The following is a 121,896-nucleotide window of genomic DNA, read 5'->3' on the forward strand; positions in this document are numbered from 1 at the left end:
CTATTTGACAGGTTTCAGCATGTTAATTATCATAGCACTTTTCCTCTAAAACACCCAATTTTCTCCAGGGCTGATATTAGCTCATGCTGAAGTTGTGTTATATTCCTCTGCCTGTTTCTTTCTTTTCTTCTGGGCTCTCTTCCTCTGTCTAACAATACAAGTCTTTTACCTTTATCTGCTTCCTAAATGCTTCCTTGGGGATTCTGGGGGCAAGCCCTGAACTAATTGAATTCAATTAGCGCTCCCTCCTCAATGACATGCTGTAACTGACTGCCTGGTGGACCTCACTCCTCATGGCTGCCCTTTGTCTCTTCGGCTTAACATGTCTTTTCTTTGCTCCTTTCATTTTGCTTCCAAGCACCTATGTCTGTTAGCATTGGAAAAATGAAACAAAAACAAACATACAGTTTAGCCGTGTTGGCAATGTGGGAAAATAAAATAAAATATAAAATAAAATCCAGCGCCTGATTTCTGCAATAGCATGTAATCCAGCACCATAGTCTGTGAATGTAGTAGGTTCCTTATGTGACTAATTGTTTCAGTAATCTAAATCAATAATCTACATAATTCACTAGGACAGAGTCTATGAATGTGTTCAATTATGTTGTGATACTATCCCTTTGGCAAGGAATTCAGAGTGGGGCACCTTGGTTTCCTCAAGCCACTCAGGCAAAGCTGAGACTCTAAGTGGTGTAAGATAACCTAACAGCTTCAGGTCTGGAGTGCTTGACATCCAACTTGTCTCCCCTACTTATTACTACACCATACGGGCTTTCCAAATTCTTACAAAATCTGGACTGAAGGTCAGAGAGAAAACCTATCTGTTATCCTGCCAAAATAAAATGCCTGTCATTTCTGAGAGGGAGGGTCAATAATTTTGGAGTTTTCTTGTGCGTTCCAGAACTTTCTTCAAAGCTCACCTTCCCCTGCTAGCCCCATAGGAAAGGGTAGTAAATCTATCTGGACAACGTAAAATTGGCTCATGTATTTCTTAATATGTGCCTTGTCTTTTAAATTTCATTTCTATTTGGAGCCTGGTAATTTAAATTTTGACATGGATATTTAATAAAGTATCTACAGTAATGGCACAAGATGGCTAATGATTATCTACTTGAAACAATAAGCATTGTTTCCCTTATATTCCCCCAAGGCAACATTAGGGTAATAAAGGATTTTGTAAAGTGTATTAAATTAACCATTTACACTGCTGGCATGAGACTGCATATTTATTCAGATGTAAGACGTATTTATTCTAGCCTGCTTACCCATGGTTATTGTAACTGTAGTTTACTCAACCCAATTTTTCTTGGTTCACCTAAAACCTCACAGTTTTGCACAATATAGTAGACTAAAATATGGTTGACCAGTTTGGGGTTCAATGTGTCACAAATGCGGCTTCTGAGGAATTTCATTCTAGGCAAGTAAGCCTAGGCTTGCATTAGGACCAGTTTATAAATGAAACAATAGAATCAAGTCAAAGAAGAACATTTTTCTGTGATTGTCAAATTTACTATAGCCATGTTTGTACAACATGTTTAACTAGGTCATTTAAAGAGCTAGTAGGTGCATGCGTACAACATACAATGCTTGGCTTGTGTTATCTTGGTCTAACTTTTTTCAGCTTTGAGTGTTATCCAAACCCAGCTGGTAAGGTTAACTTATGGTTCAATGTACCCAGTGAACCCATAATGGATTAATTCAGCCACTAAATTGTTTGTGTTCAACAGTTAATTTCTCCTTTCATTGCAGTATTAAGATGGCAACATGATAAAATGTTACATTGGTAAAAATATCTACAAAAATAGAGATGTTCTGACAAGTTCTAGATTCTGGGGGAAGTCTACATAACTGAAGCAGAACATCAGGCATTTGGTGGCTGACTCAGCTGAAAGTAATGTTTTCAAGCAACCTTATCATTGACAGGATTTATTGATATGAAATAGATAGGATTACAAGCATTTCAGCAGCTGAATTATTTCTCATTTAGCACCAATTTATCTTGAAATACATTCTGGTGGTGACTGGTTCAGATTCTTTCTAACACATTTGTTGGGAACTGATAAGGAGGTGATTTTTTTTCATAGATAACAGAAAAACCTGCAGATCACTGTTTATAAAGCCATCTCCTGAATCCTTATCAGTCTGTGATACAGCCATTGCACAGAAGTTCTGCTTTAGAAAAAGGTTATTGTATAGTATCATAAAGCAACATAGAAATACTATAAATAATAAAATAAAGTGAAATTAAAATTATAGATTGGAGATTCTGTTTGCTGTTTAATGCTAGTGTCATGCTCCTGTCTTTTATTTCTCTGTACAGCTTATTTAACTTCATACTGAATTTGAAACTTCCATATTTCAGGCAGAGTTCAAAAAATACATTTTCCTCTGTAGAATATTCTTGTAATTGCTAGTATGAATTTAGAATTCTATCTCGTCTCTTTATGGAGCAGACCAATACCATCCTGTTGGTATAGACTTTTAGATTTTTCTGCTACTAGTGCTTTTCCCTTGAACTGAGCTGCTCTCTTATTTATTTCAAACATGGAATATTTCCTTTTTAGCATTAATGTTTTAAAAAGCTTTTGTCTTTTATTCCTCCTTTTCTTTTTTATTTTGTTTATCTCTTGTGACATTGAACTATCACAGGAGGCAGAGAAAAAGGCTAAATCCTCTAGATACTATGCCTTTACACTACAAAGTCACTAGTGAAATTATTTTGATTTTTGTTCTTTGATGTTTTCATTGCCAGAAAGGCAGCATAGTTTATGAAAGTCCCATTTCTCTCCACAGTGTTGTTAAGAGTGTGGATGTCAAACCATCTGCTCCCTGACACTAAGTGATGGCAGCAGAAATTAATAAGCTGCTACCACAAAACAGGAGATGGGGCCAGGATATAAAAAGCCAAAAGGCTTTGTGGAGAAGGGTTGAGGCTTCCACCCTATAGGCTCAGCCATTTAACTATGAGGATCTTAAGCTAGTTTTAGAAGTGGAGCTTCCATGATATTTTAGTCCAAATATGATTCCTTGTGACTAAATGTTATTCTGAATGTTGTTCAACAATGACATGGGACTTCTGAAAGCTTATTTTAAAATGCTGCTGCTGATATCCTTATGCAGATGACATCTAGACTTAATCCACTTTTGAAGTGGTGGATGTTTTAAATTGGTACCTGGATTTAGTAAGAATGTTTAATGTGTGTGTGTGTGGGGGGGGGGGTTGTATGAGAGAGATGTATGCGATGTGAATAAAACTGCATAACCACTATATAGGATCAGATGTTTAGTCTGGGATACTCTCAAATACTACATTACATAGATGAAGATTGGAGCATCTTTTACTACTTAGCTGGTGCACCACAGATAACTTTATGCCATTATTCACCCTGCAGTACTGTTGTCCCTTGGGGGGCTCCTTTTGAAAATGCCCATGCAACATCAGGTAATCAAAAGGACACAAGATGGATACTATTACTTTCCATGTTCTGCTTCTAGATACATAGTGAGATGATGGGATGGAGTATTTTGTTTGGTTAGGCTTTTTTTTAACAACTCTAGGCATTTTAGGCATTTTGATTTGGCCAAGAGGAGTCAGAATAATTGTTAGTCTTATTTTTGTGCTATTTTCTAGATTGTCTATTTAAATATAGTTTGAAAATGTCAAAGCAACAAGAGCGTTCTGGGTAAGTGATTATCACTGTTGATTTTAAGGGAAACTAAGAATAGTAAAACCTGTATTTTGTCTTCAGAAAAGCAGATCTTCAGTAACTGATAAATAGAATTCCATGGGAAGAGAAGCTTGTAAGAAAAGGAGCTTCAGATGGATGGGAAGGAACTGCTTATCCTATTTCCAGATGATACAAAATTGAATTAGATAGCTTACTGTATATACCCAAGAAATAAAAATTTGGTGGGTAGAAAAAATTAAGGACCGATACAATAACTGAACAGGTTTATTGAAGATATCAAAACAAAAAAAGATCCAGGGTCTTCTGTTCTTCACTATTTCCATTAAAGATTTGAATGATGAAGTGAAGGGAATGTTTATGAAATTTGCAAACTATAAAAATGGGGTTGGATATTTATTTATTTATTTATTTATTTATTTATTTATTTATTTATTTATTTATTTATTTTATTGCATTTATATACCGCCCTTTCCCTGAGGACTCAGGGCGGTTTACAGGGAGTTAAAAATCAAGCATACAAAAGTTAAAAACCAATTTAAAAATATTAAATCAACCCTGTACTATTAAAAACCCCAATTAAAATAAATTTCTCCTTAGCCTGGGCCCGAGAGCTCAAAGAGCCAGGTCTTCAGGCCCCGGCGGAATGATCGGAGGTCGGGGGCAGTCCTCAGCTCCACTGGCAGCTGGTTCCAGAGGGCAGGCGCTCCCACTGAGAAGGCCCTATCCCTGGGTGTCACCCGCCGGCAATCTCTCACCGGCGGGACCCTGAGCAGACCCTCCCTGTGGGAGCGCACTGGGCGAAGGGCGTTTGATGCCGGCAGCAGGTGTTCCCTCAAATACCCCGGACCCAGGCCATGTAGGGCTTTATAGGTGATAACCAGCACCCTGAATTTCACCCGGAGGGCAACCGGAAGCCAATGCAGCTCGTGGAGTAGAGGTGTTACATGGGAGTATCGGGAGACCCCCATTACAACTCGCACGGCCGCATTCTGCACCAGTTGAAGCCTCCGAGTGGTCTTCAAGGGCAGCCCCATGTAGAGAGCGTTACAGTAGTCCAAACGGGAGGTCACAAGCGCATGAGTAACTGTGCGTAGGGCGTCTCGGTCCAGATAGGGACACAACTGGCGCACCAGGCGAACCTGTGCAAAAGCCCCCCTGGTCACGGCTCCTATGTGATCTTCAAAATTGAGTCGTGAATCCAGGAGGACGCCCAAGTTGCGAGGCCTATCAACGGGGGGTAACACCTCACCCCCCATCGTTAGAGGTGGAATAACTTGGTTAACCCGAGATGCCGATATGCACAGCCACTCAGTCTTGGCGGGATTGAGACGAAGCCTGTTTCTCCCCATCCAGACCTGAACCGCCTCCAGGCACCGGGACATCACGGAGAGGGCATCACTGGGTTGGTTCGGGGTGGAAAGAAAAAGTTGGGTATCATCAGCGTACTGGTGATACCCCACCCCGAAGCCACGAATGATCTCGCCCAGCGGCTTCATATAGATGTTGAACAGGAGAGGCGAGAGAACCGACCCCTGAGGGACTCCACAAATGAGAGGCCTCGGGGCGGATCTCTGCCCTCCCGTCAACACCAACTGCGAGCGGCCCTGGAGGTAGGAGGAGAACCACCGTAGAACGGTGCCTCCCACTCCCAACCCCCTGAGACGCCGCAGCAGGATACCATGGTCGATGGTATCGAAAGCCGCTGAGAGATCTAATAGGACCAGGACAGAGGAACAACCCCTGTCCCTTGCCCTCCAGAGATCATTCACCAGCGCGACCAATGCCGTCTCCGTGCTGTGTCCGGGCCTGAAACCCGATTGGTACGGGTCCAGATAATCAGTTTCCTCCAGGAACAGAGGGAGCTGATGCGCCACCACACTCTCAACAACCTTCGCCAAAAAGCGAAGGTTGGAGACTGGACGATAGTTGTTTAAAGCAGCCAGGTCCAAAGCAGGCTTCTTGAGAAGGGGTCTCACCACCGCCTCCTTCAAGGCGGCAGGGAAGACACCCTCCTTCAAAGAAGCAGTTATTACTGCATGGAACCAGCCTCGTGTTCCCTCCCGAGCAGCATAAGCTAGCCAGGAGGGGCACGGATCCAACAAACAGGTGGTGGTGCTCAGTCTCCCCATGATCCTGTCCATATCATCAGGGGAAACAGGGTCGAACTCAGTCCAGATAACGTGCTCAAGACCGCCTGATTCCTCCACATCAGACTCTGCCCAGTCAGAGTCCAGGCCGGTCCGGATCCGAGCGATTTTGTCCGCCAGATGATGACTAAACTCCTCGGCTCGTCCCTGCAAGGGATCCTCTCTCACCTCCTGATTAAGGAGGGAGCGAGTCACCCTAAACAGGGCGGCCGGGCAATTATTGCATGCTTTCGAAGTAAAAAAAAAAGACTCAAAATGATCATGTACTCGAGGAATGGACTGAAAAGAAAAGGATGAAGCTTAACAAAGACAAGTGCAAAATTCTTTACTTAGGGGACAAAAATCAGATCTACAAGCATAGGATCAGGGGTCACCTGGCTCAGTAATAATACCTGCAAAAAAAAAAAGATTTTGGCTTAATCCTTGACTAGAAATTGTAAATGAGCCAGTAATATAATGTGGTTTTGTAAATAAATCAAATTAAATGGGTATCCAGTCACAGGAAGTAACCATTCCATTCTGCCAGGGTCAGGTCCCACACACTTTAAGTTCACACTTTAAGTGGAAATCCCACTTTAAAAGGATTTTGAGAAATTGGAACCAGTTCAGAAAATGATAACAAAGACACTTAGAAAACTAGGTACTAATAGCTGCAGAGCAAAATTGGATGGACATGATATGTTAGCCTTGAGAGAAAAGGGCATAGAATAGCACTCTTGAAATACCTGAAAAGATGCCCCATAGGAGAAGGTCAGGACCCGTTCAGAGGGCAGAACAAGGGATAACAGATTTAAGTAACAGGACTGTAGATTATTAAAGGTAAAGGTTCCCCCGCACATGTGTGCTAGTTGTTTCCGACTCTAGGGGCCGGTGCTCATCTCCGTTTCAAAGCCGAAGAGCCAGCGCTTGTGCGAGGACGTCTCCGTGGTCACGTGGCCGGCATGACTAGACGCCAAAGGCACACGGAACGCTGTTACCTTCCCACCGTAGTGGTCCCTATTTTTCGACTTGCATTTTTACGTGCTTTCGAACTGCTAGGTTGGCAGAAGCTGGGACGAGTAACAGGCGCTCACTCTGTTACGCAGCACTCGGGATTCGACCTGCCAAACTGCCGATCTTCTGATCGACAAGTTCAGCGTCCTAACCCACTGAGCCACCACGTCCCTTCTCCAACATTAGGAAGAACCTAATGATAAGGGCAGTTTGACAGGGGAACCAGTCACCCAGGAGAGTGGTGGCCTCCTCTTTGGATGTGCTCAAGAGGAAGCTAGACAGCCCTCTCCCTGGGATGCTTTGATTTGGATTCCTGTACTAAGCAGAATGTGGGGCTCAGAAATCTCAATGGCCCTCCCCAACTCGGTGATTCTATGAATATATCGTAGTGTACAATATCACCACACAGTGTTGGCTTTTGCTTACTTGGAAGTAAAGTATGTTGCCTGGATTAATCCATTGACCTAAGACCTGATTTTCTTAATTGTGGTTTACTGGAAATTCCCCAACTTCCCCAAGCCTGTCAAGCAGGAATAAAAAAAATCTTAACGACTGGTTTAGCACTTGCCACACTGTACAAAGCTATAGGACTATAGCTGTTGGTAGATCTGCTCTTTGGCTGGAATAACCAGGTCCTACCTTTGACTACCTTGATTGGTCTTAACAACGCTTGTCAGCATGTTTCTGCGCACACACACACCGTCCTTTTTTTTTTTTTAAATCATCTTGTGCAGCCCTTGGCACTCATACAGAGGAAGCCAAAGGAGCAGGTAAGGGGCAATCCAAAAAGTCCTTTAGCAGCAAGAAGACTTGGACCTCCCTGGAATCTTCTCTTCTGGCTGGAGTCAATAGCAAAGAGCATTCTTTAGGATAGAAAAACTATAGCAGACATTGATTAATTAATTGATTATATGGCACGCTTAAGAGACCACATAGATTTTATCCAGATTTTATCCCTAACCTGGCCCTTCGCCTCTTCCAAGAGTGCCCCCTTGCCACTGCGTTCATTCACCTGGCTGCTGGTGACCTCACCTCTTTTTCCCTTCCAGCTGAAGACAAAGCAAAAAAACAATCCCGGGAGGCCAAATTTGACTGTCTCCTTTTCTTTCTTTCTTTTTTTTCTTTTCCTTGACCAGCCCTCCCCATTGGCAAGGTTCAAACCCAGACCCCCAAACTGGTAAAACGGATCGGAGGCCGTAAAGGGGGAATTCCTACAGCGGGGAGTACTTGAAATTTGGGGTCCAGCGAGGAGAAAGTGGGCAGAATTCCAGAGGACTGATCTAAGATATAGGAATATAGCCAGCCGTACCAACAGGCTGAAAAATAGCTTTTATCCGTGGGCTGTTAGGCTTTTAAATGGGACATAATCTTATGCAGAATTGACTTGGGAGGCCGGTGTGTGGTGTAGTTGGTTCACATGGTGTGGTGGGATGGAGGGTTTGTGGTCACTGTGTGTTGGGGGGAGAGAGCAGGGGGGGGGAGGCTCAGCTAATCTCAATGTACACATGTTGTACTTTTTTTTTTAATCCCATTTATATCCCGCCCTTCTCCGAAGACTCAGGGCGGCTTACAAGCTTAGCAGTAGCCTTCATTCTATGTATATGCCTGCTTATTAGGGCTTTCACACCCCCCCAAAGCGGCATTATTACAAAGTCAGCTTAATTGCCCCCAACAATCTGGGTCCTCATTTTACCTACCTCGGAAGGATGGAAGGCTGAGTCAACCAAGGTTTATTATTATTATTATTATTATTAAAGACGGCCGCTGCCCGGAGGGTGGTTCTTGTGCTCCGAGCTAGCCTGCCGCGGACAACTCGAAGAGGCGGGCAGCTGCCGGAAACTCCTGGGCTTGGGAGACGGAGCGCGCTTCCCTCCGGCCTTTTCCTTCTCGCCTCTCGGGCTCTGGCAGTCTCGGCGCGAAAAGCTGGGTGGAGCCCTCGCGTGCAGAACTTCGGGGGAAATGCGCGGCGGCGGCGTCCAGCTGAAGAGCAAGGCGCGCTTGAGGGCGGGCAGGCGAGCGGGCGAGCGAGCGAGCCGGCATCGGGAGCCTCCCCTAGGCAGTTGGAGCGCGGCCTCGGAAAGGCTGCGGGGCTCGGGACCAGCCGACGGAGTTTGAAAGAACTTCTGGCGGGGCCGGTTAAGTGCTGCCAGCCCGGCAAGTGAGGGGCTATGCAGCGCGCGGGAACTCTTTTCGCCGGCCTGGGAATGTGGTGGTGGTGGTGGTGGTGGCTCAGCTGGGACCTCGTCGCCGTCTGCCAGGCTGCCAAGGGCCGCGTGCCTCGCCTCCGCCTCTCCTATAAAGGTAATTGCAGGCGGGTTTTGCAGTTCCTTTAAGCCTTTTTCTTTTTTTCCTTCTTGATTTTGCCGTCGGGCTAAGCCTCGGCGATAGGGCGCCGATGATCCCATTTTGCAGATGGGGGAACTGAGGCTGAGCAAGTGAAACTTAAGCGATCGCGCGCTGCAGAGGCCGTCAAAAGGATTTTATTTATTTATTTATTTATTTATTTTAATTCCATTTATATCCCGCCCTTGATCCGCCGCTTGGCTCCCCGGTATTGTCTTCACCTCTTTAAGCCGTGTTTCTGCACGTGTGTTTGTGTGAACCTGTCCTTAGTAAACCTGTCTCTATATAATCTTTTAGGGGTTTTTTTGTAATCTAATGTTGGTTCTTTCACCTTTATTGTACGTTGATTAAATCTGGAGGACAGACAGACAGACGTGTGGGCAGGAGACATTTGAAGGGACTAGCAGGCTACTTCATGCACTTGCTAGGTTTATTACAAGTCCCTAAATCTCAAAGGGAGATCTTTGGACTGAGATCCACATTCTTTAAAGGGGTGGGGATTACTAAAATCCTTTGAACTGCTTTAAATTGTGAGTATTCTTTTCCTGGGCAGGTTTATATCATGGTTAGGGGTAAGTGAAGAAGAATAGATAAGAAAGAAATCTAAGAATGGCAGGCAGGAGGTTTTGGCTTCAGCATTGTGCAAGAGTGTGGAGTATAAGACTGCAAGTTATGAGTTGAAATAGTGTGCATTTAAACTTTTTTTGCATGGGATTGGGGTGAGTGGTGGGTGGGATTGAATTGCATGCAATTCAGAGATAATAGAATTTGCACTGTACATTTCTGCAAGGATATTTTCTAATATATACATACAATATAATTATCCCAGAAAAAAGCGTGTCAAACAAGCATACAAATCAGATAAGGTTGCCGACTGATCAAAAAGCAAAATCAGCCTGCCATACCATGCCTTGATTCCCTCGACAGCAACTTAATATATGAAAATCAACAAGTGTGCTTTATTTTGTCAGCCTGCAGACAAAAAACAACAACAAAGTACTTTACACATTTGGTTTTTGTAAAAGTTGTCAGCCCTGGGGGTAAATACAGATCGATTTCATTTGTCTTTCCTGAAATTTTACCACTAAAGTGTGAGGGGGAAAAAAACCCCTCTATGGGAGGTTTGCTAATTTTCTTTCAGCTCAACTCAAAACACTCATAAAATTTTCTCTGACATGGTCCTATGAACAATGCCTGTATTTATGCAGCCCCACATAAGGACAGTTCATATTTAATAGGGTCTCTGTGCCTGATCTCAGGAACATACTAGTTATTGTAGCTTTGCAGCTGAGTGGCATTTGCCTGGAAAAAGCAGGTTTAAAGGAATAACCAACACAATAAAGTCTTTAGCCCCAGGATTTGCTTTTTGTCACAAATCATTGAGCAACCTTCACCGAAGTTCCCTAGTTTCCAGTTTTACTTTCCTACTTGCTTTTCTATCTTCACACATTATATTCTGCAATGTGTTGTGCTGTGATTTTATTGTTTTTTTCTGATCTGCAGAGGAATTTGTATTACTTTTCAGTTGTTTAAAACAGTGGTTGTCAACCTTTTCTTCACCTTGAACCCCCTTTAAGTACCTTTTGTGGCCACGCACCATGGCCACAGATCTCCAAGACTTAAGATTTCAATCATAACATTTCTTCAAGCTTTCACGGACCCCCTGTGACGACCTCATGCTTCCCCCAGGGGTCCGTGGACCACAGGTTGAGAACCACTGGTTTAAAACATTCCCCCTTATTATTTAAGTAATAATTAAACAAATAATTTTTACTTGTGTACCATCACCAAATTATATGGTGCTCCTGAATGGAAGCTATTGTCTGTCAGCAGTGTGCTGGTGAGAGAATACTGAAGACAACTTGTGAAAAGTTAAACCAATGGCTCTGCTTTCACCAGTAAATATTGTCCATGAGGGGCCTTCCGTGCTCTCTGAGCTTGGATGTTTTCTTGCAGACGTTTGTTAGCATTAATGATGTTACCTAGTTTGGGTAATGAAACGTTTGCAAGAGAACTAGCAAGCTCAGAGGGCACCAAGGACCCCTCATGTCAACCCTGAGCTACAAATATTCTCCTTTATTGGTATCACCTATAGCAAAGAAGGGACGCAGTGGCTCAGTGGGTTAGGACGCTGAGCTTGTCGATCAGAAGGTCGGCAGTTTGGCGGGTCGAATCCCGAGTGCCACGTAACAGAGTGAGTGCCTGTTACTCGTCCCAGCTTCTGCCAACCTAGCAGTTCGAAAGCACGTAAAAATGCAAGTAGAAAAATAGGGACCACTACAGTGGGAAGGTAACAGCGTTCCGTGCGCCTTTGGCATCTAGTCATGCCGGCCACATGACCACGGAGATGTCCCCAGCCAAGCGCTGGCTCTTCGGCTTTGAAATGGAGATGAGCACCGGCCCCTAGAGTTAGAAACGACTAGCATGCATGTGCGGGGGAACCTTTACCTTTATAGCAAACCTACTGGCTTTCTAAGAGCTCAGGCAGTCTTGCATGATGTAGACAACTCCAGGATTGAACTTGGGGCCTTCTATATGTATGACATTGCTGGGCTATCTTCCTCCTAGCCTTGTGTCTAGACCTGGATTCCCTGGAGAGAGTTTTAACAAGGATCATAAGACAGGCGGTCCTTGTTCAAGGCTGCGTTTCTTTGGTCCAGAATGGAAGCAGAATGATGATATCTGGAGAGGCAGTGTGAATGAGAACAAGGGCAAGAATGCTTCAGGCGTCTCTGATGCTTGTAAAGTTGTCTGAACTCTCAGTGATGGATCAGATGGACTGGGTTGCTTGCATTTAACCTTATAAATAATGAGTCTGGGCCTAAATGTCAGAACAGTGGAGAGTAAATCTGAGAGGTTAGGTGGAATTTGCATATTTAGAATGGCTGCTGTGAAAATTTGTGTACTGCTTTTCTGCAAGATAAGGAAACACTATTGGAATGTTGTATATTTAATCATTCACTTGCCAACTCCTGAAATATTGCTTCTTGCCAAATGCCTATTGCCCAATCAGTAGGACAGTGATCAGTTGGCAGAACTCTCTGTCTCTATTGATATGAACAATTTTTTTGCTTCTGGCCCTTGGGGATGCTTTTTGATCTCCTAAATTCATTATTCAAGATGCCATCTCTTAGGCTAACTCTGAGCCCCATAATTCTTGACCTGAGGTTTGGCTTAGTCAAGAGGATAATTAGTGGATTGCTGCTGTTCTCAGTGGCTCTTCTGGAATAGCAAAATATCCTTCTTTTAGGAAGATGTCCTTCAGAGTTGGTGTGTTGTTCAAATATGAATACTAGAAAGAACTGTCAGTGTCGAGTAAAGCCTCAGTTGTAATAGTATAGTAAAATGTCGTTCAAATAATTGGAAACGTAATTATTATGTTAGTCCTTTTTGTCAATCTTGGACTTAAAGGCTGAATAGGGAGCTCTGGTGCTTGGTGACATTACAGAAGATTCCAACAATAAAGAGAAAAACAGGGATTTCAGTGAACTGGAACACATATGACTTGATGTCAGTACTATGTCCAATAAATTTGAACGTTCTTTGGGTGATCCTGGTTTGCTGCAATTCAGGGATGGGGTGCAATGTTCTGAAGGCTGCACAGACTGTTTTGAAGATCTGAGGGCTACAAAGGGAGTGGAGCCACAACTTACAAAAGCATAGTTGTTTCAGCAGAGTTGTTTGGATTTTTCCTTCTTTGTGGTATGTTTAAGTTTAGAATTTACAATATGTTAGTTTTCTTCTGTTTTGCATCACAAAATGGAAATAAACTCTGCATTCCATTTTTAACAGTGATGATCAGATGGCCACAAAAAAGGGCACTTGAGGGCCACGTGAAGGGGATGTGGGGATTTTGTAATCTCTGAAGCTTATCCTTGTTGTGGAATGTGAAAGCTCCGAAGTGAAGGTTGGTGGCAGTAAGAAATCCAAGAAGCCACCCACCAGGGACCACAACTTTGCATTATAGTGAAAAGGAGAAGTTGCTCTTTTGATGGTTTGTTCCCGTAGAAGCCTGTAGTAAATTCACATGTGCTTCTCAAAGGAATAACTATTGGCACTTCTAACCTCATGAGTCATGTTAAGGTTGACGCACACATTGCATGTAGGTATTGTTGGAGTAGCTGCATCTGTATCTATTTAGACAAATAGTTCATTTTTCCAAATGTTCTCCTCTTTGCTCTAAGATGCTGCTCTGTGCAAAAAGAAATATTGTGGCCAGGAAACAAAGATAGTGTAACAACCAAATAGGCTAAAGGAAATAGGGAAAATCTGCTTTTAGGAGCAACTGTGGGAGGGCAGGAAATGTAAAACAGAAAAGTTGGGTTGATGCTGGCTTAGACTGAATAACTATGGAGATCTTTTTCCCAAAGACAGACCTGGTCCTGGCTGATGGGTTGTTGTAGGCTATGATCTGGGACCCTTGAATCTGAAAAGGAGTATATTTACACAAGGGTCTAAGTGGAATTATTCTAGGAGGAACGCTGAGGCTATCCATGTTTCTCATCTGAGAAGGGGGGAAAAATGTCCCAGCTGCCTTAAAGCAATAATGCAACCAGTCAATTGTCACTGTCAATATGTAATATTTTAGTTTTTTAAATGCTTATACTGGGTAGCAAAGAGTTCTGTAATCAGAGAAATATATAAATCCAAACATATGGATTTAGCCAAAAAATTTGACTGAAAAAGGCCCTTTTTTCTGCACTTTTGAAAAATAAAGAACTTTTCTCCCAGTTATTTATAGATTGCATTCCCAAGACATGGTTAAACCAGACCAGTGTTTTATCAGAACTCTTGTTATTTTACTTAGGAAGAAAACTATCTACCCTCTTGCTACTTAAGGTAGCGGTTGGTTTCTGCATATTGCCACTGCAAATGGCTTGCAGACTCCAAGAGAGAGAAATAACCCTGAAAAGCAGAGTAAAATAGGAATAGAAGGTTTTATTTCATCCCACCTCACCCGTGGTGATCTCAACCACACTCAATTCTCTGATTTTTGTTTTTATTTAATCATATAAGATTATGATTAGCTAATGTCTGTGCCTCCTAATTGGTCTTGAAATGGGAAGCAGAGAGGAGGCAGTTGTAGGACACTCACCACTGTTCTGCTTTATGAACATAGCTTAGTGCACCTTTCAAAAAGAAAGATGGTAGCACACATAGGTCCAATTACCATAAGCAAGCACAGTATACATGTGCATGCTTGCAAACATACGCATACACACATACACACACATGTGCACGTACACACACACACACACACACACACAGAGAGACCATTACATTGTAAAGAGGTGTCTTTGGTAAACTGTTCTTTGGGCTGTTGATAATAGTATGTCTGTGTATTTTTAAAAAGTCTCTTGTGTAAGCCATCTTGTATTATACTTCATGCTTTTTCACCACTTGCTGGATGGGCCTCTGATTTCTAGAAATATAACTGTGCCTGTCCCAGAGCTGTACCTCTCATTTGGTGTCATAAGCAGCCAGAAAATCCCAATACTTGCAGTCCATCAAAACTCTGCTTTCAGGAGTAGGGTAGGGTAGGGGAAGGAGGGAAGCAGCTTCCTGAGGCCTTGAGTGCAAGTTGAGCTAAAGTCTGAATCTCTTCTGCACCATGCAATGGATTAGGTAGGCCTAGGTCAACACCAACTCTGAAATAATTATTGGAGAAAGTTGGTGTTTGGAGATAGAACTTTGTTGGCTGCTGTTAATCATACCTGGTGCCCAGAAGACTTCACTCCCATTTTTCTTTTCAAAGAAGCAGGGCCAAACATCCTTTTTCTCCATCCATATGTTGAAATGTCTTACTTACTTCTCACCCTTGCCACTTCCTTTCTTATGTTGTTTGTTTTTAAATAGCTCACCCTTTCATGTGGCAGTTTATTTGTCAAGTAGGGGACTCTGATGGTCTGGCTCCTGTTCCTCTGACCCAATCACACACAGTAGACCGTACGAAAACACATAGGGAAGGCTTGAGCCTGGGAAAAATCTAACAAATGCTGAATTTGCTTGTGTATGTCTTCCTTGCATCTAAGCCTTCTAATAAAAGAGAATATTTGTAGCTCAGGATTGAAATGAGGGGTCCCTGGTGCTCTCTGAACTTGCTTGTTTTCTTGTAGATGTTTCATTACCAAAACTAGGAAACGTCATCAATGCTAGTAAGGAGTGCAGTTTGCTCTCAGCTTATATTCTGGTGCTTTGCCCTGTCAGCATTGGTGGGGGATGGTCTTAGAGATTCTTGGGTTGGGCTTTTTACTGTTGGCCTCTTTGTCAGTTTCTTGATTGGGGTATTGTTTACTTGACTGTTGGTCTGATGTTAATCTTGGAGTCCAAGACCAAGTCCAAAAACACCAGGGGATTTCTAGAAGTCCGGCACTCTGACAAATTAGCCATCAATTGACACATAGACATTAACAACATCTTTAGACTATGCAAAAGAGACAATCTATCAGCAAAAAAGGGAAGCACCTCTCCACCAGCAATCAGCACCCAGCTCAGCATAGATTAACTCCAAGGTTAACATCAGACCAATAATCAAGTAAACAATACCCCAATCAAGAAATTGCCAAAGAAGCCAATAGTAAACAGCCCAACCAAACAATCTCTAAGAGCACCCCCACCAACACTGACAGGCAAGCCACTACAATATAAACTGACCGGAAACAGCACTCCTTACTAGCACTGATGATGTTACCTAGTTTGGGTAATGAAACTTCTGCAAGAAAACAAGCAAGCTCGGAGTGCTAAGCCTCCTAATATATACAGTTGTCTAACTCTGCATAGCTAACTGTCTTCTTTTTCAATTGTGTGGCTTAAAACTTTTTTTTTTTAAAAAGCTACCATTTGAGCTTATTCTGGTGTAGAACAAGAGAATGAATCTGTTGGAAATCTATAGATTAAAAGGTAAAAATAGAAATGTACAGGTGAGGAAGTGACTCATTCTTTTCCAATATTGGATTCTCCATCCTTATCTGAAAACATGATATATTAATACCATCTAAATTTAACGTATAAGCACGCATGTGCGGGGGAACTTTTACCTTTTAAAAAATATAATTGCACAACAACATTGTGGGAGGAGAACCAGGTACCAAAATCCAGGAACATGAGAGCCACACTGTCAAGATAAATAGGGCTATGGCGGTGGGGCTGCAAAAATCTACATGGCAGCAGAAACAGAAATGCTGTTTGCTATCCATTTTTTGCAATGCAAATCTGGTAAGCCAGTTGTGAAACCTGGGCTCTTCCTTTGGGCGCTGAGACTGGATATTGATGGGTTGATGGAATGGATGTGGTTTGTATCCTTAAAATCAGCATAAAATTGAGACCAGAAGTTTTCTTTTACGATAAGGAGTTGGAAAAAAAGATTTGGAGCTTTATTACTGTATATGTTAACTGCAGCAAGAATTGAATATGCACAGAAGTAGAGAGAGACATCAATCCCCACAATAGTAACACTGGATGGAAAAAGTGTCAGAGCTAGCAAAGATGGCAAAATTGATGTTTTAATCAGAGAAAAAAATATATCCAGTTTTGTTTCTACCTGGAAATCACTTCTGGATTTTGTGCTTGAGACAGAAAAAGAATATGAAATTTTGACTTTGGATTTTCTTGATTAAACTAGCTTGTTATGGAAATGGCTAGTGTTTGTTAGAATGATACAGTAAAAAGTTGAGGCTGCAATACTGGTTTGCATTTGCATTTTACTGCACTGAAAAAAGTTGGAACTCAATGCTTTTTTTCTTCTATCTTATTCCTCATTTTTTCTTTCTCTTTCTTTTCCCCCCACTTTCCTATCACTTTTATTTTCATTTGTATTTATATTCTTAATAATAAAAAAGGGAATGGATGTGGTTTGTTTAACGAACTACATTATAATGTGATTTTTTGGAGCCTCAACCCCCTTTCTTTTCAGTAGATCTTTACAGCTGGTTTTTGTTTTTATTTCCATTTGTTGCCAGAGTCCCTTGGGTAGATAGACAGCCATATAATTTTATCAAACAAACAAAGAAACAAACAAACAACCCTAATATCACATTCCCAACTGCATTTGAGGCCTAGCTGGAAGCAGTCTCAGAATAAGAGAAGTGGCAGAAAATAAGAACTTAGCTTTAGGAGTCACTGAATGATTGAGTAGGATTGGATGAGGTAGACTGAGAGGGTAAAATGTTCCATGAGGGACAGCTGAAGATAGACTAAGTTGGACAAAGCTGAGGAGCTTTTATGAGCAGTTTCCAGGAAAGATCAGGTTGGCACAATCCCATCCCCAGTTCTAAAGAATGGTTTGTTTTGTCTTTTACTCTGTTGTCATTTTCTTGCCTTCCTGGTTTAAATTAGTCTGAGGGCCCTGGTGGGCAGAAAAGTAATGTATACATATAAATATTTGTAATGAATAAATAAAGCCTGCACATTGTTTTCCATTGCCTAGGATCAGCTACATTTCCTCTACTCTACGTAGACACATGTAAGAAAGTAAGGTCATGGTCTTTTTTGTTAGAGAGTATTTTTGTCTGCATTTTACTCCCCCTCTAATATTGCAAAGACAATGACATCACGGCTTGGAATGCCTGTGTGCATCCTGTGTGCACAGTTTGTCAGTACACAGCCTGCACCTCCCGGTTGGTGGGATGCAACAATGTGTTGGTCTGCAAGGTCATATCTACATCTAAGATTCTACTGGACCTCAGTTGTACTTGAGGTATACTAATCAAAAGGTGCCAAAATGATAAGGGAATTCCTTATCATTACAAAGGAATTTTGCACATGAAACTATCTTATTAAAAAGTGTTATTGAAAACCTCAATTAATCAAAACTCCAAGGAATGGTGTCAGTCAATCTTTGTGGACCAAGGGTTGATTGCTATGGCATTATTTACAGGATCCAGAATGCTTTGATTCACTTGCCCTGGGTCATCTTGATAAAGCTAGTGGAAAACATCACCTATTGGTTTGGGGGTGAGATACCATACTGATAATATTCAGTCTTTTTATCCTGGAATGAGCCTGAGATGCTGTGGAAGTCTTGAATGGGTGCTTTGGAGGCTGCTGAGATCTGGATGCAACAAAGCAGGTTAAAACTGAACCCAAACAAGCCATTTCTGATGAAGTATCTCCATTGTCACCAACGATAACTTTTTTTATTACATTTACCGTATATACTTGAGTATAAGCCGACTCGAGTATAAGCCGAGACCCCCAATTTTACCCCCAAAAACTGGAAAAAGTTATTGACTCGAGTATAAGCCGAGGCTGGGAAATGCAGCAGCTGGAGGCTGGATCCCCCGAAAGACGTCTCTGCTGAGATGAGAGAACGGGGTGGCAAGCCGCCGAGAGAATGGGGCGGTGGAGTGCTCCGCCGAGAGAATGGGGCGGCTTGCTGTTCTCTCGGTGCAGCACGGCAGAGGCTGGATCTCACGAAAGAAGTCTCCGCTGAGCGAGAGAATGAGGCGTCTCAGCGCCCATTTTCTCGGCGAAGACTTCTTTCAGGGGATGCAGCTTCTGCCGCCCCTTTCTCTCAGCTGCCCAGTGGAACAGCTTGCCACCAGAAATCAAGAGTGCTCCATCACTGGAGGTTTTTAAGAAGAGACTGGACATTCACCTGTCTAAGATGGTATCGGTCAGTGGTGGCGAAACTTTTAGAGACCGAGTGCCCAAACCGCAAGCCAAAACCCACTTGTTTATCACAAAGTGCCAAGGCAGCATCGGCATTCTGGTGCCCTCGGGGGAGGGGACAGGGAGGCGCCTCTGAGTGCCGCCTCTGGCACGAAAAAAAAGGGGGAGCAAAAAATGGGCCACCGTACCGCAAGGCACAAAAACGCCAACCGCCGTGCCGCAGGGTGCAGATACAAGGCACCGCATCACGTGAGAACGGGGCTGGGCTAGTGAGTATCACGCAGGCACTAGCCCCGCCCCCTTTGCAGCATGTGCCTGCTCGTGGCCCCGTGCGCGCATGCACGCATGTAAAATGCTTCCCCCTCCCTTTTCTTCCAGTCCACCAACCAACAAGGACCTGCTGCTGGCAGCGGTGGTGGCGCACGTGCCAACAGAGAGGGCTCTGAGTGCCACCTCTGGCAGGCGTGCCATAGGTTCACCACCACTGGTATAGGTCCTCCTGCTTGAGCAAGGGGCTGGACTAGAAGACCTCCAAGGTCCCTTCCAGCTCTATTCTATTCTATTCTATTCTATTCTATTCTATTCTATTCTATTCTATTCTATTCTATTCTATTCTATTCTATTCCATTCACTTTCTATATTTCTATTCTATTCTATTCTATTCTATTCTATTCCATTCTATTCTATTCACTTTCTATATTTCTATTCTATTCTATTCTATTCTATTCTATTCTATTCTATTCTATTCTATTCTATTCTATTCTATTCTATTCTATTCTATTCTATTCTTATTACCATTCTCTATTCTATTCTATTCTATTCTATTCTATTCTATTCTATTCTATTCTATTCTATTCTATTCTATTCTATTCTATTCTATTCTATTCTATTCTATTCTATTCTATTCACTTTCTATATTTCTATTCTATTCTATTCTATTCTATTCTATTCTATTCTATTCTATTCTATTCACTTTCTATATTTCTATTCTATTCTATTCTATTCACTTTCTATATTTCTATTCTATTCTATTCTATTCTATTCTATTCTATTCTATTCTATTCTATTCTATTCTATTCTATTCTATTCTATTCTATTCTATTCTATTCTTATTACCATTTTCTATTCTATTCTATTCTATTCTGTTCTGTTCTGTTCTGTTCTGTTCTGTTCTGTTCTGTTCTGTTCTACGTTCTGTTCCAATCCATTCCATATTTTCTATTCCATTCTGTTCCACTGTCAGAGCCCATCGGAGGCAACCCAGTCAGCCCAAACAGGAGTTACACTAATGCTACGCACCCTCTCCTCTCAACCTGAACCCCTCCTTACCTTTCCTTTTATCTGCATCCTATTTTTAACTGCCGGCTCTGCCCTGCCCTATTTTGTCCTTGAGCACTCGTGAGCTCATCAAGAACAGAAGGTAACCGTGGGGGGAAAGGCAGGGCAAGATCTGCAAGATCCCCATTTGCATTTGACTTTGCCATCCCATCTGGTTCGAGATAACACACCACACACACACACACAGAGAGAGAGAGAGAGAGAGAGAGAAAGAGAGAGAGAGAGAGAGAGAGAGAGAGAGAGAGAGAGAGAGAGAGAGAGACGCACACCTCAGCAAAAAAGAAAGAAAGAAAAAGAAGTAGTAGAAGAGGCAGAGAGCCCCTGTGGGTAGGAGTGAGGATGGGGAGAAACAGCAAGAAGACCGGGTGGGGTGGGGTGGGTTAATCACTAAACCTTCCAGTGTTTAACCAAAGCAGCTTTTGCATTTGTCAAGCTCTGCTAGCAGGGCACTGGACGGGCGTGGCGGAGCTGCTGAAGGTGAACGGGAGAAGGTGAGTCTTCGCCGAGAAAATCTCAGCGCCCATTTTCTCGGCGAAGACTTCTTTCGGGGGATGCAGCTTCTGCCGCCCCTTTCTCTCAGCTGCCCAGCTGAGAGAAGGGGGTGACAGAGGCTGGATCCTCCGAAACAAGTCTCCGTGAGACGAGAGAACAAGGCGTTGGAGCGCTCCGTGAAGTGTGGGGTGGGGAAGCTTGCCGCCCATTGTCTCAGCGACGAAGACTTCTTTCGGGGGATGCAGCTTCTGCCGCCCCTTTCTCTCAGCTGCCCAGCTAAGAGAAGGGGTGACAGAGGCTGGATCCCCCGAAACAAGTCTCCGTGAGACGAGAGAACAAGGCGTTGGAGCGCTCCGTGAAGTGTGGGGTGGGGAAGCTTGCCGCCCATTGTCTCAGCGACGAAGACTTGTTTCGGGGGAGGCAGCTTCTGCCGCCCCTTTCTCTCAGCTGCCCAGCTAAGAGAAGGGGTGACAGAGGCTGGATCCTCCGAAACAAGTCTCCGTGAGACGAGAGAACAAGGCGTTGGAGCGCTCCGTGAAGTGTGGGGTGGGGAAGCTTGCCGCCCATTGTCTCAGCGACGAAGACTTCTTTCGGGGGATGCAGCTTCTGCCGCCCCTTTCTCTCAGCTGCCCAGCTAAGAGAAGGGGTGACAGAGGCTGGATCCCCCGAAACAAGTCTCCGTGAGACGAGAGAACAAGGCGTTGGAGCGCTCCGTGAAGTGTGGGGTGGGGAAGCTTGCCGCCCATTGTCTCAGCGACGAAGACTTCTTTCGGGGGATGCAGCTTCTGCCGCCCCTTTCTCTCAGCTGCCCAGCTAAGAGAAGGGGTGACAGAGGCTGGATCCTCCGAAACAAGTCTCCGTGAGACGAGAGAACAAGGCATTGGAGCGCTCCGTGAAGTGTGGGGTGGGGAAGCTTGCCGCCCATTGTCTCAGCGACGAAGACTTGTTTCGGGGGATGCAGCTTCTGCCGCCCCTTTCTCTCAGCTGCCCAGCTGAGAGAAGGGGGTGACAGAGGCTGGATCCCCCGAAACAAGTCTTCGCCGAGAAAATGGGTGGCAAGCTTCCACCGCCCCATTCTCTTAGCGGAGGCTTGCAGAGGTGGCGGCGGAGCTGCGCGCGCAGCTCTCCAAACCGCCGCAGCCCGTTTGGAGAGCTGCTGCCTTCGTTCATGTTTGATGAAAGCAGCAGCTCTCCAAACGGGGGTAGAAGTTCTTTTTTTTTTTGTTGTTGACTGGAGTATAAGCCAAAGTGGAGTTTTTCAGCCCAAAAAGTGGGCTGAAAAATTCGGCTTATACTCAAGTATATACGGTATATCCCGCCCTTCTCCGAAGACTCAGGGCGGCTTACAAGCTTAGCAGTAGCCTTCATTCTATGTATATGCCTGCTTATTAGGGCTTTCATACACACCCCAAGCGGCATTATTACAAAGTCAGCTTAATTGCCCCCAACAATCTGGGTCCTCATTTTACCTACCTCGGAAGGATGGAAGGCTGAGTCAACCTTGAGCCTGGTGGGATGCGAACCTGCACTAATTGCAGGCAGCTGGTGTTACTTAAGGAGGCATTAGCCCTCTGCTCCACCAAGGCTCTTTTGATCTTTGTATAATATTTGGTGTGAAAGGAAAAGAAGGAAGAGAAAAAAAGAAGGATCCATAGAATTTGCAAAATACTGTCATAACATGGAAATGTTTTCAGAACAATACAAGAGAAGAGTGAGGGGTGACATGATAGCAGTGTTCCAATATCTCAGGGGCTGCCACAAAGAAGAGGGAGTCAAGCTATTCTCCAAAGCACCTGAAGGCAGGACAAGAAGCAACGGATGGAAACTAGTCAAGGAGAGAAGCAACCTAGAACTAAGGAGAAACTTCCTGACAGTTAGAACAATTAACCAGTGGAACAACCTGCCTCCAGAGGTGGTGAATGCTCCAACACTGGAGGTTTTTAAGAAGAGACTGGACAGCCATTTGCCTGAAATGGTATAGGGTTTCCTGCCTGAGCAGGGGGTTGGACTAGATGACCTCCAAGGTCCCTTCCAACTTATTATTATTATTATTATTATTATTATTATTATTATTATTATTACTATTACTATTATTATTATTATTATTATTATTATTATTATTATTATTATTATTATTATTATAAAATTTATTATTATTATTATAAAATTTCCCAATTGGGGAAATTATATGTATCCTTGGCCAGTCAGAAAAAACGAGGTATTGCTGTGTACGACCGCAAAGGATTAGTGACACAACAAGTGTACTCTGATGAAGAGGGAAGAATACTAGCACTGGAAACTAAAATAGGTTTAAAACTGGTATTATTAGTAGTTATATATGCGCCTAATACGGATCAAAAAACTTTTTTTTAAAAGTTATATAAGAAACTAACTGATCTTGATTATGAAAATATATGTATTTTGGGGGACTTTAATACGATTAAAGATGTTAATAAAGACTACGAACCAGGGGCAGGCCCCCCAAGGTACATAAAAAGACAAAGGAAAATTCTGCCCAAAATATGGGATAAGCTAGTAACCCAAATTGGACTTTCAGACGTATGGAGAGATTTACATCCTACTCAAAAACAATTCACCTATTTTTCCCCCAGGCACCATTCATGGTCTCGAATAGATATGTTTTGGTCGACATCTGAGATTAAAGAGACCATTATAGAGGTAGAGATAAACACCAATGTATGGGCAGACCATCACCCCTTAATAGTCAAATGGGCAGGATCCCCCCAAAAAAGGGCGAGGTGGTCTATGAGACCAGATTTAATGAGAGATGAGGAATTTCTCAAAAGTACAAAAAAGGAGTTACGGTAGAATTTTTTTTTATAGAAAACAAAAGAGAGGACACCTCTCTGCAAACTATTTGGGACACAACTAAGGCAGTAGTGAGAGGGCTCGCTATAAAACATTCGGCCTATAGTTGGAAACAAGAAAGATTAAAAAGAGTTGAGCTATTTTCAAAATTATCAAAAATAGAGGAGGCGCTGCAATTAGATCCCCAAAATTCTCAGCATAAAGAAAAAAAAGATTTGATTAAACATGAGATTCTTTTGATAGATCAAAAAGAGCTGGCAGATAAAATTAAGAGGAGCAGGCAGAGGTACTTTGAACATGCTAATAAACCGGGGAAGTGGTTAAGTTACAGATTAAGAAAGGAACAAAGAGCAAAAAGGATAGACTATCTACAAGATCAGGATGGTAACCTGGTGATTAATAAGGAACAAAAACTAAAAATTGCACAAGAATTTTATAGACTACTTTACAGTGAGGAAGAATGTCCACAAAGTAAGTTAGAACAATATTTTCAGAATTATCGCCCCCAACCGATCTTGGATTCTTTTAGACAACTTCTGAATAAGGAAATAACTATGGATGAAGTTGAGGAAGCTATTAAAAAACAAACAGGGGGGAAAACTCCAGGCCCGGATGGCCTGCCTTGTGAACTTTATAAGGAATTCATTGACCTGTTAGGTCCTCAATTAAGGGATATATTTAATAACATTTTAACTGATGCGAAAATGCCCGAATCTTGGAGAGAGGCTCATATCTCCTTAATTCCTAAACCTGATTCGGATTTGACGTTGATCCAAAATTACAGACCAATTTCGTTATTGAATGTAGACTACAAAATTTTTACGACCATATTGGCAGGAAGACTTAAAATATTTCTTTCCCACTTTATTCACCAGGACCAAAATGGTTTCTTACCCTATAGACATCTTAATGATAATGTGCGAATAATTTTAAATGTATTGGAGTACTACCAGAAACTTTCAGATAGGCCCATGGCGATGATATTTGTAGACGCACAAAAAGCTTTTGACAGAGTTAATTGGAAATTTATTATGCATCAATTAAAAGTAATGGAATTTGGCCCTAAATTTATGAATGCAATTCAAACAATATATTCTGAACAGACGGCTAGGCTGCTTTTTAATGGAGCGATGTCTGGAGAATTTGGAATTTTCAAGGGCACCAGACAAGGTTGTCCTCTTTCCCCATTATTGTTTGTTTTGGCTCTGGAACCACTTCTTGATACAGTTAGACAAGATGAGACTATTAGGGCCCTCAAAATTAGAGGAGAAGAATATAAACTTCAGGCTTTCGCCGACGATTTGGTGTTTGTGTTAGAGGACCCCCTAGTCTCTGGGCCAAATTTAGTAAAAAAGATTGAACAATATGGTGAGGTGGCAGGACTGAAAATAAATAGAGAAAAAACCAAAATGTTGTCCAAAAACTTAACTGATGTAAAGAAAAAAGAAATAGAAGGAATTATGGGGTTAAAATTTGCTAAAAAAGTACAGTACTTGGGAATCGAATTAACCAATAAATGTTCCAATATTAAAGAACTTAATTATAATAAATTATTTGCCAATACACTACAAGACCTTGACAGGTGGAAAAATATTCAATTATCTTTTTTGGGCAGAATTGCCGCAATCAAGGCACATATCCTCCCACATTGGATTTTTTTATTTCAAACGGCCCCCGTAAATTTAGATAACAAATTTTTTAGGAAATTGGATCAAGCAATAGGGAAATTTGTTTGGCGGGGTAAAAAACCACAAATAAAGGGAAAAATGCTCCAGGAACACAAAACAAGGGGGGGCTTGGGACTTCCAAACTGGGAGTTATACTATCAAGCCTCTGCACTCCTCTGGATTAAAGATTGGGTATCCCTGTCGAGGAAACGTATATTAACTATTGAAGGCTTTGACCTTAACCAAGGATGGCACTCAACTTTATGGTCATATCAAAAAACTCCATCCAAGTACTTTACTAAACACTACATCAGGAGAATTTTGATCAGAATTTGGCAAAAAGTTAAAAAACGAATGTATACCAAGATTCCCAAATGGGTGGTCCCATTGGAGATAACAACCCAGCCGACTGTTCACAACCTGAAAAGAAACTGGTCCTACAAGATTCTGGTGGATGAAGAAGGGAACCTGAAATCTAGAGAACAATTACAGATACAAGGTATAGATATAGACTGGTGGTCATACATTCAAATCCAAACCAGGTTTTCTAAGGATAAACAGGAATATGGCATCTCCCAAACTAGTCAACCCCTCGATAAAAGTTTGGAAGGCCCCGGACTAAAATTTATTTCTGGAATGTACAATCTCCTCCTAGCTAGGTATATAGCTGATGAGATCGTGAAAGATACAATGATAGCCTGGGGGAGAAATATAGGGAGGTCGATCCAATTAGAGGAATGGCAGACAATATGGGCCAGAACGATGAAAATAACATTATCTTCGGCATTCAAAGAGAACTATTTCAAAATGATTTATAGATGGTATTTGCCGCCAGCTAGAATAGCCAAAATGTTTCCAGACGCCTCTGATAAATGCTGGAAATGTAGACTGGCCAAGGGTACTTTTTTTCACCAGTGGTGGACTTGCCCTCAGAGTAAGAAATATTGGGAGAAGGTCCAAAACTGGTTAAAACAAATAACTGGTGTCATCTTCCCTCTGCTTCCAGACTCTTACCTACTTGGTATAAAGCCAAAACTAATTAATAGACAAGATTGGTATCTCTTTGTACATGTTACAACAGCAGCGAGAATAACCTTCGCTCAACAGTGGAAGGATATAAATATTCCAACGGACCAAATGTTAATTAATAAGATTCTGAATTGTGCTGAAATGGATAAACTAACTTATATGTTAAAACAGAAACAAGAATCTATGTATTACACCAACTGGGAACGATGGTATGATTGGTTAAAAAATAGAACAAACCTAGAATAGTTAATATGACACTTCATAGTAATCTTTATGATAATATTTAATAGTCGAAATAGACAACATTAAATAAGATTTAAGATTTACCGGGATGTAATTATGTATAACTGCACAGGGGATTTTAATCCCCAGTTAGTTTATATGCATGTTTGTTAAATGTTTGTTTGTCCTTTTCCTTTTCTTTCTTAATTTGAAATGTATATACTTAGTGTGTATGTGTCTGTAAATATTTAATAAATTTAATAAAAAAATAAAAAAATAAAAAAATAATAAAATGAGGAAAAAAATACAAACTCTTCCATTGGAAGAAACGTCTCATTTTTATCCTTATGTATTCATTTGGATTAGGATAAAAATAAAACTAATTTTCAGACAGTTTAGCACTTTAGCATTTTATAGTGTTAAACTCTCAGAAACAGTATTTATGCTGTTACATTTAATAATAAATACACTTCTACATTTAATTGCTATTTTAAAAAATTAAAACAAGATTTCAATGTAATAAAAATAAATAATTTTAACTAAAGAGTTTAGAACCTTTATTTCAAGAGAAGCCAAACCTCAGATGTCTCAGCAAGCCTTCTGTCAAACTGTACTCCATAAACAGTTTCCAGCTGTAACTTAACATCAGTCTTCTTTTCAGAATGCCAATATTTTGGGGATTATTGCACACTTGCACAATTTAAGTTGCTATCTCTTTAATGAAGGAATAAGGTGTGATTTCCAATAAAAAGCATAAAGTATTCTGGGGACATATAAAGTCAACTTAGCGTATTTTAAAGATATATAAAGTTTAGTAATACGCAACAGAAAAATATGTGATAGAAAAGGAAATCCAACTCTTAGGGTTTGTTGCATCCTGCAGTAAATCATCTAAAGAATAGCTGAACTATTTATGATATTACCACCAGATACGTATGATAGCACATCCAATTGTTATAGTTCCACCGATTTTTAACAATTATCACTGGGATAATTTATCAGCAGAAGAACATCTTGTTAAAACTATGACTTCTTTGTTATAGTGTATTATTCACAGTGAATCTGATGCTCGTCTTCCATTAATTCTCTCATTGTTGCTTGTCAATTATATCATTTAAGTTCTGTCTGTCCATTTTTGATTGTGTAATCTTTAACTAGCTTGGTCTCTGAATCATATTTCAGTACCAACTTACTTAAAAATCCAGCAAGTGTTCTGCATTTTGTATGGCAAGCATTTCAAATTCAGTCATATCTGAGCACATTGTAACTTGTTTTTGTAATTTCTTCTGGACTAGACTGCTCATTTGAAATAGTTGAAACACTTTTGAGCATTCTAAGGAAAGAATCTTGAGTGATTTTATTTTTGCAGGCTGTCAATATTTTTTGTCCAATAATCTCATACATTTAATACTGCTTTGAACAAAGTTCATACTTATATTCATTCAAAGTTATTTCTACAAATCCTGTTCCTTCTTTAGTCTGAACTGAAGTTTAAATCTGAAGTTTAATTCATGTTTGTTTATTTAACCAGATAAAATTACACATTTTGTCTTTGCCACTCATTCAGCATCTTTTCATCAATGTTTATAGGAATCATTTGGAACAGGAAACTAACTCTTGGAAGAATGTTCATTTTTATTGTTAACATTCTCCCTGGCCAAAATGTGTTTTTTCATCTAAGAATGTCCATTATACTCTTTCAGATTTACAAATTATTTTAGAGTGCATATTATTTTCTAGCTAAGTAAATTCCTAATTATTTCATTGATTTAATAGTAATATTAAATTTTGATGTTTATCTTAGGAATTGTTGTTCCTCTTTGGAGAATTTCCATGCAGTCATCTGTGTCTCGTTGTTGACCCAAGATCCTATACTGTATTGTATATATTCCATTATTAATTCTAGACAACCCCTTGGATGAGTAACTATAACTACAACTTTATCAGTGTATATTTTGAATTTATATGCTTGTCTTGCCATTTTAATTCTAAAAAAAATTACTATCCTGTTGAATCTTCCTTGCTAATGGTTCTAATACCAATAAAATCAGAAAGGGAGAACTGGGCAATCTTGTCTTGTCCTTTATGTGATGTAGCATGCTTTAGATGTATTTTCTCTTACCATTATCTTTGCGGCTTGCTCATGATAAAACTTTGAATCCCTGGAAAAACGTCTAAGCAAGAGTTCATTTTCTTCACCACTGGAAATTTAAAAGACCATTCTAAATTATCAAAACTTCTCATCCTGAACTCACAGCTTTTGCTTGAGAGATAGATGGAGGCTATAGTCAGGTGAGCCTTCATCCATCTGTGGCTCTGCAGCTGTGACATCCCGACCTGGAGGAGAGAGCTCTTGTCCCTGTAACCTATAGTGATGTTCTGTCATCACCCTCTCTTTGTTTTCTGCAATGTCTTTGAGAACCGTTCAGAAACTACAATTATTACAAGATGTGGTTGCCCAGATATTAGCAAATTAGAGCCACTTTAGTCATGTAGCAACTCTTTTGCATTTGCTGCATTAGTTACCAATAAGTCTTCAGGTGCAGTTCAAGCTGCTGGTTTTGACCTTTAAAGCCATCTATGGCTTGGCACTCAGGGACTTCCAGGATCACCTTCTCCATTCAGGAAATGATCCACCCAACTCATCCAATACTGATTTGCTATCATTATCTTCTAAAGTTCCACAAGTGAGAGGGATGAGGTGAAGAGATGGGGTTCATAGCATTTTTCAATTACAGCCCCCATATTACAGAACAACTTCCCCATTGATATTAGGATGGCACCCTCATTGTTGGTCTTCCAGAAGCTATTAAATAAGAAGTTGCTCCAGAATGAATGAATAGTCATCATTGTGCCTGTTGCAATATGGGAGCATTCTGTTTTTTATGGTTTGTATTATGTTTTTGTGATTTTCATTTGTCATGTGCCTTGAGTTGTTTTCTGAGTCCAGTGATGCATCAACACAATAAATAAATAAATGTCAAAGACTGCATCTTGGACTGTATACTATGAGTACTATAAATGGCAATGGGAATGAATTAACCAATGCAGTGAGAGAAAGAAAAAAAACAGGTATGTGTGTGTGAAAGAGAAACAGAGAAAAAGGAAGGAAGCAAAACTAAATCTGAATAGAGTATTGTGATTCAGGGTCAGCCTGTGGGTTCGGCAGTTGGGTCGGATGACTCAGAGGAGGAGGAGGGGGGTGTTGAAGACCTTGCTGAGGGGGTTGAAGATCTTGCTGATGAGAGTCCTCAGCCAGGCCCCTCCCACTTGGTCACCACGGAGACCCAGCTGTGTGAGCCTGACAGCGTGGATGAAGACCCACAGCTGGCCCTGTTCAAGGACGCCCGACGCAGGAGGCAGTCAATTAGGAGCAAACAGAGGAAGGCAATGGGGCTTCTCGGAAGGAGGCAGAGAGAAGCCACGCCCTGAACTCTATATAAGGGGAATGTGTGGGGAGGGCTGGTTTGCTGAAGGCAACCGCTTGGATTGTTCCTGTTTCTTTAAGCTCCTGTTTCTTGGTTTGTCTTGTTCCGTTTGTTTTTGTAGTAATAAATTTGGCAGGCGTAATTCCAGCCTCTTGCCTTATTGTAAAAGGGGTTGTCCCTGCCTTTTCTGCAGGGCCGGTTGCAGGCTGGTACAGAACTTAGAGTTGGTCTGACCTATAGACTAGAGTTACACTCAAGGAAGTAAAAGTGCAGATACTGTATAGTTATAAAAGAAAGAGCTAACATGTATATCAGCAAGTATACACTATATTGGTGATATCTAGGTTTTGGGGAGTGCCTATGCAAGTAGGAATGAATACAATAGATTAGTGATAATTCATGTTATACTCCAGTAAACAGTGATAAGCAGAAGTAGAAGTTTGCTTTGAAAAACTTGTGCAAAATGTTCTATTTCACACACCAACTTGATTTGCAAATAGTTTACTACTAGGTACCAAACCATTACGGACAAGCAGAAGCCAGCATCTCTCCTCCAGAACTGTATATAGGAAAGCAAGGTTTTGCTTGAGAGTTGGGTGGTTAGAGAATTCAGTGTAGAGTCAATACAGAGGGAGGGAGGGAGGGAGGGAGGGAGGGAAGATGTACTCTGGAACAGTTCAAAAGTGTAGTCACCAAGAAGCATAGTTAGCTAGTTTAGAATGCAAAACAGGAATGATGGGTCCCAGGTTGACATGTTTGTTCTCAAGAAGAGGCTAACAACTGGCAACTGCTATAATACAGCCAAGCTGCAGGTGTAACTCAGTTATAGATATTCTTATCTTTGCTTCTTGAGGAGCTGAGCTTAATACCATGTGATTCGCTTAGCAACCATAGTAAAAATGGTCAAAAAAATTGGATGGGGTTATGTGATGATTTACTTTACAATCACACTGACTTATGATGGAAATTGTGATCTCAATTGGGGTTGTAAGTCTAGAATGACCTGTACTATTTACTTAAGAAAGTTAGGATTTTATAGTGACTTTATAGTGTTTGGATTTCCAAGCACCGAGAAACATACCTGTAAGCAGCTGCCTGTAGCACTTCACAGCAGCTGTACCTGTTCCTGCAGTTGTGGACTGCAGCTGCCTTGTGATCCTGGGAAAGCAGATGGTATTGGAAATTGGTGCTGTTTGTAGTTGCACGCCTTCTGAAACACAATCAGAATAGCTGCACAGCTCTAGTTTTTTATCATTTCATCTGGGCAATAAGTTTTCTAAGGTAGGTTAGGTTGAAAAGCAGCCGATCATTGAAAAGGTCCAGTTCCAACCGTTTCATAATACTCAGATAGGCATGAATACTGAGGAGAAATGGTTATGTAGCTAGGCTGGATACTGTCTACCACATATTGCCCACATTTTCAAGGAGAAATTGCCTGGTGTATAATGAGATCTAAGAGAAATGAATGGTGGAAAAGAGACTGATTTTAAAAGACGTAGGAAAAAGAGAGTTGTTTGAGACAGGGTCTGCCTGGCTTTTCTAATATAAAGGTGGTAGATACACTAGTCTTTGCCAGTCAAGGAATTTTTAAAACATAAGGTGTTAAAAATGGCAATTAATGTTTAAATGCCATGCTTGATATTTATTGATGTTTACATGTTTGATTGAAAGGCAAAAACAAAACAAGAGCAATGATGAAAACCCCACCCAAATACCAAATCTTCTCCAACGTTTTATTTTGAGTCTTCCAAATCTAAGAGTGCTGTTCGACAATATCACAGTGCTTTGTGGGGACCTGGCTTTATCAGTAGTGGCACATGATTAAAGTTAGCTGCTGAAGGAGCAAAAGAGGTGCAGCACTTCCAGGAAACTTATTTTCAATAAAATATTTAGCTGTTGTGGGCAAGTGTTGCTGCTAAACACATGGATGTGATTTGTCCCACAGAAGACCAAGAGCATCTTGGGTATAAACTGCTGCTGTGTTCTCAGCATGAACCTAATGGATGAAAACATCCATGTAAGACATTTACACAATGCGTAGGTCTTTTTGGTGGTAGTAGCGGAGAATTCAAACTTTTAACAACGTTAAAAATGGATGTGTTGAGGAGAACAGTGACCTTCCAGAAAACAAGTTTGCAGGATGTCAAGTTAACCCAGAAAACTGGTTCTTCCTGGTATACTATGCCCAATAAAACCACAGATTGGCAAAAAATTTATTCTACGCAGAAGAAAGGACACAGGATCACTCCCACTGGTCTGTTAAAGGCTATTGCTTCAACAGTTTTCATAGGTACTTCTCCATAAGCCCTCCTTAAGCCAACCCCTTTTAGGTCATCCTATGACCTTATCAATGTTTATTAATATTGCTTAGCTTGCATCCTCAGTGTCTAGCAGCAATCAGCACATTTGCCCCTAGTTTCCAGTAATAATTAGCACATTATGCCATGATTAATACATTCTCAGTCTCTCCTCCCAATTCCTCTTTTCCCAAGCTGTTGCCTTTGATATATTAGCAAATCTTATATTGTATATACAGCATTTCAGCATAATCATCTATTCCTTGCACTTGTGACCCTCAGGTGCCCTGTTCATGCAGTTGCCTTGTTCCATAACTACATTTGGGATTTCATCAGAGCAAGCATTTTCTGAGGATTACACTAACTAAGCTGTTTCCATTACTTATGCACTAGCAATGATTAAAAATGTCTGCAAATAATAATTTCCTATAGAGACTAGGTTTTTAAGGGAGGGGGTCTTTTGACCTTTCCTTCAAAGTTAGAGGAATAGCCATGCATAGGACTCAGGAGGTCTTAGATTTAGCTCCAGGCAACTTTGAAAAAAAAGCTTTTGTGTAAAGTCATGGAAAGCAGTTAATCAATGGTATTGATCAAAATCAGTGGATGTCGAGCTGCACCTAATCCACTTTAGCCTTTACAAGAAGAAAAATAGCTGCAAAATGCATTTTTATGCATTTTGGAAAATGGAAAAGAAAAAAGAAAAATGATCTCCAAGGGAGGGAATGCATTGATTTCAGAGAAGAGGTTGGTTTACCAATCCCATGAATTTCCATTCTCAGACTATATGGGGCCCTTGTTTGGCAATCTCCCATATGTCTTGCCAGCAACAGATATATCAGTTTATAGCTTTGGTTTTAAATGAAAAGGAACTGTTGAAGCAAAGCCAGATTATCATCTTTTCCCAAAGTACCATGGGGACTCAATAATATCGTGGGGAGGTCTTGTCAAAAGCCACATTGAGATTTTACAGAAGGCATTCATCATAATCATCACAAGCTCAGAGGAAGTAGGGTTTTTTGCTTAATGGCTGAATCTTGGTGAATAGATGTGTGTTTGGAGGGGTCTGTTTGTGTATCCGCTTGTCTTTGTGAGAAGAAGCTGTCAGCACAGATTCCCAGGTCTCCTTGCTTGCTGGTAAATTGGGTGACAAAAAAGGAGGCCACTATTTTGACAATAGTAAATCTGAGGGAAAAATAATTGAAATTCTAGACTTTAGGTGCAAAGGAAAACTTGGTCTTTTCTGAAAAAAAGAAACTTGCTCCTAGGATGCTTTTGGAAATGTAGAAAACTGCCAAGAACCTACTATCACACGTGGTGGGAGTGCCCAAAAGCTCAAGAATTTTGTCATCAGATAAAAAATTGGCTGGAAGAGATATCACAAAAATTGAATTAAAACCAGAAACTTTTTTATTAGGGATTACTAAGGATAAATTCAGTAAAGGATCTTTATATTTAGTACTGCATATTCTAACTGCAGCAAGACCAGCCTGTGCTCAGAAATGGAAGGGAAAAGAAACCCCCACCGAAGAAGTAGTAAATAAATATCCTATCCTGCACCGAAATGGATAGGTTAACATTAGAGCTTAAGAACAAAACTGAAAGAGACTATTATGAAATTTGGAATGAAGTGTATAAATGGCCAGAGTTAAGGAGGAAGGCTGGGACAAATGTTGATTGATAAGTCGACAGCTTAGAAATCTTTACACCAGTATTCTCTATAAGATAGAATTGAAAGTTATTTAACTATAATGTACATGATCGAAAGAATATTTACTAGAGAGTTTACAGATTATATGTATATTTTGTCATATTGTAAAGAGACCTTTTTCTTTTTCTTTTCACAAGGTAATACTAATAGTATTGTTTAAGCCAGGGAAGTTGTATCATGTCCACTGTGTTTTCTGTGTTTTAACTGTATATTCAATAAAATTTATTTTTTTTTAAAAAAAAATTTGAATGAAACTTGTGGGCATATTTGACGATACTTTCATGTCCACAAGCTGTTTAGGTAGAGAACTGATGAGACATGTGTAAATGACAACTGCTCTTTTACCTTTTTCAAATAAATAAATAAATAAATAAATAAGCAAGCTATTGTCAGCAACAATAGTTGAATGTGTCCTGCAAGAGCAGATAACAGCATCGGTTACAATACTGCCTGCCTCTGTCTGTCTGTCTGTCTGTCTGTCTGTCTGTCTATCTATCTATCACGCAATATATCCATTTCTCATTGGTTCAGTGCTCACTTCTGCCTTATATGGTTAAACTTTACATCATTTGCATATACAAAGCACTTCGTTGCCTACATGATTTTTAAAAATGCTGATTGGTCACTACTTCATCCTAGAACAGCTTGATATGTGACTAATTTATTATCTTGGTTTCTTTGTACTGTATATAACTTAGCCTTTAACAGATAATAAAGGAAGACCTTTATTTTCCATACAGAGCTTGGTATCCCAAAAGCAGGCAGAGCTGAATTGGAGCAAGGCAACTCCTGACACAGCCACAAAAAGTCTCTGCAGCCTTTGCAGGAGATCCTATTGTTAATTTGGATTATGGGGGGATGTGCAAGGATGTTTTCTTGATAGAGAATATTGACATGCTGTTCAAAACTTGCATTTTTATGTTGGCTACAAATGCTGGTAACCACTTTGGAATTTATAACAATGAAGTAATAATAATATCAATTAGTAGTAAGATGATTTTTCAGTCTTCTAAAATGCTGGGCATTAATATTTTTAAAGGAATAAAATAGAACAAGATCATTAAATTGAATGAGACGTTTAGGCAAATGCTGAGATTTTGCAGTCCTGAGAGATTGTTTTAAAAATAATTGTTAATTTTGAGTTCTGCAGACATTTCTCAGGGTGCTTTGCTGCTGGACACATCACTAAATGATGTCTCCTGAGATCTTACAAGAAGGAACTGTCTTGTCTAGAATTCACATATGAGTATAACATGAAGGAATACAGGAATGTTAATGAAGAACGGTAAAAATTAAAGGTGCTATGAAAAATAAAAGCCTAAAAATAGGTTTTTTTATAGAGAAAAGCTCCTGCTGGAGAAGTGAAAGGAATTTGCAGTAATTTGATACAGAAGAAAATTTATGACATAAGTAATTTTTCAAGAAGCACCCAAAGACCAAAGCTCTGGTGCATGGTTGAACTGAAATTTCGATTATAAATTACTCCTTTCAGTAAAGCTGAAGGATTCACTAAAGATAGCATAGTATTGTTTGTAATACACCATAATGTTGCAAAATGCTTCATTCTTTTGCCTCAGGAGAATGAATTTTGGTGAAGTCTGAAGGGGGCTGGGCATAAGCAGTCAAAGCCAGAGTTGACCCACAGCCATTCTTCTCTTGCTTGTGCCATTAATCTCTTTTGATATGGCCATAATGCTTTAGCAGGGGAAATTCCTGTTGGATTAATACAAATATAAAAGCTCTCTTTTCTATGGTGGAAGTTTTCTGAAACAAAAAAAAGGCTGAGAGCTTAAGCCCAATGCTGTTTTGAGGCGGGAAAATATTACTTTTGTTTAATTACAGCAGAAAAGATAGCTCCTTTTGAAGTGGCTATTTGTTGCACTTCTATTGCTGAGAAGCTTTCCACAGGAATAGGTAAGAGGGCCATTGTATGTTCAGGAAGAAGAGAAATACCTTATTAGATACCCATCATAGATAGTGATGGTCTTCCTGGAGGATGAAAACACGAGGCATGTAACAAATGTCCATTTGATGGAAGACCAGCTGGGCAGTTTTCTGACTAATTGGAGTTGCTCTGATAGGTTTGGATGTCTAAGCAAGCAAACCCAGTTTCCATGTTGCTGGACTAATGCCAGTTCCCCACAGCCCCCTTTCCTGCTTTCTTGTGTTGTCCTTGCCAGTACTGTTTCATATGAAAGATGGTGCAGTCTATGAATAAGCCTCTCAGGTAATTTTCTGTTACATGGTTAATATACAATACCATTCTTTTCTTCTATTCCCATTATAGTCTTGTGGGAATTAGGGAGGGGGGCTTTGAAATTTATTTTTTAAATGAAGTTCCATTCCCACTTAGTCCACAGTCTGAAATTATATTCCCCTTCCCCTTCAGCTGTGTTATTTCCTCTTTTCTCTCTTCTGGAAAGTGCTGGAAGAATTCTTTTTTTGAAACAAAGGTAATAAATGCCAGCAAGATGGGTCACTTTCCAAACCAAGCCTTTGCTTGTGGATTTCATGATGAACTGTGAAGGAATTCTGGGAAGGCAGCACTAGTAGTTAAAGATGGTTGGAAATTATGATAAATAGCATTATAAGGTGCCTTAGGAAAAAAACAGTACAGGTGCTTCCAAAATAGGGTTTTAGTACAGCATTGCAGTATTTCCTTCATTTACATGTAAAGGGACATACGGTACATAGGCTTTCATTGTCTAACTGCTGTCTTCTTAATTTTCATTCGCTTCTTTCTCATTATATAGAAAACAGTGTCTCTCAATCTCAGCAGCTTCAAGATGTGTGGACTTCGACTCCCAGAATTTCCCAGCCAGTATATTGGATAGGGAATTCTGGGAGTCGCAGTCCACACATTTTGAAGCTGCTGAGATTGAGAGACACTGCTAAAGAAAAAAAGATGGTTTTTTAAAAAATAATTGAACAATAGCACAAATTCCATACATATGGATGCTATTTTTCAATCTTGGTGTGTTATTATGAAGCAAAAAGAATTTCATTTCAGCCGAATTGAAAGTTCCACTGGGGATTTCTTTGGTACTTTTGTGAGAAGTAGGACAGGGACAAATTCAAAATCCCATAAACTTTGTTTGTTTGTTTGTTTAGTTATTTATGTCCTTTTATTATTTTTAACTCAAGGTGCCAAACATATCCAGGCATCTTGGATAAAAACCTTGCGCATAACGGAAACTAAGCATAACAGGATTTTGTTCAGAACCAGCGACTGCTATCAGCAATTGCTATGGCACAGAATCTAATCACTTTTCCAGAAACTTTGAAATAGTGACCTTTAGCTGGAAATGCAGAGTTGGTCGTTGGGGGGCAACTGGAGTGGTGCAATATTTAATGAAAATTAGCTGCAATTGCCAATTTTCAACTGGGACAGTTGAAAATTCATGTACAAGTGCTTCAGTCTCAGAATAAATGCTCTCAGGGGGAAAATATTGAAATTATTGAATTACTGAATCACTCCATAACATCATTAAGGGCAAGGTATCATTTAGGCAAACCGGTATGCACATTCCACAATTTGGAGTAGAAGCCGGTGATGTAATGGTGGGTTGCTTTCAGTTTCACTTTTGTATTGGGTTGCTTTATTATCGCTATGAGCCACCTTGAAAATATTTTCCCTTAAATGAGAATGAGTATATTATAGAGCTTTAATTTATTTATTAGTTTATAATATGTAATACAAAAATATGAAAGAAAATAGTAGAAAAATAGGGCAGGAAAAAGGGAAGGGAAAAGTGTGGAGCAAGGGGGGGGGGGAAAGAAAGAAAAGGCATTGACTTCCGAATCCCCTTTGGTGAAAAAGAATAAGATAGTATTATCAAACCTCAACTTTTTACTTTTACATAATAATATAAACTAGCCATTACTATAGCAACAAACCTATTAATCGGTAAAACCCCAAATCAAAGTTTCATATTTTTTCCATCTCAAGCACAAGTCCAGAAACGGTTTCCAAGTAGAAAGAAAAGCATTTGTATTTTTTTCTTTGATCAAAGCAGTCAATTCGGCCATCTCTGCCAACTCCATCAACTTTTGCAACCATTCATCCATTGTAGGAATCAAAATGACCTTCCATTTTTGTGCATAAAGTAATCTTGCTGCCGTCATATATAACATCAAAGTTCCGAATGTTTTCCCAAGACTTTTTCCATTAAACCCAGAAGAAAAGTCTCTGGTTTAATTCACTTTGAGAATCTTCTGTATTAACATGTGAATCCTACTCCAATATTTCTTTGCCTTATCACATGTCCCCAGAAATGATAAAAGGTCTCTTTTTTACATTTGCATTCCAACATTTATTTAGAATAGAATAGAATAGAATGGAATGGAATGGAATGGAATGGAATGGAATGGAATAGAATGGAATAGAATGGAATAGAATAGAATAGAATAGAATAGAATAGAATAGAATAGAATAGAATAGAATAGAATAGAATAGAATAGAATAGAATAGAATAGAATAGAATAGAAAGGGACCTGGGAGGACTTCTAGTCCAGCCCCCTGCTCAAGCAGGAGAAACTATACCATTTCAGATAAGTGACTGTCTAGTCTTTTCTTAAAAACCTCCAATGATGGAGCACCCACAATTTCTGAAGGCAAGCTATTCCACTGGTTAATTGTCTTCACTGTTAGGAAGTTTTTCCTTCATTTCAGGTTGCTTCTCTTTTTGATCAGTTTCCAACCATTGTTTCTGCCCTCTGGTGTCTTGGAGAATAATTTGACCCCCTCTTCTTTGTGGCAGCCCTTCAAATACTGGAATACTGCTGTCATGTCACCCCTGTTTCTTCTTTTCTTTAGTCTAGCCAAACCCAAATCCTGCAATTCTTCATATGTTTTAGTCTCCAGGTCTTTGATCGTCTTAGTTGCTCTTCTCTGAATTTTTTTCCAACATCTTAACATCTTTTTTGTAGTATGGTAACCAAAACTGTTTGCATTATTCCAGGTGTGATCTTATTAGGATTTTATAAAGTGGTACTAATACTTCGCATGATGTTTATGTTTGTTTATGTTTATTGGACTTATATACCGCCCTTCTCCTGTAGGACTCAGGGTGGTTCACAAGGAATTTAAAATAACAATACACATTACAAAAGTTAAGAACAATTAAAATAATTAAATTTGGTCCTTGAATAAAATAAAACCCCTGATCTTGATTCTATGCCTCTGTTTATACAACGCAGGATTGTATTAGCTTTTTTGGCTGCTGCTGCACACTGCTGGCTCATGATTAAGTGATCGTCCACTAGGACTCCAAGGTCCCTCTCACAGTTTTTTTTTTAATCCCATTTATATCCTGTCCTTCTCCAAAGACTTAGGGCGGCTTACAATCTAAGAAGCACAAATCAATGTGCTTAGCAATAGCCTTCATTCTATGTATATGCCTGCTTATTAGGGCTTTCGCCCCCCCTCCCCAAGCGGCATTTTACAAAGTCAGCTTATTGCCCCCAACAATCTGGGTCCTCATTTTACCTACCTCGGAAGGATGGAAGGCTGAGTCAACCTTGAGCCTGGTGGGACTCGAACCTGCACTAATTGCAGGCAGCTGGTGTTACTTAAGGAGGCATTAGCCCACTGCTCCACCAAGGCTCTTCTAAAGTTACTGTTTTTGACCCAGGTCTCACCTAATATGTACTTATACCTTTGATTTTTCCTGCCTAAATGTAAAACTTTGCTCTTCTCCGCATTAAATTTCATTTTGTTGGATAGGGCCCATTGTTCAAGTTTGTCAAGATCTTTTTGGATTCTGAGATATTGGCTATTCCTGCCAGTTTAGTGTCATCTGCAAATTTGGTGAGTTCTCCTATTCCCCCATCTAAGTTATTTATGAAGATATTGAAGAGTACTGGGCCTAAGACGGAGCCTTGTGGTACCCCCACTGCTTACTTCTCTCCATGTGGATGTAGTACTATTGAGGACTACTCATTGAGTGCGGTTTGTCAGCCAGCTACAAATCCATCTAGTGACGATGTTGTCTATTCCACATTTTTCTAGCTTACCAAGAAGTAGACTGTGGTCTACTTTGTCAAAGGCCTTACTGAAATCTAAGTATTCTTCACCCACAGTATTTCTCTGGCCTATTAATTTAGTCACTTTATTAAAGAATGAAATGAGATTTGTTTGGCATGATCTCTTTTTAACAAGCCTGTGCTGGCTACTAGTTATAACTTTGTTTGCTTCTAGTTGTTCACAAATCTGTTTTTTGATTATACATTCTTGACAACTTATATGATGTTAAATACAAACGATACATCATCTTATAAAAGTTTTCTTTTAAATTATAATTTAGTGTAAATATTAGACCTTTTGTCCACATATTCTCTCATTGTTCAAGCATTACATTATATCCAAAGTTTTTTGCTCACCAAATCATATAATGCTTTACATAATCATTCTTCAAATTCAAATTCAATAACAATTCTAAACTTTAGCAATAATATGTTCATCACTACCATGCAGTAGGATTTCCGATTCATTTTTCCCCAAAGTCAAACCCATGACTCTTTTTATCTAATTTAAATCTTTCTTTCAATTATAAATATGTAAACCAATGGCAGACACATTTTTCTGATTCTAACCGAATATATAGAGACTATTTTTAAAAATTTACAAACTGTCTTTCAAAAAAAAATGATTTGGTGCAGTTACATTCAAACCAGATACTGATCTATTGGAACCTTTCTTTTGAAGCTTCATCCACATCCAGCTCTATTTTGTAATAGTTCTGGATGGTTATGTTCAGGAAGTTGGTTGAAAATGGAATAAAAAAGTTTAAGGAATGGAAAACCGTTTCTCATGTTATATCCTTCATGTGTGTTTGTGGGTGTTCTGTGGGAATCCATGGGAACACAGGGGAAGGGCAAAGGTCTATGAAACAGCTGCAAGACCCTTATGCTGGGCCACTGCTCTTTAATAACAATGTTTGGTTCGCTGGGATGCCTAAGGAGGGACACTAGGTGCCATCTGCCCAGGAGGGGAAATGAGGCTTGGCCAGGCGGGCGGCAGTACTGTTGTAGTTTCCCTGGGAATGCCTGGAACCAGCTCAGAGAGAAAGTTTCTGAATTTCTATTCTTGGCAGTGGGAACTATAATTTTCACAGTGGGAAATACTGTATGTTGCTGACTGGGTGAATTTGGAGTTAATTCCATATTAGAGGACGTGCCTAAGGGTACATGGCTTGCACTCTTGGTGCAGAGGAAATCATGATAATTTCCCTAATGTCCCTGCTTAATTGCCTGCCAATTGTTGGAGAGCAGTTTTTCTTTCTTTCTTTCTTTCTTTCTTTCTTTCTTTCTTTCTTTCTTTCTTTCTTTCTTTCTTTCTTTCTTTCTTTCTTTCTTTCTTTCTTTCTTTCTCTATCTCTTTCTCTCTTTCTTTCTTTCCTTCCTTCCTTCCTTCCCTCCCTCCCTCCCTCCCTCCCTCTTCCTCTCCCTGTCTCCCTCTCTCTCTCACACACAAGGATAACGTGCAGATTTGGGGTTCTGTGTGATAATGTGCATGTATACTGTTTATTCAAAGGTAACCCTGAGTTGATTTGCAGGAGAGCAGCTGTGCAAATTCTGTAAGTAAATAAATAAAAGTATTTGCTTTTTTCAAATCTTAATATCCTTTAATAAAATTCTTATTCTTGCTTGTAAGGTTGACCAGTAGCAATTTTAACTCACCTGCTCATCCTTATCCTATAAAATTCAAGAGGGCACCAGGTTTCTCTACTTTTTATCTAACAGATATGTTTTGTGGCACCTTTATTCAATTAGAAAAAAGCTTGCCTCTCCAAATATCAATACATATAATCTGAAATAATATATACAAATGAAATATATGATTTATAAATTTTATAAGAGAAAATTGATTGATTGATGAGTGCTATGACCTTCAGGCAAAAATGATTCTGGGTGGCTACAAAATTTAAAAACCATACAACCCTTCATGGATTACTGCCTTGTCGTGGCGAAGGGGCTTGCGTAATTCAATGAAGCTATGAGCTATGCCGTGCAGGGCCACCCAAGACGGACAGGTCATAGCTGAGAGTTCTGACAAAATGTGATCCACTGGAGAAGGAAATGGCAACCCACTCCAGTATCTTTGCCATGAAAACCCTATGGACAGTACCAAAAGGCAAAACGATATGACGCTGGAAGATGAGCCCCTCAGGTCGGAAGGCGTCCAATATGCTACTGGGGAAGAGCAGAGGGCTAGTACTAGTAGCGCCAGAAAGAATGAAGCGACTGGGCCAAAGCCGAAAGGACGCTCAGCTGTGGATGTGTCTGGTGGTGAAAGGAAAGTCCGATGCTGTAAAGATTTTTTCTCCATAGGAACCTGGAATGTAAGATCCATGAATCAAGGAAAGCTGGACGTGGTCAAACAAGAGATGACAAGACTGAACATTGACATCTTAGGTATCAGCGAACTAAAATGGACAGGAATGGGTGAATTTAATTCAGATGACCATCAGGTATACTACTGCGGGCAAGAATCCCTCAGAAGAAATGGAGTAGCCTTCATAGTCAATTAAATAGTAGGAAAATCAATACTGGGATACAATCCTCAAAATGACAGAATGATCTCAGTTCGAATCCAAGGGAAACCATTCAATATCACAGTAGTCCAAGTCTATGCCCCAACCACCAGTGCTGAAGAGGATGAAATTGACCGGTTCTATGAAGCCCTACAGCACCTTATAGAAGTAACACCAAAAAATGATGTCCTTATCATCATGGGGGATTGGAATGCTAAAGTAGGAAGCCAAAAGATAACTGGAATAACAGGCAAGTTTGGCCTTGGAGTACAAAATGAAGCAGGGCACAGGCTGATAGAATTTTGTCAAGAGAATACGATGGTCATAGCAAACACTCTTTTCCAACAACCCAAGAGACGGCTCTACACATGGGCATCACCAGATGGTCAACACAGAAATCAGATTGACTATATGCTCTGCAGCCAAAGATGGAGAAGCTCTATACAGTCGGTAAAAACAAGACCAGGAGCTGACTGTGGCTCAGACCATGAGCTTCTCCTTGCAAAGTTTAGGCTTAAACTGAAGAAAGTAGGGAAAAGCACTAGACCACTCAGGTATGAATTAAATCATATCCCTGTTGAATATACAGTAGAGGTGACAAATAGATTTAAGGAATTAGATCTGATAGACAGAGTGCCTGAAGAACTATGGACAGAGGTTCGCGACATTGTACAACAGGTAGCAACCAAAACCATCCCAAAGAAAAAGAAATGCAAGAAAGCAAAATGGCTGTCTGAGGAAGCTTTGCAAATAGCTGAGGAAAGGAGGAAAGCGAAAGGCAAGGGAGAAAAACATAGATATGCCCAATTGAATGCAGAATTCCAGAGAATAGCTAGAAGAGATAAGAATGCCTTCTTAAATGAACAGTGCAAAGAAATAGAAGAAAACAATAGAATAGGGAGGACCAGAGATCTTTTCAAGAAAATTGGAGAGATGAAGGGAACATTCCATGCAAAAATGGGCATGATAAATGGCAGGGACCTAACAGAGGCAGAAGAGATTAAGAAGAGGTGGCAAAATTACACAGAAGAACTATACAAGAATGAGCTTAACGTCCCAGATAATCACAATGAGATGGTCACTGACCTCGAGCCAGACATCCTAGAATGTGAAGTGAAGTGGGCCTTAGAAAAGCTGAGCAACAACAAAGCTAGTGGAGGTGACAGTATTCCAGCTGAGCTATTCAAAATCTTAAAAGACAGTGCAGTAAAAGTGCTACACTCAATTTGCCAGCAAATTTGGAAAACTCAACAGTGGCCACAGGATTGGAAAAGATAGGTTTACATTCCAATTCCAAAGAAAGGCAGTGCCAAAGAATGTTCAAACTATCGCACCATTGAACTCATTTCTCATGCTAGTAAAGTCATGCTTAAAATCCTACAAGCTAGACTTCAGCAGTATGTGGATCGAGAACTACCAGAAGTACAGGCAGGATTTTGAAGAGGCAGAGGAACTAGAGATCAAATTGCCAACATACGCTGGATCATGGAGAAAGCTAGGGAATTCCAGAAAAACATCTACTTCCGCTTCATTGACTATGCTAAAGCCTTTGATTGTGTGGATCATAACAAACTGTGGCAAGTTCTTAAAGAGATGGGAATACCAGACCATCTTATTTGTCTCTTGAGAAACCTATATGCGGGTCAAGAAGCAACAGTGAGAACTGGACACGGAACCACTGATTGGTTCAAAATTGGGAAAGGAGTCCGGCAAGGCTGTATACTGTCGCCCTGCTTATTTAACTTATATGCAGAGCACATCATGAGAAAGGCAGGGCTAGATGAATCAAAAGTTGGAATTAAGATTGCTGGAAGAAATATCAACAACCTAAGATACGCAGATGATACCACTCTAATGGCAGAAAGTGAAGAAGAAATAAAGAGCCTCTTGTTGCGGGTGAAGAAGGAGAGTGCAAAACTTGGGTTGAAACTTAACATTAAGAAAACCAAGATCATGGCATCTGGCCCTCTCAATTCCTGGCAAATAGATGGGGAAGAAATGGAGGTAGTGACAGATTTTGTTTTCCTGGGCTCCAAGATCACTGCAGATGGGGACTGTAGCCAAGAAATTAAAAGACGCTTGCTCCTGGGAAGGAAAGCCATGGCAAATCTAGACAGCACACTAAAAAGCAGAGACATCACCCTGTCAACAAAAGTGCGTATAGTCAAGGCTATGGTCTTCCCAGTTGCAATGTATGGCAGTGAAAGTTGGACCATAAGAAAGGCTGAGCGCCAAAGAATTGAGGCCTTTGAACTATGGTGCTGGAGAAGACTCCTGCGAGTCCCTTGGACTGCAAGGCGATCAAACCGGTCAGTCCTAGAGGAGATCAATCCTGACTGCTCTTTAGAAGGCCAGATCCTGAAGCTGAAACTCAAATACTTTGGCCACCTAATGAGAAGGAAGGACTCACTGGAGAAGAGCCTAATGCTGGGAAAGATCGAGGGCAATAGAAGAAGGGGACGACAGAGAATGAGGTGGCTGGATGGAGTCACTGAAGCAGTAGGCGTGAGCTTAAATGGACTCCAGAAGATGGTAGAAGACAGGAAGGCCTGGAGGAACGTTGTCCATAGGGTCGCAATGAGTCGGACACGACTTCGCAGCTAACAACAACACAACCAGTGAACTGAAAACAATAACTAAAGATGAGAAAAATGTACTATGGCAACCAAGGACACCAATTCACCCAGGTTCAACTAACCTCCTGACCCCCCATCCCTGAGAAAATAGCCTGGTCTTCATGGCTTTCCAAAAGGCCAGAAAAGTTGGAGATAAGCTACCTGTCAACGCTGCTAACATCGGATGTTCTTGCTTTGACAACAGATGGAAATGTAGCCATTTTTTCTCTGTCGCTGATGTTCGTTGATGCTGGGAGGGGGAATGTGGATGAGAGTGCAGCTAGTCATAACAATAATAATTCAGCTGTGGGACCTCAAGGTTATTAGGTCCAGAGTTGATAGAAATTTGGCGGGCTGGAGAGCTGGGGAGAAAGCCCACACTTCAAGTTAATTGGGGAATGTGATTTATGACTGTTAATTGGAGGAGGGAATTGTGCTTTGCTACTTTGTGCCAGGGGAGGGGAACTCAGTTTTTTGCTTCAACTATGTAGCGCCAATACTTTGTTTCTCGAATAAAAGATTAAAGAATTAAAGAATTAAAGAAAACAATGCCTCCAAGTTGTTTTGAAGAGATTCATCTCTTGGAACCATGACACTACTGTTGGGTATGATAGACTCCCAGAGCCCATTAGATTAGGGCCCCAGTGGGGATGTTCCATGCTGGAGATGGTTAGTGCACTAAGAAAGAAGACCCCATCTCCATTCCACTCATGTATTCGTTCCTAGTTTAATCCAATTTTTGTTAATTTTAATGTTTTTATATTCTGGCTTTCATTGTGTTGTAAGCCATACAGAGTCACTTAAATAGTGAGATGGGCAGCATATACATTTAATAAATAATAATTCCCAAGAGGGAGGGTGTGCCTTCCAGAGAACAAGAGACAATGCAGTTTAGATAGTTTGTGTGGGAGAAAGAGAGTGAAGATAGCTTCTCCCTCATAGTTTCTAGAGTATGTATATGATTGTGGTACAGGTAGTCTGCTTTAGTTTAGCAAGATTTCTGCCTGTGGGTGAGGAACAATAAAGGACACTGCTTAGAATTTCAATGTGTCTTTCTTGGTTTCTGGAGCCTGACAGGCCATCATTGTCAGGCATCAGATGGTGGTTGATGCTTCAATGATGTATTTTTTCCATAGAAAAAACATTGGCAAAGGACCCAGCTGAGTTTCTAACTGAGATGAGCCTGGAGGAGGGATTTTGTTTTGGAAGGAAGATGGCACAAGTTATAACCATTTGTCTGTGGAACTGTCTTCCTAGAGAGCTATCTTGTCTTGCCTTGCCTTGCCTTGCCTTGCCTTGCCTTGCCTTGCCTTGCCTTGCCTTGCCTTGCCTTGCCTTGCCTTGCCTTGCCTTGCCTTGCCTTGCCTTGCCTTGCCTTGCCTTGCCTTGCCTTGCCTTGCCTTGCCTTGCCTCGTCTCGTCTCATCTCATCTTACCTTATCCTATCCTATCCTATCCTATCCTATCCTATCCTATCCTATCCTATCCTATCCTATCCTATCCTGTCCTGTCCTGTCCTGTCCTACCTTACCTTACCTTACCTCCTCAAAATTTGCATAAGCATTTTAGTTATTTTTTCTTGCCTTAAAAAAAACCTATTCCTGTTGGATTTGTATTGGATTCCTTTGTCCAATAAAATAGTTTATTTGTGGCCTACTCTTGGAATCTGTGACAGGAAAGCAGCTATAAGTGTCTTCAGTGAATTGCTTCTGGAAACTCTACTGCCAATATCCTTCTGCTCTCTCTCTCTCTCTCTCTCTCTCTCTCTCTCTCTCTCTCTCTCTCTCTCTCTCTCTCTCTCTCTGTATGTATGTATGTATGTATGTATTCAGATGTTTTTGGGGTTTGCTATTGCATAGGGTAGCAGAAGCCAAGGTAGAATAATTTTCCATTCAGGTATTGGTAGGAATCCTGAATATTTTCTTGTTTTCTTGCGCTCACTACAATCCTGCATCTTAATAAAATATTAGTAGATAAGTGTAGCTCTGGTCACTACAATCCTACAGTCCTGCATAGCAATAAATTAATAAAGTTTATATTGGATCAACTTCTCAGGTGGTAGTGCAGAAATCTTGGTATATAATTAAAAAAATAACCACCCCATGATTTCAATTTTGGTACATTTTAAAACAAGGAAGAGGGCAGCTGTGTCTTTCAAAGAGGTTGTTCCTATATACTGGTTTTCTTCTTATAGGTCAATACAGGCTTCAAATTAGTTATAGCTGGGGATTGTTTTAGCTTTTTCTTGTCATTTGCAAATCTGTTGTTTACACCCTCTTTCTCATCCCTTCAAGCTCTTCCTTGTGTTGATAGGATGCATTTTGTGATCCCAGCGGGGTTAGTAATTATTTTCCGTCTCTGCTCTCTCATAGGTTCAAGTGATTTTGGCCCTGTCTGAGCCCAACCAATTTCTCTAGAGAAATAATTACCCAGCCCAACGCAAATAAGCAAAGCCTCAACTAGAAATAAATGACACAGCTAAAGAAAACAACCCTGGGATGTGGGCTGGGGAGGACATTGGGTTTTTAAAATAAACTCCTTTGAAAGCAGAGAGAAGAAACTGAAGGGGAGGATTTGCAAAGAGATTAAGAAAGCTGCATGAGAGAAGCTGATGACAGAAGAATTGAAGAGTGCATTCAGCATGTTGCACACAACCTGCTAGTCTTCGGTTCAAACATCTGATAATTTATTTACCCACACTAAACTCAGAACTGGGCTGCTTTTATATCTCTGAGGTGCAGGCCATTCTCATTTAGATTTACTATCTCATGCACAACGTTTTTTACCTAATCTAGCCTGATGGCACTTGAAGATGGAATTTGATGGGATGTACAGGTAGTCCTCAACTTATGACCACAATTGAGCCCTCCATTTTTTGTTGCTAAGTGCCCCATTTTATGACCTTTCTTGCCACAGTTGTTAAATGAATCTGGCTTCCCCATTGACAACTGATAACCGGATCCTAATTATTGTCTTAGTTAAATGATTGGTTGATTATATTTCATCAAGATGATTATGATCTTTGTAAGTATAGCTACGTTGTGACATTTGAACAATTGCTGTATCAAAAGCTAGATTGCGGTTAATTTCTTTACTGTTTGTTCCTTTATGGCTGATTTTGATATCTTTATTGCCAATTCCAAAGCTTGTTGTTGTATCTATTCTCATGATTTTCGTTTTTTTATTTAATTTTAGTTCTATTTTTTTCTGAGCTCCTTGGCTTTTATTACTAGAGTTTGCAGATCTTTTCCATTTTTTTGGTCAGAAGTATCATCACCATAGTGCAGATTATTAATTTTCTTCCTCCAACGTAAAACCATACTCTTCCAATCCAGTTTTCCTAGAGCCAGTCTGTTTCATCATGTTTTGTCCATACTGTGGCTTCCTGATCCGTATATAAGTTTTTCACGAGGAGAACAAGATGTTCTTGGATTCCCAGTTTCTAAGCACATTCCAGAGCTTGATGTGATTGACACAATCAAAGGTCTTTCTATAATCAATCAAGTACGTAGTGATTTCTGTTTGGCTATTCTTTGGCTTTCCCAGTGATCAATGTGCACCAGCAATAATGTCTTTTGTTCCTTGGTGTTTTCTTGAACATCTGGCATCTCTTTTTCCACATAAAATTCGAATCTGCATTGCATGATTCTAAGCATTATTTCGCCAGCGTGGGAATTAAGGGTATTGTATGATAGTCTGCGCACTCTGTTAGGTCTCTTTTTTTTGGTATGGGAATATCTTACAATCTGTTGGCCCCTATGTCATTCTCCAGGTTTACTGGCTTAGCTTGGTTTAAATCTTGACTGATTCTTTTTCTGTTACTTGCTATATTTCAGTGGATATTCCATCAGTTCCTATAGCTGTCCAATGTGGTAATGACTGGACTGCTGATCTAAATTAATCTTATAGTATTATCTCAGTTAAGTAGGGAGTATTTAAATTGGCATTGAAGACCACAGGTGGTTGAAAAACAAATCAGTCGAACTATCTTAATCTCTGAAGTATAAAACAGATGCTGCACTATCCTGTTCCATTTATAAAAGCTTTCCGGCCAAATAATTTCATCTTTCTTTGATAGTCTTGATGGTACAGAGAGCAGACAAGTGTAACAGCTATTGGAATGAATATGTGGCACATGCTTTCCTCTTTCAAATTTTGTTATACTGCCCCCAGAAGTGATTGATTCCTTTTGCCTAATAGGAGGACTGACCCTAGTGCTTAATATAGGTTTGGGGTGAAGGATTTGGCTGCTTTGCCATGTGACATACGTACCTTTATTTTACCTGATTTTTGCTCTAGTGAATAATGAGGATATCCCAGCTTGAAGAGAGGCTTCCTCAAACTAACCTGCCTTTTTTTTGTTCTAATAATTTACTGCCCCCTTAATATCCTAATTCTGATTTGACATCTGTGGAGAGGAGGGGGAAGTGTGTGGTCTTAGGGGACTTGGCAGTGAAGCATGACGTATCATTCCTTTTATTGGAAGACTGTCAGAACCGTTCCAGATGTGTGGTGAAAAAGGACTGTTTTCTACCAAGAGGCACATAATTGGGGAATTAATGGAGAGGGCTCCACATAAAGGCTTGTTAGTGGGAAAAATTACAGTGTTTTTGAGGGATGGGAAGAGGCAGCATGACGTATTGTTGCCTTCTACCCTAGTCTCAATAATTATGTCCAGCCAAATGGAAGAGCCACAGTAGGACAGTTGCTGCAGTGCTGGGCTCTGGCATGCAGTCCACAAAGATCAGAACAGGAGGCTTCTGTCCCTGCCTGGCCTTTAATGGATGATATCTTCCATTACATTTGAGCTCATTTGGAAGTGTCGATTGATATGAGAAAGCAGGCTGTGCAATAGTGGCAAACATCTGTAGCTCGGGTGTAGGATGAAGGTGAAGGTTTGTTCTCTGAGCTTGTAGATTGGTTTCCAAATATTTCGTTACCAGGCTAGGTAACATCTTCAGCAGAGTTTAGGGGATGTCAGTATCAGTGTTCTGTTTTTCTCTTTATAAATGAACCTTCACCCTCAGAGTAGGATGTCCACATATGGTGTTTCAGGCCCACAATATAATAATAATAATAATAATAATAATAATAATAATAATAATAATAATAATAATAATAATAATAATAATAATAACAACAACAACAACAACAACAACAACAACAATAATAATAACAACAACAACAATAATAATAATAACAACAATAAATAACAATAACAACAACAACAATAATAATAACAATAATAATAACAACAACAATAATAACAATAAATAACAATAACAACAACAACAATAATAATAACAATAATAATAATAACAACAATAATAACAATAAATAACAACAACAACAACAACAACAACAATAACAATAATAATAATAATAATAATAATAATAATAATAATAATAATAATAATAATAATAATAATAATAATATAAAAATAAAAACAACTTCCAGTGAGGAACTATCTTGACGTGGTTGTGGAGCTTGTGTACTCTGAGGAAGATGAGAGCTATGCCAGAGGTTCAACCATACTGGACAGGTCTCATCAGAGGAGTCAGATAAAGAGTGTCTCTTCCATAAAAAATATGGTGAGACGTAAATTTCAGAATGCCATACCGGCTTGGATGTCGCCCAGGTTAACAAGGTCTGCGCTAGATGTTGGAGTTCCTGGATAGTTGGTGAAAAATGGGTTATAAGACTCAGGACTGTTGGTTGAGCAGCTGCAAACTACTGGAAAAAGTGTTTACCTGTTGCAAATACACAGTGATTGAAAATTGCTAACTGCTGTGGTAGGTGATGCAGTACAACAGCATCTAGTTGAAAACAATCTCTTTCCACCTGAGCAGAAGGAAACCACCCCAATAGCAGAGGAACAAAAGATGAACTCCTAATAGACAGAATGATCTTGGAAAACTGCAACAAAAGGAAGACCAACCTGAATGTGGCATGAATTGACTACAAAATGGCATTTGACTCTGCCACATGACTGGATAATCAAGTGCCTAGAAACAACAGGAGTCAGTAGAAACATCAGAAAATTTGTGCAAAGATCGATGGCACAATGGAAGACACAGTTGCAGGTCAATGGTGAGAGACTGGGAGAGGTTAATATCAAGAGAGGAATATTTCAAGGAGATTCATTATCACCACTACTATATGTTATTGCACTGTTTCCTCTGTCAACAATACTGAATAACTCAGGACATGGCTATCAAACATCAAAAACATCTGCCAGATTATCCCACCTCCTTTACAGAGATGATCTGAAGCTGTATGAAAAAACATCATCTGAAATAGAATCGCTGCTGAACACTGTCCGTACATATAGCCAAGATATTGCAATGGAGTTTGGCTTGGACAAATGTGCCACACTTACTCTCAAACAAGGAAAAATAGTGAAAACTGAAGGAATCAAGATGCCCCACAAAAATAACATTAAGAATCTGGATGAGGAAGATTACTATAAATACCTGGGTATCCTTCAAGCTGACAACATCAAGCACACTGAAGTGAAGAAAAAGATTAGAGGTGAATACATCAAAAGAGTGAAGAAGATCTTAAAGTCCAAACTCAATGGAGGAAATACCATGAAGGCAATCAACACCTGGGCAATTCCAGTCATTAGATACACAGCTGGAATAGAGTGGACTGGACTCAAGCAGAACTAAAAGCAATGGATAGGAAGACTAGAAAAATAATGACAATGAATCATGCCCTTCATCCACACAGTGACATTGACAGACTCTATCTACCAAGGCAAATAGGTGGACTTGGAATGCTGCAAGTACATCAGATGGTTGAAGAAGAAAAAATGGCTTTGGAAGAATATCTGAAGGACAATGATGAAGAGGCACTGAAATTAATATATCAGGAAGGCTTACTGACTACTGGAGAGACCAAACTGGCCTACAAGAAAGACCAATGAAGAACAGAATAGAGGCATGGGAAGACAAAGCACTACATGGCCATTACATTAAAAAAAATAGCTGGGAAAGCAGATAATAACAAGACCTGGCAATGGCTAAGAGCAGGAAAGTTGAAGAAAGAGACCGAGGGACTAATTCTGGCTGCACAAGACCAGGCCTTAAGGATAGATGCATACAAAGTAAAAATTGAGAACATAGCAACAGACAGTAAGTGCCGCCTGTGCAAAGAAGCTGAAGAAACAGTGGACCACCTGGTAAGCTGCTGCAAGAAGATTGCACAGACAGACTACAAGCAGCGGCATGACAAAGTAGCAACAATGGTGCATTGGAAGATCTTCAAGAAATATCATTTGCCTGTAAGCAAGAACTGGTGGGATCATAAAATAGAGAATGTCATAGAAAATGATAAAGTTAAACTGTTCTTGGACTTCAGAATTTAAACAGACAAGCACCTGCAACATAACACCCTGGACTTAACAATTGTCTATAAGAAAGACAAAAAAGTCTGGATAGTGGACGTGGCAGTGCCTGGAGACAGCAGAATAGACGAGAAAGAACTAGAGAAGATAACAAAATACAAAGACCTACAAATAGAAATAGAAAGACTGTGGCAAAGGCAAGCAAGGGTAGTACCAATAGTAATAGGTGCCTTGGGTGCAATCCCAAAACAACTTGAGCACGACTTGAATACCATTGGCATTGACAAATTCGCCATTAGTCAATTGCAAAAGGCGGCCTTACTAGGAACTGCTTCCATCCTGTGACGATATCTGTAATACTATCAAACATCCACATCTGCCTATCCCAGGTCCTTGGTAAGGACTCGATAGGTAGACAAAAATGCCAAATCCAGTCTGAACATCTGGCTGACTGTGCGATGAATAACAACAACAACAACAACAACAACAATAATACAGTTGGAAGGTACCTTGGACGTCATCTAATCCAACCGCCTGCTGAGGCAGGAAACCCCATACCATTTCAGATAAATGGCTGTCCAATCTCTTCTTAAAGACTTCCAGTGTTGGAGCATTCACAGCTTTTGAAGGCAGGTTGTTCTATTGATTAATTGTTCTAACTATCAGGAAATTTCTCCTTAGTTCTAGGTTGCTTCTCTCTTTGGTTAGTTTCCATCCATTGCTTCTTGTCCTGCCTTCAGGTGCTTTGGAGAATAGCTTGACTCCCTCTTCTTTGTGGCAACCCCTGAGATATTGGAATACTGCTGTCATGTCAACCCTCATCCTTTTCTTCATTAAACTAGACATATCCAATTCCAGCAACCGTTCCTTGTATGTTTTAGCCTCTAGTCCCCTAATCATCTTTGTTGCTCTTCTCTGTACTCTTTCTAGAGCCTCAACATCTTTTTATACTGTGGTGACCAAAACTGGATGCAGTATTCCAAGTGTGGCCTTACCAAGGCATTGTAAAGTGGTATTAACACTTCACATGATCTTGATTCTATCCCTCTATTAATGCAGCCTAGCACTGTGTTGGCTTTTTAGGCAGCTGCAGCACACTTTTGGCTCATATTTAAGTGATTGTCCACTAGGACTCCAAGATCCGTCTCACAGTTGCTACTATTGAGCAAGGTACCACCTATACTATACCTGTGCATTTGGTTTTTCTTGGCTAAGTGTAAAACCTTACTTTTTTACCATTGAATTTCATTGGTGATCCTTGCCACCGAGACCCAAGGATATGTATGACACCCGGTGCAAAATACCCAGTAGAATTTCTTGTGGACATGAAAAAGAGTCAGTGTTCCTGTTTGCCTCCTTTTAGGAATGAATTTTAAAGTTCCTTGAGCATTGTGTGACTTGATTTCATCAAGAGCAATGCAGTTTTCTGAAAGAAGTATTGAGTCTCAAGTCGGGATCTGCATTCTGCAAGGCTTAGGATTTTACTTTAAGAGAACAAAACATACAAAACTCTAACAAGGTGATGTCATGGTGAAGAAGGCAAGTCAGAAATGTTCAGCTCCCAATAAGCAACTGTCTTAACTTAAAAATTGAGTCATTAAATCCATTTATATTTCCCTTAATTTTCCCATTTCTTTTCCATGCGTTCCCAAATTGTGGTAATGGAGTGGTTTTTTTTGTTTTATTTATTGTGTTTATCGGCCACTCATCTTTCTACAGGATAACTTGGAGGCAATCTTGAAGGACTTTGGGACTGTCCACCCCAAGGAAAAATCCGGATTCTTCTGGAATAAGCTTTGAGCCAGCAATTGTTGAGTCGTTTTTTTTTCAGGGTAGCAAGAAGGTGCACCAAATGATTAAATGCTGAGCCAAGATGATGAGGGTGAAATGAAGTCAGCCAGAGCTGAATCTGGTATGTGAGGAACATGCTGAGGTCAGGATTGGTTGTTTTTCTCCCTCCAACTTATAATTGCTCAGCAACATCTCCCACATGTCATCCTATTTGCCTCCCTCCCTCCCTCTACTGCTGTGATTTATGGAGAAAACTTGTAGGAAACAGGAAGATGTTGCTGGGAATTCTTAGATTTTAGAGGGACAAAAGTGAGGTGGGGAAAGAAAGCTACTGAATCAAAGGTGTTGCATATTCAAGGAAGGCACAATTTAGCAAGAACAGATTAATGAAATAAAAATGTGTCTGAGAATTTGGCTGGAAGCGCAGAGCCTGGCAATGAATTTCAATAATTCCTGAGTCAGACCTGAGCAATCCTGTTAGGTATTGCAAAATATTCTGTAGTCAGATTCTTACAGCCAGTGCTGATTTAAAAGGTCAGAGATATATGGTCTGGTTTATCCTCCTGTGGAGTAAGGGTTATAAATACACAATTATATTTCATATAATAGTTCCAACCTTGCCAGAGAAACAGAGAAGCAGCTGATGAATGCCTAGGAAGCCAACTGGAATGCTGGTCTCCAAGGATGCTTTCTATATTGGCATGCCTGTTAACAGCTGGGAACTATTCAGCATGACTAGCACCTGACTCCAAGCTCACCATCTTCAGGGGCAAAAAAAAAAGGATAGATTCCTACATGTGTGAAACAATTCCCTGGGGGATTTCTCCTCCTTGCATTTTCTCATCACTATACAACAGAACAGTTATGTTGTGCAATTGACACTAACCATCTGACTTGACAGAGGCCTCTTCTCACTAAGACTGTTTCCATCTTAAAACTTCATCATAACAGTATTTCAGCATTACAACAGGAGGAAATGTTAATGCAGTGAATTCCATAGTGATGATAGTAACATTCAGGAATATATGTGATGTTTATATATTCTAATATCACATCCTCCTGACCTTGGTCAGTCATATTTAACAAGAGAAAGCTCAAATAAATTTCAGTCTGCAAATATTTTTCTTTTAATGAGTAGACAACCGAGAAGAAAAATTACAGATGGTATTTTTTTTGCAGATATTGTATCTCCTCCTACATTAAAGAACAACAGGCAACAGGCTTCATTAACCTGTTGGTTTCTGTGTGGGCTACATCTCATGATGAGCGTTTCGACCTTTGTTTATTGCCATGTCAGGTGCTTTGACCATTAGGTACATTGAGACTTCTCATTACCCCAAAACATAATGACCCAGTGGAAGGAGGGTGAGGAACACACATGAAGAGCATCTACTGGGCTTCAGCTTTTTATAAAGGTTTTTGAGGGGTCCTTGGTGCTCTCTGAGCTTGGTTGTTTGCTTGCAGACATTTCATTACCCAAACTAGGTAACTTCATCAGTGCTAGAGAACTAGCATTAATGATTTTACCTAGTTTGGGTAATGAAAATCTGCAAGCAAACAACCAAACTCAGAGAGTACCATGGACCCCTCATTTCCACCCTGAACTACAAATATTCTCCTTTATTGATAAAAAGGGTTCTCTCCTCTCTTTTTCCCCACATTTCTTTTCCTGACTTTTCCCCATAGTGTTCCAAGACCTCAAATCCACTCCAGCTTTCAGCAGCCACAGTTAAGACTCATTCTGCAACTGTTGGGGAGTTATCCTTGTCACACGATTGACTGCTTTATAGAGCATTTATCCTTTAGCCTTTTTATCAGCCTTAAAGAATCCTTCTGTCTTCACTCCCAGATAATGGCCACTCCTTCCAGCCTTTCCGCAGGAGTACATAGCTTTCCTAGCTAGAAAAATCTCTTGGGAAGTTGTCAGAATAAAAAGATGGCCCTCCTAGCATAGGTGTTATTTCACCAGGTTTAAACCCCATCTTTTCTACTAGCAATATTGCTGCTGAGACATGGCGGATGGAACAAATACTACCTTTCTAGCAATCTCCTTCTTCCTAACCCAAGTAGAAATCTGAACCAGGGTTCAAAATTGTTTATACTGCATCCAATTTCCCTGACACGAAGCCATTTGATTCTTGACAAATTCAGTATATATCATCAAGAGCAGAAACTTTTGTAGTAATTGATTTAGAGAAATCCTCCTTTATAACTCCTCTCCCCTGCTTCTGTCCCTGAAATGTGTGAAGTTTGTGGAATTGAAAAAGATTAATTTTGGCATTTGTCATCTTGCAGTACTTTCTTAGGGCTTACACAGATGATGTTAAAATACCGTTTCCAGGCCCTACACCCTCCCTGAAACTAGACTATGTGTTTTTCAGTAAACCAAGAAGAGTTCTTGGAGTTCTCTTACAACCAAGCTCAGAGAGCACCAAGAACTCCACAGTTCTTGGATTTTATGCCAAGTAAGAACATTCTCAGATTTTGTGGTTCTCAGTTTTAGAAGTGTGTGCTTTTTTAAACTAAGAAAGATGTTTAATGAGTAAGAATAACACACTGAAAGATTAAATAGCTTTTTAAAAAGTATTTTTTTTAAAAAAAGGGATTTATCAGATTTTCTGAGATACTACTTGAATCTGTCACTGTCGTCTGGCATGCACTGATTTATATGAGAAATGTATTTGTCATTTGACTTGCACTAGAAAATTAACCATATGATCTCTCTTCATTTTATAGCACAAAAAAGAGTGGGAAATTGTATGCATGTGTGTATATCTTTCTATGCAAAACAAGACCACAAGAAAAGGTTATAATTTGGATTCTTTCTATTTAGCATTCCAGTCTCCAGCCCTGCTCTTCTCTATTCCAGTTCTTTTCCCACCAACTTTTTGTTCTTTCCAACCCAAAAGAATTTTGGAAAAATGATGTAAAGAGGCTCAGGACTGCTGTCTGTGGGTCAACATGGTAATGTTAAAAAAACAACCAACCCTGAACAGAATAGGATTAAATTTGATGTGGCTGGAGAAGCCAGCAAAAGATAGACTAAGTTTGAAAATCAGCCATATCTGGCAACATAGCTATGGAGAAAAAAAAACCCAGAAAGAAAATTCCCTAATGCATCCTTATGCAGAACCAACTGCAAAGCAGATTGATTGATTAAATATGTGCCATAAAATCATTTTCAACTTCTAGCAGCTACACAGATTTTTCCCCATGATGATCTATCCTTAATCTGTTTGTGTCCCAGCGATGCACTCATTGCCATAGCTGAGTCCATCCACCTTGCCCTTATTCTCTGCAAGAGGAATAAGGGGACCAAAAGAGTGGGCAGAACTGCAGATTGAAGCCCCATCCCTTGCTACATATGTATGACTGCTGTACACGCACTGGGTGGGGCTTTGATGGCTGCCATTTTGGTCCCCTTGGATCCTTTTTTGCAGAGGGTTCTGTGAAGGAGAGCAAAGAGGGCAAAAGTTGTTGAATGTGGCTGATTGCTCCATTCTAAGACCCCTCCCTCCCCTTTCCTGGCCTTGTGATCCAGAGGAAATTTCCCCTTTAGTGGTCCCCCACCCCCTTAATTATGTAATTCTACAACCTTTGAGTTTTGGGACTTTGAGATTCCTACTCACCTGAACTAGAGAAAAATAGAAGGAACGCTATAAGTTTGCAGTTTAATAAAGTTCTAAAGATTCTCATCCTGAGAAAATCACAATCTCAATTTAAAGCAGATAAAAAGAAAAGAAGAGAGATCCAGGAATAACCTGAATATGTTTTTAAAAATATACATTCTTAGGTTTAGTAACATTTTGGAGTACAACTAAGCATTTCTGCCAAAATCTTCATGGAAAAGATGAGTTTTGTAGAGGAATTTAGGGAAAATAAGGCACTGATATGCCACAAGGAAGAGGGGGGCAATTCTCCAAAGCATCTGAAGGCAGGACAAAAAGCAACGGATGGAAACTAATCAAGGTGAGAACGAACCTAGAACCAAGGAGAAATTTTCTGACAGAACAATTAATAAGTGCAATGACTTTCCTCCAGAAATTGTGGAGGCTCCAACACTGGAGATTTTTAAAAACAGACTGGATTTGTCTGAAATGGTATAAGGCAGACATGTCAAACACAAGGCCCGGGGGCCGGATCCGGCCCGCGAAGTGGTTTCATGTGGCCCGCGAAGCCATCCTGGAAGCAGTGAGGGAACGGCCCCCACTGCCTTGGCCCTGGCCCAGAGACCCTCCTTCTGCCAGAGACCCTCAGATCTGTCCCACTCCTGCCCAGGCCCCCATAGGCACCCTTGATGCGAACGATGTAGAGCTGGCCACGCCCACCCTGTAGGCCATACGCACTCTAGCCACGCCCACCCAGTAGGCCACACCCACCCTGGCCATACCCACCCAGCCCCTTGAGGGCAACCGCAATGCTGATGTGGCCCTCAATGAAATTGAGTTTGACACCCCTGGTATAAGGTTTTCTGCTTGAGCAGAAGGTTGGACTTCCAAAGTCCCTTCCAACTCTGTTATTCTGTTATGTCTTCCTATCACCTTTTGCGTTCAGTATGAATTCAGTAAACTAGTTCTTATGATTTGATTATGAGCCTATTATTAAACTGCAATTGGCTACAGTCATGTAGCACACCAAGCTATAACTATGGTTTACAAGCCACAGTAGATGGGCTTACAAAACACATTACCCAAAATCAAGCAAAACACATTATGTCTTTGTCTGCTCTGCAGAGCTGCTAATTAGTCAGTACATTGCTTACCATGTTGTGCAAACTCTCTCTGTGGTTAATATATAAATCAGTGAGCTATGTAAAGAAAGAAAATTGGGTGAATTATACTACAATTCAATTGACCATGATAAGTGGTAGAGAAATAGACATTGGTTTAAATATTGCCTCAAAAGATCCTATAGCAATTGACCCAAAGCACTATACTTGCAAAAATGGAAAATGTAATGGGCAAGACACATTGGAAAGAATGAGACTTTAATCCCAGCAAATCCTCAGCCACTTGCTGTTACTTGTTGCTACCCTCTTTTGTTGAATTGTGCCTTATGCCCAAACAAAGCAATGACTTACCCAAGCTATGTGATACAGAGAACATCTTCTGTTTCAACTTATTTTTCCTAACTTTTTTGTTTTGTCATTTGATTCTTGTCTCTTAGATCTCCTGGCCACTAACCGCTCAGTCCTGTTTCTTGGTCACCGGGGAACTTTAGACTTTCGCTCCCTGTACCTAGATGAATACCGTGACCGCCTATTCATTGGAGGAAAGGATACTCTTTACTCGCTTCGGCTAGACCAAACCAATATGGATGTTAAGGAGGTAATGCTCTTAAGATGGATTGTTTGCAGTCAGGTTTTGTAATAGTACTGATTATTTACATAAGAATAATTAAAATTTGCTCCACATGGTCCCTCTTTATGGTGGCTTCTAAAAGGAGACTATTCTACTGATTCTCATAGAACACAGAATGAAAGAAGCCAGAGACTATGGCTTATTTATGGCCATCAAATGTTTTCTGTACTCAGCTGAGACTGGAACCATAAGTTCTCAGTTCATTCTATATTGGGAATGTATTTATTATATGGTTTTATTAGTGATTAGCATCTAGCCGATCTTGTCTGGACCCCAAGCTAAGCAGGCTTAAGCCTGGGTAGTACCTGGTGAATGGAGTGCTAGGACTGCAATCTAGACTGGGAAGGCTCCTCACCTCCCACCCCAAAAGATGACAATGACAAGTTATTTCCCTATTGTTGCCAAGAAAACTAGATGAAGGTGTCTGTGAGATCATTAGGGGTCAAGCTCAGAAAAGTGAAAGGAGACTTCAGTTTGAATTGTTTTCTAAGAATCTGACTAGTTGGAGACCTCCTTTGGAGGAAAAAGTGACCTGCTTGCAGTGGGGATAAATAGGACCAAGGTAGCAGAGAAGAAGACTATAAAACCTAGGTTTTGGACAGCAGGACTGGTTGCCCATTTCAATGGAAGAGTGGCAGTCTAGAGTTTGCAGATTATCAGTTCATCCCACCGTGGATGCTCTGGCTGCTTCTCCATGACCATAGCAGCAAATGGGGAGAGAAATTATTGGATTTCCTGCTCTGTAAAAAATTGGAAATCAATTTGGAAGTAGCCATCTGTGCCATTTATGGGAACTTTTTGCAAATTGTTGAGATACTAAGAGTTTGCCTCTATACTTGTGTTTATTAAGCTTAGTTATATATTTCCTCTTGCTGGCCAGTTTAAATATTATTGGGAAAGCTTGCCATAAAATGTATACTTAACATTAATTATCTACATGATAATAGTCAAGTGCCTCTACAAGCACACTGAGTTGTGTTTGTTTTTATTAAACAAATGTTTAACAAGATAAAACAATATAAATTTTAGAAAAGAAGTAAAATAGAGGAGAAATAGTGAATAGATAAGAAAGGAAATAGGAAAAAGAATACAGAAAAAAATGATACAGAAAAGATTATAAAAAGTGGCTCCCAGTTTTCTTAGCAACTATTATCAATGCTTTTATATTTTGTCCTCTCTCTCTTAAGTTTACATCATAATTTCCCGCTTTCCAAAGTCTACCCTTTCTAATCAAAAGCTCGTTTTCCCCTTCTTTTGTAAAAAGTCCATAAGGGGTTTCCAATCACTAAATGTGATTATTGTCTTTCCCTAATCAAACAGGTCAATTTTGCCTTCCATTTTAATTCTGTTATTTTCAGCAGTCATTCCTCCTTTTTGGATAGTTCAGAGGGTTGCATACTGGTTTTTATTTGTCTCTGTGTGTGGTTTTAAATGTGCTCATTGAATGTTGCTCTAGCATGACCAAGCACTTTTCAGTAGTTTTAGATGAGGATATTAAATCATCCCTAGAGGAGATTTTCTTCCATAGAAGTTGAAACTTGAGATGGACAGAAGGAGCTCTGCAAAGTCAGGTCTAAGTTCTGCTAGAGTCAAGAGCAGAGCAAACTTTCTTCAATAGAAGCCAGAAATGTGACACCAGATTGGATAGATGGATGAGGGTTTTGCAAAACATACAGCCCAAAAGAGATTATATTGCAATTAAAATAATTGAAAGCATGGGAAGCTGAGACACAATCAAGTTTTGAGTATTTTATAGAAGTTTACAGAAGGATTTCTGCCATACATGTAAAATGAGTAAATCAACTGCTAGGTCAACCTTAGAATAAATTGAGATAGGAAATGAGATCTGACAGGTTAGGAGTTTTTAGTACAAGTACTGTGCAAACTTCTTAATGATAATTGTTTTGTTTCTTTGTTCATTAATTCTGTGAGATAGGCCATTTACACTTTCATAAGCCTATAAAGAAAAAATCAAGAGTATCTAGAGGGAATCTGGCCAATGAGAAATTAAATCCAGAATTTTTTCCTCTTTTGGTCCGGCCAACATTATATTCTCTAAATCATGCATGTGGAAGAGAATTGCTTGATCCCTTTGTGCAAGGATGTATATTCAGTGAAAGCTATTTGCAAATGCATAAGCTGCAAGTTAAAGGTAAATTATGGGTTGTGTCCCATTTGTTCTTTGTGGGGTCACTGCAAATGCACAGATCTAATATGACTTGGAACATATGCTTAAGTATGTTCTATAACTAATGTGATGGGATTTGTTGAGTGATTTGAAGAGAGACAATCTAATTGGTTTAGTCAAGATAGGGTTTCCATCGAAGACTGTCTTCTTTGTGTTATTGGCTTCTGCCTGGCCCACATGAGTCATAACAAACTTTTCCTCCAATCCATGTAAAGATGTAATATAAAGTCACTGTCTAAATCTGGTCTTACTGAATCAGTCAATAAAAGAAAAGTCATTTCATTAATCTGAAGAATATAATAGATGCAGTGACAACAGAAGAAAACTAGTTATATCTGTGTGCACTGTACCTAGACTGAAGAGATTTATGTGTATGGATGTTTGAGAGAAGAGGGAATGCAATAGATATCCTCTGAGTGTGCAGCTATATAGGTCTTGGCATTAGTTCTGCCTTCTTTAATCTGGTTCCCTCTAGACGTTTTTGGTTTTAATTCTCATAATCACTAGCCAGTATCATCATTAGCTAGATGGAAGGTTGATAGAGGAAGTCTCCATTAACAGTTTTGAAAAAGTAGGAATCCAGCACCTAGGGAATAAAGACTCATAACCTATAGTTTCATATGATCAGATACTGTTTTGACTTTCAACTAAATGGTCCTCAGCCAGGGATGTGTTTGTCTTCTCTTCAGTTTTATATGTAAAGAAAGGACATCTAAAACAACTTAGGTTTTGAAGCAGGAAGGATCAACAGTAAGATCAGGGGTGCTTCTGAACAGACTATATAGAGTTCTCTGTTGAAAGATTTTCATTTTTCCCTTTAGATCAATTCCATCATGATCTTATGATGTATCTGAGTATATTCTGCTCAAATGTTGTATTAGTTATGGCTACTTGATATTCATGCACTATTATTCATTAATGTTGGTCACTTCATTTTTTGGTACTTCGGTTTTTAAAATACAGCAGCTGAAAGCCAAAATTATGGCTTTCATTTTAGTTAGTCTTCAGGCTTTTGTATTGCTTACCTGACTGCCCTGCAGGAGTCCATCCCTGTTGTTATTTTATTAATAGGAGACATTGAGACAAGCCTGTATGATATATTCTATGGGACAAGAGCAAATTTATTCTCCTTAATTATATAGCTTGGCTTCTCATGGCCATTTTGAAAGGAAGATTTTGAGCACTACTGCCGTTGGATGAAATCTTAGCCAGTTGTAAAATGTAAGGTTTTTAGAAATAGCAATTTGTCATTTATGCATAGCTAAGTTCCTGAGGGTGTGAGACCACACAAAAGAGTCAACATTTACTCCTCTATACTTCTTTTTAAAACTGAATGTTTCTCTACAATTCTCTGCCAGCTCATCCGCCAGTAAAACAAACTTTATAAATCAGGTCTTGGGCTTGCATAAACAAGTAGGGATAAAAGTGCCAAGTTGTGGGGTCAGGTTAGGGTTAATCAGAAGTTCCTTATTTAAGATTTTATCTTAATTCTCTCTTGTGTCATGAAACTACAGCTCAATAACATAAAACAATCCCAGAGACTCCTTTATATTTGAAATACTGAGATAGCCTCTTAAATTCATTTTCTCAGAGTAGATAGATTAATAGATTAATTTCAAGTAACATAATAAAATTTAATTCGGTTTTCAGCATTGAACTGTGCTGTCCCACCCCCACCCACATCCACGCACCACGGATGTTGGGAGTCTTTATTAAGGCTTCCAAGTCCAAATGAGTATTCCCCAGTAATTCACTTCACCAACACCAGCACACCCCCAATGAGTTCAACAGGCTACTCAAGAGAAGCCAGCGCCAGTCCACAGTGCAAAGGCAAGGCAAATCCACTAGACAAAGGCAAGTCCAGAGTTCAAGAAGCGTGATCCAAAGTTCAAGACACAGAATCCAGTCTGAGTCAAGTCAAGAATCACAAAGGCTAAGAACACACAACAAGGAAATGGACATGTTGTTACACTCCACTTGCTGAACTAAATAACTGCTTCCTGCTTCATCAACAGGACAAGGCTGCCGCCTCACAAGTAACCTGGCTGACCTTCGTTATGCCTACCTCCTCTCAGCCCTACATGCTGTGAAGGAGGAGACAGTTTGTCCTGATTGCCACTGACCAGCTGTAGCTGCACGCCTTCTCTTTCTGAAGCCTCTGGGCTTCCCAGCTGCAACAGTGCCTCTCCTGTCCAGCTGCTCCTCTGGTTGCTCCACTGTGCTCGGCCCCTCCGCTCCTGGCTCATGCCCTCTGGCAACCTCCAGATGTTTCTCCACATCTCCCACCAGCATCCCTGGGTCAGGCTCTTCCTCACCTGAACTATCGCCTGGGGAAGCATCTGAGGAAGTCATCACACCAACTTTCTCTTTTTTTCATGCCTTCTGGTTTCATCCTCTAGTTTTCATTTTTGATGGTTCTAACATTTCTTAAAAGGTAAAGGTTCCCCTGCACATGCTTGCTAGTCATTTCTGACTCTAGGGGCCGGTGCTCATCTCCGTTTCAAAGCCGAAGAGCCAGCGCTTGTCCGAGGACGTCTCTTATGATGATCTAATTAGTGGTCCATTTTCTTAGCCTTCTATTTCTTCCATTGCCTTGCTTCCCTTTCATCATCCTCGAGAAACTCTTAAATGTTGCTTCTGAGCCTTGCCATGCGTGATGACCCCCTCGACTTGCCAGCCATACCCAATGCGTGTAAAGCCAACATGCTTTCCTTTGTTTTGTCTACACCAATTGCAGATCACAACCACTTTCAGGAGTGTTACTGAGTCAGTGTGAAATGTGAACCAGGAGTCAGGATGCATGATAGATGATGGGCAGTCAATCTGCCAATTAAAAAAAAAACTGCAGGAGAAACACACTTGATTGAATATTCCACCCACAGTAGAAATACTGCTAAGCTTGTAAGCCGCCCTGAGTCTTCGGAGAAGGGCGGGATATAAATGGAATTAAAATAAAAAATAAAATAAATAAATAAATAAAATAAATGAGAGAGTTTTAAAAGCTGGTTTTCTGTTTTTGGAAAAATCTAGATTTTTTTTTAGCTGCTTGTAACTTACCTGTGTGGTTTTGCAGCTGGTGGCATGAGATAGATGGGGCCATGTCCAGTAGAAAATTAAGGTGTGAAATCTTGGTATGGTAGCACTTTCTGGTGGTTACACGTAATTGTCTTTTCCTTTTACTGATTATTTTCTTCTTTATTTCTCTTTTTGTTTAGTGCTTGTTTTGCTAAGATTTTTTTTGACAGTTACTACATATGATTTATAACGCTTAACTGTATTCTGAGTTATTCTTTTTTTCCCTTGTGGTTTTTTTTAAATTCTGTCATCACTTCAACGTTGTACCTCATGAGTTCCGTTCTTATTTCTACTTGGTTCAACCATTTATCAATTGTCCACTTGTCTTTATGAATTTATTTGAACTACTCATTTTAATGACTGAGGTGGTTTTTCCCTTGTCTGGTCTCTTTATTTGCTTGTCTTGTGGTTTTCGACTATGTTTGGCATTTATTACATAACATAAATAAATGGTTTATGCTCATTTTAGAGTTATGGTTATTGCTTAATTTGCTCCTTCTTCTGCAGAGAGAAACTATTTTCCTATATTACTTCAGAGTGGAGAGTGCTTTGTTGAGTCCAAGAGCTGCTTCATCTTGCTTGCTTGGCTACTTGTAGTCACTTGGCTTAAGACTGACAAAGATCTGTGGGGTTTCGGGGAGATAAGTAAATTCGATAATATTATCTCTGGGAGAGTTTTATTCATGGTAACTGGAGCCAGCCTTACAAAGACTTTTTGATGTTTCCAAAATATCGCCTACAGAGCAGATCCTGAAACTTGGGATTTACTGAACTGAAACTACTCTTCTGATTCAGAAGATCCCCAGTCCCTCAGGCACGTTCTTCAATTGATTTGAATTCAAGTTTGTCTTCTTTTACAGATTTACTGGCCACCCCTTCCTGGGCAGAAAGAAGAATGCTTCCGGAAAGGAAAGGACATAGCGGTAGGTCATCCCATGGCTTGTAAAATGCTTATGCTAAATTTCATCGCCGCTCTGTGACATATTTGAAATGAATTTGCAGCTTCTGAAAATGTCTGCGGTCCCCTTGGGATTTTCTTTTTCAAAAATTTTATTCTACACAAAGGATCCATCCGTCGTTGAACATCACTCCCTACCCTAACTTAAGCAAATTGCATTCTGTGAGGATGGAGATGAGGGATCTACGGTATTTCCTCACTTGTACCTACGTACCCACAGCACAAAAACGACTTGGTATCTGTTGTGCCCCATGGCATTCTTGATTTCATCCCCAGCTGCATGAGGCTTAAGTCATCCTGATCTATACTATTAATGCATTATTTCCCCTTTATTCTGACATCATCAAAGAGCAAACTCAAGGAGTCTAAAAGTTTTGTTACTCATAGGCGTGATGGGAAGGAAAGGGAACAGATGTAGTCAGGGTATATGGGTTGTTAGTGGGACAGTAAATTTCACACTAGCATAGTTTTCCGTCTACTCAAGGATAGGTGGATACCAGTTTAATAAAGGAGGTGGGGAAAATGCCAGTGATGACTTTGCACCATGCTTTATTTTAGCGCATGCATTTTCCAACATAGGCTGTTGCCCTGGCTCTCATAGCCATGTAAACAAATCTTCCAAGGTCTTGCATTTGTTGGGAATCATGTACTGTCTTAGCAAGCTTACTTATTTTGTAAGTTCAGGCTATTCTGAATTGGTGGCGTATTGTCCAAAGTCCCTTAGGTTTTTTTCTTCCTAATAATTACATAGGAGAGGAACTTTCCTAAATCAGGTCAGATATTTATCTGGTCTTAAATCCCACTTCAGACACCAGCCAGATTCCTAGGAAAATCCACAAATTGGGCTTGAAGTCAGCAGCTTCTCCTGTTGTAATCGCCAATCCGTCGGTATTCAGTTCCATGCAGTCAGTTAATCCAAGAAAAGCAGGGATGAGAAAATCTGCCAGTATCAGTTTTGCTCAGTTTTTCATGTTTTCCAATGCTAAATTTGTTCCATGCTACTTTTGGCATCTCTTCTGAATTGAGTTTTTTTTCTCATAGTGCTCACCAAAAATAAATGCTTCTTATTTATGTACACGTTTTTGTAAAAGTTTTTCCTAAAGTATTTATTTTATAGGCTTTTTTTCCTAGAATGACATAGTTTTGATTGTTGTTTCCTCTACTGTAAACATTTTTGAGAACGTATTCCAATTATAAAATATCTGCATATTGCTTTATGCTGTTTGTTCATAAAACTGCATCCCAAAATCCAGTAGCATCCACATATTAATAGACAATAAATTTTCTATTAATCTATAGATTTGGAAAGTAAGCCTAAGGTAAGTTTGCATTAAAATAAAAACAAAACTTTTTTTTTCATCCAATCACATATGATTTCCATAGTTCCTTCTACAGCAGCATTACCCACCTTGATACATTGCAGCTGCATTGAACTGCAGTTCCTCATATTCCCAGTGAATTTATCTCATGCTAGTTTTATTTTTGTGGAGTGTAGATGTCATATCTGATCATGGATTTGCCCGGTCTGTCCAGAATTTCAGTTAACATCTATATTAAACCTATTGCAGTATTCTTCTTAGGCTGATGATGTATGTTCTCGTCTACCATATGGTTTTGAGAAACTGTACAAGGGTAAATGCAGGCTAACAAAGCTTGATTCAAAGGGGTACGAGAGCTCACATTAGGAGGAATAGCTGATATGCAGATAGTTTGGGAGTGCTCCTAGTGGGTTATGCTCAAGACTTCTTTTCCTCCATTTTAATAGTGGTCTAATTATATCCTTTCCTAGTAAAGGCAGATCTTTCTGGAAATGCAATACTGTAATGACTTTCAGATTGGAGTAATTTGCTAAATATGGGCCTGCTCATAAGAAGTGTCAGTCTGCTGTAGTGGTTGAGGGGCTGGTCTGGAAATCAGTAGAATGTCTATTCCATTTCCGATTTAGGCATGAGTGAATTTGGGCCAGTGTCTTTCAGTCCAATCCATTTCACTGTAAGAGATTAGCAGCCTGACCCAGAGGGCAGGGTCAAACATGTTATCAGTTTGGAGTCACTGTGCTTCCACAAGAGACTTAAGTCCAGCCCCCTGTGAATTCTATTGACTTTTATCTAGCACCAATTTGACTTGACCATTAGTAGATCAGATTTTTGTGTATAGGTAAGGTAATAAGTGATGTTCCGTAATAATTTGGCCAGCATGGCTATATACTGAGACACATGGAATGCTGTTCTTACCCTCCCACCTATTTATCTGCTTGCATTTGCATGATTTCAAACTGCTAGGTTGGCAGGAGCTGGGTTAAGAATGGGAGCTCACCCGGTACTTGTATCCCAAACTGCCTACCTTCTGATCGACAAGCCCAGCATTTGAATTGCTAGGCCACCACACCCCTTGTGGTTAAATAATATGTAATAAACTTTTAGTGTTTTTAGCTCAAATCCTGTTCCTGGTCACTTGTGCCTGACACTCACAGGCTTTTTACTGGATATTTATGACTTGGTGGCCATTATTTTTTTAAGATTATCTGATGTTAACTGCTCTTTTGGGTTTTTGTGATCTTATGCTTGTGTCGTCAGAGATCGTATCTAATGCTCTTATCTTTTCTTAGCTTTCCTGTGGATTGCTTCAGTTTTCCAAAACATTAGCATCTTCTCCGGTAACCTTTGTATTATATGCTCAAAATAGCATTGCTCCATTATTAGTGTTTCTAGGCGGTTGTCTAATCTTACTTAATCTAATATTGAATGATCTGTTCTTTTTGTGGGCTAGGGTATTCTCAGCTTTTTCTCCAGCATCACAGTTTAAAGGCATTAGTACAATATCATCAGTTTGAGCTTGATTCTTGATTCTGATCTTATTCCTTGGGGTACTGTACTCTCTACCGTTGAAGTTTGGGATTCTTATTGCTGAAATTCCATCTTCTTTATACAGATTGGGGAGGCAAGAACTCATTAGGTATTGATTGCAGAACACATTCTCAGGAGACATCAAGCTGTCTACTGGATTGCATTTTGGTGTTAGATTCACTATAGATCTTATTACTAGTATGTAGTGCCTATTCTTTGCTTCTACATCTTGCAAGCAATAATCTGAGATGGGGAGGGGGGTAAATGTGGGGCCTATGAGAACCCTGGGATCTTTTGTTGACAGTCTATCTCACTGTGATGGTTCCCAAGAGTGAGTATCACTCCCTTCAGCCTTATGGTATTTATTTTGCAGTCTGAAAAAAAGCTGCAGGCTTTGAGGGGAGTCTTAAAATGCTCATTCTTTGCTGCTAGAAACACAAAATAAAGAAATCTGTTCTTGTAGCTGCAGAAAAAAAGTGTTCTTTTCCCAGCATTTCTGCTCTTAATAGGATACATGAGAACTTGACCAATGTTATCCAGAAGGAATGGATCAATAGAAGCAATGATTACATTTATAGAATACACCAGCTATTAAAGATCCACTAATGTAATGGAGTTAAAATGCCATGTCTTCACTATCCTCCTTGTTAGTTAAAAGCATTGTTAGAATAATAAAAGTGGAAAATATGTCCAGTTCTCCAGTACATTTTTTGACTGTGGCTTAGAGGTCCGATAACTCTTTCCATGAGCTTGCTGCCAGACACATTCTAGGTTTAGCTTATAATCTTTCCACTTATATAAAATGAAGCCTTACGTAATACACCAAGAGCCATTAAAGAATATTGGATTTTTAGTTCATCAAGGAACTCTTATTCTTCTTACTTATCTGTATTTATGTTCAGTGCTATTCAGTGGATGGAGCTGAAGAACTGGGTGTTGGTACAGGGTATGAAAAGAGTGAAAAAAGAACTTTGCTTCTTGCATCTCTTGGGGGATCTTGCTTTGACGCACCCCCTGTAGTAGGTGAGACACAGCTTATTTGAGGAGAGGCATTTTGATGCCAGATGTTGTGCATTTGTAATTCCAAGGTATTCTGCATTTTGTTTTATTGGAGTTTAATACTATCTGATTTTATATTTCAATTGCCTTTTAAAAGTTGTATAGATTACCCATCATAATTTGGATATGTGACCACAGACAAATATTATATAAATAACTTCATAGGAAATTGCATTTTTTTCTAAAGAATTATTGAAAGTCGTTACTTTAAATTTCTCCTTTTTTACTTAGGCACTTGCTCGGCTATTTGGACTTTCAGTTCATCAGTAGGTGAATATGTTTGTACATCTTCTCTGTTTTATACCGTTTCTGACAGGTGACTGTCTAGTCCAGGGCTTTTCACCCTTTTCACCCATTGTACCACTTAGGATATGGCAACATCCGAGTACCACCAGTCGCCTAGCAAGGTGTCAAAAACTTGATGACCAAAAAAAGGAAAAAAGTGATGAAGTACAGGTAGTCCTCGACTTACAACAGTTCGCTTAGTGATTATTCAAAGTTACAATGGCACTGAAAAAAGTGCCCCCCAAGCCACAGCCGAGCAAGACACATGCCTGCCCGCCCGGCAGCGCTCTTCCTCCTGTCCGAGGTTTTTATCGTTGTGAGCATTTCTGTTGAGGGTTGGCAGCAGGGGTGGGGGGGGGTGTTTGGTTTTTATTCCCCCCGTCTGCTGGGTGGTTGAAGCAGGTTTTGGTCACTTCACATGATCCTTGGACACTGTGACTATCATAAATATGAATCAGTTGCCAAGTATCTGAATGTAAATCACAAGAGCCTGGAGATGCTACAACATTCCAGTTGATTGGCACTTCTGGGCTCAGAAGCACCAGGATCAGCACCGAGCTCCATCTGGAGCCTGGTGCTGATCCTGGGACTTCTGCTGAGCCCTGACAGCCCCAAAGAAGCGCCAATCAGCTGGAAAGCAGTGCTGATCCTGGCGCTTCTGCTGAGCCCTGACAGCCCTGCAGTTTCAGCCATCTCTCGCTCAGGCTTGTACGGTGCTGCCACCAGTTCAGCTCATTCCCCTCCCCTTCTACCACTTTTCTAGGATGGTCGTGTACCACCTGCCAGGTGCCAATGTACCACAGGTGGTACCCGTACCACTGGTTGAAAAGCCCTGGTCTAATCTCTTCTTAAAAATCTCCAGTGATGGAGCACCCACGATTTTGAAGGCAAACTGTTCCACTGGTTGCTTCTCTCTGTGGTCAGTTTCTAACCATTGTTTCTTGTCTTGCCCTCTGGTGCTTTGGAGAATAGTTTGATGCTCTCTTCTTTGTGGCAGTGCCTCAAATACTGGAATACTGCTATCATGTCTCCCTATTTCTTCTTTTCTTTAGGTTAGCCAAACCCAAGTCCTGCATCCATTCTTCATGTGTTTTAGTCTCCAAGCCTTTGATCATTTTAGTTGCTCTTCTCTGAACTTTTTCCAAGATCTTGACATCTTTTTTGTAGCATGGTGACCAAATTTGGTTGCAGTATTCGAAGTGTCATCTTACTAGGGTTTTATAAAGCGGTACTAATACTTCGCATGATCTTGATTCTCTGCCTCTGTTTATACAACACAGGATTGTATTAGCTTTTTTGCTATTGCTGCGCACTGCTGGCTCATGGTCAAGTAATCGTCCATAAGATGGATAAGGAAAATAAATCTAATTCTTATTTTAAGGTGCTGCTGTTTTCCCCACTGAATTCTAGTGCCCTCTTGTCTGAAGGAAAGAAATTTCTCCTGAAGTATATTTAAAAGGCTAAGAGCTAAAAGGATTGTCTAAGCACCACAAATCAGCAAAATGGAAACAGGTTAATCATGGTTGACAGATTCATTAGAACTCCCCATGTCATATTAAAATAGCAGCAGTAGTAGAAGGAATGGGGAGAAGAAAGGAGGAGGAAGAAAGGAAGAAGGAAGCTAACTCATGAGGAGAGAGTTGGATGCAGAAAAATAATTAGCTTAGGCCAGTCAACTTGGTGCCTTCCAGATGTTTTGAATTACAACTCACATAATCCCTTGCTGTTAGATATAGTGGTTATATGAAATGATGTCTTTGTTTTAGCTTTATAGTATCTATAACTGTAATCTCTTTTGTAGCCTAATCTGAGAAATAGGGAACTCTTTGAACCTGGGATATGACTTTCAATCTCTGGATTCCTAAATCATAATGAGACCTGAAAAAGACAACCAGTGTGTTTAATAGTTGGGACCAGCACCAAGGAGATCCAAGTTATGTTCACCCTTAGTCATGAAAACCTATTAGTTTGGGTTGTGGCAGTCATTCTTTGTCCTTGGAGTCCTTGATGCTATGTGGGTTTAGCTGTTTTCTTGCAGAGACTTCATTCCAAACTAGGTAACATTATTAATGCTAGTAAGACTATAACCAAGCTTAGAGACCAAGGACTCCATAGTTCAATACTGAACTACAGATATTCTCTTCTATTGATACCATTCTCTGTCAACCCAACAATTCTCAGAGGTTGGCTACTATTAGGATAAATTGAAAGGCCATCACAGTGTAAACAGCCTTGAGCTCTTGGAAAAAGATGGGATATAAATGCACCGAATAATTGCACTGATTTTTTTAATTAAGCTTTTCTATTCCTAGGATACTGGGATACAATCCCCAAAGTGACAGAATGATCTCAGTGCGAATCCAAGACAAACCATTCAATATCACAGTAGTTTATGCCCCAAACACTGGTGCCGAAGAGGATGAAATTGACCGGTTCTATAAAGCCCTATAGCACCTTATAGAATTAACACCAAAAAATGATGTCCTTATCATCATGGGGGATTGGAATGCTAAAGTAGGAAGCCAAAAGATAACTGGAATAACAGGCAAGTTTGGCCTTGGAGTACAAAATGAAGCAGGGCACAGGCTGATAGAATTTTGCCAAGAGAATACAATGGTCATAGCAACAACCAACAACCCAACAGACGGATCTACATATGGACATCGCCAAACGGCCAACACAGAAATCAGATTTACTATGTGCTCTGCACCCAGTAAAAGCAAGACCAGGAGCTGACTGTGATTCAGATCATGAGCTTCTTGTTGCAAAATTTAGCCTTAAATTGAAGAAAGTAGGGAAAAGCACTAGACCACTCAGATATGAGCTAAATCAAATCCCTGATGAATACACAGTAGAGGTGACAAATAGATTTAAGGAATTAGATCTGATAGAGTGCCTGAAGAATTATGGACGGTGGTTCGCAACATTGTACAAGAGGTAGCAACTAAAACCATCCCAAAGAAAAAGAAATGCAAGAAAGCAAAATGGCTGTCTGAGGAAGCTCTGCAAATAGCTGAGGAAAGGAGGGAAGCGAAAGGCAAGGGAGAAAAAGAAAGATACGCCCAATTGAATGCAGAATTCCAGAGAATAGCTAGAAGAGGTAAGAATGCCTTCTTAAATGAACAGTGCAAAGAAATAGAAGAAAACAACAGAATAGGGAGAACTAGAGATCTCTTCAAGAAAATTGGAGATATGAAGGGAACGTTTCATGCAAAAATGGGCATGATAAATGACCAAAATGGCAGGGACCTAACAGAGGCAGAAGAGATTAAGAAGAGGTAGCAAAACTACACAGAAGAACTATACAAGAACGAACTTAACATCCCAGATAACCACAATTGGGTGGTCACTGACCCCGAGCCAGACATCCTAGAATGTGAAGTGAAATGGGCCTTAGGAAATCTGAGCAACAACAAAGCTAGTGGAGGTGACAGTATTCCAGCTGAGCTTTTCAAAATCTTAAAAGACGATGCAGTAAAAGTACTACACTCAATTTGCCAGCAAATTTGGAAAACTCAACAGTGGCCACAGGATTGGAAAAGGTCAGTTTACATTCCAATTCCAAAGAAAGGCAATGCCAAAGAATGTTCAAACTATTGCACCATTGCACTCATTTCACATGCTTAAAATCCTACAAGCTAGACTCCAGCAGTATATGGATCGATAAATACTAGAAGTACAGGCAGGATTTCGAAGAGGCAGAGGAACTAGAGATTAACTTGCCAACATATGCTGAATCATGGAGAAAGCTAGGGAGTTCCAGAAGAACATCTACTTCTGCTTCATTGACTATGCTAAAGCCTTTGATTGTGTTGATCACAACAAATTGTGGCAAGTTCTTAAAGAGATGGGAATACCAGACCAACTTATTTATCTCTTGAGAAACCTATATGTGGGCCAAGAAGCAACAGTGAGAACTGGACACGGAACCACTGATTGGTTCAAAATTGGGAAAGGAGTCCGGCAAGGCTGTATATTGTCGCCCTGCCTAATTAACTTATATGAAGAGCACATCATGAGAAAGGCATGGCTAGATGAATAAAAAGTTGGAATTAAGATTGCTGGGAGAAATATGAACAACCTAAGATATGCAGATGATACCACTCTAATGGCAGAAAGTGAAGAGGAACTAAAGAGCCTCTTGTTGCAGGTGAAGAAGGAGAATGCAAACGTTGGCTTGAAACTTAACATTAAGAAAACCAAGATCATGGCATCCGGCCCTCTCAATTCCTGGCAAATATTTGTGAAAGAAATGGAGGTAGTGACAGATTTTATTTTCCTGGGCTCCAAGTTCACTGCAGATGGGGACTGCAGCCAAGAAATTAAAAGACGCTGGCTTCTGGGGAGGAAAGCCATGGCAAATCTAGACAGCATACTAAAAAGCAGAGACATCATCCTGCCAACAAAAGTGCGTATAGTCAAGGCCATGGTTTTCCCAGTTGCAATGTATGGCTGTGAAAGTTGGACCATAAGAAAGGCTGAGCACCAAAGAATTGAGGCCTTTAAACTATGGTGCTGGAGAAGACTCCTGGAAGTCCCTTGGACTGCAAGGCATTCAAACCGGTCAGTCCTAGACGAGATCAACCCTGACTGCTCTTTAGAAGGCCAGATCCTGAAGTTGAAACTCAAATACTTTGGCCACCTATTGAGAAGGAAGGACTCACTGGAGAAGAGCCTAATGCTGGGAAAGACTGAGAGCAAGAGAAGAAGGGGACGACAGAGAATGAAGTGGAGTCACTGAAGCAGTAAGGGTGAGCTTAAACGGACTCCAGAAGACGGTAGAGGACAGGAAGGCCTGGAGGAACGTTGTCCATGGGTTCGCGATGGGTCGGACCCGACTTCGCAACTAACAACAACGACATTTCTAGGATTTTCAAGTGTTACAAATTTAAAAATATAGCAAAATAATCTAACAAAAACATCATTTTGTAAGAAATTAATTTCAGATTCCAGTGCATGCATAAATACTAAATCTAGCATATTAAATCTGCAAATGTGTACTAAATCGTGGTCCCTAAAGTATGAAAAAAATAAAATAAAAACCTTATATGACAAAATTTAAAATGTTTAAAATATGCATTTTCCACACTTCTGCCATCTAGACCAGGATAATGTAATACAAAATATTTTAAAATGTGACTTATTTTTCTGCTATTACATATATGATAAAAAATGTTATGCCTGTTTATTGTTCCTTGAAAGAATAACATTTTCGGATTAAAAGGCATTAACCTGATATGAAACACAAATCTCTGGTTGAGATCTATCCGCTGTTTGTTCTGGTAAGGTTCTCAAAGGGAAAACTTGAAAGCTGAAAATATGGAATTGATTATCAAGCTTTGAAAGAATTCAAATAAATGACTCTTCTCTGGAAACTGAAGAAGAGTAACAAGGCACAAAATAATCACTTGAAGGGCAGGCTGACTTTTTGATTATATATTTGAAATGAGATAATTTTCCTTTTGAATAGGCATTTTCTTATGAGAAATATGGAAATTACTGTAGCTCCACCTTCTCCAACCTCATGCCCTCCAGATGTTTTTAGGAATACAATTCCCAGAATTCCGATTCAGCAGGGCCAGGAATTGTGCCATTTGGGAATTATGGGAGTTGCTTATGTGCCCGGAACACACTGATCTGTGGAACGCTGCCTGTTTCAAAGTGTCGATGCTACTTTTCCTCAATTTTCCTCAATCTCTTGAGGAGGGAAAATACATAAAGGCATTAGCAGCACTAGCAATGTCATTATTGGCTGAAAGACTAATAAAGGAATAATTGATGATATTATAATATGAATTACAACATGGGTGTCCAGATTTTTGGCTTGTCCAGGCTGCATTAAGTGAAGAGGAATTGTCTTGGGCCACATATAAAGTATATAATATAAGTAATGTATATAAATATTGCTAAAAATCACATAATAATGTTAAAAGTTTACAATCTTCTGGGACCGCATTACTAGCTGTCCAGGGCTCCATGCAGGCCGCATGTTGGACATGCCTAAATTACAGGAAGAATCTCTGTCCAAATAAATACATTAGAGATGAATTTGATCCTATTCAAATGGATATATAAAATTCTTCCCCAACTAGAGGCACCACATACTGTTTGAAAGGCACGGTGGTAGGAGGGCATATTCCAAAAGTAATGATTATGACCTGAACAAAATCTCAGTAAGATTTCATTCTTTTACATTTATATTTGATTAAAATTAAGTACAGCTAGTCGACTCACAACCATTCATTTAGCGACCATTTAAAATTACAATAGTGACTTACAATCAGTCCTCCAACTTATAACCATCACAGCATATGTCTGCTTTAATGAAGAGAAGAATGGGGGGTGACATGGTGGCAGTGTTCCAATATTTCAGGGGTTGCCACAAAGAAGAGGGAGTCAAGCTATTCTCCAAAGCACCTGAAAGCAGGACAAGAAGCAACGGATGGAAACTAACCAAAGAGAGAAGCAACCTAGAACTAAGGAGAAATTTCCTGACAGTTAAAACAATTAAACAACCTGCCTCCAGAAGCGGTGAATGCTCCAACACTGGAAGTCTTTAAGAAGAGATTGGACAGCCATTTGTCTGAAATGGTATCACGTGTCCTGCCTGAGCAGGGGATTGGACTAGATAACCTCCAAAATTCCTTCCAGACCTGTCATTCTGTTATAGCTTCTACAGAGTCATGTGATTAAAATCTGGGTGCTTGGCAGCTGGCATGTATTTACAACACTTGCACTGTCCCGGAGTTTTGCCATTTGAGACCTTACCATCAGACTTCTGACAAGGAAACTCAGTGGGGGAAGCTGGGTTTGCTTAACCCGCCTGATCTACTTAACAAGTACAGTGATTCATTTAACAACCATGGCAAAATAAGTTGTAAAATCAGGAATGACTCATTTAATAATCATCTTGCTTAACAATGGAAACTGGTCCAGATTATGGTCGTTAAGTCAAAGACTACCTACAGTATATAGTGAATATATAAGGTATGGTTGCTGGAATTGGGTATATCTAGTCTAATGAAGAGAAGGACGAGGGTTGACATGATAGCAGTGTTCCAATATCTCAGGGGTCAAAGAAGAGGGAGTCAAGCTATTGTCCAAAGCACCTGACGGCAGACAAGAAGCAACAGATGGAAACTAACCAAGGAGAGAAGCAACCTAGAACTAAGGAGAAATTTCCTGACAGTTAGAACAATTGATCTGTGGAACAACTTGCCTCCAGAAGTTGTGAATGCTCCAACACTGGAAGTTTTTAAGAAGAGACTGAACAGCCATTTGTCTGTAATGGTATAAGGTTTCCTGCCTGAGCAAGGGGTTGAACTAGATGACCTCCAAGGTCTCTTCCAACTTTATTATTATTATTACTATGTTTGCTTTCTTCTGAGATATTTTATCATTTTTTCCCCCCACTACCTTGTTAAAATTACAGTTTGGTGGCAACCTTTGCAGGTTTCTAGGCTCTGCGTTTGGCTTTTGGAGTTAAAGGCAATTCTTGGTTAAATAGTTCTGGTTTGGAAGTTGAACTGATGCATTATGAGCACCTTTAACTTAGTCTTTGAACTCATCATAAAGTTATCATGAAAACATGTGATACCTCCTTAGTATCAGTCAGATTTCCCATTTTAATATAACCCGTGGGTAGTCTTACGTAAGTGGGTACCAACTGTTGCCTGGTTTTGAGACTGAGTGTTAAAAGAGCAGCCTACTACTTAGTTTACTTGAAATACCCAGGGACTTTTTTTTTTTAAGTGGTGTGTTCAAAATAGAAATGAGAGCTGGGATACAACATGTTCTGTTTGATGATATGATGCAGAGGGAAAGACGAGTGTAAGAAAGGGAGGGTAAGACCTTGGGTTTCTACAGCAATACATAATATAGTTTGTTATGTGTGATGGCCATTGGAATCTATCTGGTGGTGCCTCCAATAGACTCCATGGCTTCTCTCTGCTTATCTGCCAATGACTTCTGCTCCGGAAAAGTCAACAATTAATCCAGGTCAGACTTCTGAGTAATCGTTTGTTATTTTGCCATGTAACTAAACTTCCGTTTTAAATAACTGGTTTGGCTAGATGAAGGTTGTTTGTCTCCTTCATTTCCTGTAATTGTGTCCCTACCAGCAACACTTGCCCCCCCCCCCAACATCTTAACTGGAATTTGCAGGCAACTGAATCTAAGGCCCTTGCTCTGATTCTGATGTGTTCTTTTTTACTAATAATTTTTCCTGGGGTGGGGGAAGCAAAATGGATTAAGAAGTCCTGAGGAGGTCTTGCTCTGAGAGAGAGGGATTATGTATTTTACTGTTCTATGCAGTCTTTATCAGCTAGTACTGTCTGCATACATTGGGTTACAACTCTCATATTCTCCATGCAGCACAGCTACCAGCCCTCTGGCTTGAAGCATTATAGTTTAATGCTTAATACTATGGTATTATAGGACCATGTTGAGGAAGCCTGATCTAGTTTGAAGCATTAGAGAGTGGCTGCTTATAAGTCAGTCATTTTCTTATTTAGGGTATGAGCCAATTCATTTGAAGTTTCCCTAAATTTTCATAAGACTCTTAGAGCAGAGAAAAGTCCAAGATGGCCTTTGGGATTGCTGGACCCTAGAAATGAATGTTTTATGTCAAATCCCATTCTATTCATGGGTCCTGAATTGTTATATATTGCCTTATGCCCATAGAACCAAGTTGCCTAGTCAGTATCAACTCTCCAGGCTTCATTGGTATTCTGTTCTGAGGGAGGAATCTCTAATCTCCCATAATCTTGATGCCTGGAATCCAGCATGTAGAGATGGCTGTCACAGAATCCAGACACTCTCCATTTCTGAAACAGAAGGAATATTTTTCAATAACTTGTAGCTCTGAAAGTATATTTTTGAACTTGTGTACTACGGCTGTTAAATTATGAGCATGGAGTACAGAAACCCAGATTCAGATTCCCATTTTTCTATGAAACTTGCTGGACAAATTTATTTCGATAGCATAGCCTGCTTTACATGTAGGAAACAAAGCAAACAATTAAATCATATGTATTCTTTTTTCCCCTTTAATCACCTGGCCTCTTAACTTTATTGTCTTTGGAAACAGCTCTTCCAAAATCAAGTCCTCTTTGTTTGGAAGATAGCTACCTTTTGAGAATGTCTGCCAACAATTTTATTATAACTGTTGGAGTTTAAAGTAGCATTTGATTATTGTAAGTCAACTTCTGAGCAATTAAAATCAGGAATAGACAATAGTTTTAAATTGGGGGTACATTTGAGATTTTGAGAATAGACCAAGTACCTTCACAAAATGGCTCCCTTGGCAAGTTTGTAGGAAGCACCCAAAAATGAATGAGATAATCTGTTTCAAGAAATGCTGGATTCAGACATAAGGCAAACAAGCTACAACTTAGGACCCCACCACATGTTTGATATTTGTTTTCTCTTTGCTTTTAGAAATTACATTTAAGTATGTTGTTGTACTGTATTATAATTTATGAGAGATATTAAGCCAGCCAAATGATAGATATGTTAGCAGTAAATACATTCATTTGAAAATAAATTGTATTTTTCACTTTAAATGCCTTGTTATTAAATAATTAAAAGGTGTGTGTGTGTGTGTGTGTGTGTGTGTGTGTGTGTGTGTGTATTCAGTGTTTTTTGTGGTCACCCAAAGTTCTGTTTCAATATGTTCCTTTCTGAAGCCTTCTGGTTTAAATTTATATAGCTTAATGCCTCACCAGGTCTAAACCTGGCACTGATTTCAAGGGATACAGATGCTGAAACCTGAAAGCAAAACTAGGTCTATCAATCCAGGAATATGGACATAAATGTCCAAAATCTGCAAGAATCAAACAGATTCTCCTTTTAGGTAGGCTTTAAAAAGAGGAAGGGGCAACTCCATTCTGTCTTTGCCATTTTTCCTTTTTCCCTTCTGGGGTCAAATCCGGGGAGGCAGAACTTTAATCCAGGAATTGCTTGAAGATGTGGGGAAAATAGCCATCTAGGGAACAGTCAAATTAAATGTGGGATTAATATTTCTGGAATTTTGCTGATAGAGAAGTAGCTGAGATAATCCCATTAGAAACCCTTTATGTTGTCCTTCATCTTTTCTTGGGGAAATGTAGCAGTATTTACCCAATAGACCTCCTGCTGCAAGGTATGGGAGGGATTGTAAGGTGGAGTTGGGCATCCCCAATACATTTCCCTATCCAAACGAACCTACCGTGTGTCAGCCACGTGCAGGATTATGTGTGTCCCATTACATCCCATTTGTCAAAAAAAGAACTAATCCTTCAAAATATTGTCATCACAATGGGATCTTTGAGTACCGCATATCCTTCCTACAAAGGAATCTGATGTTAGAGACTGGCACTGTGCTTTGCCTTATGCTGGCTTCCTATTTAGTTTTACTTTAAATTTTAAAAAGTCTTTAACATAGACATATAGAGGAGGCTACGTGGTGGGCACCAAGTGATGGAGACTGTGTGTCCATATAAACATTTCTGAGAAAAAGAAATCTATCCTGAAAAATAAAGACTGGAAAGCAGAAATCTCTGTCTGTCTGTCTGTCCGTCCGTCCGTCCTCCCTTCCTGCATGGGACATGGTTATCAACTATGGCAGGATAAACCTTATTTTCTGCATAAATTTCTTTCAAGATGCCCATTTGAATTTCTAAATGAAAATGTTATTTTAAGACCCATTGTGATACTTCCTGTTTTCTGCTGATTTAACAGCAGTGTTACATTATATATACTTAGACTAATACAGGATATCACTGCACAAGGCAATATGACAACCTCACTTCCTGACCTATGAATGATAATACAATGGTTCCAGTCACATCAGTCATCCACGCAGTCAGAGGTGAGGAAAGATCACCATTGGTTCAGCTGAAGTGACAGGAACATGGGAGGAGGTTGTAATGTGGAGATAAACAGGAATTTGCTATCCGCTTTGGAAAACACGAGAAAAGTTTGCTGCCTGATCAAAAGCTGTACTATGATCGGTGGTGATATTGTCTCAACGAGAAGAAAGATTTTTATAACCCTGGGAAATGGCGTGTGAGTACTTGAAATATGAGAAGGGATTTGTTTTCTATACTTCAGTATAGATATTGGATCTAAAATAACATTAGTTTGGCAAATGGAAAATGCTGTTTGGTTCATTATGCTCAATGTATCACTTTACTGTTTTTGATTATTTATTCTTTATTAAGCTGCCCATTCCCAAAGGCTCTACATTGCTAACAGTCAAAATCACCATAAAACAAGAAAACTCCCCTGAAGGTAATAAATTAACTAATGGTTTTACGGTTGTATAAAAGCAGAAGAAAACATACTAAGCCATGTATTGACCAAGTGACCTAACCATCGCAACATGCTTTCCTCCTGGGATAGGTTGAATGATTGGATTGCAGGTGCTTTCCTGGATCTCTGTGGGGTAAGGTGTTCCAAAGCATGGAGAATGGGTGAAAAGGACTGGCCAAAATCAGTGTTCAGAAACCAAAGCTAGAGCTAGTTGAGCTTGGTTCTCAATAACTCTGTATCTCTTCATGATACTTTATCCCTTGAACCAGAAGTCCCGCCTACTTCTAGTGGTGTCATCCTTTGCTCAACACCTTCTTTTACTCATAATACCTAGCTGTGACCATCCAGATGAAGTCATTTCATGGAAACATAGAAAGCATTGCAAATACCAATTGTCATTTCTTTTCCAGACGGAGTGTGCAAACTATATCCGAGTTCTTTATCCTTTAAACCGGACTCATCTCTTAGCTTGCGGGACTGGAGCTTTTCATCCCATCTGTGCTTTCATCTATGTGGGTCACAGAGGAGAGGTAAGGAGACAAGGTGCCTCATAGACCTTATAAGTACTCTAGTGAAGGATTGAGACCCTTTTCTATGAAGAGCAGTTGTGACCAACAACACCTGCCCTGGGGTGGCAGGAGATGACTTTTCTTTGTTTGTAAAATGTTTCTTTGAGTCAGTCAGCCTTTTTTTCAACTGAGGGAGCCAAGATGCTGGACTAGAAACCTTCTACCCACCATGAACTCTAGACCTCCACTATTCACTGAACTTGGCTGGGCGACTTTGAGTAAGTCTCTCTCTCTCAGTCCAACTCATCTCACAGAAAAATTGGAAAAGGAAAAATAGGATGATATATCCTGCCCTGAGTTGCAAAAAATAAAGGTAGGATATAAAGCAAATAAAGGAGATGAAGGAAGACTTGTTGGTGAGGAAAGAGTTCCCAAGCCTTCCCTTTTCTTGTGGAAAATGGTACTCTTATTTTATTCATTATTATATTTATAGCATCTATCCCGATTGCTATAGAAATAAGGGTGGGCTCCTTGGGGAGGGAGCTTCCCTCATTGATCCTTACAAGATTGAGAAGCAGTGACTGCCCCAAGGGTGTACCAGTTGAGTGAGATTTGAACCCATGTCCTTCCAGTCCCATTCCAATGTTTCAACCATTACATCACGTATGGTTTCCCCCTATCAGTTCCCTTGTGCTTGCCTTCCCTTCCCTTCCCATTTCCAAGGCAGCTGCAAAGAAATCAGTAGCTGCCTATCGGTTTCGGACAATGGGGTAGTATTATGGCTGGCCTTAATAATGGTGAAAAGAAATAACTCAACTTCTGGATTGAAATTGAGTTGTAACTACACAAAACTGCAAATGAATGCAACAATATTGGAGAGACAGGAGTGCTGGCATGAGAGGAAGCGAGGATTGTTGTTATAAAATACTAAACTATAATGTGTTATATTCAAAGTAAGTCACCGTATTAAATACAGTAAACTACAGTTTTGCAAATAAAAGAAAAAAAGATGTTTTGAATCAGACAAAGATTTAATCAGACTAGTATCTGGTTTCATAAGCTGACAGATATCTCTTGAAACCATATAGAAGCCTTTGATTGATTTAACAGAGCTTTTCTTGTATGTGTACAAGTTTACTCACTTAACGCAGAAAGATTAAACAGTGATATTTCCATTTCCAAGAAGGAATCAATGCAGACAGCAACTAGGTTTGCAATTCTTTGTGTTAAATGCCTTATATCGTGTTAAATTTGGAAAAGTTGATTTATGTGCTTATGCTTCTCAAATAGGAAAAAAACCCTTGATTTCTCAGTTCAGTGCACTTAGCCTCCTTGTTGTTGCAATTTAACATAACTGCCTTTGTGGAATTTGTTCAGCTTTCTCAGCCTTCTAAGAAATGAATGTAGGATATATGAAGCTGTCAAGCTGATCAGTGTATTGCTCCATTCATATCTAACTCCTACTTATACTGCTTTCTTCCTCTGCCTATTTTCCTGTCTGCTCTCTTTTTAAAAAACAAACCAAACTAAACCCAATTTGCATATTCCATCTGAACATGTTCATTCACTCCTAAGAAAGGTTCCCCCGCACATGCGTGCTAGTCGTTTCCGACTCTAGGGGCCGGTGCTCATCTCCGTTTCAAAGCCAAAGAGCCAGCGCTTGTCCGAGGACGTCTCCGTGGTCATGTGGCCAGCATGACTAGATGCCAAAGTCGCACGGAACGCTGTTACCTTCCCACCGTAGTGGTCCCTATTTTTCTACTTGCATTTTTACGTGCTTTTGAACTGCTAGGTTGGCAGAAGCTGGGACGAGTAACAGGCGCTCACTGTTACGCGGCACTCAGGATTCGACCCGCCAAATTGCCGACCTTCTGATCGACAAGCTCAGCGTCCTAACCTACTGAGCCACCGCATCCCTAGCATTCACTCCTAGGCATACTTAAATGGAGAGTGCAGACATAACATTACATGGGGATAGATGAAAAAAAATGAGGAGTCCTTGGTGCTTTCTGAGCTTGATTGTTTTCCTGCAGTTGTTTCATAACCCAACCTAGGTAACATCATCAGTGCTAGCAACCTATAAAAACCAGTGAAATTGCAACTGTATAATGCTCTACATTAATATTAAGCTATCTGTCTTGCATAAATATTGGGCCTATATAAGATATTTGGGATATGAGCTACAAATACTGTAGCTTCCAAGAATGGATTCCTTTGGAACTGTGAGATCTATTTTGGAAGCTGCTGCTTCCCCCATGGTTTCTAACATTTTTAAAGAAATCTTTTAAATTAGGAAATAACTGCTATGAAATGAAACAACAGTCTCCAGTGTTGTCTTAATTTTAAAAATGTCTTTGGATCCCAAATAGGCACCATAATCTTCTTTTAAAGAGAAAATTGATATTTTGATATTTTGATAGTTTGTAACTGATCATGTTCCCCAAACTAGTCATTTTGTGTTTTGGTGTTGCTGTCTTTAGGGACTTTCGGGGTGTATGTGAATAGATCAAAAAGCTGAGATGGCAAGCAGACTTGACTATCTTGATTTTTTTCACTGCCTTGTGAACCCCCTTGTACCTGTTGTCATTTTGCTTAAGTACCTACAAATGCCCAAATCTGGAAGCATTATTGTAGAAAATAACTAACTGCTCTCTGTAATTTGCACCTATTTGATCACATTGTTCAAAATCCTTGCAACCAGAAGGACCAAGTTAGTCTGTTAGTTTGAGATAGATAGATAGATAGATAGATAGATAGATAGATAGATAGATAGATAGATAGATAGACAGACAGACAGACAGACAGACAGACAGACAGACAGACAGACAGACAGACAGACAGACAGACACAGACAGACAGACAGACAGATCCATTATTAGCTCAATCTCTTAGAAGGCTTTGGGGTCTACTTCCTGAAAATGTATGGTTGTCTTTGTGTGTGTGTGTATGTGTGCACGCACATATATGCAACACCTTTCTATATATACATAAATTACAAAATCTTTGATGTAACAAAGATTATGTAGTAATAAAATTTTGCATTCTATAAAACTCAGTTTAAATGTCTAGTCTAGCTCCATAAAGAACAAATACAAATAAAATCAAAACTAACCAAGAGTTAAAACCAATTAGTAACCATTTGACCCACTGGCCTCTCATGAAAAACACCCTGATCAACAACCAGATATAAAATCTGTGGGTGGCATTTCTTGTCCTTTCCTCATTAATCAAGCTGGCCTAAGCAGGAAGGTCACCCAATTTCACCTCGTAACCCTTCTTGGCTCTGGCAATTTCAGAAGCTTTTATGACCAAGCCTGTGGGAGAATGAGTCCTTTCAGCACAGCTGTTTATCATGAGCCCCTGGGATGATCACTTGGACTTCTCACATCATGCAACCCCCTCCCCAAATGTTCAGACTGACATCACTCTGGTTTGCCATGCAAAGCAGAAACACAATCTGAGCCCTGTGTTGCGCCTGCAAGGGAGTCATACCAAGTGTGGGTGTGCAGAAAGCCTGAATGAAAGTGATTTGAAGAGATTGCTTTGTCCAGCCAAGGCAATGACTCTAGAGAAACAGTAAAAAATTGCAGAAATAATATCAGCATTGCAATTTTCAAAGGAGGCAGTTTCATTAAGCTGAGGGATATTTCTTGAAATTGAACAGGATAGTGAAGACTGCACCAAAAACATTTCACCAAACAGTTAACTGTGGCAAGGACGTTTAATGCAATTTTAGGATGGGTTGTGGCCTTTACCTCCATATAATGTAAGTTTGATCATCATTTATTTTGTCATTGACCAACAACATTGAGAGTCAATACTAAAATCAAATGTCAGTTTTTTTGAAGAGATGAGTCAGCCTTTTTGTGGCTCCATGCTGGTTTATATGAACCTAGAATGAAACTGACACCTTTTTTGGAGGGGGGGGGCAATGCAATTGTTTGCGTTGTTTCTCCCCTCTCTCTGTTTCTGTCTCTGTCTCTGTCTCTGTCTCTCTCTCTCTCTCTCTAAGTTCTTAAACCCAAACTTCTTAACCTCTACTAAGGCTTATACTTAACCGCTACTGCAACCTAACTGTGCTAGGAAAGAAACATAAGCAACCTTCTTAGCAGGCCAATAGTAATCTTTCTAGCTAGTTTGTAGCCAGTTTCACAAACTTTGTTATTGTCATCATGAATATCAGCAAAGAGTTGCTTGGTTTGATTTTCACTATTGTTGGAAGCACTGTACACAAAATGGTTGCTTCCCCATATCGCCTAGAGTAGACTTTGGGCTCAAGAATGCTGCTCTCTCCCACCCACCTCATAGATGCTCTACTGTGCAATTGAGAACCAGGGTGAAGTTATTGCAAAACATTTCTGCTGAAAAAATGTCACTTTGTTATCCTACTGGAATCATAGCGAGCAGAGAATTTTTAATAGAAGTAGAAGTAATGATGTGCAGGAATCATAGATTGATATATTAGTAGAAGGCAAGCAGGAGCTCACTGGACACTTCCTTATATGGAAGAGGCAGAAAATTGAGAGAATTTGGAAGAAGTCAGCAGGGGTTAAGTGACTGTGGTAAAAAGGGGAGGAATGGAGATAGCAGGAAGGGAGGGAGGGAGGAAAGGAGGAAGGAAGGAAGGAAGGAAGGAAGGAAGGAAGGAAGGAAGGAAGGAAGGAAGGAAAGGTAAGGTGGGTCGGAAAATTTTTGGTGATTTTTGTAAATAAGCATTTCAAATAAGTTTTGAAATACCTTTATAGGTTCCACTATAGAGGAACAATGTCTCTACCCTGTTTCATTTCTTCATACAGTGTTACTGTATTGTTAAAAAGGATATGTAACTTCACTACAAGAACTTATTTATTATTTGAGGGGGCAGCAACGTTTTGCTGTAATAGTAATTATTACCAAAATAAATTTAGAAAAAAATCGTCCAACTTTTGATGAAAAGACTCAGTTTCACCATCTTTACATAGTGGTAGGTTGCCTCCCACAACAACTTAGATTTGTTTTTGTTTTTGCAAGTGGCCAGAGAAATGCATAGTACATACTGAAAATATGATGTGGTATCCGTGTGGGTGTCTCTCTCTGTGTGTTCTTTTATACTGTGTAAGGAAAGGGGTTTTTTGTAGCAGTTCAAGGGGCAGGATATTGTTACATCATGGATGCTATGCCAGCAAGCTGCCAGAAATGAAGACAATTGAAGATTTCAAACTGCAAAATATTGGGAATTATAAACACTGAAATTTGTATGGAGTGGAAATATCATAAATAATTTCAAGAGTTTGGCATTAGGCATGCCACCTTGAATTTCTGAATGAAAGTTGAGATATAAATTTAGGAAATAACAGAATAAACCCTTTTCCATTTTTTTTCACTTGTAATTATACCATTACAGTCTAGATTAACTTTCCTTCTCTTCAGTTTCCCAGATGTTTGCAGATTCGGCAGGTTTAATATATTCAAATTCATATTTGTATATTAAGTATATTTATAATTCAACTGGGAAAGGCTAATTTGGTAAAAAGGCTAAGTTTATAAGATCTGTGGGTCATTAGAGATTGATTTAGAGAGGGAGGTAAATTTTTCTAAAATGCTCAACAACACTAAAGCTTAAATTAAAGTTTAATTAACTTTAATTTTTCCCCTTACTGTTCAGCAGACATGTCAAACTCGCGACGTTGCGCGACGTATTGGAGCTTTTTCCCCATTGCCGGCAATGGGGTGGGCACGGTTTCGTTGCGACGCGTCTGGCCCGCGGGCCAGCAGTTTGACATCCCTGCTGTTCAGATCCAAGCCATTAATTTCAAGGCTTTGTCCATTATGATTTTGAAATGTTGACTGAAAAAATTGATAGAAAGACCGTGTGACAGTGTTAATACCTTATTGGCAACTGATTTTGAAATATTTTTTTTTAATTTCAGCAACACATAACCAACTAAAATTATTCATAAATATGTAAATATTCCAAGCTCTATTGGCACTGAGAAAGCCATAGCATTAATAATGGGATGAACATCAGTCTTAGTAACTTGGTTTTTGCTTATATTAAGAATAAAAAGCTGCTGTTACTTCCTCTTGGTGAATCTGTGCTATCACAACAAGGGTTTCCTTACACATCCTACGATCTGAGTGCCTTTTAGAGTTCTCTTCATTTTTATCACATAAGTACTTCCACGTTTCCTTTGACTCTGTTTGCTTGGTGTGGAAACCTAATTTTTTCCCCTCATTTCTCTTTCCAGCACATGTTCAGCTTGGATCCAACCAGTATAGAAAGTGGCCGGGGCAGATGTCCACATGAGCCTAATCGGGCGTTTGCAAGCATATTTTTCAGTAAGTGCCAAAGTAAATTAATCTGAATCTTTTATCCTAATAGCTGTCCATGGATATTTATTATTTTATTATTTTATGCGTATATTTTTTTTCCTGCTACCTTAATCTACAGTTTAAGACATGGTGAAAACAATTGAATAATTGCATTGTTTCAGGTGGACTTTTCAGGAATTTATCTTCTAGGCTTCTTTGCCTGGCCTTTTTCTGTTCTCCAGAGAGAATTCAGTTCTTCAAGCGAACTCAGAAAAGTCTAGAAAGGATCTGTTGGACCATTCTTCCAGTTTGCTGCTGGTCACTCTGCTCAATGATCAATAACTTGGGTTATTTGTCTGTAAGCATGTATTAGAAAGCCTCCTCTCTCACCATTTGTTATGTAGGGTGGCATACAAAATGGAAAAAAAACAAAAACAAAAAACCCAATAATGAACAAAATGCTTCAACAAAACCAAAAAAACATAATACACTACTGAGGGTGTATTTCTCCGAGGCCTTTCTTGAATTCCTATGTAAAATCCGCTGTGCAATTGCTGAATTTATGATTCTGTAATAGATAAGGGTTCCTGTTGTGTTTTCTAAGACTACCATTATAAGCAGTAGCTATAGTATTGAGGGTCAAGGGAGAAAACAGTTGCTATTTTGCTGAAATAAAAGACTGCTACCTCTTCTAGTCTCAATTTCCCGATTTATATTTAAATTATGTTTTAGTGCTCAGTGGAATCTGTGAGAAGAACCAGGATGAGGACAAAGATTGTTTAACCCAGTATTTCTCAACCTTGACAACTTTAAGGCTGGGGAATTCTGGAAATTGTTGCATCTGAAGATTGCTAAAGTTGAGAAACACTGGGCTGATTTTTTAAAGACTTGTGTTGATGAGTTTTCCCTATAGATGTAAGGCCTGCTCCTTCCCAGTATAGTCGCATTCATTTAGAATTTCAGTGTGATTTTGAGTCCACATAATTTAAAAAAAGAAAAGACAGTAGAGAAAGGAAAGGCAGCTACAAAACTCCGTTCATTCTCTCCAGGGACAACTGCTTCCCCCATGCTTCAATTATTTTCTTTCCTCATCGCACACAAAAAATTGTGCTATACATTTCAGTGTTACTTTTGGTAAAGAATTGTTTATGGTAAGAAAAATGATGGGAAAAGTAACAGGAACAGACGGGAGGATTAAAAATGGTAGATGAAATCATCTGGACTTCCCTCCCCATCAGATCCCATGGGCTGTTGCATAAGAAAGGGCTGATCTAGTAAGACCCGGAGAATTGAGAGACCAGACTTGTCAGAATAGCAGCCAAGGAATCTCCCGTTCAGATCTGACCTCTGCCATCAATGCAATTGATGGCTTTAGGCAAGCTATGCTTTCTCACCGTGAACCATCTGTGACTGGTATAAGGCAGGGGTCTGCAACTTTGATAACGTAGACTTGTGGACTTCAGCTCCCAGAAGCTGGCTGAGGAATTCTGGGAGCTGAAGTCCACAAGTCTTAAAGTTGTCAAGGTTGCAGACCCGTGTTATAGGGCAATCAGAATACTCATGAAATCTTTTAAATATAATGGAATGCATCTTTATGTGCTGGTGCCTTTACTATTAAAAGTGTTAATACAAAACACGTATATAAACAACTACTGTTTTTAACTGAACTTATTCTCTAGGTGGAGACTTGTATATGGGGCTAACAGCCGATTTCTTGGGCAGGGACCCTGTGATCTTCCGGACCATGGGACATCGCTCTTCTCTACGCACAGAGATGGACCAGAGGCTACTTAATGGTAGGGAAAAATTAAGTCATCGTCAAAAGGCACATAGTGAACATGTAAATATGCAGGCTTAGAGAAGTTGGGATTGCTTCATTTTAGGCAAAGAATGAAATAGGTGTGTGCTCCATAAATGTTGTGCACTGGGTCATGGCAAGGATATAAAGGGGATTAAACAAAGCTCATGCAAAGCAAAGAGATAGTGAGAAGAAAAGTGACTGACAGAAACCTATACAATGTACACAGCAATCAATGAAAAAGGGAGTGTTGTCCACAGAAATAAGAAGGGGGGGAAAGGTGAAATGGAGGTCATGATCACTGTAAATTTGTACATGGGAAAGAAGGAGGAGATGGGGAAGTGTTTATATAACTAACCCTGTAGAGTTTTAATAAGAGTCCTTATCGGTTATCTCTCTTGGCAATAATCTTCATTAACTGTTCCAAGACAGAATCTGCCAAGATTTTAAACTTTTACGACCAGCACCAAGCTACAAATTGCTTCTGGGGATCTTTTTTCTTAATCTGTCCAATTATTATTATTATTTTTTGTTCAGCTCCCAAATTTGTTGCTGCTTATATGATCCCAGAGAATGATGATCGGGACAATGACAAAGTCTATTTCTTCTTCACGGAGAAGGCAGCAGAGTCAGACAGCAAAGGGCATGCCATCTTCAGCCGTGTGGGCAGAATCTGTGTGGTGAGTTTCTCAGGTCATTTCTGGGCATAATTATGCCCCCTTAGAGACGTGAGCTGGTATTGAACTGAAAAAAAAAACTTGCAGCTCTGGATATCATATTTTTAAATCTCTAGATCCTGGGACAGCTTATCCCCTGTGAAGTGGTTGCTTGCTGCTCTCACGAGCCTTTAGGATTTAATTTAGGAGAAGCAGTTGAATTATTGTATGGTAGTTGAAGATAAAGGCCATATGATGTGTCTTTATTTTATTTTTATTGCTGCTCTGTTGTTTTAGTGGTACATTGTAATGTGTTTTGCGGATGTTGTTGCAAGCTGGCTAGAGATCTAGAAGGAGGCAGTATATAAATTAATGTAATAAATAAATCAGAAATATAGGTTAAACGAGTCAGTTGACATCTTTATGCACAAGTGAAATGGATCATTTGGTCTTTGACTGGTGCCTAATTATATTTCACGGGTGAGTTTAAAGAGATTTATTAATAGATACAAGGCCACTTTATAACTTAGCACAAGGGCATGTCATTTTGTGATTTATGGTATTACTGGTTATTATGAAAATGGTTAAGCAATAATAGGCTTCAGTCTGATTACTTGTTTTCTGTGAGTCAAATGAGAATATGAGAAATGAAGATATCTGAATGTGTATATTCATTATATTGATTTTTTAAAAGATACATTTAAAAATTAATCTTCTCCTGGTATCAGTGGCAGAAATGGTGCTGTACACATTTCATTTGGGGGCTTAAATGGCATTGCATACTTTTATGCAGAAATAGCAGAGGCTAGACCAAAAATGTATAGATGGCCAGCTTTCCACACCAGAAGGGATAAGTGTTTCAGCTTCATTTTTGCTTTGTAAGACCCTATGTGAATTCTTAGCTTCCTTACTAAAAAATACACCCAAGAATTGATAATTTGGATTTACACATAAGAAATAATCAAACAAAATTGTAGTCCAGCCTCTGGAGAGTGGAACAAAAAACTTTCCCAGAAAAGGATTGGCATGTATGATCTGCAGCCAAGGGTCCAAATGAAAAATAAAGTCGTAACCGTTGAAGCCCTAAGCTCTGCTGGTAAGCAAGAATTGCCTCAAGGACTTGGCAGTGCTACAGATGCACTGAACATGGAAACATTTTAAAAGGTTTCCCTCTGATCGTGGAGAACTTGTCTGCTTTCAATTAAACAAAGTTGTCCAGCCCAGCTCCGAAAACCTGGAGAGGCTAAATAAATTTGCTAAAGAATTTGGGGAAGATGCTATCACTAGGTATGGGTTCTGGTGAGTGGTAGAGGTGATCAAGTAAGAATTTATAGATTATTGTAACCTAAGTGTTCAGAGTCGCTCAGCAGTGAGACAGACAGCATAGAAATTTAATAAATAAAAATACATATATGAAAAGTGAAGTAGCCAAAGTTGGATGTGTTGCTAAATCCAAATTAAGTTTAAAGTGCCTACGGGAGCCAATGTGGTTTCACGCTATATTTTCTTTTTCTACTGCTAGGACATCTGCACACCTTGTATAAACTCCCTTTCACTTAAAGTGCCTTACATCCCAAAAGACAAGTTCTCTCACTGTTTTCATGCAAGGAAGTACCAAACAGTCCCTCTCATATGATGAAAAAGAAAGGAAGCTGCAAGAGCAGATACATAGCAGAAAGTCTCCCTGATATCTTTGCCACAGTATGTGTTCTGTACCAGCCTGCCACTGGCCCTGCAGAAAAGGCAGGGACAACCCCTTTTACAAGAAGGCAAGAGGCTGGAATTACGCCTGCCAAATTTATAGCTACAAAAACAAACAAGACACGAACCAAGAAACAGGAGATTTAAGAAACAGGAACTATCCAAGCGGTTGCCTTCAGCAAACCAGCCCTCCCACACATTCCCCTTATATAGAGTTCAGGGTGTGGCTTCTCTCTGCCTCCTTCCAAGGAGCCCCATTGCCTTCCTCTGTTTACTCCTACTTGACTGCCTCCTGTGTCGGGCATCCTTGAACAGGGCCAGCTGTGGGTCATCTTCATCCACGCTGTCAGGCTCACACAGCTGGGTCTCTGTGGTGACCAAGTGGGAGGGGCCTGGCTGAGGGCTCTCATCAGCAAGATCTTCAACCCCCTCAGCAAGGTCTTCAACATCCCCCTCCTCCTCTGAGTCGTCCGACCCAACTGCCGAACCCACAGGCTGACCCTGAATCACAACAGTATGTAGCTTTATGTGGAAGTGTCTTTTCTCCCTCCTTATTCATTACACTTGCTTATTTGTGATCAGTTTCATGATGGGGAATTATAACATTGTTGGGATTCATAACAGGGTTATTTTAACACCCAGAGCTGAAAATGCAACTAGTTAAACCTGGAAAATGCTTTAAAAAGCCATTACCAACAGTGTTCTTCAATCTATGTTCACTGGCTTCCAGTAACAGCCCACCTAAAAATAGAACCGTTGGTAAGATATTTTTTTTAAAGGAACGAATGTTTTGAAACAGGGGAGGAGAAAACGTTGACAAATTATCTGAAACTTAGGTGAGCCGAGTTGATTCTGGTTTATCTTCAACTAAATCCTGATTTATACTGAATTGTTTTATACTGAAGTTAAACTTGCTGTCCCTTTGCCTCGGGTTCCTCAAGAAGAGCAGTGAGTGATGTAATGGAGGTCTGTTTGGAACACATGGCTGGTCTTAAGTTCTCCTATCAAGATCTCCTCTTTGGTAAGGCCAGGCTCTCGCAGGCTGCATAAATCTTGCCTGACACAATTGTTTCTTTTCCAGCCAAGTTAAGAACATGGACCTTTTCTTTCTGGTAATTCTCTTTCTTGTGATTTCCCCCCCCCCCAAAAGTGACAGCGGGGGGGGGGGAGGAGACTGGTGTTGCTGTATGGGAGGAAGGGATAATACTTTAAAGCTTTTGAATTCAGTTGTTCTTCCAAGTGGAAATGCCCTATTTTATTTTATTTTATTTTGTTCAAGCCATTTTCACTTCCTCCCTTCTTTCTGTTTACAGTTCTCCTGTGAGCAGTTCCTTCTAGCCAAAGGTTCCACAAAGCCATTTCAATGCCAGCTTCAGTTCTGCCTCCTCCTGGATTTCTCACCATCACACATGCATGAAGTGTAATGTAATGAAAAACTTGCTCTGCAAGGAAACAGGCTAATTGTAGAAATAGAAAAGGCGGCTGATCGTAGAAGCTCCTCTTCCCTGAACCTCCATAGTATTGTAATTGATTGTGTCATTCGAGTAACGTGAGAGACAGTTTGGTGTAATAGTTAAGGCGTCCAGCTAGAAAGTTGGAATTCTGGTCTTGCCTCAGGTACAGAGGCAACTGACTAATCTTGGGCCAGCCATATTGTCTCAGTCTTGGAAATAGGCCATGGCAAACCATTTCCAAAATCTTGCCTAGAAAAGGGCAGGGACTGGTCTAGGCAGTCAACAGGAGTCCAAACTGATTTGAAGGGACAAAATAAATAAATTGGAGTTATAGGTCATTAGCAAAACTCTTTAAATATTCCCCTTTGTATTTTGTGACATCTGTCTCATGTAGAAAGCCAAAACTGAGAAAAATGTATTGCAAATACATTCCTAGCTCTTTAATTTTCTCTTTCTCACTGACCAAAAACCTTTTCTTGTTCGAGCACCGGCACCGATGTATTTACTTTTTAATAGGGATGTACAGTGCTTCAGATTTGAAGCCAAAATGGTGCTTTGGAGCTCATGTGGCTGCCTATGTAATGCCTGGTGTGGCTCCTTAATCCAAAAATGTTTTTGCTGTGGTTATACTGACTGGCTGTGAAAAGCAAGTGCATGATTCCAGGAAAAAAGCACAGTTGTTTGAAAGAATTGCAGATAAGTGCTATCTGAAGATCTCCCTCCACTATCTGAAGCACCTTTTTATATTTATCTGAAACCTAGCTCAGCTGTATTTTTAATACCATTCATAATGTCATTCCCCACCATTAAAAGCAGAGGGCTAAGCTGATACATCACAAATAAAATCCTGTACCCTTTTTTGAGACTGGAAGGTGCCTCCCCCTGCCCCCAACCAGTGCCCGATTTAAGAGAAAAGTTTCCATAGATTCCTGGAGGGGTAGGGATTGGATCTCTTTCACTAAAAGTGTTTTGAATTATCTTCACTCAGTTCTCTTCACAAGGTTTTCAGGTAGCAGAACGGTTTTTCTTTTAAAAATGAATGTCTAAATGGTTCTTTTCAGCTCCAGCCCCTTGCTAAATCTGTCTTACTTACTTGTTTGGAATCAGCAGAAGATTTTTACATGCCAGTGTTCGTGAAATTTTAATATATATATTAATTTTAAGTATCTTAAGATTTTATGTATATATCTATAAAACACATGGACACATACAACATTAAACTTAAAGTATTTTTATTTGCTCATTTTAAAAAATGCAAAGAGATTTACAATAAGAAATAATTAAAGTAATTTAAGAAATTCAAACATATATTAAATTGCTATAAAATATATGCAGAATAAAAATAATAAGGCAGTAACAAGAAAAAGCAGCCATAAAAGGTTAAAATAACAGCAGAATTATTTTTAAAGAGCCAGGCACAATAAAAATGTTTTGCTTGGCACCAAAATAATAGCAAAGATGGTGTTAGGTGTATTTTACCGGGGAAGTTGGATGCTACAACTGAAGTGATGAGATCATACTTACCTTGCTTTAGCTTAGCCTACTCTGCCCACAGCCTGGAGTTCGATCCTGACAGGCTTGAGGTTGACTCAGTCATTCCATCGTTCTGAGGTTGGTAAAATGAGGACCCAGATTGTTGGGGGAAATATACAAATAATGTTGACATTGTAAACTACCCAGAGAGTACTATAAAGCACTATGGAGCGGTATATCGGTGCTGTTGATAAGTGCTATTGGCAGAGTACCTGGAGCAGATCCTTTGCTTTTGATATGCCACGTGATGGTGATCAAATTATCCATTTAAAATAAATAAACTCTCGGTTTTCCAAGATAAATTTCAGCATCTAACCCAGGGGTGTCAAAGTGCCGGCCCGCGGGCCGGACGTGTCATCCGGAAACCACACCCACCCCATTGCCAGCAATGGCAAAACCATCCTGATACATGATGTCGCGAGTTTGACATATCTGAGAGTCTAACCAATCTGACTGCTTTGAAAAAGCTAAGCAAGGTCAGATCTAGGATTGAGAGATTACCAGGAAAATCTAAACTATAGGGTGGACTAGGAAGTAAAACTATTTCGTTGCTTTGAAATATTTATAAAAATAATAAAGGTGTGATTAAAAAATATCTGAAAAAATAAGCCCAGGGAAATATTCTGTATACTCATGGTAAAACACATAGCCTGAGAAAAGTAGTCATCTGAATCTCAGTCATTAAGAGGAGACTTTAATGCACAGAAACTGACTTTCTAGCCATTTTGGAGGGAGTTAAGTTAGCTTAGATCAGGGGTGTCAAACTCAATTTCATTGAGGGCCGCATCAGCATTGCGGTTGCCCTCAGGGGGCCGGGTGGTTATGGCCTACTGGGTGGGCGTGGCTAGAGTGCGTATGGCCTACTGGGTGGGCATGGCCAGCTCTACATCGTTCGCATCAATGGTGCCTATGGGGGCCTGGGCAGGAGTGGGACAGATCTGAGGGTCTCTGGCAGAAGGAGGGTCTCTGGGCCAGGGCCAAGGCAGTGTTGGCTGTTCCCTCACTGTTTCCAGGATGGCTTCGCGGGCCACATGAAACCACTTTGCGGGCCGGATCCGGCCCCCGGGCCTTGTGTTTGACATGTCTGGCTTAGATGATACAGTGCAGACAGACTGCGAGGAACACAGTTTCCCTTAATAACTCCAATTTTTTGGTAGCTACTGCCCCAAGATACCTCTAATGACAGGGCCCACATTGGATTGCTTTCACAAGAAAGGCAGTACTTTATTGACTTTAAAAGTTTAAGTAGGTGATGCAGTTCAGTGGTGAAATATATGATAAATGTAAAAAGCACATCACAATCCAATTCTGGCATCTCCATTTTTCAGACAGCAGATAGAACGGCTTGCCTGGTAGAGACCTGAGAGAATTATTTGCCCACTTTTATTTCTGTTGCCTTTGAAAGAATCAGGGGTTTGACAAATAGCTTCATCTTTTTCTTATGTAAGCTATGGAACTAGGTCATTTCTGGCGCAACGGAGAACTCCGGGTTGATTTGTTTGATGATCTTGTTTTGTTTTGTTTCTTTAGCTGTCCATGGTATGTTTGGGAATTTTCTTCAACACGGAAACTCAGAAGTGTCATTACGTTTTCTGTCTAGCTTCTTCCTAGTCCAACTTTCACTTTGATAGAGAGCACAGGGAAAACCTCAGCATCTGAATATCTTTTCCAAGCCCTTCATCCAGGGCTACTCTGTGACATATTTCTTGACTGCTAGTTCCTTTACAGTTACGTGCAATCAATTGTTTTCAACTCCTAGTAGCCCCACAGATAGATTTTCTTACTTGTTAAGAGAGGACACCTCTTTGAAATAGGTATCCAGCAAACACCATAGCATCTTTGTATACTTGAAATGTCAGAGAGCATCTCCACCAAGTGGGGAAGTGGAGGGTCTTTCACCCCCGCCTACTATTCCATCCTTGGCTGAAATTGTTCCAGTACTTTTGGTTAAGCACTTCGTAAAATACATTCATCTCTTTAGCTCCCCTCCCCCTTCATTCTTGGGATTCATCAGTTCTTACGCTCAGTGCTAGAGCCATTATCATTTTGATGAATGAGTACTACTGTTCCATCTTACCATACCTCAGAGCTATGGATGCTCCATGGCAACAGTGAAAGCCAAAAATGCTGGATGGAGCTGCCTACGGGTGTGTAAAGAGTCTGCAAACAGTTAAGCTAGTTCAAGTCTAGGGCTGCTTTCTCCTATGCTCCAACTGGCCAGCTCATTTGTGACCTGTTTTTGGTGATTTATTGCCATTGTTTTCACCATACTGGGATATATTAATACATTGCTAGCCTCATCTTTAAGACTCAGATTCCTAGACTCTGCAGAGAGGGTGTGGTACATAAGGCACTTTGGAGTGTGCAGTCTGTCATATTACAGCTTGATAAAGTGTATTTGGATTATTCATAGCATATTTTAGGAGAGCTGATTTTTTTAATGTTTATATTCAACTAAAACAGAGAATAGTCTACTGTCTCTTAAATCAGGGAAAGAGAGGCTATTGCCAGAAGAACCAATATGCTGCACAACAGGCAGCAAAGAATTTTCTCTAATTTATCATTTGATGCTTGGCCTGAACCTGGGTGTGTTCCACACATGTTCCTATTTTGGGAGATGCTTCAGACATATATTCCTGTTCTTTTGTACCAAATGTTTGCCAGTATATTCTTTTTCTCTCTTAATGTTTTCTAGCCAGAAGAATATAGCAAATACAGGTGGTTCTCAACTTATAACGATTCCTTTAGTGACTGCTCAAAGTTACAGTGGCACTGAAAAAAGTGACTTAGGAACATCTTTCACACTTACGACCGTTGCAATATCCCCTGATAACATGAGCAAAATGTGGACACTTGGCAATTGACTCATATTTGTGACAGTTGCAGTGTCTTGCAGCCATGTGATCACCTTTTGCGACCTTCTGACAAGTAAAGTCAGTGGGGAAGTTAGATTCATTTCACAACCATATAGCTAACTTAACAATTTCAGTGATTCATTTAGCAAGTCTGGCAAGAAAGGGGCACAAAAATGGGGCAAAACTCACTTAACAAATGTCTCGCTTAACAACAGAAATTTTGGGGCCAATTGTGGTCGTAAGTTGAGGACAACCTGTACAATAAATAAATAAATAAAATCTGAACAGAGAAGCATACAGTAGATGCTTATTCAGAATCTAGATATATTAGAAAATGACCTCTTGGGAGACACTTTTCCAGAGGATCCTTGTGGATGGACAGCAATTAACATCTTCCACCTCTTAATGGTGTGTATGTGTATCTTTGTATCTCTATGTGCGTGCTTGTGTGTGTGTGTGTGTGTGTGTGTGTATGAGAGAAAGAGAGAGAGAGAGAGAGAGAAAGGGAGAAAAAGAAAACTACTGTACATCAAATAAGTGGAGCGAAGGAGAATATTAAATGGAAGATCATCTAATCCACTGTAAATATTTGCCTTTTGAGGCAGAGTGCCTGCATTCTAAAAACACATCTGGAAGCAGCTATAACTAACAATTCAATGACTTACCATGTTTGTGAAGCAAAAGTCAGAGCTTGGCCTCTACAAAGCTAAGAACCAACCTAATGAACAAGGCAGGATTCAGTCTCTATTCACTGCTGTTGAAAAAATGAAAAACAACAACCACCTTTCACTGCCTAAAGAGCTGCTGAGGAGAAGTATTTGTCAGCTGGAAATTTTCCTGATGGCGCCTGCCTGCAATAATTCAAACTCCCTAGAACAAGTCATAAAGTCATTGTACTACAATGGACTAGAGAAATGGAGATGGCAGATTTCCATGGAAATAGACTAATTCTGCTGGCTGTGAATTCCTTGTTCTCATCCTAATCCTACATCCTAAACAATAAAACATAAAGATGAAGCAATTATTTGCTTTATTAACCAATCTTTCTACGAAGAGGGATTTTGTGTTTAAGAGGCATCCAGGATGGGGATCTAATTTGATTTGCAGGGTTGGCAGGGACACAGATAAATCAAGGACGGGGGTGGGGTGGGGTGGGGAGTACCCTGCTTAGTTAAGACAATCTGTGGCCTTGTCCTTTTGCCTCTTTAGCAGACAAAACACACACACACACACAATGGCCGGGTTAAACTGCTGCAGTCGCTTGAGAGTATTGATCCACAATAAACCCAGAGGGATTTCTGGATCTTGTAGGGCTACTTTTGTGAAGGAAAAAGAACAGTTGTCGACATAGAACAATACCTGAAATGTAGTGATGGTGATTGTGGTAAGATAATGGGAGTTTATTTTGGGTCCTCTATGGCAGAGGAAAACAGACACGTGTTAGTTGTGTGTTATATTGAATATTTGAGAGGGAGAAGGAAAACCAAATTGAGCAGGGCAGTGATGAAAAGTAGGTTAGGGTTATATTACAATGTGTAGAGTGAGCAAGGATCTTCTGTGTTTTTCCTGGGTTTCTGGAGATGTTGGGGTATTTTTCTTTGCATTTTCTAGTTGCAAAGAATAATTTTAGCATGTATACTGTTACTTCTTTATGCTTCCTGTGGTGAAATGGGATTTATTTTAGTCAGAAGTCTAAAGTTTATTTGGGGGAGAAATAAATATAGTTTAAAGTCTTGCCACCAACTTCCCAAAACTATAAAGTTGATTGTTACTTTCAGTCTTATCAGTGTTTTTCTTGGAGTGTAACATTTTAAGTGTGTGTGTGTGAGGGGGAAAAGATTATTCTGTTTCTCAAGGGAGCAGTTAATTATAAACAGAATAATTAATAGTAATATTGTGTGTAGAATTACTACAAGTTACTTCTGTTTAGAGGTGCATTATCAAAACTAGTCTTATGGGCAGAATTACAGTTTACAATGTTAGATGAGCCATCGTCTCCCTTTATACTTTTTAATATTCTATATGATTGTCATTGTTTTTTTTTATTTCCCCTCCCCCTTTCCCCCCCCCCCATCTGGTTTTAAAGTTCGTCTCTCTTCTTCTTACGTCTGTCACTCAAAGTTTTTTCCCCTCCACTTATTACAAAAATTTCTGTGCTGCCCAATTCCTAATCTCCATGAAACTAAAACAAAATATAAAATCTCAAAATCAATAAAATCAAACCACTTCTCCAATGCCCACTCGGACAAAATGGTGAACTTCTGGAGAAAAAAGACTTCACCAAATCTGAGCCACGACACAGGATTGTTTCTGGACTAACACCTCCTGATCTCTTCCAGAACGGTGACAAGAGATGGCCTTAGGCTAAGGCCAAGTAGGTACTAATTTAAAGTGTCAAAGCTTAAGGGACGATGACAGGTCCTCTCTTTCTTAATGAGGAAGGAGGAGATGTGGGAGACCTTGGGAGACAGGGCGAGGGGATGCCGGCTAGGGAAAGGTCAGATACGAGACAGCAGTTCCAAGAAGATTCCACCCCCATTTGCAGTCTGATACAGATGACCCTGAGGGCACAGATAAACCCCCAAGTGGCCTCAGGAGCTCCTTCCAATACCTCCCCCCTCATCCTGTCAGAATGAATCCTTCCTTAATCCCCACCACCCTGCCAGAACCGATGAAGCTTCTTGGACGAGAAGCAAAATGTCTTCTTCTTTCTCAAGGAAAAAACTGTCCAGTCCTTTGAAAAAAACCCAAAACCCCTTTAAAAGTATCCTTGGGCCATTTCTCTCAATGAATAAACAAGTATAATGTTTTTGTTTTTGATTTGTTTGTTCAACTAGGTTCTCAGGATCTTGTTTCAGGACTTATGTAGAGAAAGATCATGTTTTAGGTCATATTTATGCAGAAATAATAAAAATTCAAAAGGTTCAAAAATTGCTATGTGCCACTATATCAGTGGCTTTTACTTCTGAACAATATTTATTTCTCTTCTTTCAGAATGATGCTGGTGGACAACGAGTGCTGGTCAACAAATGGAGCACTTTCAACAAAGCCCGTCTTGTGTGTTCTGTTCCAGGACCAGATGGCATTGACACACACTTTGATGAACTGGGTGTGATTTATATTCCATAATCTCAGTTGGTTGGTTTGTAGAGGATTAGGAATTTATATTTACAATAGGGGAAAAGTGGAACCAAAGGAAAGATCAGGAAAATTTACTGCTATATTAATCCTAAAACTAAGCAAGTGGAGATTTGATCAGAGCTTGATGAAAAATCACTTGGCGTTTAAATGCTTATGTTAGGAACCCATAATCTGAGATCCGTGGCCTTATGCAGCCCCCCAAAAGATTTGTCTGCAATCTCCAAAGGCTTTCAGAAAATTACCAAATTATAATTTTTGATATAGGAGAAAGGGGAAATTATTAAATGCATGGATGAATAGTAGTTCTATCGATGATAATAATAATAGAGTTGGAGGGGACCTTGGAGGTCTTCTAGTCCAGGACTTTTAAACCGGTGGTACATGTACCACTAGTGGTATGTCGGTACATGGCAAGTGGTATGCGTACGACGGGTTGAACAGCACTGTAAAAAAATATGTGTAAAAAAAAGTCTAAAAGTGGATGAGGTGAAGCAGCGGCAGCGCAACACAGGCTTGTGGGAAAGTCAGCTGGAACTGTGCGAGGCATTGCCTGGGTCCTACTAAGAGCCCAGGATCGAAGTGTGCAGCTCCAGCTGATTGGGGGTGGCCTTGGGGGTGGCAGGCAGGCAGCCTCACACAGTCTTCAGGCAGAGATTCAGTTGGAGCTGCACAAGGCATTGCCTGCCTGGGTCTTGCTGAGGGGGAGAGAAGAGAGGATATAAAAGGGGGGGGGAAGAAGAGAGAATATAAAGGGAGGGAGAGAAGAGAGGATATAAAGGGGGGAGAGATGAGAGGATATAAATGGGACAGAAGAGAGGATATAAAAGGGGGAGAGAAGAGTGGATATAAAGGGAGAGGATATAAAGGGGGGGAGAAAAAATTGTTAAATGAGTTTTGCCCCATTTTATGACTTTTCTTGCCACAGTTGTTAAGTGAATCACTGCAGTTGTTAAATTAGTAACATGGTTGTTAAGTGAATCTGGTTTCCCCACTGACTTTGCTTGTCAGAAGGTTACAAAAGGGGATCACATGACCCCGGGACAATGTGACCATCATAAATATGAATCGGTTGCCAAGCATCCAAATGTAAATCACATGACCCTGGGCATGCTGCAATGGTCATAAGTGTGAAAAATGGTGATAAATCACTTTTTCCAGTGCCGTTGTAACTTTGAACAGTCACTAAGCGAACTGTTGTAAATCAAGGACTACCTGTACTTAATCACTTTTTTCCGTTTGTTTTGTTCATCAAGCTTTTGACACCTTGCTAGGGGACTGGTGGTACTCGAATATTGCCAGTCTAAAAGTGGTACAATCGGTGAAAAGGTTGAAAAGCCCTATTTTAGTCCAACACCCTGCTCAGGCAGGAAACACTATACCATTTTGGACAAATGGCTGTCCAGTCTCTTCTTAAAAACTTCCAGTGTTGGAGCATTCACAGCTTCTGGAGGCAGGTTGTTCCACTGATTACTTGTTCTAACTGTCAGAAAATTTCTTCTTAGTTCTAGGTTGCTTCTCTCTTTGGTTAGTTTCCATCCGTTGCTTTTTGTCCTGCCTTCGGGTGCTTTGGAGAATAGCTTGACTCCCTTGCTGTTTACAAATGAAACCAATTGTAGTCTTATTCTGGCTCTGCCCAACTGCCCAGTGTTTGGAATTGGGTCACTTCTCCAGCATAGCACCCACAGACTAGCACAACCCTCACTTCTGAAGAAGTTTATGTTCCTACGCTAGAGTCTGGTGCCATGCAATTTTCTTTTAAATTGGGCAGTGCTAGTGTAACCTAGCAGTTCGAAAGCACATAAAAAATGCAAGTAGAAAAATAGGGACCACTCCGGTGGGAAGGTAACAGTGTTCCGTGCGCCTTTGGCGTCTAGTCATGCCGGCCACATGACCACGGAGACGTCCTCAGACAAGTGCTGGCTCTTCGGCTTTGAAACGGAGATGAGCACCGGCCCCTAGAGTCGGAAATGACTAGCACGCATGTGCGGGGGAACCTTTACCTTTAGCTTTTTAGTGTAAGAGGAGTTAGTAGCAGTGAAACAAAATGGACAGCACAAATATCTTTTAGACCAGAGCTGGAGAACTATGGCCCTTTTATGACTTGCGGACTTCAACTCCCAGAATTCCTGAGTTTGCCAAGGTATTAGAAAAAGCACTTAGAGAAATGTTTGTGTAGAGTGAGTATATTGACAGAACAGTTATAGAACTTATTTGATCCTCCACTTTTCAACAGAGGACGTCTTTCTTCTGAGGGCTAAAGATGGCAAGAATCCTGAAGTCTATGCACTGTTTAGCACCATCAGGTGAGATTTTTCCGTCTGTGGTTTCTAGTTCTTCTATAATTACTTTTAATAGTGAATCTTTTAAAAATGTCCTTAATAATGAATTTATAATTTTTTGTATACTCAGTAGAGTTTGCTGTTTCTCCAATTCTTCTTCAGTCAACTTCAATAGGATTCATACAGTATGAATTAGTTTTTCCAAAAAAAGCTGTAACCTTCTGGGCATTTATTTACCTAAACGCAATGTTTTCATTTTTTTCTGAATTGCAGCCTAGAGACATAAGAAGCAAATCTCAGTTACATTTAAATCTTGTGTTACAAGCAATATTTGGGTATTTTTTTTCTCATTACAGCAATGTCTTCCAAGGCTTCGCCATCTGTGTCTATCGTATGGCAGACATCTGGGAGGTTTTTAATGGGCCATTTGCTCATAAAGATGGTCCTGATCATCAGTGGGCAGCTTATGAGGGCAAGGTGCCTTACCCAAGGCCAGGAGTTGTAAGTATAAGAATGAAGATGATGATTTTCTTGAAAAAACAAGAGTTAGAAAAGAACAGTATATAGGAAACAAAGAAATTTTAAAAAATAAATGCAAAATAACATTTTGTGTGATTATCTAAAGCTGCCAGAACTATTCATGTCAGTGGAAATGACAATAAAACAATTTCCTCAACTTCTGGAATAAATTCTGCTAGCATGGGAAGAATAAAGGAATGTAATGAAATGGGGGGAAGGGTTGGCTTTGATTCCTGATAAATAGCTATTTAGCTATTTGCTAAAAGGTTGCCCTTTCTCCTAGTGCCCCAGCAAAACTACCAACCAGCCAAGTCGTCAATACTCTTCCACCAAAGACTACCCAGATGAGGTACTGCAATTTGCACGTGCTCACCCCCTGATGAGCAGAGCTGTGTATCCACTACAACGGCGGCCTGTGCTGGTGAAAACCAATCTGCAGCATCGCCTGCGGCAGATTGTGGTGGACCGCGTGGAAGCTGAGGACGGGCATTATGATGTCATGTTCATTGGCACAGGTGTGGCCTTAATCGTGCAATGTATTGGGGTTCAGCAGTACCTGAACACCTCTCTTCCAAACTGCATACTGCATGCAGAATATGGAGTTACTTCTCATTATGTTGTAGAAGTTGTGAGTTTAAAGATAATCTCCTGAATTTTCAAATCTTCAGACTATATCCTGACGTTGAAAAGGAGTCTTGGGTAAAATACTGATAAATGAGCAAGTGAAGTGAGCCATTTGGACCAATTTGGCAGGATGTGAAGCAGTTAAATTGTGACCACCACGCGGCTCTGTGAATGATTTGGCATGTTTTGGCACTACAGGGAGTTTGCCCTATACCAGCAAAATAGAATATTTTCAACTTTTACATATTCAGGAGGAGAGAAATGGTGAAGGAGATGGAAGGATTTGAGTGAGTCACAAATGTATCTTTTTCAGGGAAAATACTTTTTCAGGGAATCTCCAGTTACAGTGTTGTGTGGAAGGAATGTTCAAATTTATCTCCCATCAAGGCTCCTTTCTTAGAAATTGTGTCCTTTTACTTGTTGTATTTCAAAATGTAGCCCCCATTCAACGGTGAGAAAAACAATAGCTTGGCCAACTACATAAAATGTTTTCCAAGTCAAGGTCGGGGAATGAGGAAAAAAAATGAACTGGTTAAATTACCACTTAATTTTTTTTAAGGTGGAAAGTTGAGCATTGAAAAATAGTTTCTTTTTAAATTAGCATTTCCCCAATAGCTTTTAAGTTTAAAAGATTCAAGTAGAGAAAGAATAAAAATGATTCAGAGATGCAAAGGAGAGGTCCAAAATCACATACTAGTAGCGTAGTGCATCTCGTAGTGTAAAACTAGGAGTCAGATTCTAGGCTACTTGCTATTCAAGAGTAGCTCTTGAAAAAATTTCTAATTACCTTTGCCAGGATTTTAGGCAACTTCAGGGATGCCCTTGTTTTAGTGCTCTTTCTCTCCTTCCTCCCTTTCAGAGGCTGGCTCCATATTGAAGGTCATAGCCCTACAAAGAGGAAATTTTGCTGCTGTTGAAGAAGTCGTTTTGGAAGAGCTTCAAGTGTTTAAGGTGCAGTAAAAAAACAACACCCAGTATATGTGCGAGCCTCATGTATATACATCAGCAAAGGAGCAATCCTGGCTGGCTAATTTTGACTGTATTGCATATTGCTTGGTATTCACTGTTTTCTTGCACAGTATTTACATGTGTTCCTCTGACAAAGTCTTACAATATTAATGTACACATGTACGGTAATGGACCACTTTTGTGCCTGATTACTTTTTAGCTATATAATTCCAAGTTTACAAAGTGTTTTATGGAGACAGTTATCGTCCTGAATACAAAAGATACCCCATTTCTTTTTTAAAATAATTGGTATTAATTAATTTTTATTATTTTTTATTAATTTCAATCGGAAAGTGAAAAATTGTATTTTATTAATCCAGATAAGTGTGTATGCATACATACAGTATGAAAAGGAGCTATGATAAAAGTAGCATAATGTGAATACTGCAATAATTATTTAAGCCTTCTTTTAGGTTTGGTTCCCATGTGGCTAGCTAATGGGACCTTGCCCAGCTTTTTAGATAGCCCAAGATCCTTGCTTGTTGGATTTTGTGCTGTCACTCCCAAATTTGCCATTCTGTATGATCCAGTTTTTCTCAGGATAAAAGAGAAAAAGACATAGAAAGTGTACTTATTTATACTTATAACTATTGAGTAATCTGGGAAAGAGAATGGTTGTATACTTCCATTAGCCCTAATTTTCAGATTTACTGAAAGTTTAATTTTTGAACAAGTGATTTGTCCAACTGCCCTTATGTGCACACATTTGTTTTTGTGAGAAAATAGCTGGGACCTTCTATGACTAATGGAAATACATAAATGTAGGCTTCCGGTTCTGGACTTTCGATGCTCCCAGACGTGTGAGGGAATCGCTCCTCATGTCGCCTGGATTTCTTCATCGGGGGCCCCTGTAAATGGGTCAAAAGTTGCCCTGGAGGGGCAATGAGCGGGGGAGAGGTCTCTCCACTCGGCGGTAGAAGGGTGGCGGCCCTCCCATCGGCTTGGAGCTACTTTCCGAACTGAAGAAGAAAGGATCGGCCACTCCCATGGCCCATCATTTAGCCATTTCCTGCCAAAGCCAAAAGCACAACAAAGCACATGAAAGCAGTTGAAAACTGGCTGAGAATTGTCTTCTTGTTTTCCTAATTGTCTACTTTCCCTGTCAAAAGCTTCTTGAATTTTCTTCCCCCTGTGAGGAGAGAGGGAAGGGATTTTTTCCCCCCACCCTCCTTAAGAGCGGCCTTTGTCTACATTGGGAGAGAAAAGAAACATCCTTCTACTAAATTATACTGATTTATTGGACTTACTGCCTTTCTACTTTTGGCCCAAAGTTCCTATATTTACAGAAATGGACTATTCTACCTATTAGTCTAAAAAAGGGGACCAAATAAATAAATAAATAAAAAGATACTGTCTGAAAAGGTTGAAGTATCTGGAGACATCTAGTGAATACTATTGGCAAACAAGCTTGCTTACATTTTGGACTGACCTTGGCATTAAGATAAAAACCTGAAAGCTGGAGATGAATTTGGCTTAGACTTGTGGAGGTGGACTCTTACTGATTTTTGTTTGAAACATAGCCTCCACCAAGGACTATTTATAATTATTACAAAATGGAGAAGGATCAGCCACAAACCTTGCTTGATTATAACCTCATACTTGAAACAATCTACAGAGTCACTGAGATGTCTATCTCCAGATTTAATAATTTACATGCCAACCTTAAGTCACAAATTGAAACCCAGACTGCAACTAAAGAATTTATACTTCAGAATATAACAAAATTGGAAGATATTACTATTGAGACAGTGGAATATAAGCAACAACTATCCAAAGAACCAACAACTCTAAAAGTACAAGGAACTATCACTATGGCAAATAACCTTAAGGACCAACAACAAACTATGGGAAAACTTAATACTCAACTGTTGACTCCATCAAAAGAACCTATAACTTTAGAAGTATACTATGTACAAGATAGTGATGCTAACATAGAGTACGTGGAAGATCAACAAAGGCAGTTTTCTGAAAGCCTGGATAGCCAAGCATTAATTACAAAATTGGATAAGACTCTTTACTTAAAGCAGATGAACCCAGACGAAAGAGGAATCCAGACCGAACTGAAAATAAAGTTTTTAGAGCAAATACAGACTAGAACTAACAGGGCAATAATGTAATGATTACAAATGGTTTGGTTTTTGTGGATCATTGATGGCTAGATGGCCTCCTTCGATTCAAATAATATGTATTGGAGATAAGGGAGACCTATCTGGCAATTCAAAGGCCTTGGTTTGGAAACCTGATTGGCAAAAAAAGAAACCCAAAGTTAGATTTAAAAAGTGAGTTCGTAGAGAACCATTAAAGATTATCTTTTTAGTAATCAATTAGAATCAAAAATAGAAAATGTTTATGAGATAGAACTAGAATGTGTTTATGTATCTATTAGGCTTATTTTAGACATTATAATTTGTGCACTGACATAATGGAAATTTGGTTTATAGGTCCCACTTGATGTTAAAAGACATTAGCTAAAATTTAAAACAGAATCTGGTTGTGTATAAATAGTTGTAGATTGATAAACATAGGCTGTGGTCCTGTCAGTAACGTGTGATGTATTAGGATGTGAAACAGACAATGTTTATTAGGTAGAACATAGCTACTCAGCCACTGCGTACATGTTAGATGCTATAGTTTTTGCTGTAATGAAATAAGGGAAATTTGGGTTGTGAATATTATTTGGGATGTTAAAGGCTAAATTTGAATAATATAATTAAAATTAAAATTAGATAAACTTTAATAACAGGACATAGATATATTTCAATGAAATTGAATTGGCAAATTTTTCAACTGACCATGCTATTTCTAGAAATTTACTAGTTTAAACTGGTTGTATGAAATGTTAAGTGAAATTGAGAAGGATGTTTTGATCATGTAACCTGAATTATGTACTGAAAACTCTGTTACTGAATCTCTGATTACCCAGTTGTCATGATGCTTTCTACATATGTAGATTTTAACTGAAAAACCAATAAAACTTGTTTTTTTAAAAAAGAAATACATAAATGTAGAGTCATAGGATAGGGTTGGGAGTCATTTTGGTGACATATTTTAGCTGAGTTTGCCATGTCTTCTTGCCCTCCAGGTACCAGTCCCCATCACTGAGATGGAAATTTCTGTGAAACGGGTAAGTAATGAATGAATTATAAAAATAAATCATCCATCTCTATCCATTTGCATTTTTACTATAAAACTCAAATTAATATTATTTAAGCTAGGCATGGCCATTCACTCTTTCATTTCTTCCAACAAATTGTAGGGTTCCAAAATATTTATCCTTTATTCTATTGGTTTAATTTCCTGTAGCATTACTATAGATGAATTTTAAAAATCTTAAATGTTTATTAAAGGAAATTGGACAAAAAAATAGCAATTAATTTATTAATCTACAAGGTTCCTTCAGAATGTAATACAGTGTTTAAATGGATTTGACATAGAGAACTTGCTGATGAGACAGATGGTAAACACAGACTCAGGCATGGTTTGAACAAAAATTGCTATTCAGAAATCCAACACCCAAAAATCACTGTACAAAAGCTTGTAATAAAATTATGCAGATTCAGAGTTTAGTCTATTCATAGGGAGCAGCAAAATAACATTTATTTCAGATTTTAATAATTTTAAAGAAAATTATATAATTATTCTTATTTGGCAATATACTGATAAGATAGGAGGCTATGGAAGTAGTAATATTAGAACATAAATCAGATAATTATGAATATATAAACCAGATCAGTATAATTGAAAACGAACCTTCACCATCTGCAAATAAATTAGATATAAAAATAGAAAAGAATAAGATACTTTAGAGATTAATAAAATCACCACCCAGCTTTTATATCTAAAACAAAAACAGTAATAAAAATTCAAAATTGCTAGCAAATAGATTAGAAATCAAGATAAAAAAGATTTTGAAAAACTCTAAATGTCAAATTGTTAACACATTAAAATATTAATGATGAATTAATGATTTCTTGACCAATTTATATACTTCAGGCAATTCTGTAGCTGATGAAATTAATGATAATCTAAATTACTGATACTTTAGTGCTGAATGGCAGTCACCAATTCAGACTAAGTAGTGAATTTTAAGAACAATGCAAGGATATTTAAATACAAGAGTTCTTATTATTTTCTTATTATCCAAGAGAAAAATCTTCCTGTATCTTGGTACAATTGCAAAATTATCCTTATTTCCAAACCAGGCAAAAAATGACAAGATGTAAGTTTACACTGACCCATTTTTCTACTCTGCACTGATTATAAAGTACTGTATATTGAATTATTACCAATCCCCTCAATTCAATTATAAATAAAATTATGTATCCAAACTAGTCTGGATTTAGTCACAGAACTATAGCCAGTCCTATTAGAAAATTAGTAAATATTGTACTCTTCTGTAAAATCAATTTGGTATCAATGTGTTAGTCAGATATATTGATTGTGTACCAAAAATATTTCTGAAAAGAAGTTTACAAAAATTTAAATTTGGTAATTTTTTAGACATAATAGATCAAATTCATAAACCCATAAAGACCTGGATAAAAATTAATTATGACTAAGTGGACAATTTAATATTTTGAGGTTTTAATCAAGGATGTCTATTATCTCTTTACTATTTAATCTAAATACTGAAGCTATAGTAGTATTATGCATGAATAATAAATTCACAGTAGTTCTGTGTGTGTATAGAGAGGGAGGGAGAGAATTACTAAATTTTTGCAGGCAATATGATAGATACTCAAACAGAGCACATTTGTTTCATATTAAAAAGGAGCCACAAAAGTTTGCAGAAGTATCAGCTTTAACATTTTTCCACCTTAGATGCAGTTTTACTTGACAAACTACAAAATTCATGTGCTAAAGAAACAGGATGGCAAACCATAATTTTACAGGATCTGGAGGGACTATATTTTATAAACAATACTGTCATCTTCTGTCATCCCAGGGGATATAAGGAAATCATAATATGATCTGTAATGAGACAATGTTGATGCTAAACTAGTTAAAGTGCCAGCGCAAAGGTTTGATTGTTTCAAATAAAAATTTGAAAATAGGAACCAACCCCGCCCACCCAAAAGAATAGGTTCCTTATGGGAATGTGGTGGTGGTGGTCAAAGCAGCTTTCAATCACCACCATGCCTGAAGTCCAACAGAACACTTACTGGATTTTAGATTATGGGAGACTGTGGTGATTTTTTGTTGAAATTTAGCTAGAATAAAACAAATACAATAAAGATACTAAGTTCTAATCAGACCAGGAAATGTTCAGATACTTCATAGCAAACACTTTTTACCCAAACAGGGAACTATCATAATATAATTTACCTTCCTCCAATCTAACATTATCCAGCTCTGTTGGATTCAGTAACCATAATCTCAGATAGACTGGGAATCTTGTTTGTAAATCATGGGTTGTATAGTCCAAGATTTCAATGGGCGCTACATTGGGGAAAAACATGTGCCTGCTTTATAAACAGCTGACAACTTCCCAATTATTCTCAAATAGTCACTGATATGCAAATTAGAAATATGAAATCATTATTTAAATCATGAATTTCTATTTTAAATCACACAGATCTGTGATTTAACTGTAGTTAACTGTAGTGTGACACTGCAGATATTAATTATCTCAAGGCATATGTAATGTGGCTTCTTTCTGTAGGTCTTGACTTCTAAGACCTCCGGCGTTACCAAGTAGATTTTCTTTGACGTGAATGTATGCAATCAGTTTCATTTCTGAATGGCCATAAATAATGCCATAACATATCCAGGAAACTGGGGATTCCAAAGCCACTTAATTTTATTGCTCTTCCAAATGCTGTAACTTAAGAAGGCTGATGACACAGCTGCATATATTTTCACTCAGAAGACCAAATTCAGTAGAAAAAGGAAGATGGCAATTTAAATCAGGAAAATCTAGTTGGGGGGTGGGGTATAGACTGAACAAGTCCTTCCCGGTCCCATTGTTCCCACGCAATTTGACCCTTGCTGCACTTGTTTCGACAGCAAGATGGCATTTGCCATCTTACCTGTAAAAGATCAGCATGAGCCAACCAGTGTTCCTGCCTGCTGATCAGTAAGGTAGTTTAGAAAAAAATAGTTCAGTTAGGATCTGCTCCCTAACTTTGTCTGGGTCCTAAAGGAGAAAAAATTTCCTGTTACCCATTTCACAGCAAAAGGGAAATTGACTCTGAGTGTTTCCAATGGCCATGCTACTACTATGGGAACGTAAGATAAAGCGGGGTGGGACTGAAAAATAAAAAGTAAAAAGGAATTATCTGTGTGTATTTAAAAACACATCTAGAACAAAAGCGTATCAGCAAGTTTGTGGCAGGGCATTTCTTCCAGGACCTGTAAGAGTTTTGGGATGGGGGAGAGGGAGCGAGAAAGGGAAACGAACACATAGTTGAGGATGTAGGAATTGACCCTCAGTGGTGTGGGAGAAGGAATGAGTGAAGGCTCGCTTGGGCCCAGGAAATGAGCCAGGGAGGATGCCCCTCGCCTTCACAATTCCCATTCAGCAACAGCATTCCATCAAACACTGCACATGTATTCCAGTTTTACTGAATCAAAACACCGCTAGGAGTAAGACAGCCAACTCTCCAGACAAGCCAGTTAGGCAGGTGTAGAGTTGGCTTCGGGTAGGATCAGAACCATCATATGGAGCTGCCTTTAGCAAGCTAAACCCCAGTTTTCTTTTCTGAAAATTGCAGAGGAAATTCTGATAGAGACAAAAGATGTCCCAGTAGAAGAGAATATCTATAGCTCAGGATTGAACTGTGGAGCCCTGGGTGCTCTCTCAGCATGGTTATTTACTTGCAGACGTTTCATTACCCAACCAGGTAATATCATCAATGTTAGTGAGTGGGGAGGGTGGGTGGGTTGCTCCCTGTTTTAAAAACTGTCCACCAATTTCACTGTGTGTTTTACTCCTTTCATCAGCGTGAGGCGGCTACTAAAAATACCAGCTCCAAAGTGATTTGGTGTTTCTCCTATTAACCCTGCTTTGGTTTGCTTTGACAGCAAATGCTTTACGTGGGCTCACGGGTCGGTGTGGCCCAAGTGAAACTGCATCAGTGTGAGATTTACGGGACCGCCTGTGCAGAATGTTGCCTGGCACGGGACCCATATTGTGCATGGGATGGCCTCACTTGCACCAGATACCAGGAATCGGGCAAACGTCGCTTTCGCAGGCAAGACATCCAAAATGGGAATCCCATGCACCAGTGCCTGGATCAAAACCTGACAGGTGAAGAAACTTGGGCATATCTGCTTAGAGCGGAATGGGCTGGCTTTTGTGGAGGGCTACCTGTCATATCTTTGGCTTTCAAGAACACTGGAGAGTGTGAACATGGCAGCATTAAGATCAGTTACAAATAGGTGAGGTGTCTGCTGTGTTACTGCTAATATGAGCTCTGTGTTCGTGGAAACAAAAATTTTCACAGGAAGATGGGCCAACTTTTACTTTGGGCAGTATCTGTTTTATGATTTGAAAACATAAACAGAGCACCATAATCTTCACCGGAATACTGGGAAAGAAAGGAAAGCTTGGAGTCTTTGGCCTCTTGAATTAACGCTGCAAACATTCTGGCAATTTTTATTCAGTTTTCTTGGATGGGGAATAAGTATCTCTCTGTACCAAAGAGCAAAGACTCAGGATGGGCCAGACCCATTCCTACCTCCCGCATGTTCAGAAGCAATCCTGGGCCTTTGTGACGCCCTTTATGGAGACGGGCACTTACAGAACGATTGGTCTTTGGTAATAGCCTTTTTGTGTTTTTGTAGTGGATGACTTTGACAGCACTGAGGAGAAGGTGGTGTATGGGACGGAGCACAACAGTACCTTCTTAGAGTGTATCCCCAAGTCACACCAAGCTGCAGTGCAATGGTTTGTACGCAGATCTCCAGAGGAGCTAAGAGATGAGGTGAGACGCTCTTGCTTTTGTCTTCTTAATGGCAATTTTCTTTAATCTTCTCCTTCTAAGTATACCCAAACATTTACTCTCTCATGTAAATATATGAGTCATGTTAGCACATTATCGTTCCTGCTGTTTCTGCCACATAACTACCACATTTTTTTTGTCTTGACTGTTTTCTTACATTAGTTATTGATTATTATAGAGCATTGTGAGGGTCTGGGAGATCTTTACTTACTAAATTTCAGTCTGCAATACAGCTGTAAAAGCTGAGGATCTCTGCCAAATATACCCATTCCCATTCTGTGGAAATGTTCCCTGTCTGTGAATAAAATTGCTTTCTCTTCAGGCTGTAAGTACATATGGAGTTTTTGGTTACTGAAGATGAAACCGATAAGAAAGGTCCCCTCAACCTCTTCCAGTAATAACGCAGAGCTAAATTCTTGCACCTGGTGGATGTGATCTACCCTCCCTCTCACTCCTCAATCTGATTTTTTTCTTTAATTCTGGGCTGGGGTGGGGGAAGTGATTTGTATCCGGACTTGTACAAAAGAAAATAGATTATCATGTAACTGAGCCTACTAAATAATAAAATAAAATAAAATAAAATAAAAGCATTTTCCTCTCTTGATTTTTACCTCCTTTTCAAGGAGGCAATACAATAACTTGGAATGTCTTTTGTCAATAAACTACTCATGGCCATCATTGCCAAGACAGTGGTCCAAAGAGAAGGAAGTACAGTTCTAATGGATCCTACTGAATGTAAGATGGATAGAGTTTAAATAACATGAAACAGCTGTTGTGGGCCTTCAAGCCTTGAAAGTTATTTTTATAGCTGTCTCTCTCTCCCCCCCCCCCAGCTCTGAGAAGAAGATGGCTATGTGAGTTGTTTAAGGCTTTACTAACTGACCCTGAATTCCTTAAGGCAGACATGTCAAACACAAGGCCCGGGGGCCGGATTCCACCCGCGAAGTGGTTTCATGCGGCCCGCGAAGCCATCCTGGAAACAGTGAGGGAATGGCCCCCACTGCCTTGGCCCTGGCCCAGAGACCCTCCTTCTGCCAGAGACCCTCAGATCTGTCCCACTCCTGCCCAGGCCCCCATAGGCACCCTTGATGCAAACGATGTATAGCTGGCCATGCTCACCCAGTAGGCCATAAGCACTCTAGCCACGCCCACCCAGTAGGCCACGCCCACCCTGGCCATACCCACCCGGCCCCCTGAGGGCAACCACAATGCTGATGCGGCCCTCAATGAAATTGAGTTTGACACCCCTGCCTTAAGGAGGCATTCAGTGATTTTTCTAAAACAGCTGAATTGATTGCTGATGCAACCGCAGTGGATGGCAACCAGAGTGTTAATTTGCAAATGGCTAGTGTTCAGACATTGGCAAATTGACCATCAGTCAAGAACTACTTTGGCAGGCAAGCCCTCTGTGGGGAAGAAATTGTTTGGGAAGATTATTGTTGTGATGTTGGTGGAGAGTATACTAAGAAGAGGTACTTACCATCGGCAGTGAAGAAGGAAAATGCCATACAATTAACAGATTAATTGCCTTTCAGGCTAGAAAGTGAGATTCCAGCTTTTTTTCATATTGGAAGTAACCAAGGAAATAGACATTGGGGACCTCAGGAATATCAACACAAGTATTTCAGTAACAGCAGTTGAAGTAAAGGAGAGAAGATGAGGAATAAAGAAGCTCATTGTAGGAGTGTGTGTCAACTGGGGTATATATCTATGGGGGTATTCTCAAAAAGCTTGGACATGATTTTAGCATGTTACTGATTTTACCACTTCATACTGAATTCTGCTCCACACTAAATATTTATTTGTAATGGAAATTAGCCTTCAAGGAGAGGGTTTTCTTCCTGATCTTATCTGCATGTAGATTACTTTTAGTAGATTATTATCCCATCTTTATTACTTTATAAGTTACTCTAGGCAGCAAAGATACCCAATACTCCATCTTTCTCCTCTTTTTCCCCACAACAACAATCCAGTGAGGTGGGTTGGACTGAGAGAGAGTGACTGGCCCAAAGTCACCCATCCAGCTTTCATGCCTAAAGTGGGACTAGAATTCATGGTCTCCTGGTTTGTAAGTCAGCGCCTTAACCACTACACCAAACTTTTGGTTCTTGGATTTGCTACTTCGAGGAGTTTGATTAGGAATTCTTGGCTAAACTGAAAATAGGGAAGTCCACCCTCTACTGTGCGAGGTCTTTCTCCTCTTTTTCCCAGCAAGTCCAGTTCCCAGGAAGTGAAGTGATAATACACAATGATTGGAGAGGAGGGGGTTTTTTTTGGAGCAATTGGGATATAGAAGGTGGGACTGATAAGTAAACACAGCTGCTGAGTTCCATTCCAAAATATCATTTGCTAATAAGGACAGCGCTGGTATCTCTTGAGGGTGCAGTGGTGTCAAACCTCCTCCCATGTCTCCCCTTCAGCTTTCTGAAGGACCACACAGATTAATGGAATGTGCTGCTCCTGCTGGGCTCCTTGTTCTTTGTATAAAACAATAAATACAAGTCAATCATTAAAAAGAAGGGAAGGCAGTCGTACACCTCTCTGCTATTTCCATTTAGCCTCAAAACTGGTGATTTCCTTTATAAGATTGGGCTTGTGTCAGGGGACTCGGCTGGAATGGATCCTTGCAGGTGAAAGATCCTTGCAAGAGAAGGCCATTTCAAGATGGAGCTTTTGAACAAAAGCACTATCTATAACTGACCATGGTTAGCATTTTAGGTGGGCTTCTGGGATGGCATCCCTGGCTTTAGGAGCTGCCATCTCCCTAGAAAAATTCCTTTTAGGCATTACCGCTATTATTACCCAGCATACAACTAGTCACCCTAAGAATTCACAACCTAATGGCAGAGAAAGGGGGATAGATGGGGACATTTCAAAGCTAGAGAAATGTTTTCATTTATTGAAAATTGCCAAGCCACCAAAGGAGTCTGGCAATTTGAGGAAAAGATAAGATGCTGGATCAGGATAAGCAGCATGGTTTGAGAAAATATAAAGTCTGACTGGATGTTTCAGAAGCTCTAATACAAAGATAGATGAAATAGGGCAGGGGTAGGCAACCTCGGCTCTTTTATGACTCATGGACTTCAACTCCCAGAATTCCTGAGTCAGCATAGCTGACTCAGGAATTCTGGGAGTTGAAGTCCATGAGTCATAAAAGAGCCGAGGTTGCCTACCCCTGAAATAGGGGAAGTGAAGTGGTAGCTTTATTTTGAACAGCTCTGATCTTAGGGGCAATATTTTATATATCTATCAATTTGCCTGGATGTTCCAGTCTCTGGGCTCATTCTTTACCAGTATGTTCAATATTTAGTAAGTGTAATTCTATTTTTTTTTCTTTAAAAAAAATTATAAAAATCCCTGGATTCTCAGACTCACATCAGTCACATGAAATAAGCATTTACTTTTTTTATTCTACCTTGACTACTCATGAGGAGAAGCGAGATGCATTTCTCGCCACTGGACTTTCTACCCATACCCATACTGTTATCACTTTGTCATACACCGCTGCTTCAATTCAAGCATACTCTAATATATGTCAGAAAATATATGAATCATAGCATATTCGCAGATCTGTTTGGGTTTTTGTTACTAAGAAAGATTGTGGGAAAGTTTGCAGCCCTGTTATTGCCCACTTCTTGCCCTGTGGTATCTTGATTAAATCAAACTGAAGTTCCAGAAAACTCTTTAGCTTCCTAGTTTATTTCTTTCTTTTTTTTTCTCCTGGCTCTTCCAGGTGAAAACGGATGAACGGATCATGAAGACAGAGTACGGCTTGCTGTTTCGGAAACTCTTTCGTCAGGATACTGGAACTTATTACTGCAGGTCTCAGGAGCAGGGCTTTACTCAGACTGTCACCAAGATCATTTTGGAAGTGGTTGAGAATGAGCAGCTGGAACAAATTTTCCAGAGGGAGCAGGAGGAGGAGCTGCCTCGGCCTCCATGCCGAGTTCCCAATCTCCGCCTGGTGCAGGGACAGCGATTGTGGTTCAAAGACATCATGCATCTGATCGGCTACGGCAATCTGCAGAGAGTGGAGGAGTACTGTGAGCGTGTGTGGTGCGGAGATCGTGCACTGTGGCATAAAGGCAAACTCCCAAAGAGCAAGAACCTGCTGGATGGTGGCAAAAAGGGAAGAGGCAAGCAGCCCGGTGACAGAAACCGGGTGCCCAGGCAAGCAGTAGCCACTGAAGGGGACACGGAGCCAACTCTTGGCAAAAGCATCCCGTAAATTAAAACCCACCCTTCTAAAACTTTGCCTTGATGGAAGCCCCTTGCCCTTGCTGATCAACTGAGCCTATCGATATCCCTTCCTTCTGTCAAAATGCTGGAGATTTAACAAATACCAAAGTATTGTTTTTCTATCCCACATTGACAACCCTGGTGTGAGTTATATCACACCTCCCACGGTGTCAAGTCTAAGAAAGGGTGGAGGTGGCCTCACTCATGACTGTGTTAAATGCTAGCATCCACGAAGCCTCATGTTCAGTACGGCTGAGCTACGTGACTCAGAAAAGGAGCCTTAAGGATCTAACCAGGTAGCTGGGAGACTCTTGCCAGCAAGTAAGGAACGGCAGCACCCATTCCTCTTACAGGACTGAGACGAAACAGTGGGGAGCTGGAAAGAATGGAGATATGTAACCCATGCTCTTCTGGAGGTGAAAAGGATCAGCTGTAGATGACAGGTGACACGGTCACCCCTTTGAAGGAACAGATGCTGCTTCCGGTGACCTGTTCTCCCTATACTACACGCTGGGTACGGGTGTGACCACTGAACTCTGCGTATCGTGGTACCTGGAGGTGCAAAGCAGATCATTATAGCACTTCCGGCCTCATGCTTTTCCTTGTTCTGTCCAACAGGTCAAAAGTAATGCCAATTCTTTGGGCATGATTACATATGAGTTTTTAAAAAGGCCAGTTATGTTTACAGTATGATTTGACCCTAATGCTCATTTACACCGCATGTGTCCCTCTAGTGCATTCTTTTCAAATAACCAACAGTTGGAGGCGAAACTAAACTTGCCAAACAAACAAGCAAAGAAATAAACAGAAACCTCGGGGGTAGCATGGGCCAGACCAAAAAAATAAAAAATAAAAAATCTTATGCAGCTCCCATTACTTTCCTGGGTTTTTCTTAGACTGAGCAGAGATTTCAGTGGGGAAATGAATGGCGGAAAAGCAGCTAAGTTTTTCTTTTCCTCAGCCCTCCTTTGTTGCAATTGTTCCCCCCCTTCCCCACAAGCCCTCTGTCGAAAAGCAGAGGAACCACTAGGCTAACCTTGGCCACATAACGTAGTTTGGTCGACCTATTCCCGAGCTTCCTACATTTTGCTTGCCAATATCTTATCCTGACCAGGAAAGCCTGGATAATTATAATTATTTCATTATTTCATTGCTGGCCACTTTTCCTGGGCAGTACAATCACACACGGGACCCACCACCGGATGGCAACATGAGCCAATATGCCTTTCATGGACTTGTATTAATTCCTTTGTTTTAAAGATTGACAGCTAAATGAAAACTAGCCGTTTGTTCCTCAAATAAATTAAATCTTACATAGCAAGCTCTGTCTTGGATGTAATTTTACACCCGCTTCTTGACTTTCATCAGCATAGACGTAGGACAAAGTGGACCTGGGATTGAGATATTAGTTACTTTTTACCAACTGATCAGGGCTTCATCTTTTCACTGCTGTTCAGGCAATGGATGCAGCAGAGAAGAGAAGCTTCAGTAGCAATGCTGGGAAGGGGGCAGGAGAAGTGGGGTGTTCGTTACTAGAACCTAGCCACAGCCCTGCCAACATTTGCCATTTATATGGGGAAAGAGCAAACGAGAAAGTGGGAGAACGAGAGAGACCTGGATTGTAACATTTGTCAAATGGGAAAAGCTGATGCGGGATAGCTTTCTAGCCTCATAACGAAACAGTTTTGTCTGGACATCTGCCCACTAATATCTTTCAATCCCCTGGGTTGCTTTGATTTGAGTGCCCTATGGCACCGTGATTGCCAAGAATAGATAATAAAAACAAATCAGGAGAGTTTCTGGTTTGTTTCCTCAAAGGTGCAGTGGGATAGATCCCAAACCAGAAGGTCCCAACATGGGGGTCTGACCCAGCCCATGAGATAGGTCATCTCACTGAGGGAAGAAGGTTTAAGATGTTGGCACTTCAAAGCATTTGCTTGAAAGGAACAAAAGTGACTGCCAAGTAGAAACATTATTTCTTGACAATCACAGTATTGTTTAGTTGAGGGATTTGATTCCATGTGTGGACTGAATGGCATATTCTGACAGATGGGTCAAGCCATCTATCAAAACTCTCTTCCTTCCCAAGCTTCAGCTGTATCCCATGTTAGGGAGAGTGATTTTTCCCATCAACAGGAAATTCACCCATTGCGTTCCTTACTCTCTCTCGCATTAAAGCTATAAAAGTACTACTTGCAAGCCTTGTAGTTGACTGTCAGGATAGCCCAATTCAAGCCTACATATTTTTGTGATGACTCAAGGACTTGAAAAGCAGAAGGAATAGCCGTCTCAGGAAGGATTGTAAGAAATGGTTGCCATGGTGATTCTGTCCCAATTTTTCCTCTATTCCCACCCACCTCCACGAGCCCCTCCTATCTGCTGTATTGCATATGGTTGGCTTTTTCCTAACAGATGGGCATGTTTTCAAAGGAAGCATCGGGCTGCAACCATGAGTCGTCGTTGCTCCTGAGAATGCTTATAAAACCAACATATGGCTCACAGACTTTCTTGGAAATAAAGATGACGCTATAGCTGTGCTTCGTCCTGTAACATGTCAGCATGAATATGTTTAATTAATAAAATGTAACAAAAGGACAGGCAGATCAGAGAGCCTGGTTGGCACTAAGGGAATAATCCACTAGGGTGTTTCCAACGCTTGTTCTATTTGTGTACACCCCAGATTTGTGGATTTCTCTTTTGCCAAGTTGGTGACATGTTCCTTAAACTCTAACGTATAGCTCATTCAAAACAATCCAAGAGTTCCTTCAATGATCAAGCAAAGCTTTTGTAAACTTTAGGTTCCACATCCTGATTGACTATACTACTGGACATTGTCCTATTAAAAAAAGAATGGAGTAGATCAGGGGTAGGTGGCCTTGGCTCTTTTATGACTCTTGGACTTCAACTCCCAGAATTCATGAGCCAGCTGGCTTAGGAATTCTGGGAGTTGAAGTCCACAAGTCATAAAAGAGCCAAGGTTGCCTACCCCTGGACTAGATGGAATGAACATGGTTTGGAGGTTGATGTGCAGGTGTCGATTGGGTCTGGAAACAGAATAGACTCCCATGGGAGATGATGGGATGGGCATGATTCTTATCACCACATGTAACCAGAAAACAAATCAGAACTACTTCATAAAGTCAGTTCATCTGTTTTTCCTCTGAATCCATTTTTTATCATTGCTCACCATCAATAGATTATCTATAACCAACAAATGATATACTAGATTCTCTTGGCACGGGGTTTGTGCCTAATGTTCTGTGCAAAACACCATTTCAAGATATGTTCTGGAGGGATGATGGGGCAAACAGGGCAAGACTGGTTCAGATTGCCCTCTCCCCCCACCTTCCCTAGTAGCTACAGCACAGAATATCCAAGCAGCCCACCCACTCCTGATCTTCTATGTGGCTACCCTTCCCTTCTAAAAGCTGCTGCTAATGTCCTTGCCTTTTTCTTCCTCATACCTCTTCTGAATCACTTCTCTCCAGAAGAATCATGCGTTGGTCCATTTCCAGAACAAACCAACTTTGCCCCATTCTTTGTATGAACTAAAATATCTGAAATGTTTTTGTTTTTTTGTTTTTGTTTTTGTTTGGATGGCAATCATCTTAAAACACCAGAGCAATTCATATGCATAACATTTGCGTAATCATACTTTTATTTGGAAAAATGGCTATAAGACTCCTGATTTTTTGCTACCATAGACAAACATGGCTGTCCTGCAATGTCTGTGCCTACAGAATTCCACTAAATATTTGCCAAAAAAGTGAAAATGCTTTGATCCAAATGAATCTTAAAAATAATGAAGGAAAAGGGATAAGTAAAAATCATTCATCCTGGAAATAGACTAAAAGAAAGCAGTCCAATCAATGAGTTCATCTTGTTCCAATCAAGCAATCTTGGATGTTTCATGAAGTAAGAATAGGCTGAAAATGTCACAAGTTGTCATTCAACACTGTTGGAGGCCAACATGTTGGAAATATCTAAAATAGATGAATACCTCTTATTGTAGGATAACACCGTCACTTTATATAATTGGTCCCAGTAAATCACTCCCAACACTTATTAGTAAAGCAAGAATAATAGTAGCCTTACAAGTTACTCTTGCATTGAAAAAATCTTTCAGAATCTGATTAGAAAAATCTGCATCCGTATTTCCTGCTGAAAAGACCCTTTAAAATAGCAAGGGTGAAAGAGGAGAGCG

At 40.0% G+C, this 121,896-nt stretch overlaps 1 protein-coding gene across 1 annotated transcript; it reads left to right on the forward strand.

The window, feature by feature from the left end:
• Window positions 1-8,997: 8,997 nt before the first annotated feature.
• On the forward strand, window positions 8,998-119,005 carry SEMA3G (semaphorin 3G; the record flags this gene model as incomplete). The annotated part of the gene is made up of 16 exons (XM_081316992.1): window positions 8,998-9,130; window positions 59,246-59,406; window positions 65,563-65,625; window positions 81,553-81,672; window positions 87,879-87,969; window positions 89,622-89,738; window positions 90,278-90,420; window positions 100,934-101,048; window positions 103,314-103,383; window positions 103,716-103,860; window positions 104,162-104,393; window positions 105,362-105,453; window positions 108,593-108,634; window positions 112,534-112,759; window positions 113,296-113,435; window positions 117,187-119,005. The coding sequence occupies 16 exons, from the start codon at window positions 8,998-9,000 to the stop codon at window positions 117,679-117,681; spliced, it is 2,385 nt and encodes a 794-aa protein (XP_081173118.1). The 3' UTR covers window positions 117,682-119,005.
• Between the last annotated feature and the right edge of the window lie 2,891 nt (window positions 119,006-121,896).

Source organism: Vipera berus (assembly GCF_964194415.1).
Source record: "Vipera berus genome assembly, chromosome: 2".
Lineage (NCBI taxonomy): Eukaryota > Metazoa > Chordata > Lepidosauria > Squamata > Viperidae > Vipera > Vipera berus.